The sequence below is a fragment of the Asterias rubens genome, chromosome 16 (assembly GCF_902459465.1).
Source record: "Asterias rubens chromosome 16, eAstRub1.3, whole genome shotgun sequence".
Lineage (NCBI taxonomy): Eukaryota > Metazoa > Echinodermata > Asteroidea > Forcipulatida > Asteriidae > Asterias > Asterias rubens.
Genome location: NC_047077.1, coordinates 10,763,203 through 10,885,098, shown reverse-complemented (window position 1 = coordinate 10,885,098; position 121,896 = coordinate 10,763,203). Strand labels below are relative to the sequence as shown.

Here is a 121,896-nt window from a genome sequence, read left to right as displayed (position 1 = left end):
GTTTTGAGCATGATAATTTTTTTTTTAATTGGGTCAGTTCTTTGAATTCCGTCTGACATGATTTTATAAGTTATTTATGAACCACCGTGAATTGTGTGCTTTACAATATCTTTTACAATATCTTTCTAACCATATACATTTTACAGCAAACGGTTACAGAACGCTTTTCAAAGACCAACTCGACCGATACAAGGCAACGTGTTCCTTTAAATTAGGGAATCAATGTGTGGTGAGGTTTTCAACTAGTGGTTTAATCCCAACGAGGCCTGGTTCTTCAAGAACCAGGCCTTAGCGGGTTTAAACCACTAGTTGAAAACCGATTCAACACACTTTGATTCCCATTCATAAATACCTTTTCGGTCAAAAACATCAACACTTTTGGGTCAAAAAGTAAAATAAATGCAAACATTATAATTGTTTAATGATTTCTTTCAACACAACACCCCTCCAGTTATGAAATGGTAAAGCCCTCCGCCGCCCTCGGGTAAACAACTCCTTATAAGGGAATGCTGTGCGCGTCGCGCGTATCGCGTGATGTGCCACAACTGTTTCAGCCGTTGCTCTCAAACAATAGGAATGAAGAAACTATCTTATAAGAACAGGTGCAAGCTCGCGTGTCACGCCCAAACAAAGGTTTATACACATCCACGAGACGCGCTCTCCACCAGGAATAGCGAAACTGTCTGAGGTATTTATGAATGTAGAATAAACTAACCACACTGCACAAACTAGAGTATTAAATTGATTCTCTTGGTATCTGTATGTGACAACACCGACACAGTGTTAATTTCACCAACGATATAGTAATGGGGATAAATAACACCATGTCGGTGTTGTCACGAAAAGAAACCAGGAAAAACCAATTTAACACCCCAGTTTTTGCAGTGCAGTGGGCAAATCATTTCAAAATGTGGTACCGCCAGAAAGCTAGAGCGCTTATATCCACTCAGGAAAAATAATCCGTAACTGGAATACGAATTCTGAGAAACGTTTCATGCAGAAACGATTCTTAGATTAAAACTTTGTGGGTCCCTTTCTCTACAGCCACATCCATTTTAAGGAATTGCTTTTAAAGGCATTGGAGACCTAGAGAAAAAGGTAATATATCTCACACAAATAATAACAGCCTTATAATGCATCTGCTGAGAGCACACATCATTCTCTTATATTGCAACTTCGATGGCCAACTGAGCCTAAATTTTCACAGATTTGTTATTGTATGCATGTCGGGATACACCAAGTGAGGATACTGGTCTTTGACACTATTAATACCAAACGTGTGCCTTTAACTAGCGCGCGCTGTGGAGAACGGTCACTTCAAACCAATCAGCGTTGATTTTTTAATGTTTCCCTCTCGGCGCGCTGAATGCCCAAGGTTGAGAGGCTGTCTCATCACTAACCTCGAGCCCAACGTCATAGAGCTGCTCAAGCACATAGACGTAGCTAAGCACAACAAAATTATGCGTAACAGAAATATAGGTTACCAGTCAAAGTACAACATGACAATTTGTGACTGGTATCCTGCTTTTTTTTTGCTAAGCAGAAAGGCGTTTATAGCATAATTCTCTATAAAATTGGGTCCTTGAAGGGAAACTCCGAAAGTCAACGCTGATTGGCTAACCAGAAGTGATTGCTCTGCACATACACTCTTGTTAGAAAGAGTTCGAACGCTTGTAATTAGCAGCCCTGTGAAATTAGGCACATAACTTCAAAATGTGCTTCATAGACCACTTGGGATAAAATAATGTAACGCTGCTTAAGTTTCTCACTCAAATAACTCAAAGGTCAGGCCTTCAGCCTCTTATTATGCATCTGAAATATGCCTTTTGCCTTTTGTTTGCTTGGAACCGTGTTAATCAAATTAATCCGCGAAGCCAACAGTGAAGCAATGGTTTGCATTGTCCTGCACCTTCCTTTGTGTTAAACCACTCAACCTTCACCCTTGTTTTTGCCTCAGTTTTGTGATCGTCCTTCGGAAGAAGGAAAATATGCTCTACCTTTTTTCCCGTGCTCCCAATCTATCCAGTTAATTTGGTTTTGAATGTTTTATTCGACCAGAAAACTACTGAAATTAAAATGAAAGGACTCTATTATATTAAAAGGGGCTCGAGGTCAAATTCAGTTTCATAGTCAACTATAATTTTTCATCCAGAATAGAGAAGTTGAAACCACATTTCCTCCTGTTCTCAAGATAATTTGTATGTGGAGCCTAAGTTATTCATATTTTAATATGTAAATAAGTCAAGTTCGGAAAGTTAACCAATCACTATGCATTATGGGCTAATGTATGCCGAATGAATCGCTTGTGATTGGTTTGGAACTTTACTACCCCCGGAAAAGGATAGACAACATCAAAAAATAAAGAAACACATTTGAACTTCCTGACACAAATTAATTGCAAAAGGCCTCGTGTGGCTTCGCCCCTCGCGAGAGTACAGTCTCTGATTCGAGTCGCTTCGTTGAAGTCATGTTTACAACAAGTTAAAAACCTGTTATGCAAATAAGTAAAGTTCGGATTAACCCAATCACAAATGTTAATGTTAAGGTTAATGTATAGACCTTATCGCAAATACCAATGCGCAAGCGCAGACTGTTGAATGAGGTGCATTGTGGGATATATATGGATCAAATTTGGATACCAGCAAGACCACAATGCACCTAATTCCAAGCTTTACGCGCGCGCCCCGGTATTTGCGAAAAGGTCTATGCTGACCCAATCGCTTCGCCACCACTCGAGCGAGAGTATAGTCTCTGATTCGAGTCGGTTCGTGACATAAGGCTGTCATTGAGTCACGAGGACTTGCCGAACCGCATGCCGCAGACATTGAAAGCAGCTACATTGACTGGGTTGTAGACCAAGAGTTACACAATGGACCACCACAGTCCTGTTAACATCATAACGACATCCAAAGCAAATTATCTAAAAGCAAATTATGAATTATTCTATAGCAAGGACTTCGCTCACAGGCTCCCTAGCTCCCTGGTCTTTTGACGCTATTGGCGTCCATCAAATCGTCAAGTTGAAATTTCGATCAGATTAAGATGAACAATCAAAAAAGTTCAAATTGAATTTAAAATCCCCCCCCCCCCCAAATTACGTTATTACAGAACGTGTAAATCAATTTCAATTGAAAGTCTTCGGTTTTTTTCTCGATAAACCTCGTTTACGTTCGAATCAATGAATTTCTAACAGGGTGACCGTGAAATTTCTGGGGAGGAGGGGGTGAAAATGCTTTCAAGGAAGTTTCTTTGCATACGAATATTAACCCGATTAAAACGGGTCTGTATGAACTGGCTAGCAAGTTTTGAGCATGATAATTATTTTTTTTTTAATTGGGTCAGTTCTTTGAATTCCGTCTGACATGATTTTATAAGTTATTTATGAACCACCGTGAATTGTGTGCTTTAGGGCAATACAAAGCGTATTTTTATAAAATGAATACGAAATGGATGAAACGATCGCAGAAAGATTAAGCTTTATTGTCCGTCAAAAGCTGCTCCACACCGTAATTTCGTTGTTTGGGGGAATTGTAAATTAAATTTGAACTTCTTTGATTGTTCACCTTAAAGCCATTGGACACTTTCGGTAAACAGTATTGTCCAAAGGCCCACACTTCGTGTATCACTAACAAACCTGTGAAAATTTAGGCTCAATCGGTCATCGGAGTCAGGAGAAAATAACGGGAAAACCCGCCCTTGTTTCCGCACTTTTCGCCGTGTCATGACGTTTTTACAGTAAATCCGTAATTCTCGCTATCGAGAATTGATAATTGTTTTAATGTTTTCTCAAAAATTAAAGCACTTCATGGAATAATATTTCAAGAGAAGTATTTCACCTTTACCTTCTGTAAGAAGCCCTGTAAGCTATTTGTAAATCTGTGAACAACTTTTTTTTTCTGTTCCGAAAGTGTATATGGCTTTAATCTGGTCGATATTTCAACTTGACGACTTGGTTGAAAACATGTTTTGAAATTAGAATATGATCCACACAAACATTCCTCGAAATTCCACGTTTTTCTTACGTCGTATAACAAACATTTTTATAACAAATGGTTTCAAACGCTTTTCATAGACCAACTCGTCCGATCCAAGGCAACGTGTCCCTTTTTAAATTCACTGGACACTGTCACACAACACTGAACACTACATTCAAAACATTTCATGGTTTTCCAAAGGCAAACGCGTGTTTATTAAATTTACCAACACACTAAACTACTCAACATAAACTGTCTATAACAAAAGGGAATTAAAACAAAATATTTCAAAAGTACATCATTTATAATATCTATATATAAATCAAAGATTATTAACGAATAAGGTATTTACACTACCAATAAGTGTCAAAATGGAATCGAGAGGCAGTTTGTTACTGTATGTTGCTTATTTGAAATATAAGTTTTCAGAATTGGACGGAATGAACTGAAGCAAGTGACAGGTTTCATAAAGCTGCTTAGAGCAAAGAGTATTGCTTACAATATAAGCAGAACACCAGTATACACTTGTTGCACGCCTGACACGGGGTCCATGGCGTTTTGTACACCCGAGGGGGGAAATGGCACCTGAGGCGAAGCCGAGGGTGCCATTTCCCCTCGAGGGTCTACAAAACCCATGGACCCCAGTCACAGCGTGCAACAATTGTTTTGTTATACCTTTGTTTAATTGTTATTCCTCTTCTCGAAGTTCTGTTGTCATCTTCAAACATTATTACGACGGACTATTCATTGTTTAATAGCAGACGAACAAGAAACAATTCCCTCGAACCCGTGGTTGTTTCGTACACGGCGCTGGAAATCGACCAACGCTGGGAACGATCAAGGTGATGTACACCGGTGTACATCACTTTTCATGTTACCCGGCCAGTCGAGCCATGTAACATGCGTTTTTGTTGCGCGTCACGTGATTGGTTCTCGACCAATCAAACTTCGTAGTTTGTTACCGAGGTATAACAATCACAGTTGGTACACATGACCTTATTCTGCTAAGCATAATTTTGTTGTGCATTGCTACTTTTTGTGTGTGCATAGTATTTCGAATAAACAGACATTGTAACTGTTCACAGATTTGCAAAAAAAAACCCTTGGTTTAAAGTTGACCATGGTGAGAAACTCATTACAAAATACCTTTGCTTGTAATGCAACAGATAGATTTATTAATGCATAGGGTATATATATATTGCCTTTGAACACAAACTGAAATGTTTAAAAACAAACTAAATATTCATAAATGGAATGAAGTCATTTACATAAAATTTACATACTATTCAAAGAAGAAATGATGTAATTTACATACATTTACACAACGGTCTGAAGTGCAAAGTTTGAAAAGTTTTTTTTACTCCTGCCATTCATTGTTTAAATAAGTAAGATGGTTTAAAAATTGGAAGGTAAATTACAATCAACAAAGTAGATTGGACGGACTATTAAAGCCAAGGAAAATCAAGGTGGGCCTAGATCAAAATCTCTGGAGGAAATCCATCATAAAGAAAACCAGGTATTCTAAGGTTCAACCTTTGACTAAATCCTGCTTGGAAATGAAGAATTAATCCAACCAGAAAAAAAAGCTTTATTGCAGATTGCTGGATTCAATTTACCGTAAAATTCTAGTTTTAGAATAAATAATGAATTAAATACTGCAAAACTGAAATAGACACAGGAGATCTAGGAAAATGCAGGGTGATGTCAACAAAAAAAAGCAATTTGTTTGTTTCTTTCATTTAGAGAATCTTACACTCCATCAAATTATAGATGTTGTTTTCTGAAGTAGTTACAACTAATGAAAATGGGTCGCTTGTTGCACAGCCCACTTCCAAGAAGAGGGCTGCTGAGTGTTTGGAGGGTGAACAGAAAAGTTGAAATAAATGTTTGTGAAAAGCTGTGTCTTGCCTCTGAAGGACTTTTTGTTTATAGTGCTGGAATAGGGAACCTTTTTTCAATAGAGATGAATAAAAACAGGTTTTCCACAGGACCCTTTTGTTTTGTTTCTTTGTGTACTCAGTGTCCTTATGTGTTTTTTTTTAAACAGGCTGTTTCTCCATTATAGAGGTCATTTTCAGATTAAGACATAAAATATTTTTTCATAACTTTAGAGCCAAAATTGACGCAAGTGTGTAAGATGTCAAAATGAAGCTTGTTGTACGCTCTTTCCAACCATGAATAAAACTTGATTTGTACATGTGCAGCGTGTTGGTGTAATACTGGAATGCATTGAGTATGATCTGTTAATTAATTGCATCAAAGCTGTGGATAAATTTTACAGCAATTTATCTTATTAACTGATATGAAACATAATAAATTTCATAAAAAAATAAAAGTGTCATAAAAAAAAGAAATTATGTCAAGTTGCAAAACTTGAATGACGACAGTGGATGGATGCACATGCTTAACTGCCCAAGGAGCAACCAAGATTAAGACACAGTGTGGTGATGGTGGGAGGACTTGTAAACCACTCTACTCTTAAAGAACAACAACAACAACAATAGGCACTGTGGGGTGTGGTTGTATAGTGCCATGATGCATTGACAATTATTATATGTCAAGCTATAAAATTTGAATGACAATAGTGGACGGATGCACAGCTTGATTGTCCTAGAGCAACCAAGATAAGAATGAAGACACAGTGTGAGGATGGTGGGAGGACTTGTGCTGTCTCTACTCTCTCAGAGAACAACAACAACAGGCACTGATGACAGGTGTGGATAAGCGCCATGGTGATGCAGAGAAGACAGCTCCATTCAGTTTATTTCTTAGGGGCAATGATGCCTTCAAGTTGAGTCTAAAAATAAAAATAAATTTAAGAGAAAGTGTCAATTTGGCACTGACAGTTGTGATGACAGCGCAAGAAAAAATCAAATCCATTTAGTTATGCTTGGATTACATGTATTTCAGAAAAGAAATGCACAGCCTTAAGGGGAACAAATACATGTAGGCCTACCTTTGGTTTTGGAACCTTTTTATTGTTTTAATCCTAATACAAATTTAGATGTTTAAAACTAACACGCGACAATTTCATTTCAAAAGGTGGTCCCGTTTTTTTATATCATCAAAATTCCGGAGTGAGAATGCCCATAGGAAGAATAATTGTAATTAGAACACACAATCAGAGAAACGTTACTCATAGGAACGTTTCATGGATTCAAATTTTGAGCCATTCAAATTTTGTTATTCATATTCTGGGCCATAAAAACTGATATCGTTTTTACATAACCACATTAATTACTTCGAAATGAAATGTTTCTCAAAATACTTCATACTATCACAAGCTGCTGTATAGGCCTTTTTGAGGTATGGCGGACACAATGCTACAACACTATAAGGTTTGGGTAAAATGTGTGCGTATTGACCACTAGAAATAGAACGTGTGTTATTCTGTCAAGTGCGCATTTTAGGTGACGCGGCGTTTACACGCAAACCTAATTACCACAAACATGGTGAGCGTGGCATCAGTCGCTGCGTGTGACGCGCGAGTATCGTGTCCGCCATACCTCAACAAGGCTTACAGGCGTCTAACCAAAAGTTTTGATTGCCACTAATTTTAAGAGTGATTAACAAACGTAAAAATTTCCCTTAAATACATGTAGGCTAAATTAATTATTTTTTTTTTTTAATATTAAAAATACTAAAAAATACAACCATAAAAATAGAAAAAGCTGCAGAATTAATAAAATACTGTTTAACAAATTACATAAATGAAAATTATAACAAAATAAATGCAGGCAAACTACAGCTTTACACTACACACAAAACAACAATGACAGCAATTAACTCATAACAAAATGTTACGAGTAGTGACACCCTCAAGTTGAATCTACAACTAAAATAAATTGAAGTAAAACAATATGTCAATTTAGAACTGACAGTTGCCACGACAATGCAAGAAAGACAAATCCATTTAGTTTGCCTCTACGGAGCAATGATGCCTAGGGGTTCAGGCTAAAAATATGATAAATCTCAAAAGTACGAGTGTGCAAAGGTCTTGCAACCGTAGTACAAACAAATGTTGGCCATTCAAAAACACGTTAGCGTCCCTGAGTAAAGATGGTGAATAATCTGTCACCGCTTTCATATTTTATTTTTTCAAAACCTAAGAGCAATAATTCAATCAAACTGTGGTCAAATGACTCAATTATCCAAACAAGTGGGTCGATTTGGGGTTGAAAGAATTTTTTCCCCAGAATTTTGAAGGTTGCTTGGACAGGATGACTTCCCATTCATTATAGCACCGCTGAACGATGTTTTTAATTTAAACATTCTTCTGTGACTTGAAGAAGAAGAGAAAAGAAGAAAAATGAAGAAGAAGTAGTAGTATTAACTGAACCTGTAATAATTATACAAAAATAATAAAAACTAATAATAAAAACAATTCGAATGTTTGAAATGTTTTTCTCTCAACTGTCATCCTACCAAGAATACAATTCCTTAAAACGAAAACAAAACAACAGTTTTTTTATGGCCATATCACATAAAACAATTTATAGCTAAAGTCAAGACGATAGACTCAGTTTAAACTTTAAATTTTTGGGGAAAATTACAAAATGTATCTTGTGCTACCAGAGTGCTATTGCCTCAAGCAGCACTGCCTGCAAAAAAACATTGCCTTGTTTAACAAGCTCATTAAAGCAACTGCCCATAACCGGTCCCAACTGGTTCCAACTGGTCTTGACCGGTTTACTACAAATACCTTCAGTTGCTGATTGGTGCGTTTCAGGAACTGGATCTCCTCTGTGTGTTTTTTCTCCTCAACCTGACGTCGTTCGGCCTCGCGCTTCTCGATAGCATCACATTTGGCCTTCAGTTCGTTGACCTGTCTCTCTAGTTCTCGCTTGTCTTGCTCAAGCTCAACAATCTAAGAAAACAAAAACATTTTAAGTTGGAGGATCATACTGTACATTGGCGTGTCGTGGATCAGTCTGAGGTCAATCTGAGCACTTTGAAAATGTCCGAATACGCTGAGAATCAACTAGTCGCTTTAAAAACACACATGTTTCTTAGTACAGAATTAATGAGCATTTTGAGCACTTTCGACAACTTGTCGTCTCGAACAAGCTGAGATTAAAATTAGAAATTAACTTTTAAAACATCTTTCAACATTTTTTTCTGTACAGAATTAATCTGAGCCGATAGCAACACCTGACTCAAGCTGTGGTGTTTCTGATCAGCAGAGTGTGGGTTCGAACCCCGGTCATAACACTCGTGTCTTTGAGCAACAAACCTAGGGTATACTAAATGGGTACATGCGATTTTCTTCAGCCAGGGGTATAAATGGGTACATGCGAGGGTAGAGGTTGATATTGTGTATGGAAAGCCTTTGGAGCGCCACGGCTGCCCGAGGCTGTATACATACTCCCCAGGGAGCTGAGCAAGATTAACGAAGTGTTTATGGCGCGATAACCAGGGGCCGACAAAAATAACTGTTGAGCAAAAAAATGAGTGGGGCAACAATGTAAACTTTATCAAATTGTTGCTGGTAACCAGTTCTGTTAAGCAAGATCTTTCTGTGCTTAGCAAGTTTTTATGCTTACAGTCTTTATGAAATTAGGCCCACGTAAAACATTGATACGTTATTGTAAAATATGCTATACATAAGAACTATGTAGTTAAAAGTGCTTACTAGTTGGTGTTCTAAATTGTATGACAATGCTCTAGAATAGCAAGGTTTTGGGTTCGAATCCAACCCGAATAGTATGCCTGTGATTTTGTTCACAGTGCTTGGGTAAGTACAATATACAATGCTACATCGATGCATATGGGTAAAACCAAACTTTCATATTCTTTATCCCAGTTGCAAATTTCCCGACGAAAATTATTTTGTGACTTGTTTTACTCATTTCTCAAAAACTACAGCACCTCAGTAAGTACTATTCTTAGGGAAGTTTCCTACTATCACTATCATTATGTAAATTTGTGGGCATTTGTTTTGTGTTACAAAAGTACCCAATTCCTTTAAACTTTAATGTACTTGTTATTTATGGGGTATTATAATTGTACAGTACTCTTGTGAAAAAAAAGGTTTGCCTTTTTTACCTTTTTTTCCATGTCAGACTTGCCCTGCTCAGCCTGGAGGGCTTTGCGCATCCCGAACGCCACGCTGCTCTCGTAAAGCGTCTGGTACGCTGCAACCGTCATTCGTATTTCGTCACGTACTCGCAGCAACAGGAGGCCGCGTTCGGCACACTCAATGGTCACCTGACGGATCAGCTCATCTGTGATTGGATAGAGAGAAAAAATGGCGACCAAACAGAATGAGTTGTGAGTGCCGAGGACAAAATTCTAAGAAACTTTAATAATTATAATAAAAAATATATCAAAAAATTTAACCGCAATAAAATCAGAATAAATTCTAATTTGGCTTGTAAATGCAAGCCATTCGCGCGCAATATTATTTAAGGTAATGTAAAGTATGTATTTAGTTTGATTTGTTTTAATCCTATGTAAACAATAAAGGATTTGGGGTTGAATGAAGAAAACTTCACTATAGAGCAAGATTTTGAACCTTTAAAACCTTTGAATTACTTGCACAAGGCAGCTTTGACAATCTGCATCAGATCCCATTGGTTGGGCGGCTCTACGTCCCCCATCATGGATTCGGAGCATGATGATGATGATGATTACATACAAGCCTGCTCTCAACCAACTGAGCTTATAGCCCTATAGATTGCACAGCCTTAAAACTGTACATTATTGGTATTTGTCAAAGACCAGTCTTCTCACTTGGTGGGGCTCATATGCATAAAATAACAACCATGTGAAAATTTGAGCTCAATTGGTCGTCGAAGTTGCGAGATATTACTGAAAGAAAAAAACACCCTTGTAACAAGAAGTTGTGTGTTTTAAGATGCTTGATTTCGAGACCGCAAATTCTAAATCTGAGGTCTCAAAATCAAATTTGTTGAAAATTACTTCTTTCTCAAAAACTATGTTACTTCAGAGGGAGCAGTTTCTCACAATGTGTTATACTATCTGATCAACCTCTCCCCATTACTGGTCACCAAGTAAGGTGTTATGTTAATAATTATTTTCAGTAGTTACCAATGGTGTCCACTGCCTTTCTAGGGAAGCACGCTGTTACAACCTTTGGTTCAAAGTGAAATGTTCCTCAAAATGCTTCATCCTATCAAGAGCTGCTGTAGGCTTCTAACAAGCAGTTTTTATTGCCATTTATTTTAAGAGTAATTACAAAATGTATATATACCCTTTAAAGCCCTTATACACTAATCGGTAGAGAGAAGAAAAGAAAAAAAGTAAACAGATTTACAAATAATTTACAGGGTTTCAGAAGGTAATGGTGAAAGACTTCTCCTGAAATATTAGTCCATCAAATGCTTTACTTTTTGAGAAAACATTAAAACAATTTTCAATTCTCGATAGCGAGAATTACGGATTTATTCTAAACACATGTCATGACACGGCGAAACGTGCGGAAACAAGGGTGGGTTTTCCCGCTATTTTCTCCCGACTCCGATGAGCCTAACTTTTCACAGGTTTGTTATTTTATATACATGTGTATAAGTTGTGATACACGAAGTGTGGGACTTGGACAATACTGTTTACCGAAAGTGTATAATGGCTTTAAGTTCTTGCAGGCCACAATCAAAGTATTTTTAAAAAGCTTTTAGTTCAATTATTTAGACCTCGACAAATAATAACCCACTGATGAGGAATTCAAAATTATAGTATCGTTCCATTGAACAGACAGGATAAAGGCACTGGGACACCTTTGGTAGTTGTCAAAGACCAGTCTTCACACTTAGTGTATCTCAACATATGCATAAAATAAACAAACCTGTGAAAATTTGAACTCAATTGGTCATAGAAGTTGCGAAAAAAAAAAAAAAAAAAAAAAAATCACCCTTGTCGCAACAAGTTGTGTGCTTTCAAAAGCCTTGAATTTGGAGACCTGAGAAATTACTACTTTCTCAAAAACTACACTACTTTCAGAGGGAGCGGTTTCTCACAATGTTTTATACTGTCAACAGCTCTCATTGCTCTTTACCAAGTAAGTGCAGCAGGGTAAACCAAGTATTTGAGAATTACCAAAAGAATACCCTGCTTTTATTGTTTCATTTTAAGAGGGGAAACTAGAAAATGTGACCTTTCTATACCACAAGGGCACAAGAAAAAAACAAAGAGAAAAAAAACCCAAGCAAAACAAAATCTCAAAGCTTTTTACTTGCCATGATCATTTTAAAAGCCCCTTGCAAACCACAAAGTAAAATAAAATGTAAATAAATAAAAAGTCTTAACTAAAATCTAAATTTAAGACGACCATGCTTGGAGATACAATATGCAATGCGTCCATTTCTATTTGACACTGCCAAAGAATTTTAAGAAAGCTTTTAGACTGATTATTTAGACCTTGACAAATAATAACCAACTCATGCAAAAATGCATAAGGTATAATTGTTCCATTGTACACATATAGATCAATGTTGGGAAATTGCCTTGTTCAAAGAAGGAAAGTTTGCACACAATCACAATGAATGATATTTCCATCAGAGGGAATCTTTTACGAAATCGAGATGTGCAATTTTAAAGGAACATTACAAAATTGTTTTTTTTTTACTAACAAAACAGTTGCTGACAATGTGAGCACTTTGTGTAATCCACCATACATACACTGACAAACCTGTAGAAGTTTGAGAACGATCGGCTATCTGGGTCACGAGAGAATGGTGGAAAAAAGATTACAAATTTTGCATTGCATCGATGCCAAAATGAAAATGAATAAATTGCTCACTGAGCGATAAACTCCAAACGCGAAGTTAGATTATTTATTTCTCATCAAATATGACATTCCAGAAAGAAATATTTCAAGGGATGTTTTCTACTTTCATCATCGTTAAACCGTGTACGTTTTATGTAAATCTGTGATCACAACTTTTGTTTCTTACCAATTCTGTAACGTTCCGTTAAGGAAACACAAACCTGGCCAACTGAAAAAATTATTCACTGCAGACTTTTTAGGGGGAAGGACAGTGTAAAAACAAAGTTCAAAATATTAAAACCTAACTCAAATCATTTATATAAATATGTTTTTTTAAATTTTCATAGAGAGTAATATTTTCATATGGATAAAAACTGAATTAGCTGTTGCAAACTGCTTAATACCAACCTTTGCAGCCCCGTATGCTTCCTTTTTTTTGTAAGGGCAAGGGCACCAAAGCATTTTCTCTTTGGTAACGGGAACCCCATGAGGAAATTCTAAATTTCTACTGGCAGAGCATTTCTACTTGACTGATTTCAAGGGCACCAAGGCAATGGCCTGGGGCAACGGAGGCAATTGCCTTTGTTGCCTCCATTAAGTATAACAAAAAAACACCTCACTGACTATGTACATTACAGGAATACAGAGATAAAACACATTACATGATGTACTAGGCCTACATGATATAACTTGCTTTTAAAGCCATTGGACACTTTCGGTAAACAGTATTGTCCAAAGGCCCACACTTCGTGTAACACAACTTGTATATAAAATTAAAAACCTGTGAAAATTTAGGTTCAATGGGTCATCGGAGTTGGGAGAAAATAACGGGAAAACCCACCCTTGTTTCCGCACGTTTCGCGGTGTCATGACATGTGTTTAAAATAAATCTGTTATTCTCGATATCGAGAATTGATATTTGTTTTAATGTTTTCTCAAAAAGTAAAGCATTTGATGGAATAATATTTCAAGTCTTTCACCATTACCTTCTGTAAATCTGTGAACTTTTATTTTGTTTTCTGTTAAGAAAATGTCCAATGGCTTTAATCCGCAGAGTGAGTAAGTAAATTGAATGGTCATGATCGCAAAGCCTTGCCATACATTTGTACCCCCCACCCAATCCCAAATCCTAGAATGAGCTTTTCTAATGAAGCCTATAAAGCCTCCCCTCATTTAAATGGATCCACACAGGACCGATTTGAAATCCTTTGAAATTGATTTTATTACCTCCATTAGGAATAGCAGAGATTATAACTGAAATGCCAGAGAAAAACATTTCAAATTAAATTTGTCTTTTTTATTACCGGTACCGAGGACAAATTACTTTGAGTTGGCCAAGTCATAGCCTTCTAGATCGATCAAAGGAAGGAATAAAACCAAATTCCAAGTTAATTGGCACACACTTTCGCCAAAGGCATAACAGGGGTGGACCTATTCATAAAAAAAAAATTAAAAATAAAAAGGAAAAAAAACACCGAAAAAACCTCAAAGGGAAAGTACACGTTTGGTAATTGTCAAAGACCAGTCTTATCACGTGATGTATCCCATCATAACCATAAAATAACAAGCCTGTGAAAATTTGGGCTCAATTGGTCATCGAAGTTGTGAGAAAGTGGTAAAAGAAAAAACACCCTTGTTGGATGAATTTGTGTGCTTTCAGATAAGAATAAAAGACTTCTAGCTAGAAGTCTTTTATTATTTTAGTGAGAAATTACCTCTTTCTCAAAAACTACGTTACTTCAGAGGGAGTCGTTTCACTTAATGTTTTATACTATCAACAGCTCTTCAATGCTCGTTACCAAGTCAGCTTTTACGTTAATATTTGTTTTGAGTAATTACCAACTGTGTACCTTCCCTTTAACTATGTACATAGTAATATTTTTCACAATTCTAAAAAATTTAAGCTTACAGTTTTAATGTCTGTCGTTTTAACACAGATAATTTCCCCAAGGTATCCATGACATAGATATTTTTCAGAACAAAAGCAATAAAAATTACCCAAGTCCGAGACTTGATCATTTTAACCCAGAACGCTATCACTTCTCAGTGATACACAATAGATTAATCCTATTTGCGTTGCTCCAAGTTATTAAGCCTTGAATTGCTCTTCAATCAAACCACCTCAAGGTCGGATTTTTGTTATTGTATGAGATCTGAGCTGAGTTAGTAGCGGATGTCCCGCAGGATGCAATATTTGTGTTAATGCCGTGAAAGGATGCACTGTAAACTAGGCCCAATTTCACAAAGAGTTAGGACTAGGAAATATTAAAAACGTATGGCTATACATGTAGTCCCAAGTTAGGACGAGTAACTTGTCCTAACTCAAGATAAGAATAGTCTTAACTCCAGGTGAAATTCGCCCCAAATCTACCCCTCGGATGGATATCACAAAGAGTTAAGACTATTCTTATCTTGAGTTAGAACAAGATCCTTGTCCGAACTTAGGACTAGCTAGCCATACGTTTTTAATATCTTCTAGAACTAGTCCTATAAAGTTAGGACTAGTCTTTACTCTTTGTGAAATCAACCCAGGCTACTAGTGCAATAGACCGATCCATTAGGCTCCGTCCATGATGCACGTGTGAGCAAGAACATGTGAGCCTCTCCAATGCCTTTCTGCACAACTCTGCCGCGCGCGCCAACCATACGCGCACGCATGTCAGACTTATTTTGTCGGACCTTCATTGCGTTGTGATTGGTCAATACGCAATGGGGCGGAGCTTAATGGATCGGTCTACTACTCGATTTGTTGCACCTCAAATTGTTGGAACTTCAACACTTGTCACAATTAATTCCCTAGATGCATTGCGGCATATTGTTTACAGCAAGCGCAATTAGTAAAATTCATGCTGAATGGTTTGAAGGTTTAAAATGTTCTCGAAAATCAATTTGGGTGTTTTCTATATCCATAGCAAAAACATCCAGCAAAGAAACGACAAACCAAATAAGAAATAGACAAACCGAATTAAATTGCATTAAAAAACAACCTTATTCCTATCCCTTATCTCCTCAAGCGTTCAAGACTGCTCTTCAAATTGCAAGGTGAAACCTTTTTATTTAAAAACGGTTCACGACTGATTACATCTGGGGTATGTTTCATAGAGCTGTTTATCCGCTATTTTTGTGATCACTGCATGAGTTTTATGTCATACATGTCTTGTTTAATATGCCATCAAATTTAAATCTCTTCTTAAAGCCATTGGACACTTTCGGTAAACAGTATTGTCCAAGGCCCACACTTCGTGTATCACAACTTAAAATATTAACAAACCTTGTTTCCTCACGTTTCGCCGTGTCATGAAATGTGTTTAATATAAATCCGTAAATCTCGATATCGAGAAATGATATTGTTTTAATGTTTTCTTAAAAAGTTAAGCATTTCAGGGAATAATATTTCAAAAGAGAATTCTTTCACCATTACCTTCTGTAAACCCTGTAAGTTATATGTAAGTCTGTCATTTTTTTTCTTTTCCTAAAGTGTGGGGGGCTAATCGTCCTTACTCGCAGCTAAGAGCTGAATTGCGAAGGACGCGGCTACAACGTGTTTGAGAAGCAGGCATGCAAGGGCGCATTCAGCTGCCAGCCACATCAACCCATTATGACCACGGAGCACAGCCAAGATCGAAAGTGTTTGATTTTTTCCTGAGGGAGGAAAACCGGATAGTCTGGAAAACCCTCGTGGCACAGCAGAGAACCAACGCACAACTCAACTCACATATGGCCCCGACCGGGAATCGAACCGGGGTCACCTTGGTGAGAGGCGAGCGCTTTACGCACAAGCCAACCGTGCCACCCTGAATGATGTAACAATGCAAATCCATAATGCTCGACCTGGCCACCTTTTCTTGCTAACCTGTGTAATATGCTTTGTGAATTACACTTCCAAGACTTTTAAAGACACTGAACACTATTAGTAATTGTCAAAGACCAGTCTTCTCACTTGGTGTATCTCAACATATGTATGCACAAAATAACAAACCTGTGAACGTTTGAGCTCAATTGGTCGTCGAAGTTGCGAGATAATAATGAAAGAAAAAACACCCTTGTCACACGAATTTGTGCGCTTTCAGATGCTTGATTTTGAGAGACCTCAAATTCTAAATCTGAGGTCTCAAAATCAAATTCGTGGAAAATTAATTATTTCTCGAAAACTGCATCACTTCAGAGGGAGCCGTTTCTCACAATGTTTTATACTATCAACCTCTCCCCATTACTCGTTACCAAGTAAGGTTTTATGCTAATAATTATTTTGAGTAATTACCAATAGTGTCCAATGCCTTTAAAGTAGTTTTTTTCTGCTAAGAGTTAGGTCAAAAATTTGCTCACTGTTTTAAAAGCAGTGCTATGAAATTGGCCACTGGTTTGAATGATATAAGGCTGCAATGACGTAAGCGTGGAATTACCTAATTCTGTAATTGAGCCCTGGTTTGCAGGAACAACAATTATTTTGCCGTGTAGATTGTTTTGTAAGAACTAAGCTAAGTTAAAATATCGTTGGACACTAGTTATACAACAGTGTGTAGCAGCCCTTACAGTATTTTCATTTGCCCGTAAAACAAGCCCAGGAGGCCCTCAAACATTATTTTCATTACGTCACGCCATGTGCGTTTCTTCAACCCCACGGGTATATAAAGCTTGACACTTCGTATTTACCACTGAGCAAGCACAGCAAACCAACCTACCCGTTGTATACATATATTATCCCTTAAACAGTTATCACTTTTACAACCAACTTTTATTATCCATTAGACTCTTATTTCACATTACTTTTCCAAAGACTCTTGTTGCTGTGGTGTGCCATTTGGCAGTAGTACACAGCATAGGCACACTACAGCTACAAGCCTACATTGTATTACTATTAGTTTATTCCTACAAGTTAAGTACTGTATAATTTTTTTTTTTTTGGCACAAGTATTGCCCCCTTTTTGTTTATATACAAGCAGGCGAAGCAGCCAAGCTCATAATACTTTCCGTAATTTCATCTAGTTACAAAACCTTCCAGCAAAGAACACGCTGCTAAAAGTGCAAACTAAAATTTTGTTTGGTGACCTACATGTTTTTCTGCTAAGCCGGTATTTTGCAGGCAATTTGTTGTCCTTGCAGTCTTATCAATTGGGCCCTGCTGATGTTTTTTTTGTGGCACATGAGCCAGTTGGGAAGGAAGATTGCACCGATAGTGGATTGTGTACAGTGGACTGAAGCCCAGTTCATACTTCTTGCGAATAGTTTGCAACAATTGAACTATGTTCAACTCCTGCGAAACAATTGCTGGAAAACAGCCATGTGACATAAAAGTTCACTTCGCATTTGCATTTACAAGAATGAACTGGACTTTAGACCCCACAATCCCCAGTGGTATTTGGTGGCAGTTGAGCCGGTTGGGCAGGAGAACACACCGATTAGGTGAGACTTACCAAAACACTGTGAGTACAGCTCTCTGCGTACTGGACAGATCCCAGTCTCTCTTGCTTGTCTCTGTTGCAGTCTGGTATCAAGCTGCTCCTGGAGGTTCACAACGTCCAGTCTGGTGGCCGGAGTACTGGACACCTGCTGCACCCACAGCTGACCATTCTCTGTCCATTCTCTATTTATAAAAGCAAATATTTCAATTATTTCATTTCATTAACTCTGATTGTGAAGAAAAAGACTTTCAGAAAAGCAAACTTAAAATCACTGTATGGCCAAGAGCCGAGAGGAGAGACGCGTAGAAGGAAGTTCAGATTTAGATGTTGTAGGAAAACCAAAGAGAATTATTCCAGGGAAAACCCACGCAGCAGGTAGGAACTCAAAACCCAATCCACAAAGTGCTTCCAGCGTGATTCAAACCAGGGTCATAGAGGTGGAACATATACCACTACGCCAACCCACCTTTTTGGGAGTCAAAATGAACACGGAATTCACTCCAAAAATGGTGGAATAGGTTGATACTGTGCAAGGGGTCAATAAGAACATGCACTGTTTAAACAAAAATTGTATAACTTGGTTTTAACCTTACAGCAATGTGTATTAACTACTAGGTGCACAAGGCGGTCGCTAGAGACCACCAAAATACGTTCAAAATGTACTTTTAAAAACAGCCATAACTTAAAAACTAAAACACCTCTATCACCCTCATTTGGTTGTTTAGTGTTGATTATGAAAAATTTCAAGAAAAACATGGATGGACGTGTTTTTTTAATTAAAAATAAAACTAATACAAGTGCAGCAAAGGGTTAACTTATTGAGCAATTGTAACACTCGGTGATTTTCGGAGTTCTGGGAGAAAAAAAAACCCAGCCAAATCACTCAGGTGGGATCTGAACCCACGACCTGTCTGTGTATTGATAGCCCAATGCACACAACAAATCCAGTATTAAAGGGTCTATGTACTTTTTGTAGGACAAAAAACACAATGTCAACAGATTTACACAAAACTTACACAGTTTATAGATAATGATAGTAGAAAGCTTCCCTGAAAATATTGCTTGCTGAGGTGCTGTAGTTTTTGAGAAATGAGTAAAAAAGGGTCATGAAAATAATTTTCGTCTCATGAGACGAAAATTATTTTAATCATTTACAAAATGTATTTTCATGACATTGTTTTACTCATTTCTCAAAAACTACAGCACCTCAGTAAGTAATATTTGAAGGGAAGCTTTCCACTATCATTATCTTCAAACCCAGTTTAATGTTAATCTATGGACATTTTGAAAAAGTACTCAAATCCTTTAAACATTATAAGTGCTTAATACATAGGATCAACCAGAATAGAATGTTCAAACCTTGGTGGCAAGATGGAGTTTAGAATCTCGTCTGTCTGTTGTGCCTTCTGAGCCTCAACTGGGGGCAGTTTGCTTCCCCCCTTTGGTGGTGGGTTTGGTACGGGACCAGCATTGGTGGGAGGCTGTGGGCTAGTCCTCAAAGCCCTCGCCTGTAGGTTGAAATAAAAAAATTAATAATAACATCAAAGGTGGGCTTATAAACTTGCAGTGGTTATTATGAGTAAATAAAACTGATGGTATTGTGGCGAAAACTGCCTTGCGTTTTAGGATTAAATATAGAGTTGTTGAGACAACTTAAATTATATCTCTTTATTTATAATGTCTTGCTAATTTACCATTATTGTAAGTTTAACTTCAGCTAAATTAAGTGTTCACACATTTGGTTGTGCGTATTGGCTGTGCGTAGGCGTACGCTTTACGCGCACGCTTACAAACTGTAAACGCGCACGCTACCAAATGTGTTTACATTGTCTGGTTAACGCTTATAAATTAACCAATCAGTTAACTGGCTTAGGCAAGCTGCGTGCAGCACGTACTTCTGCTAGGCTTTAAAAGGGGATGAAAACCAGAGCTGGGGGCTCAGTCGCTTCCAGATTTGAGATCGCCACTCAAGACCTCAAGAACTCAAGAACTCGAGACCATTCATGACCTCAAGAACTCAAGACCATTCAAGAACACACACACGCAAATGATGCTACTCATTAGAATCTCATTAGATAATTACTACAACACGAGCAGCCACGCTACCATGTACTGCTGCATGCGAACGAACCAGCGGACTGATTGATTGCAGTTTACCTTAAGTTAATACCGTTTAAATCAAGAGAGGGCGCTATGTACATTTTGTGATTGAACATGATTGAATAAAATACACACTTTGTGTAGTTCCGTGCGGTTAATGTCAACCCTCTGTTTGAAACAGTTGATTTATTTCATTAGTGGAGTTTAAGGACAATCCCCCATATGTTTCATCCTTCCCCTGTGGCTTTAGGTTCCAGAGTGGCGGCTTGGTTAAAGTAATAAGAACCATACCCCACCCCGGAATCGTTACAGTATTATTAGGATAGTCAAGTTTTGACTGCTGAATCCTATATAACTTGAAATATTTTCATAAATTGTGCTCTCGAATCGTGCACCAAATTTACACAGAGGCCTCAGAAGTGCTCTTTTTGCAAAATAAAAAATGGCCCTGAGTTCTGACCTATCAAAGTTTAATTCTAGACGTTTATGGCGCAACTTACGCCATAAACGTTGCGCAAGTGGACTTACGCAGTTGCGTAAAGTTTCGTGAAATCGGCCCCTGGTGTTTATGGAATTTTTAACTGGGTACTTCAAGATTTTTGTTTTATCCCTTTAATTTTCTGCCATCGCTGATTTACAAAAGTGTTAAGAAAACTGGGGTGAGGCCACTCTTTGTTATTATGCCATGGAAGTACGGGGGATAGCCACACCAGGTGTTTGTACAGTATTTGACAGATGCAGAATTCCAATAGCGATGGTGGCAATCAAAACCCCTTCACAATTTAATGCTTCTTCCATTGTGCCATCCTTATGGGGAATATGCTTTTCAAATGCATTTTGAATTCAAACTTCATACACGCATCTGGACATGTGTGTGAGTTAAACTTTTGATTTTGAACACAGCATTTGAAAAAAACCATCTCATATGCGCCCTGTTAAACTTAAAACTGTGTTAAAGAGAAATTTCTGTAGTATCCTGCCACCACTTTTTCATTTGTTAAAATGTTATGAAATAAATGAATTAACTCAAATGACAGTTTGTCAGTAGTGTCAAATGAGATTCTTTTTTGCTCATCTGGTGGCAGGATACGGAAACCTTTCCTGTGAAGTGATGGCATACCAGGGCCCAATTGCATAGCGCTGCTTTACGTACCTGATGTACGGTAAGCAAATTTGCGAGCTTACTGTAGCAGAAAAATTTGCTTAAGCTTTGGCCTATTTCACAGGTTAGCAGAAAAATTGGGCGGCCATATCGCATGTTTTATCATGTTCATGGATTTGCATTGTAAACAAATGTCATTTATTTTCGTGCGGTAAGCACCAGATGGTTAGCATGCTTTCTCGTTTTTACTAAAATTTTTACTAAAAGAAATTGGTCGCTAAGCAGCGCTATGAAATTGGGCCCTGATTATTCAATTTCAGGATAACTTTCCGTATGGCGCCACCACTTTTTCACTAATTTTTACAAAAAGGGATATATCAATTAGGTAAATTAGATACTATATTATTTTATTTCGAATGAAAAAGTGGTGGCGCCATACGGAAACTTTTCCCAATTTCAATTTGCAATGGCAAGCTAATCAAATTCAATGATAAAAATAAAATTAACAATCAGAAAAAAAAAAATAATAATAATGTTTAGGCTCCTACTGAAAATGCTAAAAATTAGGCTCATTTGAATATAATGCAATATAATTATAATTCAGTAAACTTGTAGAGTTGTACATTAATCATGCAAGAATCAATCAAATTAAGCAAGTTTGACAAAAGTACCCAATTATTCCTCTCTTGTCAAGTAAATTGTTTTGTGAAGGTCGAGTTGACTACAGAACTGAAAATCTTAAAAAAATAGTCAGACAAATTGTTTATCTAAAAAAAATAACTTACCCTTGGTGTTTTCTTGTCCGTATTTCGACTGACGAGGACGGGAGTGTCATATCTGACAAGAGAAGCATTTGGAGGAATCATTATTAAATATAGTAATCGGTGTGAACACAGCTGAAATGTGCAATTTATACGGGGCAAAATCAGTAAAAAGTCCGAGCGAAGTTCGTGGTAAAAAGTTGTTGTCGGGCAGGTTCCATGGAAACTTGCCTCTACATACGCATGCGCGAATAAAAACGATCCCACAATGCTTGGAAAACAAAATGGCGACTTGCATTTCGTGGGATGGTAAGAATTCTCTTATAAGTTTTTGCCTGTAATTTGGATTTAATTGAATTTTGTTGAATAAAATGTTGATTTAATGTTGCAAGCAGGTATTACTGTTAATATACAATGGTTTATTTTGATAAAGTTTGCTTTTGTCGGTACACAAACACATTTTGAAAAACGCGAACGTGTTGGTTCACGTTGCTTCATTTGTTTAGCGCACAGGTTTACGACCCGCATCGCGCATACACACACCGTGCGTTCTGCTGCAATGCAATAAATTTGCCAGTCATTGAATGATACGGTGGATTGTAATGGGAATATGCTACCCATCGTAATTCATAATACAATATAGTATACACAGCCTTTTGCGAGGAGGAACGCAAAAACAAAGGTTCACTCGATGTTCTTTGTTGGGCCATGCACATAGGGTAGGAAAGAAGCAAAGTTGAATTTGACAATGGCCAAAAATAAATAAAAAATATGCATTTTTAATTAAAAATAAAATAGTAAAAAAAAATAATATAAACGTTGAGTTGAGCAGGGCCTCAAAAACTTGGTGGTTATTTCCAATTTCAGTATTTAATTTTCAGTATTAACAAAGTGTTATTATTTAATTAACTTATTGTTGTTTGCATGATTTTTGTTTGTTTTTGTTTTCTTAAAATAAAAATCAATTAAAAAGACAAGTTAATTTAAAGTTAAAAATATAATATTTAAATTAAGTTTTAATTTTTCTTGATATAAAAATCAAATCAAAACAAAATAGTAAGAACAAACTTGCACCAAATAAAAAGACAAAAACAGTCTACTTCCTTGATTGAAGTGTAAAACTAAACATATTTTCAGGAATCAGTGTAATTAATACATTTTTTGTGTGTTAATTACCTACACTTTCAAAGGCAGACCAGACAGTACTAGTAGCCCTATTAATAGTATTATATAGGACTCTTCCTCTGTACACAGATACAGAGTCCTAACTATTGAGGCCCGTTTTTGGGGCGGAAAATTTTCAAAGCTTCATAACTCAAATCTTACCTGCAACAAGCCACTAATTTCAACAGAAATCACATTCTATGGCGGCATAAATTTTTCTGCGGTGGGTTTTGGTCCTCATATATTCCTCACAAGTCCGTAATTTTAGTGAAATATTGCAGCTCCTAACGTTAAATGATTCCCGTTTTGATCATTTTCTCTGTCTGGTTGCCGTGCGTACGCATACACATTCACGTACAAAACGCATGATGCAAGACGCATGAATTCTTGGTCACCATTATCTTGACTGCACAGGGCTAACCAGACAGTAACAAATCATCTATAAAAAACAAACGGCCATACATTTTAGTTAATAAATATAACAAAATGAAAAAGGACGAAATTTTTAACAATAAAATAACGACGACAACAGTGATTTTATAGTGAGGGTGCGATAACTTCAAGGGTTGCTTATGTACACTGTACTTGCCTCTAACGATTATTATGTTTCATTGCAGAAGCGAGGGAACAGCTGAAGAAATGGAGAGAGGAGAATGCAAGACAAAGTGCAGAAACTTTGGAGCTAGGAGAATACGTTCTTTTAAATCACAAGAAACTTGGTGATGAAGGTGGGATAACATTTTGTATATATAACAAAAAAATTGTATTTGCTGAGTAATCTAAGAGCGCCCTCTGGGGACCATAATCATTACTATGTGTTTTGACATAGAGTTATATATAAGAACTAGAGGGCGCACAAGTGATGCTTCGTGAACAAACGCCCCGGGACCGCAAGATGACAAGCGCGTCATTTTGCACGCGCATTGAATATGAAATACACGTTTGAGGTTTTTTTTATTGAACGCTCATGCGATGCTGTTTGTTCAACTTACAAAATGGCCGCACAAACACACGCTGTGAGATGCCAGTTTTGTCAACTTAGAAAATGGCCGCCTGCGCGCATGCCGGAGCGCGTATATAGGCCAGTGCGCCCTCTAGTTCTTATATTATAACTCTATGGTTTTGATGATCCTGTTTATAGCCTAGCCTGAACATCAGACATCACACTTGGAGGCTTGTGAATCGCCAGAGACCAGCCTCCAGTCGGCGTGTACATTCACCATTGACCAACACTGCACAGTACAGTCATTTCACATAGAGACACAGTCTAATTCGATAGAACGTGATAGGAGTGTACTGTTTGGGCATCCAGGCCTGATACTTCACGGTGGCAACGGAGGTGATTGCCTCCGTTGCCCCTTGTCTTTGCCTTGGTGCCCTTGAAATGCTGCAGTAGAAATTTACAATTTCCTCATAGGGTGCCCTTTGCCAAAAAGAAATTGCCTTGGTGCCCTCGCCCGTTCAAAAACGAAGCATACAGCCCTGGGCATCTATGGAAAGCTCATGTCACTGTGCATTTATCCAATGATATCATTGTATCCAATGGAATCACTGCATCTGAGTAGCAGGTACCTGTCGTCATCCTTGCGGATAAAGACAGGGGCCCAGTCTAGTACGGTGTTCCCATTCAGACAGGGGCCCAGTCTAGTAGTGGTGTTCCCATTAAGACAGGGGCCCAGTCTAGTAGTGGTGTTCCCATTAAGACAGGGGCCCAGTCTAGTAGTGGTGTTCCCATTAAGACAGGGGCCCAGTCTAGTAGTGGTGTTCCCATTAAGACATGGGCCCAGTCTAGTAGTGGTGTTCCCATTAAGACGGGGGCCCAGTCTAGTAGTGGTGTTCCCATTAAGACAGGGGCCCAGTCTAGTAGTGGTGTTCCCATTAAGACAGGGGCCCAGTCTAGTAGTGGTGTTCCCATTAAGACAGGGGCCCAGTCTAGTAGTGGTGTTCCCATTAAGACAGGAGCCCAGTCTAGTAGTGGTGTTCCCATTAAGACAGGGGCCCAGTCTAGTAGTGGTGTTCCCATTAAGACAGGGGCCCAGTCTAGTAGTGGTGTTCCCATTAAGACAGGGGCCCAGTCTAGTAGTGGTGTTCCCATTCAGACTTTTTTTTTTTAGCCAATGTTTAGCTTTCAATTGTGTGTGTTCTTTCCTTTTTCTGAACAGCACCTTTGAGCAATTTATTGGATATATCACGTTTTATAAATGCTGTTATTATTACTTTGCTGGTTTTTTTTAGTGTGGGCTGTTTATGAACAAGTCTGTATAGCAGCATTGGATGTCGGTGACATAGAAGAAGCAGTTGGATGCATCGAAGCATTAAAAACTAAATTCCCACAGAGCAAGAGGGTTAAGAGATTACAAGGGATGAAACTTGAGGCTCAAGGAAGGTAAGTAAGAGGACAAGTTTTCTCTCCTGGTTTCGGGTTTTTTTGTTATTGATCATGTTGATAAGAGATTAGTCAGTAAGAGCCGCCGACTCTCCTGCTTCTGCAGAGAGTTCCCCTGAAACTAAACCAACCTTTCCACATTCTATAAAATAAAAATGGGATAAACTCCCTGATTATGGAAACTTGTTTCCCTTTTATGCTGATTGTAATTCTAAAAATCTCCCTGATTGCAAGATGCAAATGTTGGAAGCCCTGCCGAGATGACAGGGCTCAACTTTGGCTGGACCAGATTATGCTTTTTCAAACATTCAAAGACCTTGCATACAACAAAAATTAAAAAGACAATCTATCTCACAGTTTATACACGGTCGAGGGATCGTCCGAGAGTGTCAGGGTTATCCTATTTCTTGTATTACGTATATATGTCCCTTTTACTGTAAATTTGATGTACTTTTATCTTTTTATCTTCTCCATTTTTGGAGGTGTTGAGGAAATAAGCAAATATACAATCATGTTAAGACAAAGGAACCATTGATCCGAGTTGACTGTTCCTAAACTGCCAAATGGATTATACCTTGTAAGGTAGATTTTACTTACGATACCTACAAATTTATCGCCCAGTCTCCAGTATTTTTCTTATCTCTTTTTAGTGGTTTTTCTTGCAATTGTATGTAGCCATTGTCTGTTTATTAATGTTTTTAATGTGTCAATGTTTTTACTGTCTGCGAGCATTTGAATTACCCTTTTTGGGATCTTATAAAGATTATTGTATTGTATTGTATTGTATTGTATTGTACCACAGTTCCTATTTTTAATCTTTTGGTAATTGTTTTGTTGTTCATATTTTTGCTGCTATAGATTTGAGGATGCTAAATTAGTCTACGATGAACTACTGAAAGAAGATCCCTCAAATGCAGTAAGTAATCAATTCTGCCCCATCCCAAGGTTCAAACTATCACTCTTTATACCCTTCCCTTCATGGGGGCCAGAGCTCCATGGAGCCCCACGACAGTAACCAGGCGTTCCCTGTACCACTCAGGCAGGCCATAGTTTTTTGTTATTATTCACAAATTTCAAAAGTAAGGTCTTAGTCTTGTTTTATTTTTATCAAACTTTGATTCTTGTTGTTTGTGTCCATCCATTCATGGGGGCCGGAGCTCTAAGGCATGAGATCCTTTCTTGTAGGTAAAAAAACCCACTGTGCTGTGCTCATTTCAGTGTGACATACATAGTAATAATAATAATAATAATTTGGGGGGCTAATCGTCCTTACTCGCAGCTAGAGCTGAATTGCAAAGGACGCGGCTACAACGTGTTCGAGAAGCAGGCATGCGCTATATAAGTTTTGGTATTATTATTCTTATTATTATTAAGTGTGACAAACTCAAACTAATGGCGTATTTTTTTGGCCACTAGATGATTAGGAAAAGGCTTGTAGCCATCTTGAAGGCTCAAGATAGAATAGGAGATGCTATCAAGGAGCTTAATAGATATCTAGAAAGGTGAGTAAACGGCAAATTATTCCCTTATTTGGAACTGTTTAATTGTTTACAAATATACAAACGTAGATGTCAGCAGTCAAACTAAGATCTGATCAGATTCAAGTTTTGGAGCATAAAAACCTTTATCTTTTAACATAATCACATTACTTTAAAGTGAAATGTTTCTCCAACTGCTTCATAATATCAACCAACCCTGGACGATATTGGACATTTTAACTGAGGATATATTGTTGGGTAAATATCGTGAAGTTTTTTGGAAAATTGAATATACCCCTTGAGATAGAATTGGATATTAATGGCTCAATGGCACTGGAGAACAGTTTTACAGCAAAGGGGAAAACAAACAAAATATGACTTGTATTAAAGCCATTAAACACTTTCGGAACAGAATAATAATAACAAAGTTCACAGATTTACAAATAACTTACAGGGTTTACAGAAGGTAATGGTGAAAGACTTCTCTTGAAATATTAATCCATGAAATGCTTTCCTTTTTGAGAAAACACTAAAACAATTATCAATTCTCGCTATCGAGAATGACGGATTTATTTTAAACACATGTCATGACACGACGAAAAATGCGGAAACAAGGGTGGGTTTTCCCGTTATTTTCTCCCGACTTCGAAGACTGATTGAGCCTAAATTTTCACAGGTTTGTTATTTTATGTATAAGTTGTGATACACGAAGTGTGGGCCTTTGGACAATACTGTTTACCAAAAATGTCCAATGGCTTAACCACTGCTGTAAGCTTCCAACCAATGATTTTTATTGCCATTAATTGTCAAGGGTCATAACTAAATGTGTACTTTCCATTTATAATAGCCTAGCAGTCAAGTGATTGATTTATTTATTGATCGACTGATAATTATTGATTAACTTGGCTGATTGATGTATCTTTTGCAGTTTTATGGCCGACCACGAAGCATGGCTAGAGTTATCAGATTTGTATATACAGGAACAAAAGTAAGTTGAATGAGCATTTTACTATCTGCAATAGTTAAATAATTCAGTGGAATAAAACAATTTGTGGGTGTGTTCGTTTAGCTTTCCTGGGTCTACCCCGCAGTGCTCACTCGGGTGAGCCCCTGACAAGAGAGCTAAACGGACGACCACAAACCGCTCTCGTAGTGACGTCGCTTACCTGGGGCCAGCCCCCAAGTGACCCACTCCACAAGCAGGGCACTGGGGGCTGACCTGGGTGAGCCCCTGGAATGACGCCAAATACTATTCAAACGCACTGGGGAAGACCCAGGGAAGCTAAACGAATGCACCCTCAGATAACCCTTGTACCTGTGTCTGTAATTATTACTTGGTTTTTGCCCTTACAAGGATGTGTTTTATTAGGCAACGTTTACTCGGTTCTTTTCCCAGAAAAAGTCCACATGTTTAGTATCACTCAAGCAGATGTCTGGCCCAATTGAATGGTAATTACATCTCTGCACAATTAACATCTATTCTATAAAATGTCCTGAAGTTTTTTAACCAACTTGTATTTGAGGCTAATACATGTAAGTGCATATTTTATCAAATAAAACAAAAAATACTTCTAATTCATAGGACTTCAAATATTCATAGGACTTCAAATATTGTTTAAGGTTTTTATATGATGGTGTTATAATTATCTGCTTTTATTATTGCTTTGTGTACCATACTATGTTAAATTTATACTAATGTTATGGTGTACCCAAGATTGCAAGATGTGGGGCAACAGATCTACGGATCACAGTATGTATTTGCTTTTGTTGTCCCCTGCCCATCTCGGGGTTATATTGTCAATGTATTTCATTTTGTACTGTTATGGCAAATAAAATAATAATAATAATAATTGTGTTGTATTACTTTCCCTGCAGTTACGGCAAAGCAGCATTTTGTTTTGAGGAGTTAATCATGTCCAATCCACACAATCATCTATACCATCAAAGATATGCAGAGGTAAAGTTACTCGAATCATACAAAATCATTCAAGCTTGTATACGCCTGCAACCGCGGACCTCCTATCGCCCCTCTTGTCTTATGCTTATACTTTATTGCAACAGCTCCCATTGGTTTTGTACACGTTTTCCCAACTGTGGACTTCTTCTGAACCCTGGACTCTATTGTCCTCTTTTTGTTATAGGTTCCTGGTTTGAATGTGCATACCTACTCATACTCATAGCCGCGAGTGGCATTTTTAGGTAACTCAGTTGACCCCTTGCACGCGCGTCACACACGACGACTGATGCAACGCTCACCATGTTGGTTGGCAGTAAGGTTTACGTGTATTAACGCCGCGGCGCCTAAAATGCACACTTCACTGCATAAACGCACGGCAAAGAGTTAATGAAAACGCACAGTGAAATTGCCCACCAGTATGGCGCATTCAAGATTTTTCTGATGATGACGTCAGGTGAAATGGGTCAATACCCAAAATTCTACACTCTGCAGAGCTCATAAAGATTTTACACAATGAGGTTGCCCGTTATTATTCAATTGAAAAAGGCAAGACCCCATGACTCGAAAACCAGTAGTAAGTTTTCTAGCAGAGTTTTAGTTAAAAGGCTTGGGGGTTGAACAAAGAAAGATTGACTAGAGCGAACCTTGCGACCTCTGCAATAACATGTTGGTGCACAACCAGCTGAGCTATCCAGTCCCTTGTTGGCGGGCGCCCTATTTTGTCAATATCTTTGTTTGAAATTGCCAATCAGAAGCCATTCAACCTGTTACTGCCGTGTAGCCATGGATCACACCCAAGTTTACCATACAACACGGGAAGCAGCAGCCAGGGGATCACCTTGAGGGAATGCAAATAATTATGTTGTGGAGTGTCTTAGGAAAACTATGTGAACAAAGAAAATTTGAATGCCTTTTTAATTTTTGAGATTGCTTGGCACTGGATGCATTTGAATTGCCTTGTTGGGTGTCGTGGCTGAGCGGGTAAGAACATCAAACTCGAGCTTTGTTGTTTCTGTTCAGCAGATTGTGGGTTCGACATCCCGGTCATGACACTTGTGTCCTTGAACAAGACACTTAACCATAAGCTTCTCTCCACTCAGGGGTAAATGGGTACCTGTGAGGGCAGAGATGGTTCTTGTGATTGATTAGCTTAGAGCGCTACATATTTGGCAGCACAGGCTGTATACTCCCTAGGGAGCTGTCAGCTGAGATGGTTTAAAGAATGGTTTAAAGCCCAGTGACCAGGGATAATAATGTGGAAGTGCTTTGAGATGCCCTTGTGGACTAAACAGTTTTGTTTTCCTCTGTTACTTGTGTACAGATCCGCTACACTCAGGGAGGTGTTGAATCTATGGAGATTGCAAGGAAGTATTTTGCTCAGGCAGTCAAGCTTAATAGCAACAACATCAGGGCTTTGTACGGGTTGTTCCTGGTAAGCTTATACTTCAGAGAATAGTTGTTCCTTAGTTTCTCGTTATATTTTTTCGGATCACCATTTTTTTCTCTGCCACATAGTGAATATAGCTACGACGCTACGAGGTTCTAAACTCATAAATAACCTAGCCTTCCTTAAACGTTTTGAAACCAACGGTTCTTTTCAGAACCACCCCAACTCATTAGATATTTAGATATAGTCATTACATGGTGTTACCACAAACCTTTTATATATCGTATTTCCACCATGCAAAGTTTCAAATCCTACGAATAGAGCTAACTTGTGCCTAGTGTACTGATTTTTTTTCCCTCTAAATTTGGCAAAGTCCAGACATGCTTAAACACTTTGATTTAAAGGAATAATTGCTCATTGGTTTCTCTATTGTTAAAACGCCTGTCACATAGTGAACAGAGCAAACTTCTGCTTACCGTATTAAATTGTATTCTCAAAATTTGACGAAGTCGCGATTCTTGGGACAAATTGGTTTCTTAGCGAACTCCTGATGTAATGGTATAAGACCAATGCCCAGCAAATGAATATGTTATTGATCATTATGTTTAACATTTTTCCTACACCCCAGTGCACCTCTGAGAACCCCCACGAATCACTAAGGACTAAAACTCATGCCAAACGTGTCACAAACGAATGACAGCTTTACACAGATGTACACCCAAATTTCCCAAAAAATGTTGGGAACACTTGCAATAGTGTGATGAGCCATTATTTTTATTTTTTTATTTATTTTTTTCTGGGGTGGTGGTTAGGGGGATACCATGTACGCGCAAGATGTTTTTTTGTTTGTCATTGCTCTATAAGGTGTGTGTTTTGAGCTGGCTGTAGTACTAGAGACGAACAGCTTGAGATTAAACCAGACAGCCTTTGCTTTATCATTACTTTGATTTCCTCCAAAAATGTTTCCCCCTCATTTATGGTTCTGTTTAACCAGTACAGTATTTTCCAGCAGTTTTGGTACACAAATACAGGAGGGTTTTACCTCCTCTGGTTGCAACCCCCTTTTGTACTTATCTTACATGTAGTTTTCATAACTTTATTGAACTAAGTAGGATTTGAAACATGGCATGGTGGAAATACGATATGGAAAGGTTTGCGGTAACACCATGTAATGAGTTGGGGTAGTTCTGAAAAAAAAAACGAATTGATTTGCTTGTATCCATTAATCTGTACATTTTTTATACAAATGGAAATGAAGCAAATAAAATGAATAAAGAAAAACAAATTGAGGCTGACATAATTATTATCATGATCAGCGTACATGTCATCTTGATTACTTTTCTATTGTTGTACAGGCTTCAACACATTTGGCATCTCAACAGAAAGCCAGCGGAAAAAGCAAAAAAGACAACAGCAGGTATGCTACCTGGGCATCACAACAACTAGCTCACAGATATAGGGTGAGTAATAGGGGTTTGGTTACTTTTTGTAGGTCACAGAAGACAATGTTCACAGATTTACATTAAAGGCAGTGGACACTATTGGTTCTTACTCAAAATAATTATTAGCACAAAAACTTACTTGGTATCAAGTAATGGGGAGCTGCTGATAGTATAAACGTAGTTTTTGAGAAAGAAGTAATTTCCACGAATTTGATTTCGAGACCTCGGAGTTTGAGGCCTCGAAATCAAGCATCTGGTGTTTTTTCTTTCATTATTATCTCGCAATTTCGAAGGACCAATTGAGGACCAAGTTTGTTATTGTATGCATATGTTGAGATACAAAAAAACTGAGAAGACTGGTCTTTGACAATGACCGATAGTGTCCAGTGTCTTTAAAACATTACTTACTGGCTTGTTTGGGCTCTGTATCAGGCTTTGCTTAGCACAATAGTGTTAGGAAACATCATTGTCTGCTTAAGCAGCTCAATCAAATTGGGCCAAGAGCGCAATTCCAGTGCCCTTGACCACTCAGTCACGACATGCCATTGATTAACTTATTTGTGTCTGTTTACATTCCCAGCTTGCTGAAAGGAAGGAGCCAGAGCATCAAGTATTGCACCTGGAAAAGATGATCGATTCATTACAGATAACTCCCTCATAACTATATGTCTTTAAGTTTAAAAACTACATCTCTGGCTTAAGCTCTGGCTTGGGCTCGGGCTTAAGCTCTGGCTTGGGCTCCGGCTTAAGCTTTGGCTTGGGCTCTGGCTTTGGCTCCGGCTTAAGCTTTGGCTTGGGCTCCGGCTTAAGCCTTGGCTTGGGCTCTGGCTTTGGCTCCGGCTTAAGCTTTGGCTTGGGCTCCGGCTTAAGCCTTGGCTTGGGCTCTGGCTTAAGCTTTGGCTTGGGCTCCGGCTTGGGTTGTATATTTATTGGCTCTCAGTAGTTACTTGTGAATCAAGTTTGGTATGCAAATTGAGTTTGGTCCTTGGAAAGGACCCAATCTCAAAAAAACTACCTACATGTACACAGACCATAAGACATTGCTGAACAACTGAACTAGCTAAGCAGCAACTCAAAAAGAGTCGGTTCCGAATAAGATGAGATTTCTTGGATGTCAACATTCCTGAAAATTTGCTTACTGGCATGGTTTCCCCTTATTTTATACCTAGAATCCCCCAGATCTTATATTACAAGAGGTTTACAAACTAAAAGTGTCGGCACAATGTGGAAAATTTCTTTCTCCTTCCTTCTGTTTTCTTCCATTTTGTGCATGTTAAAACGTTTTTGAACAAATCTTAAATAGGAGAATTAAGGGGTAGCGACGAGTTTGTTCATGGCCGTTTAGAACCAGCAGGGTAGTTGCCGTGTGATAAAGGCCCTAGCCGAAGGCGAGGGACCAAAGGCGAGGGACCAAAGGCGAGGGCCTTATTACACGGCAACGACCCTGCTGGTTCTAAACGGCCGTTAAAGAATGAGTCACTACTCTTTTATTCCCATTCATTGCCTTTTTGGTTGAAAGGAACTCTGTAAAACTTATCCGTTTCCAACGTGCTCTGTATGTACATGTACGACGTCCGTGTGTTGCATTGTTATGACTGAGACGCCTATTTCCGACAGCTTCTGGCTCCGTTCGTGCACATGCGCGTGTAGTCTTGGTGCAACACGTTCTTGTTTTCCTTTCACACACAGCGCGGACAACTTATCGACAGCATCCGCATCGCCCGCAACAAGAAACGTCTTGCACCAAGACTAGCGCGGAGTATCCGCTCACAACCGGTTATAAACACTGGTCCTTATCAAAGGTTCAAACACCCCCATGTGACGCGCTCTCCACCAATAGGAATAGCGAAACTGTCTGAGGTATTTAGTAATGATTATTTAATGTTGTGAAGCAGGGATATTCGCTTCACTGTGCCAATCACATGAACTATGAATGGAGCTAAAGCAAAAACCAGGTGTAATTATTTATAATTCTTTAATATAGGTTTTGGTATAGTATTACTTTGTAAAAATAATTTAGTTTTTTTTGGGGGGGGGAATCTTCCTGCCATAGGTGCTGGAGTTTGTCAGAAGCAGAACACATATTTCCATTTTGATACTTGGCTTTCCCTGGAAATCATTTTAATTCCACCAGAAAACTTAAAATCTTAAATGTTTTCGCATTTTTGAAAAAAGGACAAAGTAACAGGTTAAAGGGACAGGACACTCTTTTGGTAATTACTCAAAATAGCTTTTGGCCTAAAAACTGACTTGGTAACGAGCAATGGAGAGATGGTGATAGTATGAAACATTTTAAGTAACGGCTCCCTCTGAAGTGACGTAGTTTTTGAGAAAGAAGTAATTTCTCACTAAAATATTTGAATTGAATTTGAGTGAGGTCTCAAAATCAAGCATCTGAAAGCCCACAACTTGTGTGACAAGGGTGTTTTTGCTTCCATTATTCTCTCAACTTCGACGACCAATTGAGTTCAAATTTTCACAGGTTTGTTATTTTATGCATATGTTGAGATACACCAGGTGAGAAGACTGGTCTTTAACAATTACCAAAGGTGTCCAGTGCATTTTAAATCTTTAACTTCAGGTTTTACTTCCCATTTTGTAACTGACAATTCTGTGTGATTTTGTTCATTCAAAACTCAATGAAGTGTAGTTTGGTGTAAAATCTGTTTGTGGATTTTTCTTGTCGGTTGATAAGTGTACTCTGTTTAGCAATCCACCATAGAGGGCATTCTGAACCTGCCCGCCTGACGAACAAAACAAGTCCACATCAGGGGTGCGGTTTCACTATCGTAACCAATAACTGTTCTGGTTGAACTTGCCATTGGTTGATCACTGACCATTGACCAAAACAGTAATTGGTTACGACCGTGAAAAATGCACCCCATATCGTCTGGCACCAAGACTCCTTCTTGTTCCTTACAACTGGCCAGTACCGAATAATTTGTAAACAGTCTTTGAAATGTAAACAGATTTTTCAAAGTTTATTTGTTATAATGTTGTATACATTTGATTTTTCTTTATAGTGTATAATTTTATTAGTGTGTTTTATAACTCAATATCATAAAGCTGTTAAGCACAAAGTTTTGCTTAGCAGAAACGGGTTACCAAGCGAATTGATGTGTATGTATGTATATTGTTTATGACTGGTTCTTTACGGTTGATTGCTTTAAAGGCAGTGGACACTGTTGGTAATTACTCAGAATAATTATTAGCATAAAACCTTACTTGGTGACGAGTAATTGGGAGAGGTTGAAAGCATTGTGAGAAATGGCTCCCTCTGAAGTGACGTAGTTTACGAGAAAGAAGTCATTTTCCACGAATTTGATTTCGAGACCTCCGATTTAGAATTTGAGGTCTCAAAATCAAGCATCTGAAAGCGCACAACTTCGTGTGACCATGGTGCAACAAGGGTGTTTTTTTCTTTCATTAATATCTCGCAACTTGAAGACGGATTGAATTTCAAATTTTCACAGGTTTGTCATTTTATGCATATGTTGAGATGGTTTGTCATTTTATGCATATGTTGAGATACACCAACTGTGAAGACTAGTCTTTGACAATTACCAATAGTGTCCAGTGTCTTTAAGCATACTTTATTGCTAATCTGAGTTAAGTGATTTAAACCGAGAGCCCACTATACTGTAGTTTGTGGTCACCGTGCACCATGACTCCACCAGTAGAGGGCGTTTCATGGCTCTGCTTATTGGGTAATTCTGCGCTTACAGTCACCATTCTCCCCTTGCCCAGAATAGGTGCACGAATTCTGCGCTAGCTGTGTCAGCGAATGCCGAGGAGCATCATTTACGCACGCACACACACAAGTGACACTCCTTGCTTAATATGTTAAAAGCATTGATTTTTAAGCTTACTGTAATGTCAGCACAGTCATGAAAATTATTATTTTATTATTATTATTTGAACCATAAAAAGATATAGTGCCCGATGCACAAGATGGGGAGCTGGAGCTCTATCTTTTATTGGAACCTGAAACAAGAATGGGCGCTATTTCAGCAAGCAATGGACCGTTCCAGCGTTCCACTAAGCTCCGCCCATCGCTCACGTGAGCAAAACACGTGTATGAGCACTCCCAATGACATTCTGCACGATTCTGCCGCGCATGCCCGAGTTTGTCCGACCACAATCATTGCTGTGATTGGTCAAATGAGTGAACGCGCAGTTTGATTGACAGGCCGGATCGGTCCATTGTTTTGACATGATTGATAGCAAAGGTCTGCGCTCTATGGGTGCGTTCGATTAGCTTCCCTGTGTTGACCCGCGGTGCTCATTCGGGTGAGCCTCTGACAAGAGCTAATCGAACAATCTGACCCGGTTGATGAGCCCCTGGAATGACGCCAAAGCTATTTGTACGTACCAGGGGCAGATCGGGTTACCGGCCAACATTCCATTAAGTTTACATTGTTTTGATTGCCAACATTAATTTGTTAAGCAGTATTATCTGCTGAACAATTTTATAAAATTTGGCCCTGTCAAATCCCCACTGGCCAGTTGCAGGCAAAATCACTGGTTTTTATACAAGAATTCTGACGTCGTCAGAATAATCTGTTGCGCCCTCTTATGGTACAGTAACAGTGTACATGTGTAGTGTACATCACTTTTGCCGATAGAGCCTTCTCGGTACATATGTACATGTATATGGACCCAAACTCTGGAATAAACTTCCCAATCACATCAGGGACACAACATCATTCAACACATTCAAGTCACAATGACTTTTTATTTCTTCTGTGCATCAGCGCCTTTGAGCAAACTTTTGATTTAGGTACTATAAACGATGTGACCTATGTTTACATTCAAACCGCCCTCTGTTGACAAAACACTGTACACGTCATGTTTTGCCGGGCAAAAAGAACTGTAGTCATGGTAAGATTGCGTGTACATGTACTTTCTAGCTAGCTGCCAAAACACAAAGGTTTTGCCCGGCGGTATGCGCGCGAATCATGTTATGGTTTTCGAGTGACGTCAGAGGTCACATCGTCTATGCAAATTATTTATTTATGATTGATTGATTGAGTGTAACAGTAGATTTTATTATATAATACCTCTTCAGGTTTGACAAAGTAAAGCAGGTTCATTACATCAATACAGGTTAAGATTGTAGATTTTATTCAGATCGATCAATAAAAAGCACATGCACATAATAACAGTATTATGACATAATTTAATTTTAAAAATCTTTAAATATTGGATGAACTGCATCTAAGACTATCATTTGAGAACATGAAATAAATAGGAGTTTTGGTATTGTAACAAAATATAAAGGACAGAAATCTGAGTGCATTTCTCTTGTTTTCGTTTTGAATGTTCGTGTTGGGTATTGTAATATTGTTGTTTGTTGGCAATTACATGTACTCTGTTTTCCCATTTTTGTACCGTGGAAAAGTCAGAAACTTGTTAATGATAAGATCTGAATGGTTGCATCAGGGATACACAATATATTTTGTTTGTTTTATCCCCATACACTGATGTGTATTAAAAGCACTGATTGTATACTTAGTACTTTCCCACAGGTCTGTAAAAAAAACTCACAGGCAAATCACTCGGGTGGATTCAAACCCATAACCTTTGCATTGCTAGAGTATTATGGAGTATTACTGTTTTGAAACGTTGAGTTTCGGGGTGTCGTGGCCAAGCGCATAAGAGCATCGAACTCAAGCTCTGGTGCTTCTGTTCATCGGAGTGTGGGTTCGAATCCCGGTTGCGACACTTGTGTCTCTGAGCAAGACACTTAACTATATTTGCTTCTCTCCACCCAGGGGTAAATGGGTACCTGTGAGGGCAGAGATGGTTCTTGTGATTTATTTAGCCGATTAGCGCATATTAATGTTGCACAGGCTGCATACCCCCCCCCCCCCCAGTGATTTAAGGCCCAGTGACCAGGGGTAATAATGTGAAGCGCTTTGGGACGCCCTCCGGGTGATAAAAACGCTATATAAAAACGGGTTATTATTATTATTATTATTAAACCAATGGTTCTTTTCAGAACCACCCCAACTCATTTAGAGATCATCACCACATGGTATTACCGCAAACCTTTCTATATCATATTTCCACCATGCAAAGTTTTAAATCCTACCAAACAAATTCTTCAATGATGCAAATCTGCATTGCTTAAATGAATAATCTACCCGTCATAATGTTCAACCCTGAAATATACATGTGTAGACCATTTCCTTCTCTCTCATTTTCAGATACCAACAAATAACTCCTCAAAACGAATCTACCTGCCTTTCCACTGTCTGAGTATTATCACGAATCCAGCCTGCTATACAAACAGGGAGGTATATGACAATCTACCGCCACTATCTGAAACTGTAGAGCTGAGACGTCTACAGTTAGCTGGCCACTATTTGCTTACAGGTGATCAACCAATATCGCACCTGATCTTCTAGAATCCTTCTAGTGGACATCCAAATCATGGCAGGAGGAAAATGAGCTACCCAGACACCATCACCAAAGACACAAATCTCAATCCAAACGAAATCCAACAACTCATGAGGGATAAAGCAACCTGGCACCATTTCATCAAAGCTGCTTCTACTATTCTTATGAAGGATGATGATGATGATGTTCATGTACATGTATCACAGTGATTGTCTCATTTGATGGACTCCAACTTGTGGACCGTTCTCCTTCTACTTAATGGAGTCAGATTCCAACAAAGTAAATCTCAACACAAATCTTTTTGCCCGCTTTTCCCATGGCCTTGAATTACACGGAGGGCATGCCCTATGATGCCCTGGTCTTAGCATTGGTGCACCTTCAGAGGTTCCCATGCCCTATGATGCCCTGGTCTTAGCATTGGTGCACCTTCATGAGGTTCCCATAGACCTTCCATCCAATGGAATTCCCCTTTTAAGTTGTAAAGTGCCTTGTCCTCTCTAAGATGAAATTCAAGTTGTCGATTTCACCAAACTCTTCCTAACTTAGGATTAATCTTGGGTCGAGCTCAGTTCCGGATCTGAAAACGTAAGGACACATCGAACCCATCCTAAGTTCCGACAAATTACCCGACCTAACTCCAGGTAGGATTAATCCTTGCGGTTTGTGAAATGGGCTGCCGCAGTCCTGCTGTTTTCCACTGTCCGTATGTAAAACAATTCCAGCCTGTCATGTTTTACTACATGTCTGTTTAATCCGTTGGATCCTGAATTGTAGACCAATGACCTTCTCCCTAATGGAATTGTGGTCTTGGTAACAGTCTTGTTGGATTTCAGCAGCCACGTCTTCCTCAAGATCCTGTACAGAGAGAAAAACCAGTAGGCAAGAAAAACGTCCAGGTCAAATCTCAAACACCATCTTGCAGAATATTGCTGGGGTTTGCCTAGGTTTAGTAATAATAACATTAAAGGCAGTGGACACTATTGGTAATTACTCAAAATAATTATTATCATAAAACCTTTCTTGATTACGAGCAATAGGTTGAAGGTATAAAACATTGTGAGAAACGGCTCCCTCTGAAGTGACATAGTTTTTGAGAAAGAAGTAATTTTCCAAGAATTTGATTTTGAGACCTCAAGTTTAGAATTTGAGGTCTCGAAATCAAGCATCTGAAAGCACACAACTTTGTGTGACCAGGGTGTTTTGTTCTCTCTTTAATATCTCGCAACTACGACAACCGATTCAGCTCAAATTTTCACAGGTTCGTTATTTTATGCAGATATTGAGATACAGCAAGCGAGAAGACTGGTCTTTGACAATTACCAATAGTGTCCACTGTCTTTAACTAGTTCTTATAGTGCATTTTACAGTAACTTATCAAAGTGTTTTACATTAGTGCCCTGGTCATGGTACCAATAATAATCATAATATTAAACGTTAATAATTTATTGAATTCCTATTGCATTCTCTCCATAACCAGCCTGTTAGAGGGCGCATACCAGTAACAATGGCAAAAGAAAATCAAATTAATGTAGAAACACTCAGACACCAGTACAAATTTTAGGCAAAATAAAAAACAAAGCCTTACAGGCAAAAAAGGTGCATGAACACCATAAAACTATAAAAGCTGTAAAAACAATGAAAATTGGGTACAATAAAGCATTTAAAAAGTTCAAAATGTAAAAAACAATAACCCTTTAATCTTTCTGAGGTTCCCGGGGAGTAAACAACCCTGGGCTGCCCTGGCGCATTTCAAACACAATATCAACCTCTCTACCCTCGCAGGTAAAGCTGGGTGCATCACAAGCCCCGGTCAACGCTACAGTAGGTGCGCTTGATTAGCTCCTCTGTGTCGACTCCGCGGTGCTCTTTTGAGGGAGCCCCTGACATACCTAAAAAGAGAGCTACTCAAAAGATCACTCGCCCTCTTGAGGTGATGTCATGCACCTCGGGCCAGTTCCAATTGACCCGTTCCATAAGCTGAGCTCTTGGGCTGACCGTGGTGAGCCCCTGGAATGATGTCAAAGCTATTCGAACGCAACGGGGGCAGATTGGGTTGACCCGGGGAAGCTAATCGAACGCACCCAATATGGTAAAAGAACAAGAGCCTACCTCTATGTGTTTTGTCTTCTCCATAGTTATGAGCCGTCTACCCATATATGAACTGAGGGGCTGCTCACTGTTAGCGATCAACTTGAGGCATGGATGGTGGGGTACTTGGGCTTCGGTGTATCTTGAAGAAGGAAATAAAAAGTATAATAGATGCTAAATTTGCATCTGGAATGAAGAATATTACTTTTGTTTTTACCACGGCATCGATGTGTGCAAGCACTGTATACTAAGTACTTTCCCCTAGTCTTGTGAACCAAATCACAGGGCATATTACTTGGGTGGCATTCAAACAGACGACCCTTGCCATTCTATTGCAGTGTCTTACCAACTAGACCACGCAGATTGCCCGGTAGCTAGAGGCAGTTCAAATCCTGTTATTACTATTATTATTATTTATTTGGCATAAAAACACAAACAAAATACAAACATCAACCAAACAAAAGCCAGGGACATATGCCTGGAATTAAAAAAGTTTACCAAAGAAACTGTAGACCGAAGGCCTTCAATTCCAGTATCCATGGCCATGTATTAAAAATCTATAATTATTTACAATAAGTCTGTAAAGACCTTAAAACATTAGACAACAACAGAAATATGCTAAAAAGAAGTAACGCAGAATGAGCTAAAATTCAAAACAGGCAAATAATTAACCAAAACCCATCAACAATTGAAAAAAATAAAAAAATGTTTATACAAGATTTGAAATTGGCAAGAGAGACAGAGGTTTAGCAGCGAGTACGGCAATAATCAATACTAAATTTGCGATGGGATAAAGAATATTAAATTTTGGTTAAAAACAAAAGTGTTTGAAAGAAGAGCTTTTCAAGTTTTGAAGATTGTATTCTGTGAAGTATTCAGAATACTACAGAATGATAGTAAAAAGGCATCAATATGTACAGGTAGAAGGTAGCTTGGTAGAGCTGTAGAGCTGGTAGAGCGACGGCACGATAATGCGGAGGTCGTTGGTTCGAATCCCACTCCAGTCAATTTTTCTTTGTTCGACCCCAAAAGTCAAAGAATGAAATTGTGAGGTTTGCAGTTTTAAGAAACAGAATACTACTTGGGAGTGCCAGGTTTGCAGTAATGGTAATCTGTAATGGAACTCAGAAAATTTTTTAATGGGCGTTTCACAAAATCATTCCCTGTTGAAAGCGCCCTCACATGGTCAAAAATACTGTATGGTCATGGACTTACTCTGGTCTATAAACAGGTAACCAAAAGACGAGCCTGCCGTTTAGACAGAGATACTGAGCTGAGAAATTCAGCAAATCGGTGAAGATATCTGACAGGACGTAGGAGGTCTTTGCTGGAATGTGCTGCTCAGACCTGGATTGCGAAAATATGACAAAAATTGTTACATTTCAGAAAGATCTGTTTCATTTTTAAAGGCACTGGACACTATTGGTAGTTACTCAAAACAATACTAAGGATAATAACTGACTTGGTAGCAAGCAATGGAGAGCTGTTGATAGTATAAAACATTGTGTAAAATGGCTCCCTCTGAAGTAATATAGTTTTTTGAGAAACGGTAAATTCTCACTAAAATATTTTAAGACTTCAGGTCTGACGCCTTTTATTAGGCATCCGAAAGCAGACAAATTTGTGCAACAGGGGTGTTTTTGCCTTCATTATTCTCTTTCAATTTGATGAACAATAGAGTCAAAACTTTCACAGATGTTATTTCATGCATATGTTGGGATACACCATGTGAGAATACTGCCCTTTATTTTGACAATTACCAATCATGTCCAGTGCCTTTAAAGATGGTGGTTTGGCCTTGTGTTTACCAAGCCAGCAAAGATACACTTGTACTTACTGTTCATCAGTTCCTGTGGGTGTTTCTGTGGCTGGTCCTGTGTTTGATTCTGCGGATGGTTCTGAGGATTTTGCAGTCCCAATCTTTCTTGTTGATTCACGAATACCATATGGAGCTGACAAAAGGGGGTCATTGACAGGGTCAAAGGTCAAGGGGAAATACAATAAATCCTCACAGCTGTGAAGTGAATGCTCAGTTGTGTTAAATTACCCTCCAGCGATAATAATAATAATAATAATATAATAACAAAGTCTTAGGCCTATATAGCGCATTTCACAATAATCCGTATCAATGCGCTTTACATTAGTCCCCCGGTCATTGGGCCAACAACACCCCTTTAATCTTTCTTAGCTCCCAATAGGGAGTATACAGCCCCGAGCTGCCGTGGCTCTTCAAAAGCTTTTTCATTCACAATATCAACCTCTACCCTTGCAGGTACCCATTTATACCCCTGGGTGAAGAGAAGCAATTATAGTAAAGTATCTTGCTCAAGGACACAAGTGTCACGACCGGGATGCAAACCCACACTCCGGTGACTTAGCACCAGAATTCGATGCTCTTAACCACTCGGCCGCGACACTCTACGACCTCAGCGATGTGGTGTTGAGCACTGTGAACTCAGAAGTTTCCCACAGAATGCTGTAAACCTCTGTAGTAATAATGTATCTTCTGGCGCTCTCCCTATTTTGTCAATATCTTTGTCAATATCAAGGTGCCATTGCCATACGACCATTTAGGAGAAATTACACCCTAGTTTACAATAAAACCTGGGAAGCAGCGGCCAGGGATCAGCTGAAGGGATGCAACTTTCTATTTCAGATATCAAATAATTAACCACAAGTTAAAGTGAAAAAAAAATACTTACTTAAAGGCAGTGGACACGATTGTTAATTACTCAAAATAATTATCAGCATAAGACCTTACTTGGTCACGAGTAATGGGGAGAGGTTGATAGTATAAAACATTGAGAGAAACGGCTCCCTCTGAAGTGACATAGTCTTCGAGAAAGAAGTAATTTTTCCATGAATTGGGTTTTGAGACCTCAAGTTTAGAATTTGAGGTCTCGAAATCAAGCATCTAAAGCACACAACTTCGTGTGACAAGGGTGTTTTTTTTCTTTCATAGTTATCTCGCAACTCCGACGACCAATCCAGCTCAAATTTTCACAGGTTTGTTATTTTATGCATATGTTGATATACACCAAGTGAGAAGACTTACCAATAGTGTCCAGTGTCTTTAACCAAGGTTTGAACAAACCAATGACCTCTGGATTAAAGTGCCATCTCTACCAAATGAGCTATCTAGCATGATATTAACATCTTTGAAATTATGCTTCATTTGTTGTTTTCCTAATTCTAAATTCAATCTTTATGGAACACATTTTGAAAATGAAAAATCAACTTACGATCGGTAATGATGGCATCGAACAGAGGACGCTCCCTCCATACTTGACTGGAAAAATCAGACACGAGGACATCTGATACTAAATTAAAACTTTATGGAACACATTTTGAAAATGAAAAATCAACTTACGATCGGTGATGATGGCATCGAACAGAGGACGCTCCCTCCATACTTGACTGGAGAAATCAGACACGAGGACATCCAAGTAGAGATGCTCCAAGCCGTACTGTCTTAAGTTGGCTCGGATGTTCTCATCATCACCTCAAGATAATCACATAGAGTAATAATAATAATAACAATAAGGGAATCAATGTGTGGTGAAGAGGTTTTCAACTAGTGGTTTAATCCCAACGAGGCCTGGTTCTTGATAATTTTACCGAGACGAAGTCGAGGTAAACTATGAAGAACCAGGCCTCGGCGGGTTTAAACCACTAGTTGAAAACCGATTCAACACACTTTGATTCCCATTCATAAACATCATCACATTTTGGTCAAAAAGTAAAATAAATGCAAAAACTATAAAAAAAAATTATTGTTAAATGATTTCTTTCAACACAACACCCCTCCAGCTATGAAATGGTAAAACAACTCCTTATAAGGGCATGCTGTGCGTATCGCATGATGTGGCACAACTGTTTCAGCCGTTGCTCTCGACCAATAGGAATGAAGAAACTGTCTTATAAGTACAGGTGCAAGGTCGCGTGTCACGCCCATGAATTAACACTTTTTACCGGTCATAAACAAAGGTTAATACACACCCACGTGACCTGCTCTCCACCAATAGGAATAGCGAAACTGTCTGAGGTATTTATGAATAGTGGCCAATAGTGCTCATATTCATCACTGAGTGACACTCAAGGCGCTTCAACGTTGTATTACAAGTATTACAAGCATTATAAGTCGGTTGCATTACGAGCATTACGCAACACATGGGATGAAAGAAGTTCCAGTCCATACGAATGACGAGGCAGTAATGATTAAAGGAACACATTGCCTTGGATCGGTCGAGTTGGTCTTTGAATAGCATTTGTAACCGTTTGTTATAAAATTCATATGATTAGAAAGATAGTTTAAAAGTAGAATATAATAATCCACACAAGTATCACTCGAAATTGCGTGGTTTTTCCTTTTACCTCGTCGACAAACACGGTCAGCCATTTATGGGAGTCAAATTTTTGACTCCCATAAATGACCGACCGTGTTAGTTCGCATAGTAAAAGGAAAACCATGCAATTTCGAGTGATACTTGTGTGGATTATTATATTCTACTTTTAAAATATCTTTCTAATCATATGAATTTTATAACAAACGGTTACAAACGCTTTTCAAAGACCAACTCGCCCGATCTTAGGCAACGTGTTCCTTTAAGTTTTTTGCTTAAGAACATAAAAATTAATTGTCGAATGTGCACAGCCTTACCTCGATACCGAGGAACTCCTTTCCTACTCGTCTTCCCACGTCCGTGAATAATGTTTGCGTTGATGTCGCCCCCCATGACGTAACTCCCGAAATGCGCGGCAGCTATGAGCAGACTCCCTGTGCCAACGAACGGGTCAAAGGTCACGATACCGGGCTTGACCTTTGCTTGGTTTGCCATGAGGAGTGAGAGTGTGGCATCCATGCTTGTGTTGCCGATGAAGTGACGCTTCTTGATGGAGTATTGCTGTTCCAGTTGACGTTGGCCTTCGGAGATCTGGTCATTGGACAAAAAAACCTTTATGAGACCCTTTGAACTTTTTTATTTTGAATATTCAGTCAAACAGACACTCCCTTCCCAAGCCTATGTTTTGTACAATTGTGAACGTTGCGATTATTTTGAATGGTCCAGTAACTCAACAGGGCTTTAAATGAACCATGGATCAAAGGCCTGAGGTCAGTGAGTATAACGTCGGGCCTGTAGACTCGGGATCCAACAAGTCCACTGGTCTTTACTTAAATACTTTTTTTGTTGTTAAAATTTTACTCTAAAGTGTGGTGAACATAATTTCAATTCTGGTAAGCATCAAAGTACATTTACCCATTAGAACAAAAAATTACTCTTCCGTTTGTGTTGCTCAAATTAACATACTTAAAAGTATACCTGTTGTTTATATGATCTTCCCAACAAGGGAACTCGGCATGTACGGTCTTTTATCATTTTGATTCTGTCTTGAAAAATTTCATTCTGAAAAATAATGATAATCTACTCCAAGCCTGCATTTTTCACTTAAAATCAAGCTCTACTCAATCATGTCAATGTATGAAATATGTCTTTAAAGGGAAGGTACACGTTTGGTAATTAGTCAAAACAAACATTAACTTAAAAACTGACTTGGTAATGAGCATTGGAGAGCTGTTGATGGTATAAAACATTGTGGGAAACGACTCCCTCTGAAGTAACGTAGTTTTTGAGAAAGAGGTAATATTTCACTAAAATAATAAAAGACTTCTAGGCTAGCTAGAAGTCTTTTATTCCTATCTGAAAAAGTGAAAGCACACAAATTCATCCATAACAAGGGTGTCGTTTCTCTCATCATTTTCTCGCAACTTCGACGACCAATTGAGCCCAAATTTTCACAGGCTTGCTATTTTATGCTCATGTTGGGACAAACCAAGTGAGAAGACTGGTCTTTGACAATTACTAAATGTGTTCCTTCCCTTTAAGTCTGTAAAATGTAAAATCAACAAAACTCCAGACAAATACTCACCAAGCGGCCAAAATAAACTTTGTACGGTTCCTTCGGACCTTGATTAGGTACCAAGCCATAATCGGCGTACACATGAAATACATGCTCCGGATTCCTCAAATCAACTTTAGCTTTAAAGTCCAGGCACTCTGCAAGGCCCTCGATCGTGGCCAACTTCTCTTCCATTCCGAGCTTTTTTCCAAGCGTCCGCATTTTAAAACAGAAACTCGTCTCCGGAAGGTTATACGGTGCTTTGTTCTGCTCGGGAACTTTATTGAGCGACTCGTAGAGTTCTGACCAGGAGTTTCCATGGCCCCAGACTTCGATCATGAAGCGACCCAGCATCGTCCTACCCATGATCTTGTGGGCACAGGATTCCGAGGGAAGTCTGAGAAGGAGGAACGGATTCTGTGGACGAAAAATAATACCAATAGTAATTAAGATCTTGCTCATGGCGCAGTGAAATGTTGAAAGAAGGGAAAGTTGCAGAGTTCTCATAACATGAGTTTTGAGGGTAGTTTTAAACAAAGCTAGTGATTGAGAAAGTTAAAAGGCACTGGACACTACTGGTAATTACTCAAAATAATTGTTAAAAACTTACTTGGTAACAAGCAATTGAGAGCTATACAAAACATTGTGAGAAAGAAGTAAATTTCCACGAATTTGATTTTGAGACCTCAGAATTGGATTTGCAGGTCCAGAAATCAAGCAATCTATCAACTTCGACGACCTATTGAGTTCAAAATTTCAAAGGTTTATTATTTTATGCATTACATGTATGTTGAGAAACACCAAGTGAGAAGAATGGTCTTTGACAATTACCAAAGGTGACAGTGTCTTTAATCAGGGTTCGAAATTAGCGGTCGCCCGAACCGGCAAGTAAATGATTTTTCCACAAATAAAGGGTTTTCCGAAGACCAAAAATTACAGCCACAGTTATATATCGCTAGTCAGAAGATAAATGTTGGTAAGACTCTCCACTTTTTGCAGCAATTCCATCTTAAAGAAAACATTCTATAGACTTCAAAAAAACTTACATGGTGATCATACTCGGTGTCGTTCAACTCTGCTTTGATACCAAAAAATGAAGTAATGGCACTTAGTTCCTGTGTTGAGAAAATACAAAAAAGTTATATGTAAAAGTAAAACAGTTCAGTCGACTTTTGACCATAACAGGGTTCAAAATTACCGGTTGCCGATCGCCAAATCAGGCGCGGATCCAGGGGGGGGGGCATAGAGGGGCGCACGCCCCCCCCCTTTTTGTTGGGCAAATAACCAAAATTAAAAAAGAGGGAGAAGAAAAAAAAAGAGAAAAAAACAGGCGGGGGGGAGGGGCGACACAAAATAAACTACATACCTGGGTATTTTTTATAAAAAAAAGCTATTAATAACCCCTCGTAGGCCTACCTTGTACACTGTTTCATTGTGGACCACTATTATTTCACTCACACACATTGTCTCATGAGGAATTCGTTGTGAATCTGGGCGTATGGAAAGCATGTTCACCAAGTGTAAACATCAGCGCGAAATACCTGTGCCCAATTTCAGCTCCGTTTACCACCATGAATATTTTGGGGCCGCATCCTTTTTTTTTTACTATTTACTATTTTTCTATTTTTGTAAAAAATAATCCATCTTTTCAAAAGGACTGGCCATAGGAGCTTTTCCCGAATCTAACTTGATGCTCTCAAACACTTGTAACCGTCTGTTTCATAAAACAATATTAGTGAATGCCTACCAGCAAATCTTTTTAGTGTTATCCGACCCTGTTAGTGTTAGTGTTAACACAGGTCCTCATGCAACTATTAATAGGTTTCAAACTGAAGAATTGGTGGCCTGTTTGATTTGAAATACTTAGCGGCCATCTTAAAAAAAAAAGTAAATAGGAAATAGTAAGGCCCTCATCCTCCTCTTTTTTGAAAAATCCGGACGATCAAATGGTATTTTTGTTATTTGGCCTTATTTCCTCTGAATACATAGTTGACAGAGTTTACATTTTGCATTAAAAAGTGAGTAATCCCAACTTCATAAAAATGATTAATCGATTGGACAACAATACGATACAACTTAATAATAATATTTAAAATTGTTTTCAAATTTAAAGTAAGCACATTAAAGCCATTGGACCCTTTCGGTAAAAAAAAATAAAAGTTCACAGATTTACAAATAACTTACAGGGTTTACCTGGTAATGGTGAAAGACTTCTCTTGAAAGACTATTCCATGAAATGCTTTACTTTTTGAGAAAACATTAAAACAATTATCAATTCTCGACATTGATTGAGAATTACGGATTTATTTTAAACACATGTCATGACACGGCGAAACGTGCGGAAACACGGGTGGGGTTTCCTGTTATTTTTTCCCGACTCCGATGACCGATTGAGTTTAAATTTTCACAGGGTCATTATTTTATATATAAGGTGTGCATTGTGATGTATCACGAAGTGTGGGCCTTTGAACAACACTGTTTAACCGAAAGTGTCCAATGGCTTTAAAATAAGCAAAATGATTTTTGAATAATATTATTATTATATCCTCTGCTTACCAGTTTTCACGCTATTATGCCTTTTTCTTTGAATTGGAAAAAAAATAATGATGCCATTATATATCAACCGATGCCCTAATTATCTTCATTTGTTAATATTAAGTATGCAAACATGTATTAAAACTTGATGAATATTGAAATGTTCAAACCACACACCGATCTTCGATGACTTCAACTGGCCCCATTTGTTTTGAGTTTTTCCAGTTTTCACGGCAAACGAGAAAGTATGGTTTCCCGGTGAAGCCATACATGGAAGAAACATCTGCAGTGACTACAAGTGTTCTTTGAGACTCTGTGTATGACTGTATAGCCAGCAGTTGCCTTCATTTTATTCAAAATATATTTTATAATAAATTTTTTAAATTACCATGGAAACTTGCAAAATATAAAAAAATATAAAAAATATAAAAAGTGTGAATAATTACTGGCTTCCAAATCTGATTTTTATTTATTTTTTTTATATTTTTTTTCTTAATATTTATAATAAAGCGTATAAATAAACAGTGATAATTGAATCAACAAGCTGATGTTTAAATTTTAATATTAATAATAGTATTGATATGAGGGTTACAAAATAAAAATCTCCAAAAATATTAGAAAATGATATAAGGCACATGGCTTCTTTAAGCCTCGGTATTTTTTTTCCAGAATGCTCAGCAAAATATTCAGTCACATGATTTGATCATCGTGAATAGTGAATTGAATTAGTGTTTGATGAAACGTTTTCGGTGGGCAAATATTTTTATATGGCCTCAACATTATGACATATTTTTGTACCTTGTAGAAATGCCTAAAATACCAAACTTTTTGCATTTACGAGAGCAAATAACCAGTGGAGCCTTACATGTTCCTAAGTTTTGGTCAAGGGAGAGGAGACTCTTTGCTTGGCAAATAAAACCACACAATATCTATCTACGGACTGTTTACATCGCGCACAGAGAGGTAAAAGATTTGCCACGATTTTAGGGACACCTCGAAAACAGGACCTCATACGATATATAAATAGACCTTATGCATTGACGTCATCCAGCCGCCATCTTTGAGGTCAAGCGGTGAAGAAACAATCGAAACGCACATACTAGATTGGCCAATGAACAACCTCCTCTTGACCTCAAGGCGAGGGCGCCGTACTGAAATGACGTCATGTGCAAAAGGTCTATAAATAAATCTGTTTGTTGATTTTTTAAGAATTTTAAAAACAAAACAAAACTTTTAATTGACCATCCCGAACTAAACATGTGGTTTTGTTAGTGTTACTAGCTAGGCTACTGCCACTACATTGTACATTAATGTAATGTCGTGTGTTGTATGAGCTGCGCTGCACTTGCATGCGCTGCGCTGTGGTGCCATAAGTTGCATGCTGTCACGCAATGGCAAAAACTAAACAGGGGAACTAAAAATATTAATATTAAAGGCCATGAAGAATGAAGGCCTAGCCGTATTAATTAACGTTATTGTTATCATAAAAACACTCATGTGCCGGTTAGAATCCTTTCACATACACTGTATTTTGAATAAAAGAGCTTACCGCCAGTCTAAATTCAATGTGTTCCTGTGCAAAGCAGAGCAAATACTGTCGCATGGGCATGGAGGCCGCCATCTTGGAAAACATCGAGCCCAAGTTTCAGTGTAATACCGCAAACGAGCGTCACTAAATGTTAGCACTTTCTTTTTAATAAAATATTGATATCTTTCACTATTTGTCTTTATCTGTAAGTGACAAGCACACGGTGATCCAGGGTGTTTTTATCAACGGATTCTGAAAATTGTGTATGGTATGACTCGGGGTCAAGCTTAGACCTGAGTCCCCCCCCCCCCCCCCATCCCATCACCCCCGCCCCCGATGATGACGGTTGTTTACGGTATTTGACTCAAACTAAAGCTTGGAACTAGTAGTTTCTATAGTGTACGTGGTAGCATCAAATTTGGTATGTGGCCAAACAATTTATGATTTTCATGTTTTTGTTCGCTGTTGGTTGTCCATCTCGTTCAGTGTTCTAACTAAAATCTTCAGCAAAATGGAGAAAGAAGAGCCAGCAGTGGTGAGAAGGAAACTATCTGGAAACGAAAACACAGAGACTAAACCTACTTTAGAAAACATGGACAAGATTTCTGGTGAAAAAAGTCATACAAAAAATGAAGAGAATAAACATGATAAAAAACCAAGTTGCAAGGCGTACACCAAAGAAGTATCCCAATGGTTGATGCAGTATCGCACACACCAATGGATGCATTATTGCTCGCAACATGCTCTCATGATGGCACCATGTTTCTTCGGTTCACCGTTTTCACCTATGCCTCCGCCTGGAGCAGACACGCCCACCTCTCCACCAGGATTCCCATCGATGGGTGGGGTTGCTGCTGGCCAGGGCCCCGCCCCTTTTCCGGGTCAGCAGATGCAAGTACCAGCAGCAGCACAGTTTCCATTCACCTATCAGCAACCACCGACTGTTCCGCAGCAGCAGCAACAGCAGCAACAGCAGCAAACTCATCCTCAAATTCCTCAGTTAACAGGTCCGGCAGCAATGGCTGACTATCATTACAATTACAATTACATGATTGATAAGGAAATATTGTATAGTTTGTTGTTGATTAGGGAAAAGTTTCCGTATGGCGCCACCACTTTTTCATTCGATATAAAATAATATAGGAACTTATTTACCTGATTGATATATCCCTTTTTGTAAAAAAATGAGTGAAAAAGTGGTGGCGCCATACGGAAAGTTATCCTTGATTAGATTAGCCAACCTTGCTGGGCTGTTGTGGCTCTCTTTTTTTAACAAAGTCGTATCATAGTCGATGATAAGACCGAAGTAAAAAGAGAGCCACAACAGCCCAACAAGGTTGGCTAGTTGTTGATAATGTAGTTGCGATAATCTTAACTCTTTATTCTCTCCGACCATTGTCAGGAGGATGGAGGAATACAATTATCGCAACTAGTTTGTTGCATTATGACTTGTATGTACTGCGCCTAGGTTGACTCGGTCTGGTTCTTCTACTCCTTAGTTGCAGCAGACCCAATTACTGGGGCACTGTACTCCTTTTTTTGTTTAACTTGTCATTATCTGTCGTACAAACGATCAATAATGATGATTTTCAGACAAAAAGGGAGTACATGTACATTGCCTCAGTAAAAGACCCAAGTGTACTGTTGCAGTACTTCTAGAAACTATAGGCTCCCCTGTGAACCCCACAAGTACAGCTGCAGTAGCACTGACACTCTGCCTGCGCTACACTTAATTATAATGACTAAGTCATTAATACATGTATAGATGGTAGATTTTTTAATGATTTTTGGGGTCGAACAAAGAATTGACCAGAGTGGGATTCGAACAAACAACCTCCGGATTAACATGCCGGCGCTCTACCAACTGAGCTATCTAGCCCTATATTGGCGGTGTCCCTATTTTGTCAATTTGTTCAGGGGTGCCAGTTAGAAGCCATACAACCGTAAACTGCCGTGTAGCCAGGGATCACACCCAAATTACGATACAACTTGGGAAGCGGCAGCCAGAGGATCACCTCAAGTTTTTTAATTGATAACTTAAAATAAATAAAAAATTACAGGACTGATACAAATACTAAACATTATAAAAACATTAAAAATTAGTTTCATAAATTCTTTTTCCTTTCACAGCGAGTGAGTTCACGCTGCCCTCCTTGTACCGTCGCATCACGGCAGAAATAATCGACTTCGTCCTACTCTTCATAGTGAAGTTTGGCGTTACTCTGTTCATCATAGAATACATGGGCATTGTGTGAGTGTTTTACTTTAAAACTACCAGCAGATTTTGGTTGTTATTTATTTGGCTGTTAGTTATTTATTCTCTTTTTAAAAGAACTGGACGCTATAGGTTATTACTCAAAATAATTGTTAGCATAAAAACTTACTTAACGATCAATGGAGACATTTTTTTTTTTTTTTATTGTTGAGATACACCAAGTTAGAAGACTGGTTTTTGTCAATTACCAAAGGTGTCCAGTGCCTTTAAAGGGAAAGTACACTTTTGGTAATTGTCAAAGACCAGCCCTCTCACTTGGTGTCGATCTCAACATATGATGCATAAAATAACAAACCTGTGAAAATTTGAGCTCAATTGGTCATCGGAGTTGGGAGAAAATGATGAAATAAAAAACACCCTTGTTTCCGCACGTTTCGCCGTAATAAAATACTTCTAGCTGGAAGTCTTTTATTATTTTAGTGAGAAATAACCTCTATTTCAAAATCTATGCTACTTTAGAGGGAGCCGTTTCTCACAATGTTTTATACTACCAACAGCTATCCAATGTCAGTTTTTAAGTTAATATTTGTTTTGAGTAATTACCAAACGTGTACATTCCCTTTAAAGGTACAATATTTTTACCAATTCAACTGACGTCATCGTCACAAAAGTTTGGAGGTCATGTCTCACAAATCAACTTACAGGCAACCAGATCCAGGCAATCTCCAAGCCTCTAAGCCTTATAACACCCTTTACATACATTTATTGGTTATTACTGGTCTTTGAAAATGACAAATGAGGTCCACCTTCTTAAAGTTCACCTGTGCTTTGTCCAAAGATAAAATAAAAGTTGCTGAAATAATAAGCTCAAATGTTATTTTTAATTACAGAGATCCAAGTAGTTTCATGATGCGTTTCTTGATTGAAGAAATTGATGAAGATTCTACGTTTGAAGATCTACAACAGATGCTAGTGTTTGCTCTCATCTATCGGGTTGTGGTGTGTGGCTACGAGGTATGTGGACATTTTATTATTAAGGTTTCCGATGCTAACGGATACAGTTAGTGCGATGAATAGGTCATCATTATGACGTCATACACTACTCGCTATCTGCTATACGTAAGGTTTACGGATAGCTAAACGTGTGCAGATGCTTATCTGTTTGCGGGCGAAATCTCCCTATTATCTTCCAGTACGCACTAATCCTCAAATCAGATGCTCGAACCGTAGTGTGATAAAAAAAGCTATAATCTACTCCCAGTTTTTATATTGCACACTGCGTATTGTGAGTGCCAATGAGTCACGCTCTTCAAATGGCCAGTGCAAAAATTACATTCGTAACCTTGCGCGAGCAAAACCAAAAACAAGACCAAAACCTAACCTCAATGACTTAATGCGGCTGGAAGATAAATACGTTTTCGGGGTCGTTGGATATGGCACGCAGAAGCCCTTTATTTTCCTGTACATTCAACTTGCGCTTGTGTGATAGCTTATAATGATCAGAAGAATAAATTACAACATTTCTAGAGCGCTTAATATGTATGTCTCTAAACCACAACCAGAAAGCCTTGTTTGGGCGAACTTGCATAAAAAATAAAAAAATAAAAAAATTGGCTTTAAAGGGAAGGTACACGTTTGGTAATTACTCAAAACAAATATTAACTTAAAAACTGGCTTGGTAACGAGCAATGGAGAGCTGTTGATAGTATAAAACATTGTGAGAAACAGCTCCTTCTGAAGTAGCATAGATTTTGAAACAGAGGTAATTTCTCACTAAAATAATAAAAGACTTCTAGCTAGAAGTCTTTTATTTCTATCTGAAAGCACACAAATTCGTCCAACAAGGGTGTTTTTTCTTTCTTCATTTTCTCCCAACTCCGATGACCAATTGAGCTCAAATTTTCACAGGTTTGTTATTTTATGCATATGTTGAGATACACTAAGTGAGAAGACTGGTCTTTGACAATTATTAGTAGTGTTCCTTCCCTTTAAGTAATGATTTAAAAGTATCCAATGAAGGCATCGTTTGAATGGTGGTGGGTGGGTAGCTTGAAAAAGCATTGATCGCCATAGTGTATCATGTTGTTGGGTCCCAGGGAAAGCTTGAAATGAGTGCTGAAAGAAGAGCGAAGGCGTCGGTTAGCTGATTAGTGAAGATTAACAAAGGCCTAAGAGATCTTGGAGACCGGGGCCAAAATATGATCAATTTTATACACAAGAAGAAACATTTTGAAACAGATACGTTGTTAAATTGAAGGTCACATTTATCCAACTTCTTTCTTCTCCGCAGACTTTTTTCCTGAAGTACATGCACGGGCTTGGGAACACAGTAGGCGGAGCGACCCCCGGCAAGTACTGCATGGGACTGCGAGTTGTGTCATGCGATCGAGTACAAGGTCTAGGTGGGAATAAAGCACTGGTTGTTAGCCCAGAGAATTTGACGTACCTACAGTAAGTATGGATGCCTTACTATTTGTTCTTGTCCTTCATGCAATATCTTCCAAAGAGACCCAATTCTGCGCTTACAATCACCATTCGCCACTTACGTGCAAGCGCCGATTTTTTGCACTAGCTGCGTCAGCGTGAGTAGGATTTGAAAATTTGCATGGTGGAAATAAGATATAGAAGAGTTTGCGGTAACACCATGTAATGAATCTCTAAATGAGTTGGGGTTGGTTCTGAAAAGAACCGCTGGATTAACGCGTAAGCGTAGTCAAGTGGAGTATCTGCGATTGGCCTACTCTGTGTAATTTTGTAATGCCATTTTGCTGTTTTACCAAATTGATATTTTCATTTCAGTAATGTATCTACTTCTTTATCCCTGTATTTCATGGTAGGCCTATCTAATAAGTAATAGTTCTCTATTTGGGGGGCAGGCGTATCCCCATAGTAGGGAACAGGCCTGGTGACGATTCCTGTTTCTTTATCTTTTTCTTGCATTATTTGCATTTTAAAATGTGTTTTCGATCATTTTTATCTGAGGGGCACAATATGAATTTTAATTATCATCTTGTTATAGTCAGTTGTGCTATTTGTATATTACTTTAAGACATATATGGGGAGCCCGCTCCTTCTCACAATCTGGCCCATCACTATTGAACGAACTCCCCCCTAAACTCCGACAACTCACTACATATTCCAGCTTCAAAACCCATTTGAAAACTTATTTGTGTGCTTAACTATATTCTTTGCATTCTGGCTTCGGCATCTCTCCTGCGCCAGGAGTGTCTTTTAGACAGACATGGCGCATTATAAATTGCCACTATTATTATTATATGTTGACCGTAGTAGCCACAAGAAGCTTGTCTTGTAATGTCAAAAGCAAATAAATTTTCTAAAGTCTCCATGTTTTGTTTCTTTATTTTTCCTGCAGAGCACTTCTCCGAGCGGTCATCAAGAATTTCTCCATGGCGTTCTTTTTCCCAGCATGCATCACAGTTTTTTTCAATCCTCATTTTCGGGCAGCGTACGACATCCTCACACGGACGGTCGTCGTTTCTGTTCCCAATTGGGCAGAGAGACTCAGACCACAGAACAGGTAGTCAGGCCTGAGGTAGCTCATCAGCACAAGGTTCAGAATGTAGATAGTTCCCAATTGGGAATGGCTGGGCCGCTGGGGTAACATTGAATTTACATGTACTAGAAGTCTCTTTTCCAGACTGAATTCTTTGGGGAGGCACTACAATTATAACCCCAGCAGTTAGAGATGCAACTGGCTATTGGGAATTTGAAGAAAAAGAATCTAACGATAAAAAAACTTGTGCCCGGAATTTGGGTGATGTGATTCAAGCACCGGCGTCGCATTCAGTGTGAATCACGCTGGTAGTATACACTGGGACTGGGGAACCCCCAAAATAATGATGAAATTATAACAATAGGGTTTGAATTGTACACTGGACCGCTTGCCCAAGCCCAGTAGTTTTAGTGTAGGGCTAGGAAACTTGTGACCCCACAAGTTGGGCGGTCTTATGTTTTCAATTTAATAATAATAATAATACGTTTACCTCAGTGTGTGAGATCTGAACAGACACAATTTTCTTTTTAAATGTTGACTGTGAATTTGATAAAATACCTCTTAATTCAAATGCAGTATACAGGGTATGCAAAGGGGCAGATTAGATCAATCTTCTCTTACATGTCATCATCATCATCAGGCCATCTTGTCAGATGTCTTCTTGTCAGGCCATCTTGTCAGATGTCTTACATGTACATGTCTTATTATACACATTTTGACTGAAGTGCAATATTTATCAAATTATGCTAGTCTCAAATTTGAAACAGGAAAAGAAACTTGGAAAAGAAAATTATTTTTGGTTTTTTACCCATACACCGATGTGTGTTAGCCCTGTATACTCAGTACTTTCCAGAGTCATGTGAAAAAAATATCACAGGCATGTTACTCGGGTGGGATTCGATCCCACGACTCTTGCAATTCTAGAGCAGTGTCTTACCAACTAGACTACCGAGTTTGCCCGGTAGCTAGAAAGAAAGGAAGTTTTATGTACACGTAGTCGCTGTTCACTGTTCACGTCAAGAGAGGGGGCGTTAAAGGGAAGGTACACGTTTGGTAATTACTCAAAACAAATATTAACTTAAAAACTGACTTGGTAACAAGCAATGGAGAGCTGTTGATAGTATAAAACATTGTTGGGAACGACTCCCTCTGAAGTAAAGTAGTTTTTGAGAAAGAGGTAGTTTCTCACTCAAATAATAAAAGACTTCTAGCGAGAAAGCACACAAATTCGTTTTTTCCTTTCATCATTTTCTCGCAACTTCGATGACCGATTGAGCCCAAATTTTCACAGGCTTGTTATTTTATGGTTATGATGGACTACATTAAGTGAGAACACTGGTATTTGACAATTACCAAATGTGTACCTCCCCTTTAAAAGACTAGTGCCTGCTCAGGCACTAGTCCCGCAAAACGAGCACGACAGGATCACTCGACTATAATTAGTTCACCCCTCCCGACCGTGTTTCAGCCAATCAGAATACAGAACAGCAAGAGGTGTATTATAATGTGTAATATAGTTGTTATAATATACACATAATGAATGTTTATGAGTGCAATGGTGCGAATATGTTCATGAGTTGAAAGATGGAATGTTCTATTTAACGAGGCGGAGCCGAGTTGAATGGAACATTCCAGCTTTCAACGAATGAACATATTCGCACCATTGCACGAATGAAAAACATTCATTATTTGTTTTATATAACATCCAAGTAGATCTTTGTCATTTTGATTGAAAGATACAACTTTCAAAACAAACAAAGAGTAGGCCTACAATTTTTAATTGTAGAAGCCGAATGCTAGAAATTTTACTTATTTTTATGCCTTGCAGTAACACCTGCTGCGTTACCAAAGGCACGCGCACGCAGTGATGTTTTTACTCGGCTTTTTCGTTCCATCCGAAAAGTACCATTGCACGCTGCCAGCGTGAGTGACTCAGCGTGCAATGGTACATTTATTTGCTATCACGTGACGGACAATCCTCCAATCAAATGGCAAGGATCTGCTTGGGTGTTATATAAAAAAGTTTAATGCATGCAACCAGGGGTGGATTTCACAAAGGCAGTCCTAACTTAGGACTAGTCCTAGGCAATGCTAAGAGATAGGACCAGTCCTAAGTTAGGATGAGTTACTGGTCCTAACTTGGGACTGGTCCTATCTCTTAGTATTGCCTAGGACTAGTCCTAAGTTAGGACTACCTTTGTGAAATCCACCCCAGGACCTCTGGTCTTGTACAACAAATTGTGGTCCACTAAATTTGTTTAGCTCAAGCCTTCTGGTCTTGAGGAAGTTTTTTCACAAATTTGAGTCCTGCACAAACTGAGCATTTCTTCTTGTTTCTTATTCACCCTGTAGTTGGCACTTGTGCTGTTGGATGTGTAAAGGAATAAATAAACAAATGAATTAATAAATACTAAAGCCATTGGACACTTTCGGAACAGAAAAAAAAAAAGTTCACAGACTTACACATAACTTACAGGGTTTATAGAAGGTAATGGTGAAAGACTTCTCTTGAAACATTATTCCATGAAATGCTTTACTTTTTGAGAAAACATTACAACAATTATCAACGCTCGATGACGAGAATTACGGATTTATTTCAAACACATGTCATGACACGGCGAAACGTGCGGAAACAAGGGTGGGTTTTCCCCGTTATTTTCTCCCGACTCCGATGACTGATTGAGCCTAAATTTTCACAGGTTTGTTATTCTTTATATAAGTTGTGATACACGAAGTGTGGGCCTTTGGACAATACTGTTTATCGAAAGTGTCCAGTGGCTTTAAGTTAAATATTAAGTGGATGTTTCTAAAACTTAGTCAATTTGGAATGAAAATTAATATATTATTTGTATGTTTGGATACTTGTCCTTTTTTTTTTCGAGTTGTTTTCTCTGTATATTTAGATGAAGTCCATGATTGGTGTTAATTGGAAAAATGTGAATGTATTTGTTACATTCGAGTATTCACTATTAATAACAAACCAGTACTCATCAGGATTACCAACCAAATTTCCATTTGTTGCATGTTGCGTTCTTACTGGTACTGGAAATTTGGTTGACATTCGTGTTTTTATCAAGAAAGAAGTTTCATGCTAATCAAACTTGTGTGCTTAGCAGTGCTATGAAATTGGGCCCAGGTAGAGACCCCATGCACAACTCCCAATGCCTATTCTGTCCGCCATTTTGTCAAAAATCATGAACAAAATACTTGACCCCCAAAATGATAGCAATGGTCAGATGGTAGACGACGTGCATTGATGTCCGGGGTGCGTTCCATGATTACATGGGTTCTGTAGAAATCAAAAGACCGCATGTGTCAATGTGTCGTACGCTCCGCATACAGTCAGTGCAAAAATTACATTCTAAACTTTGCGCGTGGAGATCCCAAACCAAAAACATACCCTAGTCTCAATGGCTTGATGAAGCTGGAAAATCAGTCACACTCGCGCTCACTGAATAAAATAAAAAACGCGTCTGCAGAGTGCCATTGTATTGGACGCCGAAGATTATATTTCAACTCAACAACAGTAACTTACTCATTGAAATAGAACTTGGATCTAAAAAAAAATGTCAAAGATTTATTAAAAACTCAAGTTGTAAATATTATTGCTGTACAAAATAATGAATTATTATATAAATATATCTACACATTTCACCAATTTTTGTTAATCTGTTAAATCATTGTACTTTAAAAATGGTAAAGTTTTTAAAAAATACAAAAAGTGTCATACAAAAATACTATGTTATACTACTGACTAGATAACTATTAAAATTTGAATTTGTGGAAATTACAGAGATTACTAAGTGGATAATTTTTTTTATTTTTAGTGCCATTTTGTCTTGGGATTTTAAGCCATTGACGAGCTAGATTTGAATAGTGTCTGGTACAATGAAACCTATGATCACAAGTTAAATTTGAATTCCTAACACTACGGCAGTATGGAGACAGTTGCTATGTCACATGATTGCCACAAACCTTTACCTTGCAACTGTCTCTATAGTCTGAGGAATTGAATGTAAGCTGTAACTTTTAACTGCATGTAAGCAAGTCATTGTACAAGACTATATTCAAATCTAATAGGATGTAAAGGATGATCAAATAGGATGTAAAGCCGTTGGTCCCATGTGTTGTGTAACGCATCTAATAGAACCAAGTGCACTTATCGAAAAGAGAAGGGGTTCGCCCCGGTGTTCCTGGTTGTGGCTGCTTCATGTGCCGTAGCACCTTGTATACCCTTATAAGTGCTACATAATTGGGTCTCAGAATCCATCACTGCAATAACCTATCTTTATGAAAGTTTGTATATACTCAGCGCCTTGAGTACCTTGTTTGGTAGATACGTGCGCTATATAAGACTTCGATATTACTATTACCTCTATTAAAACTAAATGTTTTAAATTTACCACAAATATGACGGTAAAAGCTCTGTTTAGTAATGTAATTAATACTTAGTACTTAATACTTCAATATCTAGACCCATCTTTCAATGTCAGGGTCAGTTAAAAATGACAGTGCGGAAGTGTCGTGGCCGAGCGGTTAAGAGCACCAAATTCAAACTCTGGTGTTTCTGATCAGCAGAGTGTGGGTTCAAATCACCATTGCTTCGTCCTTCGGATGGGACGTTAAGCCGTTGGTCCCATGTGTTGTGTAACGCATGTAAAAGAACCCAGTGCACTTATCGAAAAGAGAAGGGGTTCGCCCCGGTGTTCCTGGTTGTGGCTGCTTAATGCGCCGTAGCACCTTGTAAACCCTTATAAGGTGCTAAATAAATGGGTCTCAGAATTCATCACTGCAATAACCTATCTTTCTGAAAGTTTGTATATACTCAGCGCCTTGAGTACCTTGTTTGGTAGATACGTGCGCTATATAAGACTTCGATGTTATATTAAGTTTTCTAATTATTTTGTTATTACTCTGTTTAAGTAAGGATTTTAAGCTACAAGCCCGGCAGACGAATTTACGACACGCTAAGATGAATCCTATCTCGATTTGGGACGAGTAATTTATCCTACCTTCAATGCGTCCTAATGTCTATGGGATATGGAACTTAACTCGTCTAATAACGTAAGTCATAACATTAATCCTAAGTTAGGAAGAGTTTGGTGAAAATCGATGGCTAGAGTAATGTGGAATTCCCCCTCAATCTGTGACATGTATCATGCTAACAATTTTGAGCAATACCCGAATGCTTCCACACATTTGGATACAAGTTTCAGACCTTTCTGCTGTCTGCAAAGACTTTCACCCCTGGTATTGACCCCTTGCACGCGCGTCATACGCGGCGACTGATGCCACGCTCACCATATTGGTGGTCAATAGGTTTCGAGTAAATGCAGCGTCGCCTAAAATGCGCACTTCTCTGAATAACACACATTGACATTGACCACCGAAATGGTGCATCCAAGATTATTCTGATAATGACGTCGGGTGAAATGGGTCAATATGGATGATGTAAATACGATGCTGATTGTGAGTTCTATGTTTGGTTTGTGTGAAGAGAACGTCAGGGCGTTGTCTCCAAGATCTTGGTCTCAGCTCTGCTGCAGCGACATTTTGAAATAGAGAGATATTCAGGCTCTTTTATTTTAAAAGATACGGGTACTTTTTCCCATAACCTGGTTCATACGCTTTTACAGAGAACACAATTATTTTTGTGACATTGTTATACTCATTTCTCAAAATCTACAACACCTCAGCACAATGTTAGTTAAATTTTAAGGGGAAGCTTTCTACTATCATTATCTTCAAACTGTGTAAGTTTATTGTAAATCAGTGGACATTGTGCTTTGTGTCAGAAAAAAGTACATAGACCCTTTAAAAGTGAATTCCACCGATCAGGCTTGTGTTTGTTGCTGCAAATTAGTGGAAAACTTTGAGTGTTGTTTGGGGTGATTTTTCACCTACCGTTTTTAAAGACAGTGGAAACTATTGGTAATTGTCAAAGACCAGTCTTCTCACTTGGTGTATCTCAACATATGCATAAAATAACAACCCTGTGAAAATTTGAGCTCAATCAGTCATCGAAATTGCGAGATAATAATGAAAGAAAAAAACACCCTTGTCACACAAAGTTGTGTGCTTTCATGATGCTTGATTTTGAGACCTCAAGTTCTAAATCTGAGGTCTCGAAATCAAAATCGTGGAAAATTACTTCTTTCTTAAAAACTACTCCACTTCAGAGGGATCCAATTCTCATATCATAATGTTTTATATTACCAACCTCTCCCCTTTACTCTTTCCCAGGTAAGGTTTTATGCTAATAATTAATTCTGAGTAATTACCGATAGTGTCCACTGCCTTTAAACCTGAAGTCTGAAATTATTTCTCATGATCTCTGTGTAAATAAATGTCTGTGCATCCCCATTAAATCTCAATAATTTCATGAGTACTGTTTGACATTCTCAAACAAAATCTCACATGAACATGATGAACTAATAATATACAAGGAAAAAAATCTTTACTAATCAGGCCCTTGTGGGAAAAACTAATTTTAAAAATTACTGGAAGTCAAAACAGTGATTTTTTTTTTTTGTCAATAAAAAAATATAAAAGGTCCTCCTCACTTTCTATGGTACAACTTTATTATATACTATGTACACACTGTTCGTGTATGGCACTGGGGTCCAACTCCCTAGAGCTGCTTACCAGCAAATTGTGTGTTTACTGTGGGAGTCTCCATTTGACAACACTGGTAACCGTAAGCAAAAAAAAGGCATGCTAACCTTCCATAAGTAACAACGCAAATTCATGGTGAATGCGCAAGCTGGCATTCTTGTTTTCTTACTAACCTGAAAAACTTAGCACGAAAATAGTTACCACGAAAAAATTGCTTTAAAGCAGTGGTATGTGAAATTGGCCCCTGAAGATAACTGTTTACATGAAACTTGCATCTTCAGGCCTACAAGTTACAGTGCAAGGCACTTTTGCTGGTCCTGGGATTTCGTTACTAGAGAGAGAGATGTATTTAAAGGCACTGGACACCTTTGGTAGTTGTCAACGTCTCCAACAGCTTGAGCAAGTTCTTTGTGAGTTCTACTGAAAGGTAAATCTCTCCTTTCATACACACCAAATATCGCCTTAATATGAAGCAGTGCACATTAGGTACCTGCGTGATTCAGCCATCGTAAAACTTCTTCCATCCAAATCAATGTGTTCCAAAAAGACGGATCGAGGGAAAAATAGTCTGTGCGTTTTGAATTTAAGTCTCAACTATGTGAGTATACAGGGAACAAGACCATCGGGGTTCTTCAATCTATTAAAAAATAACTCTGTACAGAAACTTTTAGTTTGATGTATACAAAACGAAGATAGATGCTACCTACACTCTACAGTCTAATCAATACATGTTTTTAAACATACAGTTGATGTAAGCCTAAAACAGTTAGTATCAAACCTGAGTCTAGTCCCTGCATCTTTGATAAGAAGCGCAACTTCCTGAAATGGAAAAAAATACTTCCCGGCGACTCTGTCGTTTTCCTCACAAGCTTTTGGAACCCGATTATTTAATATTTCAGCTGATTGGGGCTCAAATACAAGTCGAAAAACAACTAAGTCGCAGCGCCGTAAAAACAACAAATATCTGTACAGGCCTGTATACTTCATTTTTGAATGGGCACCAAGCCATTTTCCGTTAGTATAGGGCACCCTACATGTATTAGGAAATTGTAAATTTCTACTGGATCAGTTCAAGGGCACCAAGGCAATGAACAGGGGGCATGGACGCAAACGCCTTTGTTGCCTCCGTGAAGTACCATGTATCACGACCTGTCGGTACTTCTGTGACATGTGTCCGAAAATCCGGCTAACCAGAAATAGGTTACCAGCCAACTTGAGAAATCCCAATTTCCACTTTGGTCACATTTTGTTCCCCAAAAAATTGTTTTCTTTGAAGTCTTTTTCATTCTGGGAAGTTACGCTCTCCACTGCACTTTTGTCATATTTTTTATTTCGGTTAAATCTAGATCACACCCCTTGTTCCCCTCTCGTCCTTCCTGTGCGAGGAGATGGCCTGCAGCGCGATCATGTTATTGTCATCTTCTGAGTCGATGGTCGAGGAGGAACGAAATGACCTCATGCTACCCGAGACGAAGGTCGGGTCAAAGATGAACTTGTAGATGAGCGATGCCAAGACGCCTCCGGCGACTGGACCGGCGAGATAAACCTGTGAACATGAACAATGAAGGGAACAATTCAGTTATTGTTATAATACTGGGTTCTTAAATAGCACATACTACTGGACTGGTGAGATAAACGCGTACATGAAAAATGTGGGAACAGTTCAGTTATTGTAATAATACTGGGTTCTTAAATAGCACACAATTGTCCTGGTAGACTTGTGGACAATACATTAATTGTACGTATGTATGTCAACGGTGATAGCAAAACAGGTGTCTTGCAACTACCTCAACCGACCGCTCCTCTACAAGAGACTTCATGTATAATGCTGGAGACTACAGCAGTATCACGACGAGGTAGTTGCAAGAGAGCTGTTTCGCTATCACCACAACAGACATTTAACAGCTTGTCCATTACTCTCATGTTCTGGTAGTATACAATATTTGTTTAAGAACACCCCAACAGACTACTTATCATCTTCGTACACGTTACTTTCGTACGCGCGCCGTGTCACACGGAAAACCATGCACTATCACACGGCCGCCGTCTAGTAAACCTAAGACATATCATGTGACGCGCTGCGCTCTAAACCAAAGAAAAGGCAGAATATTTGTAAGGGGTGTTATAATATGTACTAGCTAAGCTAGATCAAGGAGCTTTACATTAAATCCATGTTCATTAGGCATACAAAGACCAATCCTCAAACTTGCTAAGCATACAACCCAAAGCTGCTTATACTAGAACCAAGGGGTGAATCCAACTTGATATCCATCGCTGATTATGATTCCCGATTACACATGTGTTATGACCGGAACAATTAATTTTAATATGGATATTTATAATTTCTTTCAAATCTATAATTTTGCATAATTTAAAGGCAGTGGACACATTGGTATTTACTCAAAATAATTATTAGCATAAAACCTTACTTGGTAACGAGTAATGGGGAGAGGTTGATAGTATAAAACATTGTGAGAAACGGCTCCTTCGAAAGTGACATAGTTTTCGAAAAAGAAGTAATTTTTCTGCGAATTTGATTTCAGATTTAGAATTTGAGGTCTCGAAATCAAGCATCTGAAAGCACAGAACTTTGTGTGACAAGGTATTTTTTCCTTCATTATTATCTTGCAACTTCGACGACCAATTGAGCTCAAATTTTCTCAGGTTTGTTATTTTATGCATATTATGTTGAGATACACCAAGTGAGAAGACTGGTCTTTGCCAATTACCAATAGTGTCCAGTGTCTTTAATTGCTTTTTTGATCATTACGGATATGAAATAGCAATTAACAACCTTATGTTAAATGTTCAACCTATGAAATTGCCCCACTCATCAAGGCCTCATCACTTCAACCAAACCCTGCCTTTTGATAACTTTTACTGTCGGCAAAACTAATTCCTACATTTGTCACTCTGCCAAAGGCCATAACATGAAGACTATAAACTTTTTAATGGAATGGTTGTTCATAAATCAATGCTGTGGAAATATTTCGTTTCTGCACCGCTGACAACATAAAGTAAATTTTCAGGTCATAATTTGTTAAAGGTGAAAGTACTTTCAAATTTAAACTGTTTTGGTGAAAAATACTAAGCCATGCTCCACGGGAGTATGCAACCATGTGAACAATTCCCACGGGCAATTTCATAAACAGAGTAGGCAATTAACATTTTAAAAGGTAATCAACTTCAAGGGATAGTCAAGAAATTTTATTGGTGCAAATTTTTTGCGGTATCCCTATTTTGTGTTGTATTCCGCTCTCTTCAATTTATCCCTGTTCTCCTCTGAGTTTCTGTAATCTATGTTTTCTTCCTTGTAACCCTTATTAACCTAGGGTGGCTTTTTGCCTCGTTTTGGGCAAACTTTAAAGCAGTGCTTTATAAAGTGTTCAATCTTAAACAAAACTATTATGTATGTATGTATTATTCACCTCAAGAAGGACCGGCCAGCCCTCAGATTTTCCGAGGACAACTGCAGAACTGAGCGACCTGGCAGGATTCATGCTAGCACCAGTGAACTCGTACTGAAACAAAATAAAAAAGATCACACATGTAACAAGGCCATTTGAAATCAAGGGCTTGGATTAATTGCACTTCGGGCCAAAATCCAGACCATGTAGCTCTAAACTTTTACTGGACCAAAATGTCTCGTCTAAGAGCAGAATACAAAGAAAGTATAGTAAATAGTACCGAACGTCCATAGCAGCACCCTTAACAACAGTCGTACATGCTTTACAATGTAGCTGTAATTTTGAACAGTTGTCAAGTGTATTATTGCACACCTTTTTGCCAACAGAGGGTGCTAACTAGTGCAATCGTGTAGCAAGTGAAGCACATTGCATGCCCAAGCTGGTCTCTGCATTCTTATGTGTAAATCACTGATAGTCAATAACTGATCAATCTAAATATGTTTCACTCGTCCTTGGACATTTTTTACTATTGGCTAAAATATACTTACTCCCCATAACGTATTTGTAAGGTAGGCCAGGCCGATGGGCAGAGCAACGAGCTTGGAGGCGAACCTGGTGGCCTCGATGGACGACACAAACGTAAACACCAAGAGAAACGTCATGAGAAACTCCAGCCCCATTGCCTGATGGGATGTGATCTGGGAGGTGACCATCGTGCTGCCCATGTTTCCCACGACCGACGTTGGCAAGAAACTGCAAGAAGAAAAGAACAAGAATAGAAATATAAACTTAAAATTCTGTATCCCTGACATACCTGATCTATACAAAATTAACATCCCCTATTAAACCGTTGCGGTAGAAAGGTTTGCGGTAACACCATGTAATGAATATATCTAATGAGTTGGGGATGGTTCTGAAAAAGTTTTATGGTTTCTTACTTGTGGCAGGTCATGGCTGAGCATTCTAGTCAGGGTTAACACACTTCAAAAACTCAAATTGTACTAACTTTGTAAGACCCTTTACAATGCCACCCTAAACCAAATTTGAGAAAAAAATAACTTGTGAATACAAAAGGGGAGAAAACCCAGACTTTACGCAACTTTATTACAGACAGCTCATCTTCGTTCTTTACGAGCTGATAAGAATTTCTTTTTACATTGTACAAGCTTCATCCATATTTACGAACGCAAACTCTGCATATATGGACTACAATGTTAAGATGTCTTGCTAGTTTAGAAAACATTAGGTGGAATCCTGACACAGTTTTCCCGCTTCATAAATTTGTTAAGAACGCAAGTACCCTGCACAGTTATGGACAAACATAAAAAATAAAAATAAATTTAAACCTTAGGTTGGAAAACATTGTGTGGAATTCTGACACAGTTTTCCGCACTTGAAACGCCTGGTTGATGGTCGCCTGGTGCGCTAGTGAACTTGAGATTCCATGAATGCTTGACATGGAATCTCCGATAACCTCTGACCCACGGCTGCATTCTAACTCATGCACAGCCCAGCTGCAGTGTTGCACCAATGTGTAATGTGTACAATGTACATAACAGGCATGCAATTGCTCGTTGAAAAAAAAAAAAAGAGGAAAATTTTCAAAGGCACAACGCAAGTGCGGAGCGAGGCAGCCGAAATGCCACGAGACACGATACCCACAATGGTACCCTAGAAAATGCTGAGGTTTATTATGCTCTTAGGTGGATTGTTAACATGTACTAGGCTTATTTTACATGATTGTATTTGTACACTGTTGTTGTTGTTGTTTTTTTTTTTTTTTTTTTTTTTTTTACGTTTTTTTTTTTTTTTTTTTTTTTTTTCACGTAAAAAAAAAGAAAGAAAAAAACGGAAACGCGGAAGAGTTGCATGCCTGCTCAAAGAAGTCAGCTACTAGGGCTAAAATTCGTGGGGAATCCACAAGACTGAATTGGACTTGTAAGTAACTCAAAATGTTCAGGCTTTAAAAACATCAAAAACACACAGCAACATTAACAGATAATGTAGGATTTCAAACCATTAGGAAAACAATGAGAGACATAACAAACAAAGCAAACAAAGCAAACAGAAGCCTAGGGATTGCCCAAAAGCGAACCAAATCACTATCCCTTTACATGTAGGTATCTAAGACATCACATACAATATGTAAGGAGTTGAACAAGTATTTTGAGAAGATTGGTCTTATTTGTCTTGTAAAGTGTACATGTATGTACTTCGATACTGCACAGAATTGAAAGATATTTATCAAACTCTCATATTATAAGTCAACTATTTGTTTCTAAACAATCATGACAATGAAGAAGCTTACATCATTAGTTAATTGAAAAACCGGTTATGGCTAGCCACTGGCCTGCTGCTGAAATCACTGGCCTCAGTCAGGCCTTCAGTCCAGTGTTAAAGACACTGGACACTATTCTAGCCCTATATAGGACTCTTTCTCTGTACACAGATACAGAGTCCTAATTATTGAGGCCCGTTTCTGGGGTGGAAAATTTTCAAAGCTTCATAACTCAAATCTTACCTGCAACAAGCCACTAATTACAACAATCACATTCTATGGCGGGATACATTTTTCTGCGGTGGGTTTTGGTCCTCATATATTCCTCACAAAACCGTAATTTTCGTGCAATAATGCAGCTCCCAACGTTAAAAAATTCCCGTTTTGATCGTTGTCTCACAGTGTTGTCTGTTGCCGTGCATACGCATATACATTCGCATGCAAGATGCATGATGCAAGACGCTTGGATCATCTGCTGCGCAATACATGTATGTAGAGAGTTTCTCACCAATCGACCATGAAACAGTACCAGTGAACGATTTCCCTTGTATAGCAGAGCAAATTGCGAAACAAAAATGTACCAAATCATCATTTGCTACTCAATATTACCAGTCAGTATGCACAAAATCTTTTCCAGTCAAAATATTTTGCTATGCCAAAAAAATACTGGATGAAATCGTTCCCTGAGTAACCAAAGAGTCTATTATTAGATTAAATATCAATTATCATCACTAATTTGTGGGTGCTTGGGTCAGAGGAAATAAATGAATCTCAAAATGCAACTTTGTTTTTATTTATAATAAAAAAAAAAAAATAAAAAAAAACAGCTTGCCAAGACTCCTGATAAAACTACATCTGACATGTAGTAGTAGAATGTTGTTTGTTTTTAAACCAGAAAAAAACATTGGAAACTACTGATGTTGGGAACCTTGGATCTAAAATATCTGGTTCATTTGAGGTACATGTACATGTACATGTATTACTTTGTTCATGTAAGCCTACACAGCCCTGATACTTCACAGAGGCAACGAAGGCGATTGCCTCCGTGTCCATTGCCTTGGTGCCCTTGAAATGCACCAGTATTGCCTTGGTGCCCTCGAAATGCACCAGTACAAATTTGCAATTTCCTTAGGGTGCCCTATACCAAGAAGAAAATGCCTTGGTGCCCTTGCCCTTTCAAAAATGAAGCATACAGCACTGCCTTCATTTGATGCATGTACAATTAAGATGATATTATGAAACCAATAAATATTTAAAAACTGAAGTTTAGGGTAGGTGGGTAAAAAAAAAAAAAAAAATTCATATTGACTATTTTGAAAGGCCCCTAAATCAAAACAACTGATCTTATCTTGAAAAAAATGTGGAAGGCCTATGCATTTAGGAAAAAATGTCAAGTGCATAAATCTCTACTGATTCAATCAATGCAAGTCGCAATCCGGCACGTGAGGTCAGCCATCATAAACTCTGTGAAGAGCACAGGGGGCGAGTCGGTAATAAATCTTCAACTTGTAAAAGAACTGGAACTTATAGCGGCTTAAATATTATATGTGGGCTAAGGGCGGCTTTGAGGCATTGCATGGTGAGGTATCAATATTGGTTTGCGGTAACACCATAGTGTGTATCTACTTGCCAAGTGGATTATGTTCTTTTAAGAACTTGTGTCTGCTTGGCATTCTACTAATGCAGAGTAGATTTTCCGAGTTCAGGAGACTTCTCAGTTCTGATAAGAACTGTCCTGCTTTGTAAAAACTGCATGTACATGTACTACCTGTATGGGCCGAAGGTAGAAAATCGGCCCAGACTAATTTTAGCTTGTAAAAGTAGATGGAGGGGACTTCTCATTATTAGCTTCACTTAACGCTACGACTAGCTTGCTCTAGTCATCGCCAACTAGCTTGCTCTAGTCATCGTCAGTAGACTGAAGATGTAGGGCCTAAATTAGACTTTTAAAATGTTGATCTTCCCTGCACACTCAAAACATTTTTTTTTTTTAAGTTTCCAAAAACTTGTCTGTCAACAACAAAATAAATAAATTTTATTCATGATAAGTGACAATTCATGTTAAGTTTTGTCCAGTGAACTTGTGAAATGGTTTTGCAAGGTGTAATGAGTAATGCAATTTTGTAATATTTTTAAGTGATGGTCAGCCGAGTAGATCGTTTGAATGCAAGAGTTTTTATATATATACAAAATCTGTCCATCAGCGTAAAATCTTCACCATTTACCTCTCGTTCTTCTCAAGTTCCCATCAGTTACAGACTGACAAATGCAAAAAGGTCGTAAGAACAGCATTTCATATTAAATTCTACCCCATAAATCCTCATTTTTTAAAATTGTGTTTACCAAAGATAACATTTTCCAGCAATTTTGGGTTTCTCTTCTTTTTTCCTCTTCTTTTTTGAAATTGAAAACTTAAATTAAATTTTCCGTTATTCCTTTTAACCCAACCGCCCACAATTTTGAATGACCCTGCTAAAAAAGGAGGTCAATTTTCAGAGTGGATTATTTTCTTAAAACTTAATACTTTTCCTGTGTCAGGAACTGTTTGTTATTTTGTTTTTATAAAACTCTGAAATCAAAGTACGTGAACTTGGCTTAAAATGATATTATCACGTTTCTAAAAACTTGCCTCTCAGCCAAAAACAACAAACCCAGAAACTTAATTTGTTGATTTCCTGACAATACAAGTTTATTTCCACTAGGCCAAGACTTTTGAGAGGTACAGTATTTACTATTTTGATCAACCCCTTTTTTTAAAGCTCCAGGCATTATGACCTCCTGTGATCCCAAACAGCATCACTCATGCAGTCACAACACAAAAGGTATCAAGCAGGATTGTCAAATGTTAACGTGAATTTCATATTAAATTCTAACCCCAAAACCCTCATTTTTTCTGAAATTGTTTTACTTAAGATGCCATTTTCCCTGGCCTACCCTTTCCAGAAGGTATTTTGATCATAAAACCTCCTTTTTTCCAAAGCTCTAGGCATATAACCTCCTGTGATCCCAAAACAGCATCACTCATGCAGTCAAAACACAAAAGGTATCAAGCAGGGTTGTCAACTCCAATGTGGATTTCTCCCTCAAGGCAGGTTTTGCCAAAGCTTGCTCTGTAGGAATTTCTGGCGTAATGCTTCTGATTAGCGTATTATGAATGCCATGCGTTGGTCGTGTGCTACTGATGTTGGTGTGCGCTTGACCCTATTAAAAAAGCACGCGGCCAACATGATAATTGTCAAAGACCAGTATCTGCACTTTGTACTTGTCACTGTACATGTATGACCCAAATAGTAAACCTGTGAAACTTTAGGCTCAAAGTTTTATGGGTGTTTTTGTATAGTCCTCTGAGGATTTCTTACAAGCCCCATAGCTTATTTTGTACAAAAATGTACATTTTTCTAATACTTTTTCTTTAATAATAATAATATGATAACAACGAAAACTTAATAGTGCTAAAGTCCGCCTAAAAGACGCCTCACAGAGAAGCAATCTAAAAAGCAAATGCTAAAAAACACTAATCTTAGTAATTCATCATTTACAAACCAACAACATTCAAAAACAGCAATACAATTATAAAAACACACTAAAAAGTCTGAAAATGATCCATCCCTAAAACCTAAACCGGCCAGAAGCAGTTCTAAGCAAACAAATTTATATTTTTAATATTTAATACAAATGTCACGAACACCTTGTACATGTGTATCTGAATGCAGTCTTCCCAAACTGACTAATTGTAAAGGAAGAATAAACATACCATTGCAGGCATTGTACAAACACTGCATTGTGTACAATATCCATGTAGACTCCCAATGAATTAATAGGTATACACCATACACACGTGCGCCTTTCATATAAACGAGCAATGTGTGCGGTGGGTAAGTGTGTAAGCTTTAAAAGGGCCACGCTTTTTAACAAAACCAACCTAGCATGACCATACATACATGTACTGTTCTGTGATACATCGTACCCCATAGGCCTAATGTTACATTTTGTCATTTATTGCACTTTTTGTTGAGGTTTTTTTACCATCGTTTTTTTTAGTCTTGCATGGATTACTCAATGAAAATGTCACCTCACCAACCACAATGTTACTTTTTCTGCTCAACAATAACTTTATGAGCAACACCTGTATGTTAATGAGACGCCCTCACTCTAAGGTCACAAGATGTCTCCCGCAGATAAGATAAGATCCCCCCTCTATTTGAACTGCAGTGGACTCACGTTCACAATCACACACACGTTCACAATCACACAAGCCTGTTTACCAAGCTTGCAATCTCCACCATCGCCCTTGAAGTATTATATTGTATGCACACTGACAGTTCGCTGTTTGGGTTAGAGTGTACTCTATCTAGTCAAATAAACAGTGACTGTCAATTATGGGTAGGGTGGACACAAAAAAACATTGCAGGTAAAAATAGACATTTAGTTAAAAACACACGGTCTGTGAATATGTAAGGCCCTTTTCCGAGCCGTGGCTTCGGCTTTTGTCTCCAGCCATGCCCTCTGGAGCTCCACTGTATTTTTGAAATACTTTCTGTTTGGGGCTTGGTTCCATTCTTTGAAGCCAGAGTTGAAGGCTCGAAGCCTGTATTTTGTTCTGAACCAAATAGATAAATTCAATAAGTGAACTTACATTGTAACGACTATACCTACAAGCATGATGAAACACGGTAAAACATGTTTATTGTCAAACATGTACATGTGCAGAAACACAAATTGACCCTGCAACCAATTTCCTGAAACCCTAGGATAAATCCTATCGCGAGTTAGGACGAGTTACCTGTCCTAACTTAGGATGGGTTCAATGCGTCCTGATGTATTTTGATACGGAGCTGAACCCGTCCTAAGTCCTAAGATTAATCGTAAGTTTGGACGAGTTTGGTGTAATCGACGGCTGCAACCATTACTCTTCCACGAGTGTTCAAGGTTCTTACACACAGGACTACATGTAACTTACACAGGACCTACACGTTATGGCTTTAAATGTCCCATCTGTACACAAAGCAAGTATAATTGCGTCTGCTTTCCCAATGACACAATTAAGGTCAAGATCAGGACTCGAACCCATACTCTGTTGATCAGAAACACCAGAGCTGGAGTTCGGTGACTTAAACTGCCCTGTCACAACACCACATTGTCATAATTGGTCTTTAATTGACAGCAAAGATAATTTTGATGCAAATTTCAATGAAGCCTGCCTTTAAACACCTTACAAATGTAGAGGTATTGCAAATATACCGCTCACTATAACCACACAATAGATACCGGCAGAAAAGTCTAAAAGATATTTCCAGAATGTGATCTGACCTTCCTTGTTCAACTGGTGTTTTTCCAAAAGATCTCACAATCAAATCAAGGCCACTGCAAGAATTGTCAACAACCACACTTTTTCTATGGCTCGTGGATAGGCCTATGTGTACATGTACGTGCTTGCTTGAACACACACTAAAAACGAAACAACGTCACGGTTAGACGGTTTTGAGTTTGACATTTTTCAACAATTAAGAGAGTTTAATCATCCAAACAAGGCACACTTCAAAACTACACAAACTTTGTTGATGCACGCTTCAGTTTCCATTGTACAATGTATGTAAAAAAAAAAATACTGTAAACACGCCTATTTACAAAATGGATTTTGAGTGCATTTTAAAAGTGCAAGTAGAATGCTAAAGGATGGTTTAGTTTGGTAATCACTCTTAACATGGATGGCAAATGCAATCAAAACTTTGGCTAGATTCGATTAGCCTCTACAGCAGCTTTCGTTAGTATAGGGCATTTTGAGAAACATTTCACTGCAATGTAATGTGGATTGTGGTTCTAGGTAAAAAGATCACTTTTCATGCCCCCAAAAATTGAATCTGAGAAGTGTCACTGTCAGTAATGTTTCTGAGATTGTGTATTCCTACTCAGGATTGTTCTTCCTGTGTGGACATCTGCTCCGAATGGTCAGCAATGTCTCAAAAACACAACCACCTTCCAGTGAGGCCAAGGTCTAGATACATCCCCGTATCACCTGAAAATGTCCCCGCAGCCGATTTCACGAAACGCTAGGATCAGTCCTATCTCGAGACTTAGGATGAGTTCAATGCGTTCTACGTGTTTTGATACGAAACTGAACCCGTCCTAAGTCCTAAGATTAATCCTAAGTTAGGAAAAGTTTGGTGAAATCATTGGCAGGCAACTTTGTTTAAAATAAATTGCCTCACTAGAACTTTAAAAGCAATGGCAATATTGGTAAATGCTCAAAGTAATTGTTAGCATACATGTACGCAAAATGCATTGTAAAAACTTACTTGGGTGTTGAGCAATAGAGAGCTGTTGTTAGTATAAAACATTGTGAGAAACGACTCCCTCTGAAGTAAAATACATTCAGTTTTTGAGAAAGAAGTAATTTCTCACTTAAATATTTGACCTCAGCTGAGCTCTCAAATTCAAGCATCCGAAAGCACACAACTTGTGCGACAAAGGTGTTTTTTCTTTGATTATTCTCTCGCAGCTTCGATGACCAATTGAACTCACACTTTCACAGGTTTGTTATTTTAAATGCATATGAGATACACCAAGCGGGGAAACTGGTCTTTGACAATTACCAAAGGTGTCCAGTGCCTTTAAAATACTGTTTGAATAAAGCCTTACAATTTTTTTTTTTTTTTAAGCTGGATCAGCTCAATTAATCATTAATACTTCGGGTCGGTGTCAACTCTTTTGTTTTGGTTTACTTGTTACTTTTTCTCTTTCAGTTTGCCAAAATGTGTATAATTTCATTGTCCATGACACAATGCTTTCGATTGTATTTACTCAAAAACTCGACAATGATTCACCATCTGGAAAGGCTTGGTGGGAAAATCATTTCAACATCTGGACTTGTTTTCATAAAGCTGTAACAAATCAGGATGTACTTTTGTTACAGCTTTAATGTACAATGTAATACCAAATATATGCACAATAACTTGTGTTTTAGGCATTTCCTAAGTACTATATAATACTGTTTTAAAAAAACTATCTGTCATAAACGGCTCTGCACTCCATGTTCAGTAGGCCTACATTACAGTCTACATTGATCTTTATTGGCTGACAGTCTCCAACCGCGACAATTTTCATCTTTTTTAGAGGGCAAGGCTATTCTCATCTAAACCTGTAAGATGTGTGAGAAAACTTTTGATGGGGCACCAAGGCTAAGACAAAAGACGCCACTACGCCTCCCTGTATTGCCTGGTCTGACCTTTAAACCTGTTCAGTGTACGGGAAACTTTCTAAGGGGCACCAAGGCTTAAAGACAGTGGACACTATTGGTAATTGTCAAAGACCAGTCTTCTCACTTCGTGTATCTCAACATATGCATAAAATAACAAACCTGTGAAAATTTGCACTCAATCGGTTGTAGAAGTTGCGAGATAATAATGAAAGAAAAAAAAAACCTTGTCACACGAAGTTGTGTGCTTTCTGATGCTTGATTTTGAGACCTCAAGTTCTAAACTTGAGGTCTCAAAATCAAATTCGTGGAAGATTACTTCTTTCTCGAAAACTATGGCACTTCAGAGGGAGCTGTTTCTCACAACGTTTTATACTATCAACCACTCCCCATTACTGGTAATAAAGAAAGGTTTTGTGATGATAATTATTTTGAGTAATTACCAATAGTGTCCACTGCCTTTAAGACAAAAGAGGCCATAGCCCTGGCTGTATTATTGCCTGGTCTGATCTATTTATAAACCTGTTCAGTGTACGCAAAACTTTCTAAGGGGCACCAAGGCTAAGACAAAAGAGGTCATAGCCCCCATGTATTATTGCCTGGTCTGATCTATAAACCTGTTCAGTGTACGGGAAACTTTCGAAGGGGCACCAAGGCTAAGACAAAAGAGGTCATAGCCCCCATGTATTATTGCCTGGTCTGATCTATAAACCTGTTCAGTGTACGGGAAACTTTCGAAGGGGCACCAAGGCTAAGACACAAGAGGTCATAGCCCCCATGTACTATTATTGCCTGGTCTGATCTATAAACCTGTTCAGTGTAAGGGAAACTTTCGAAGGGGCACCAAGGTAAAAACAAAAGAGGCCATGGCCTCTGTGGAGCCCTGTATTGTATTGACTGGTCTAACCTAAATACTCAGAAGAGATTCGTGTAGTCAATAGATTCTCACCCACACGAGTTTGTACACACTCAGCCACTATAGTATTCCTTTGAAGCTGACGACAACGTCTGCAAGGCTTTTGTTTAAAATCTAGTCCAGAATAATCCGCCAGACATTTTCTTTTTATAATGCAACCCACAACTCGTAATACTAAAGTGACAGGCGTCTGTTATTGTTTTGTCCACAAATCTTCCAAAAGCGCCACTGGGGCATCTTTGTTTAATTGTTGTCCAGGGCCGCGAAAACTCACGATTCTTTTTACAATACCGGTCAGGAATAAAAGCGGATGGTGCCGTTCCCATGGCTATCCATACCTCCATACCTCTGAGAGTGAGCGCAGGGGGTTCGTTTTTCGGCATCGGTCCGTCGCCACATCTGTCAGTAATCACAGCTTGACCCACACTTCGCCCTGCGTCACACGACTGACCTACCATCATGTTCAGGGTCACGAGTGTCGCATGTGGCTGGAATACACAGGACTGGGGTGAGGGGGGAGCTTTGTAGCATCGGGTCTAAGGACAATAGGCCAAATCATATAGACCTGTATTTTGTGTTTGCATTAATTGGGCAACACGTGCGCTTGATATACACATAATGAATGTTTATGAGTGCAATGGTGCGAATATGTTCATGAGTTGAAAGATGGAATGTTCTATTCAACGAGGCGGAGCCGAGTTGAATGGAACATTCCAGCTTTCAACGAATGAACATATTCGCACCATTGCACGAATGAAAAACATTCATTATTTGTTTTATATAACATCCAAGTAGAACTTTGTCATTTTGATTGAAAGAAACAACTTTCAAAACAAACAATTTCAACTGTAGAAGCCGAATGCTAGTAATTTTACTATGCCTTCTTGCAGTAACACCTGCTGCGTTACCAAAGACACGCGCACGCAGTGATGTTTTTACTCAGCTTTTTCGTTCCATCCGAAAAGTACCATTGCACGCTGGCAGCGTGCCAGCGTGCAATGGTACTTTTCGGATGGAACGAAAAAGCACGGCGAGTGACTCAGCGTGCAATGGTACTTTTATTTGCTATCACGTGACGGACAATCCTCCAATCAAATGGCAAGGATCTGCTTGGGTGTTATATAAAGACTACTAATCCGTGAAAAAAAACACACAATGATTTGATCTATTTATACAGTGTATAGCGTAATTGTTTGATTACAATACTGTATGCAGTGTACACCATGCATCAATTTCAATAGAAACTGGCAAGGTCTAGTGTCACTGTCAGAGACCTTTCAGGAATACTTTTTTGGTTCAATGGTAAATTGAAACTTGCAAAAAAAAAAAAAACATAAAAAACAAAATAAGTTATATCATTATTAATCATGAATCATACGGACAAGGAATTTTTTGGGGAAAATTACTTCTTTCTCGAAAACTATGGCACTTCAGAGGGAGCCGTTTCTCACAATGTTTTATACCATCAACCTCTCCCCATTACTCGTCACCAAGAAAGTTTTTTGCTAACAATTATTTTGAGTAATTACCAATAGTGTCCACTGCCTTTAAGTAGTAGCCAAGCTACTAAATTGGGGGTTTAAAACAATGTTAACAACCTTTTGTGGTCAAATCAACAATTTGTCTGAGCATCTTGAAGATTCTTCACAGGCACTACTACATGTACATGAAGACATATTGTGAGAATGCGAGTTAGAGAAAAATGCAAACCTAACAAATTGTGTCGCTTTTATCAGTGAGGAGGGATTAATGTTGTTTCAAAAGCTTATTTCAATATAAAACAAAACAAAATAAATTATCAAGGTTAAATTTTAAGTGGAAACATTGATGCAATGCAAGTGTATCTCTTTTCTTTTTTTTTCTTTTTTTCGTTTTTTTTTCTATCCTACTACAATGTTAGACAGCTCTGAAATTGGCACCATGCATGTCTGAAAAAAATGGAGGGAAACCAACATGTGGTCTGCCTGTTCATAAATCAAAACACTACGTTGGTTTTAAATTGATCGGCATGATTCGATTGTTTTCGTTTGGCTGATTGCCAAGAGCTGTTGAGATTCTTCCTTGCATTATAGTGTATTGTGATTTTATTTCTCTTTGTCTTGAAAGTCTAGGATTCGGGTACTTTTCAAAATGTCCACAGATTGACATTAAACTTACAGGGTATGAAGATAATGATAGTGGGTCATTCCATGTCAAATCAACCAGCGGTCCCCAGGTGACCCCCTCAGATGTTGATGAAACTTCATCAGAATGATTGGATGTGGCTCAACGGAACACTAGAAAGCTTCCCTTCAAACATTACTGACTGAGGTTGTGTAGTTTTTGAGAAATGAGTAAAACAAGTCGCAAAACAATTTTCGTCTCAGGAAGACGAACATTATTTTAGCAAGTAAAATCCAATTAACCAATTATGATATTATACCAAAACCATAGCATAACTGGGTAATACGTTTTTACATGCTGAAACTGAGACGAAAATTATTTGTTTTACTCATTTCTCAAAAACTACAGCACCTCAGTAAGTTAAATTTCAAGGGAAGCTTTCTACTATCATAATCTTCAAACTGTGTAAGTTTAATGTAAATCTGTGGACAATGTGTTTTGTTAGGAAAAAGTACATACATGTACATGTAGACCCTTTAAAATGCATCTTGTTTTTTTTTTTTTTTTGCAAAATTTATTCTATACAAAAAATTATTTTTAATATAGGCCTATCATGTAAATGCAGGATATGCATCTTTCCTTGTAAGGACACTGGACACCTTTGGTAATTGTCAAAGACAAGTCTTCTCACTTGGTGAATCTCAACATAATAATAACAATAATAATAATACACAGTTTTTATACAGCGCTTCACACAAAAAAGCCTCGAAGCGCTTTACAAGAGAAAACATGTAAGGACCCACTCTATGATCTCATGCATGAAATAACAAACCTGTGAAAATTTATGCTCAATTAGTAGTCAAAGTTGCGATAGAGTATTGGAAGAAAAAACATCCTTGTCGCACAAGTTGTGTGCTTTCAGATGCCTTGAATTTGAGACCTCAACGAAGATTTTTCAGAGAGAAATCACATCTTTCTAAAAAACTATGTTACTTCAGAGGAAGCCGTTTCTCACAATGTTTTATACTATCAACAGCTCTCCGTTACTCGTTACCAAGTAACTTTTTATGCTAAAAATTATTTTGAGTAATTACCAATAGTGTCCTGCCAGCTCCTTTACTGTAAAGCCATTGGACACATTTGGATCAGAAAAATAATAATAAATCACAGATTTACAAATAACTTACAGGGTTTACAGAAGGTAATGTTGAAAGACTTCTTCTCTTGAAATATTATTCCATGAAATGCTTTACTTTTTGAGAAAACATTAAAACAATTATCAATTCTCGAAACACATGTCATGACACGGCGAAACATGCGGAAACAAGGGTGGGTTTTCCCGTTATTATCTCCCGACTCCGATGACCGATTGAGCCTTAATTTTCACAGGTTTCTTATTTTATTAAGTTGTGATATTACGAAGTGTGGGCTTTTGGACAATACTGTTTACCGAAAGTGTCCAATGGCTTTAAGGGAGAAGGCTTTTAAAAAAAAGTGAGGACAATGAATGAGCCATCACTTATTCAGCACAGACTACAATTGATGTCAACAAGGCACTGATAGTTTTAATAGTTTGGCTTACCCCTTTAGGAGAAGCACGGCAGTCGCAGCACCTAGGAACTGAGCTGCTATGTAGAACAACCCTTGTATGATACCAGTATGTCTGATGAGCATGAACGCTGCAGTAACTGCTGGGTTTAAATGTGCTCCGCTGATGTGCTCAAAACAGTGTACCAATGTCACCACTGCAAATCAAAATGATAAAGAAATCCACAGTCAAGATTCAACAGTCAGAGTTAACAATAAATAGAATTGAAAAAATCCATTTATGTTTTTTAAAAACCTCATAAATTCAACCCCCTCGCGAGAACCAGAGGTTCAACAAAAAGGTGGTGGTGGGGGGGTCCCAATATTAGTACACCCAGGCAATAAATAAAATTGAAAAAATCCATGTATATTTTGTTAAACCTAATAAATTCAACCCCCTCGTCCAGAACCAGAGGTTCAACAAAAAGGTGGGGGGGGGGGGGGGGGGGTACCCAATTACAGTAGACCCCTCTAGAGTCTTTCAGAAACAACCTGGGTCCAATTTCATTAGAGCTGCTAAGCACAAAAATTTGCTAAGCATGAAATTTCTTCCTTGATAAAAACAGGATTACAAACCAAATTTGAATTTGTTGCATATTCCTTCTGTTACTGGTATTCAACTGTTGAAAATCACATGAAAATTTGGTTGGTAATCCTGTTTTTCTCAAGGAAGAATGCTTAGCAGCTTTATGAAATTGGGCCCTGCACTTTCTCTTTCATTCAGGACCAGTTAATCAGAAGGGTTTACCCTCTTGTACCCTTCTTGAGCCCACTTCTCTAACTTAATATTAGCATATTAATGCCACAAACCGCACTAAGCCCAATACAACCCGTTTGTTGCCTTGAGGGATCAATTCAATGCAATAATTTCAAGCTAGCGAGTTTATGGACTTATTGTCAATGAATGTTTCCACAAGGTTAGCTCTTATATACTCCTGACCGTAAACGACTTTAAACAAAAATAGTATAGAAAATACTCCCCGCAGGGTTGAACAGCGGGTGTACTGAATGGCTTGATCAAATTCATCAAAGTGCATTAACAGGTCTTTGTAAAGTAAAAGTGCGAGCCTAACTACTTGATCTGATAAGTGAAATGTGGAGTACATGTTTTATTTTATTTTATAATAACGGTTGAACAGTTGGAATATTGGGAAAACAAATAAAACGGGACAAATATTTAAATGGGACTGCGTACACTTTGATTCTAACGAGTTTCCTGAATAGGGGCAATTTTACACTGGATCGCACAGGCTAGATGCCAGTTGTTTTAGAATCGGGCCAGTAAATAAAACTTGTTAGCAATTTTTTGTCTTCAAAATCAGACTACTTTTTTCATATTTCATACTAACTACTTCGTATTTGGGTAACAGCGTCGCGGCCGAGCAGTCTAACGCACTAAATTCAAGTTCTGGTGGCCGGTGGGCCGAGTCATCACAATAGACCTTTATTACGCTGTCACCATCTTCATGGTCTTGGTCATGTTCCCTGTTTCCATTAACAGCAATGAATGCTAACATTCATTGCGCATGGCATCTGACTATTATTTCGTCCAGCCTCAGTTTGGTTACAATGAGTTGGAATGGAATAAAATCACACCGTGAAAAAGGTCTATACACTGTGGTTGGGTGGTTTGTTGTAAGCAGCTGAGTTTGCAGGTCAGTTTATTCTGTAGTTGCGATTATGTAACCGTCAACCTCCAATGTATCGCACCTACTAATTATGTTGACTAATGGTTGAGTTAATAAAAACAGAGAAAAAATGAAATAATCAAGAACACATTTTCTAGACCCAGTAAAAGTAAGGTGTTGCACTCTTTTATTTTCCAATTTTGACATTCCGGTTGTACTACATGTACGTATACAACAGCCAGTTACCCAGAATAGATGTCAAAAACAAATGAACACAATTAAATTAAAGGATAACATTGCAGTACACTACAGCCCCCTAGTTAATGGTTCATAGTTAAATTGTATGTTTTTAATTCTTACCGGTTTGTCAAAAACAGTAATTTAAATAAGAGTAAAGACATACCTCCAAAGTTTTTAGAATTTGAATTTCGGTCAATTGATGGATACAATAATGTTTTAATAAAGTCCCCCTTTTGCTGGGTTCACTCTGTATTGTAAAAGGGTGTAATATGTCATTGTCAATGTCGTCAAATGTGTTAACTTAAGAATAAAACTTTACAAATTGAATCCCATTCTCGGAATGTTAACACTCAACAGCATCACAACCAGTCGAGTTAAAAAAGGAGGCTTCTTAACATTACACATGTTAACGTCACATTGTATCTTTTTAGTGTTCAATAACTGGATAAAGTTTTTATTTGTACAAGTTATGTTTTCTGAGGAATATTACTAGCACATTTTGTATTGATTGATGGGGATGTTGGCATGAAATAAAAGTATCTATCTGTAATGAATAAAAAGGGTCCCCTGTGTCCTGTGAGTGGTGAGCCGGAGAGCCTTCTAACTAGTAATAATAATATGTCTAAGAAAATTAGAGAAATACTGACTTGGACCATCATGGAGGTAGAATTAGAGAATTTGATATGTACCTCCATGATTCAACTATCATCAATCATAAATCATCATATTTGATTATCAACCAAATTCATAAAACTCTGCTGACTAATCATGCTAATGAATTACTCAAATTTTAAATAGACAGCATAAACTTACCTGCAAAACCAAGTGTCAAGCCCAGTCTGACAACATCTACCCCAATGGTTGAGTCCCACTGTAAATCCACCATGCATGCCACCACCATGAAGAAGAACGTACCGATGCACTCAGCCACAACGCTCCGGCAGAACTCGGCCGAGCAATACCACCCCCGCTCGGTAGACTGTTTGCCCCCAGCACGGCGACGCGACGACGACCCCGGAGTTGTATTCCGGTTGGACGTTGTCGAACTTCGTAAATCGTACGAAGTGTGGGCCATTTTTTTCGTGGGAATAAATCGGTTGATCTAAACGTCAGTGTCAACTCCTATTGAATCGGATCCCTCCTTTACACCAAATCACTCACTGGATCAAAAGAATTATCTCCATGTTTTACTCTGAAAACAAGACAGTTCATAACTTCTAGCAAGTGTATAGATACCTATAACTTCACACAGTACCAGCGCAGCACATGCGATTATACGAAAATGGACGGTTGGTTGCTTGCTACAGAATTTGTGTATGTTTTGTGTACAAGATACATCCCATTGGAATTGCGCACACACGTTGATTGCATTGCTGGCCTCCCCATATCCACACACACACTGTACTCATTGCATGACCGCTGTGTGTTTACGTATGAACTTTGAACTCAGTACCACATCGTTCACACACAATTCTCGACCCCAAACATTGAAATGGCATCTCTTGCAATACAATGGGTTCGAGTATGAGTAGAACGCCCTCCTGTGGGATGGGTCTCAATTTTTACATGAATGAATGAAACTAGCGGGATGCCGCGCTTCGCTTCGCGCGGCACCCCGCTAGATGAGGAGGATTCTAGTATACAAATGTTGTAAAAGGTAATGTGGGGGCAAGGGAGGTATTCTTACAGGTAATAATAATTCAGTTACACTTGGCAAAATGTACATCCTGAGTCCCGCCCAAACTGCTTTCATTATAGTTACGAACTTTGTGAAACATTTGCCTTGTTACTTTGAGGGTCTGTACGTCCAGTTTGGTTAATTTATATGGAGATGGGCCAATCGGACAATGTATAACACGCTGAATTTGGAATCAGCAGTGGTATTTGGTTCCCTTAGCAACAAATCCATAGTCACCGATAGCCACGGATTTGAGTGGTCTAAGTCTGGTCTCCCCCCTCATCAATTATCACCGCTGCTAATAGCAGAGGAGAAATCCGACTAAAAAGGCTTGTGATGAAAGTGGCACCCTCTTTTAAAACAAACTCATAATCACAGCCACTAATAGCCGCGGAGTTTATCTGACTGAAAAGGAAGCTTCGAAGAAGTTCTGGTATAAAGCAGATAAAAAAAAACGCGCCAGTTGGTATGGACTTTAACGACAAAGTCAATTTCTGCAAAATTGTATTGAAAATAAATATATTTAATGATTGGTTGCTATAACTGTTGAATGATTTTTGCTTTGTTTCCAATGACGTGTACACGATTTTAGAACCTAAGGCCCCATTCATCGTGATTTATTGAGCGTACCTCTAACGACGCATACAAAGTTGTCTGAGCACCAAATAAAGCGAGTTTTCGGAACATGCTGTGCAACATCTTATCTACTGTTTTTACCACCGCTTTTGGGAGTCATATGAATTTAAATGCTCATGTAAACTTTCTGGTCAACATCCGCCGGGGCGCGCGCCCCGCGTGACGAAGTCCCCTGATAAAACATCCAATTTTATATGTTATCATAATTATCTGTGGAACCCTATACAAACTAAAATAATAGAAACGGTTATTGGTCTTTAAAAACTACTCCTAAATTCTCTCACTTAATTCACTTTCAGAAAACATTTGCCTAGTTATTTTGAGGGTTTGTATGCCAGCTACCCCTACATCCTCTCACTTAATTCACTTTCAGAAAACATTTGCCTTGTTGTTTTAAGGGTTTGTAGGCCAGTTTGGTTAATTTTGTATGGAGAAATTCGTAAAAAGTACCCGATTCAGCTGCACATGAGGGCTCTTTCGATAACAAAACCTGACGGCCGATTGCTTAATACAAAACGGATTTGGCAAAATCTACATCCTGAGTCCGGACCAAACTGCGTTCTAACAGTTTTGATGCTTCAGAACTTTGAATGGAATGTTCGTTTACAGCTTCAAAACAGCCGTGTTTGATGTTTCACAAAGTTTGTAACTATGAAACCATACTATTCTTAAACGGTGATTTCATGTACTCTTTTGTAGGTTTAACTGGCAAAACCTGTACAATGTATATGAAAAGAATCAGTAATGTATTTACTTTCTTTTTGAAAATGTTTTTGAAACTTTTGCGTGTATATGTTCTGTGTGTGGGGGTTGACATTATGGACTGTACGACTAAAATGAGTTAAATGCAGAGTTAAATGGAACAAATAAAGTTTCACAACAATGGGTTGCTGTTTGATGCGCTTAAAAAATGCTGGAGAGTTTGGTAGGTCTACATGAGTGACTTTAATTGTAATAAACACATATGTTACAGATGCATGTATTAAAGCCTAATGTTTTTAATTTAACACGCGAAATTACCCCCCCCCCTGTACAAAATGGTATACACAATGCCATTTACCCCTCTGCGAAATATCAATGAGTCACTCTGGAATGTTAATGGGAGTCCGAGGTTGCCACACCCACTTCAAACCTAAAGAGGTGGCTCTGTGTGCAGCCTATACAGCTTCCCCCTTAGACGTAAGACCAACAGGTGGCCCATATCAAAACCAGACAACCACAGAGGCGACTCTGTGTGCAGCCTACGGCTTCCCCCTTCGACCAACAGGTGGCCCATATCAAAACCAGACAACCACACAATCCATGTTAGGAGATATCGCTCGTGACTCCAGCCAATCAGACAACTTGTAAGAGGGAGTTCGGTTCAGGGTTTTGTAGACTTGCAACCCGACGTCTGTAACGACACAACCGTGTTGGATTCCACAAGGATGCCATGCTACTGGACCTTCTAATTTTCAATCCAAGATGGCGCGGGTTACGCTTTTAATAGTATAGATAATAACGAAAAATTAATGGTGGTTTTAAAATGAAAGTGACAATTTTATTTGGTCGTACATGTCCACTTACTTCTTCATTTTGTTCATTATCTCATATTTTTTTCGACCGGGCGCCCCCACCCCTGCAGCAGTTAATTTGATCGCCGGCCTCAACTCAAAACATGCTCTTATTTTTGTTTTAAGGATTCTCATATTTTGAATCCATTGATCTCCATTATACTGACGACATTGATCTTCAGTATAATGGAGATCAATGTTTGAATCGCAGTAGACAAAAATGGGGGGGCTAAACAAATTGCACTTTAGAATTTCCATCCTCAAAATTGTAAGGCCCCCTAAATAATTTTTTTTTAAATCGATTTAGAGAGAAAGAAACTAAACAATCCCAACTGAAAAGCACTAGGGCCTCGGCAGACGGTGACAATTCCGTGGTCTCCATTCACATTTCGGCACTCAGCAAGCACACTTGGGCAATAACCGAGTCTAAAGCTAACATCAATCATGGTGTAGTTGTCATACTAGGGAAACCATGTAATTTCTCTATGAAACCTGTCCCGGAGTAGACTTTCTGGAAACTTTAACACGCTTTGAAGGAGGGTGACTCTATGGGCGCTGTCAGAATTTGAGAAGTTGATACACCGACCGTACGTTTGCGTTATGTTTGTGTGGGGGACAGAATCTACTGCCACCCGGCCCTGCGGACGCCGGTGTCGCGTGCAATTATGTCCTCTATGCAATACTATCCGGAGGGCATTATTGCATATGCAATATTGTCCGCCGGACGGTTTTGCATTGTGTCCGCCCGGACACATTTGCATATGCAGTTGTGTCCGCCCCATGCAAAACCGTCCTTGCAGTAAATTAAACGCCCTTGGTCGACGGAAAACGTTCGCCATTTTTTTTACAAGTAAGTGTATGTTCGGCCGTTGGGTATTCGCTGCAACCGTGAATATTCATGCTGCAAAAATACGTAGGTTCAGTGCAATATGCACGCCCGCTTACGCGCGCAAAGGCTGTACTATGTACGCCGGACGCGTATTTTTTTTTCCTAGGACGAACGTGGGCAATTTACATAAATGGGCGTAGTTAACTATACATTTTACCATGCACATGCGTACTTCGACGTAATAATAGTTGTGGAAATACACTCACGCATAATATTAAACATGTACACATACACGCATACACGTGTTCATGTTACATGTATATTTAGTACCATGTACCATGTAAAACTGCGTATTTGTACAACTCTACCTTTTGTCCATAAAATGCGTCGCGCTTTGCTTTCATTGCCAAGTCTTGATTACCCGATAAAATACGTTTGGATATGGTTGGGAGGGGGAGGGAGGGCAATTATGAAAATAGACCATGGATGGTATATCTCCATGGTTTGACCATGGAGGAAGAAATAGGAGATAGACTGGTTCATCACAACCTGTACACCAGGGTGTGAAGCGATAGTAGAAGAAAGGCAGGTTGTGTGGTCCCCATTTATTTACCACAACTATTTTCATTCCACATACCACCACCAGTGGCCTAAGGTCCCTTGCGGTCATCACTAAAGCTCGTGCATGCGCGAGAGTGTTTTTTGGGCAAAAACACGCCCATTTCATGTTAATTGCCCACGTTCGTCCGCCTAGGAAAAAAAAAATACGCCCACCGCACGATTGTTGTAAAGCCCCGGACACGATTGAATATGCAAAACTGTCCGGAGCGGACAGCATTGCATCTGGCACCGGTGTCCCAGGGAAATCTGCCCGCAGGAGAATGAAATTTCTGAAACTCCACCGTAGGCTACCTCAAGTCATAATTTATAGAACAAAAGCAATGACATACAAACGCACCTTATCTCAATTAGATAGGCGGCCCCTACAGTTAAATGCACAGAGAATACGAACGAAAAAGTGGAGTTATAGAGACATCATAAGGACAATACTGCCGGTGGCACGAGAATTCTGCCCCTTTCGGAGATTCGGTCCCTCGATGTCAAATTAACCTAGTATGATTCAAAAGAGGGCGCTAACAGCCTAATGATGATGATAGAAGAGGACATTATAAAGGTAAGAATGATAAAATAATGGACTTTTTATAAAGGAAATATCAAACTTAGAAAGTAGTTCAAGATACAGACGTTGTAAACTCAAGGGAAAAGAAAAAGCAAGAAAACAAACAATAACATTGTGATAACTGAGCGGTGGCTCCATGATATAAACGAATTTAAACTAATATTATTGTAGTTGTCAGATAATTTTAAAAACAATTCTTTTTACTGTCCCGCAAGAAAAAAGAAAAAAGAAAAAAAAGGAAACAAGTATTATCCGTATCTTATCAAACTTATAACAACAGTTTGTAAAACAAAATAACACAGATGAAAAAAACAACATGTTCTGGTAATTTTGCTGCCGGAATTATTGTGGGTTTGTTCATGCTGAAAGTATCCAATCTTTCTAGTATAACTAGACATTAAGTGTTTGTGAACAAACACGAAGCTGTTCCGTGATGTTTTGCTTGGATTATGTGCTTCATTGCCCAAGGAATATATAACTGGAAAAAAAAGTTTCAAAAAAGTTGTGTAGCTCTTGGTATTAGGTCACACTTCCCGGTTGACCCACAAGTAAAGGTCAAAATGGGCCCACAGCTACCAAAGACTAATCTGCAATGCCAAGGAGTCTATAACTGAAAAAGTTTAAGCAATCGGTTGTGAAGATCTTGATATATAGTCCCACTTCCGGTTGCCCAGAAGTAGAGGTCAACATAGGGTCACAGTTTTCCAAAGTTAATATTTATTGCCTTAGAGTCTATAACTGAAGTTTGAACATTGGTTTTGTACTTCTTGAGATATGGGCCCACTTCCGGTCGACCCGGAAGTAAAGGTCAACATGGGGTCAAATGTGTTTCAAACTAATCTTGAATGTCCAAGGAGTCTATAACTGAAAAAAGTTTGAAAATCGGTTGTATATTTCTTGAGATATGGTCCCACTTCCGGTTGACCCGGAAGTAGAGGTCAACTTGAGGTCACGGTTTGTCAAAAGTCATATTTTATGCCTAAGGAGTTTATAACTGAAAAAAGTTTTATAATCTGTTGTATAGTTCTTGAGATATGGTCCCACTTCCGGTCGACCCGGAAGTAGGGGTCAACTTGAGGTCACGATTTTTCAAAATTAATCTCCAATCCCCAAAGAGTCTTTAGCAACAAACAGTCTTAAAATCGGCTGTATACTTCTTGAGATATGGTGCTGCAAAGATTTTCTAATTTAATATGCAAATGAGGGTCATGTGGTTAATTAGTTACTAGTTGCCATTTTTCTAAAACAAATTAAAGATGCAAACATCACGACATCGTCTTCTCAGACTCTCCCCGAGAGTCCTCAACCCATACAGGTCTGCAGTGTGTTGCAAGAGCCATAGAGATGTTTAAACTTTGCAATGAAAGTGACTGCACCCAATTTATGAAGTACTACGTTGTACCCATGATGCCAAGATTCTAATTGATTAATTAATTAATAGACGCACATTGATTGCTTTTATGGACTGAAACAAATCTTATTAGAATCAGTGTATTTTTCTACACATAATATGATATTTAGGAAACTAACAAATAAATTATTTCGAAGTTATTGTGTTTTTGACCAGTTTAAAGTATAGATTTGAAGAGCCATTGTGTTTGTGCACAGACACAAAACGTGCATTAAATGACGTCATGGTGACGTCGTCCGAAATTTTATGTCAGAAATCACCTTAACAGGACCTGACTAGTGTATAGCTGAAAAAAGTTTCAGGATCGGCGGTCTACTTTTTGAGATATGGTGTTAACTAGGTTTGCTAATTAGATATTCATAAGCTTAATTAAGGCTTATTAATTAACAATTTTAATTTTTTTTTACGATAAGAATTAAGCTTATGTTCAAAGCTTCAATTTGGTATAATAAACTCACTCTTTCGTATTATGGTTTAGGAGATTAGGCTGCCACAAAAACGTGTACAAACACTATGGGATTTAGGGAGAAACAAAGAATAATAATAATAAAAACTAGACATTAAGTGTTTGTGAACAAACACGAAGCTGTTCCGTGATGTTTTGCTTTGATTATGTGCTTCATTGCCCAAGGAATATATAACTGGAAAAAAAGTTTCAAAAAAGTTGTGTAGCTCTTGGTATTAGGTCACACTTCCCGGTTGACCCACAAGTAAAGGTCAAAATGGGCCCACAGCTACCAAAGACTAATCTGCAATGCCAAGGAGTCTATAACTGAAAAAGTTTAAGCAATCGGTTGTGAAGATCTTGATATATAGTCCCACTTCCGGTTGCCCAGAAGTAGAGGTCAACATAGGGTCACAGTTTTTCAAAGTTAATATTTATTGCCTTAGAGTCTATAACTGAAGTTTGAACATTGGCTTTGTACTTCTTGAGATATTGGCCCACTTCCGGTCGACCCGGAAGTAAAGGTCAATATGGGGTCAAATGTGTTTCAAACTAATCTTGAATGTCCAAGGAGTCTATAACTGAAAAAAGTTTGAAAATCGGTTGTATATTTCATGAGATATGGTCCCACTTCCGGTTGACCCGGAAGTAGAGGTCAACTTGAGGTCACGGTTTGTCAAAAGTTATATTTTATGCCTAAGGAGTTTATAACTGAAAAAAGTTTTATAATCTGTTGTATAGTTCTTGAGATATGGTCCCACTTCCGGTTGACCCGGAAGTAGAGGTCAACTTGAGGTCACGATTTTTCAAATTAATCTCCAATCCCCAAAGAGTCTTTAGCAACAAACAGTCTTAAAATCGGCTGTATACTTCTTGAGATATGGTGCTGCAAAGATTTTCTGATTGAATATGCAAATGAGGGTCATGTGGTTAATTAGTTACTAGTTGCCATTTTTCAAAAACAAATTAAAGATGCAAACATCACGACATCGTCTTCTCAGACTCTCCCCAAGAGTCCTCAACCCATCATAGAAATGTTTAAACATTGCAATGAAAGTGACTGCACCCAATTTATGAAGTACTACGTTGTACCCATGATGCCAAGATTCTAATTGATTAATTAATTAATAGACGAACATTGATTGCTTTTATGGACTGAAACAAATCTTATTAGAATCAGTGTATTTTTCTACACATAATATGATATTTAGGAAACTAACAAATAAATTATTTAGAAGTTATTGTGTTTTTGACCAGTTTAAAGTATAGATTTGAAGAGCCATTGTGTTTGTGCACAGACACAAAACGTGCATTACATGACGTCATGGTGACGTCGTCCAGAATTTTATGTCGGAAATCACATCAACAGGACCTGACTAGTGTGTAGCTGAAAAAAGTTTCAGGATCGGTGGTCTAATTTTTGAGATATGGTGTTAACTAGGTTTGCTAATTAAATATTCACAAGCTTAATTAAGGCTTATTAATTAAACTTTTTTACATTTTTTACGATAAGAATTAAGCTTATGTTCTAAGCTTCAATTTGGTATAATAAACTTACTCTTTCGTATTATGGTTTAGGAGATTAGGCTGCCGCAAAAACGTGTACAAACACTATGGGATTTAGGGAGAAACAAAGAATAATAATAATAATAATAATAAAAATAACTAGACATTAAGTGTTTGTGAACAAACACGAAGCTGTTCCGTGATGTTTTGCTTGGATTATGTGCTTCATTGCCCAAGGAATATATAACTGGAAAAAAAAGTTTCAAAAAAGTTGTGTAGCTCTTGGTATTAGGTCACACTTTCCGGTTGACCCACAAGTAAAGGTCAAAATGGGCCCACAGCTACCAAAGACTAATCTGCAATGCCAAGGAGTCTATAACTGAAAAAGTTTAAGCAATCTGTTGTGAAGATCTTGATATATAGTCCCACTTCCGGTTGCCCAGAAGTAGAGGTCAACATAGGGTCACAGTTTTTCAAAGTTAATATTTATTGCCTTAGAGTCTATAACTGAGATTTGAACATTGGCTTTGTACTTCTTGAGATATTGGCCCACTTCCGGTCGACCCGGAAGTAAAGGTCAACATGGGGTCAAATGTGTTTCAAACTAATCTTGAATGTCCAAGGAGTCTATAACTGAAAAAAGTTTGAAAATCGGTTGTATATTTCTTGAGATATGGTCCCACTTCCGGTTGACCCGGAAGTAGAGGTCAACTTGAGGTCACGGTTTGTCAAAAGTTATATTTTTATGCCTAAGGAGTTTATAACTGAAAAAAGTTTTATAATCTGTTGTATAGTTCTTGAGATATGGTCCCACTTCCGGCCGACCCGGAAGTAGGGGTCAACTTGAGGTCACGATTTTTCAAAATTAATCTCCAATCCCCAAAGAGTCTTTAGCAACAAACAGTCTTAAAATCGGCTGTATACTTCTTGAGATATGGTGCTGCAAAGATTTTCTGATTGAATATGCAAATCAGGATCATGTGGTTAATTAGTTACTAGTTGCCATTTTTCATAACAAATTAAAGATGCAAACATCACGATATCGTCTTCTCAGACTCTCCCCGAGAGTCCTCAACCCATACAGGTCGCAGTGTGTTGCAAGAGCCATAGAGATGTTTAAACATTACAATGAAAGTGACTGCACCCAATTCATGAAGTACTACGTTGTACCCATGATGCCAAGATTCTAATTGATTAATTAATTAATAGACGAACATTGATTGCTTTTATGGACTGAAACAAATCTTATTAGAATCAGTGTATTTTTCTACACATAATATGGTATTTAGGAAACTAACAAATAAATTATTTAGAAGTTATTGTGTTTTTGACCAGTTTAAAGTATAGATTTGAAGAGCCATTGTGTTTGTGCACAGACACAAAACGTGCATTACATGACGTCATGGTGACGTCGTCCAGAATTTTATGTCGGAAATCACATTAACAGGACCTGACTAGTGTATAGCTGAAAAAAGTTTCAGGATCGGCGGTCTACTTTTTGAGATATGGTGTTAACAAGGTTTGCTAATTAAATATTCATAAGCTTAATTGGGGATTATTAATTAACAATTTTAACATTTTTTACGATAAGAATTAAGCTTATGTTCTAAGCTTCAATTTGGTATAATAAACTCACTCTTTCGTATTATGGTTTAGGAGATTAGGCTGCCGCAAAAACGTGTACAAACACTATGGGATTTAGGGAGAAACAAAGAATAATAATAATAAAAACAATAAAAATCTAGACGAAAACAATACCTGTTCCGACGGACGGTCGGAACAGCTAATAAAAATCTCGACGAAAACAATAGCTGTTCCGACTGGATCGGAACAGCTAACAATAAAAATCTAGACGAAAACAATACCTGTTCCGACGGACGGTCGGAACAGCTAATAATTTGAGACTAACAACTGTTTCAGTTGACTTTGCCATTGGTAGACTTGACCATGGAGGAAGAACATTACACCGTGACTTGACGTAAGTCCCAATACCGCTTATTTACCGTCCCATCGCCCAATCGTCAGGGCTCAATTTTATAGAGCTGCTTAGCACAAAACCTTTCTTAGCATGACTTTTTTGCCTGGACCTGATTACCAACCAAATTTCCACGTGATTTTCGGGATAAGCAAACAAAAGCTGAATACAAGAACAAGTAAATATGCAACAAAATACACATTGGTTTGTTCTCCTCCTGATTGCTTTTTCAGAACCAGTGATTTCATTGGATACCATGATTTCATTGGATAATATGCTAATCAAATTAACCACTGGACCGCCCAGCCACCTAAAGCGATACACTGTATTATGCGGTAGGAGGAAACCTCGCTATAGCTTTTGTTTGTAGAAAATAAGAAACATCAAAATAAAACTAGGTAGTTAATAGTATGCCTACGCATTGGTGAATCCATCTAGTTATTTATAGATCATTATTAATTTGTCTCTTCCCAGTTGACTTGACGAAGCTAATGATGATGAAATAATTTAGCACTTACCCAACAAAACGCTTATTAGTAAACACAAAGGAAACTGTATTTATCATTCATGGTGATATTGTCGAAAACTTATGCCTTCGCAAATAATCAGCATTGAGCCAGATAAAAGCCTTGAAAAGCTATTGTATCCATTTTATCATTATACAAGAATAATCGCCATAAATATTACCGTAGGTTTTTTTTATTGTTCCCCAATGAGGACTTGTACAAATATTACCCATAGGGTCAAAAATTGTGCGTTTAATTATAAATAATAAGCCTTGGCTATCTTTAAAAAATTTGAACTACGATTTCAGTAAAGTTACTGCAAGAGTCTTGAAAAGAAAAACAAAATTATTTCGGCAAACTCGGGCGGTGCAGGGACTAGAGGGTTAAAGTACTCAGCAGCTCTATGAAATTGGACCCAGAAAACTCCTTACATTTTGACCTCTCGTCGCACGAGAAGGGGACTTGCATAAAAGTTTAGGCCTCTCAGTGACGTGACCGAAACATTCGCAGCCGGGACAGTGTGATTGGTCAGTGCACTAGTCGCGGTGTGCGACAAACGCGAGCGTTCGTTTGGGTAACTAAGTTCGGTATCTATGGTAAACAATTCAGCCAACGCACCAGAAAATATTGCGCGGCAACTCAGTAGGCCTAGTAACAAATTGAATAAAAATAATACACACTACATTTTGACATAGGACTAGACCTATTGTGTAAATTTGTTTACCATCCGTTATATTTTATTTGGGGGGTCAAAATTTAAAAATTATATGAATGAATGAAATATAATTGTAATTCTATGAATAATAATGAAGTACAAGTCGAAGAGGGATTGCATTCCTTCCTACGTGATGGCATGCGGATCACACAATACATTCAAAGGTTGTATTGTTATTCAAATAAGTCCATGGGGCGATGCCCGTATATAAAGGCCCGGACACAAGTCCTGAGCCATCTTTTCTGAGGTCATATAGTTTTTTTTGACCAAACAGTATTGGGAGGGTTCAAAACCCAGCAGCGGGCGGGACCCTCTTCGACTTGTACTTCATTATTATTCATAGAATTACAATTATATTTCATTCATTCATATAATTTTTAAATTCTATTTAATAACATTCGTACAAGTCTTCAGAGGGATTGCATGTTCAAAGTAGATAAATAATATGTGATGGTCAACTAAAATGAAAAACCAGGTCAACAAACCGTATGAGGAACTCTTATTTATTATATTTAACATAAATAACAAAGTATTACATACAGGTACTAGAACTAAGCACTACTTTACCGAAGGATACTTCCTCGGTTGGCTTATTATAAAACTTAGCAAATGTACTTGCATTTGACCAGTCGGCTGTTTTCAAAATTTCTTGGAGCTTTACCCCATGCGCAAAAGCTGCCGATGTAGCTGCACTGCGAAAACTATGAGCAGTGTAAACAGAGGGATCTATTCCCGCTGCACATAAAACGGCTTTCATCCATCGAGCCAACGTTCCAGTGGTTACTTTTTTATGTGGCTTTTTGGTTGATATAAACAGTTTTGTTTCCTCGCTGTTCTAAGCGACTCAGTACGATCCAAGTAATCGTTCAATGTGCGGAGAACGCATAACTTTGGGTTCTCATCAAATTTTGGTATAACTATTTTGTTATGTCCCAATCCTCTTTTGGGCAGTTCGTTTTCAATAAATCCAAAACGGAAATAACACAGGAATTAACTGATATATTCAAGTGACTAGTATCTATACTAGCCAGCGTTTGGGTTCTTTGAGCTGATACAAGAGCTATAAGAGTTAAAAGTTTCTGACTTAAAACTAATAAAGAAAGTTCATTGTTAACTGGCAATGATTTTAAATAATCTAAAACAATTGAAACTTTCCATGTTTTTGAGTATCTCGGTTTCGGGGGTGTTGTATTAAATACTCCCCTCATTAAACGTACTATTAGAGGGTGTTGTCCCGCTACATGTCCCTCAATTCTAGGTAGGGCTGAAGACAGAGCTGATCTGTAAGTGTTTAAAGTGGAATATGATTTTCCGTTTGAATGAGCCTTGGCTAAGAAATTTACTAAGTCTGCTACAGTGGGAGATAATGGATTAACTTGTTGTCCACTACACCAACTAGTCCAGCTTTTCCAAGCTGATTCATATTGTAGCTTTGTACTTGACCGCCATGAGTTTGCGATGAGGTTGGAAGCTTCTGCCGAAATGCCTTTTGTTTTCCAACATTCCCTGAGATGACCCAAGCGACCAGGTGCAGGTTTGGAACCGGCAGTAGTGGTTGATGCATCAGACAAAACTCTGGTAGTTTGATTGGGTTTGCAATTACCATCTGCAGCAACTGTGGAAACCACGGTTGGGCCTTCCATAGAGGGGCGATGAGAAGGCAAACAGGAGTTTGCTCTCGTGATATTTTGTCCAAAATTCTACAGAGCAAACAGAAAGGTGGAAAAATGTAAGGTGTTTTACCAAACCACTGCATTGAGAAAGCGTCAATGGCCCATGCGTTAGAGTCTGATTTCCATGACACATAGCAATCTATCTTATTATTAATATAAGATGCAAACAAATCAACATCTGGGTATATTTGTGTTTTGTTGACAACATCCCAGAATATACGTGAGTTGAGACTCAATTCTTTATTCAATTTCTTACGAGAAAGATAATCTGCAGTGGTATTATGTACTCCCGCGATATGGGTTGCGGATAGAGTAATATTTATTTCAATACACCAAAGGAACATTGTTGATGCGAGGTCATTTAAGGGACCAACAGTTCCCCCCATTCTCGAAATATAAGACACAGCTGTGCTATTGTCTGATTTGATCAGAACATGAACATTATTGAGAGTTTCACAGAGAGTTAGCAATGCATTTTGAGCTGCCAATAACTCCAACATATTTATATGCAACTGTTGTTGTGTTTTGGACCACTTACCCTGTGTGTAAGAGTTGTCCGTTTCGGAGACTGCACCCCAGCCGGTATTACTGGCATCTGTACAGATAACAATAGTAATGGGTGGTTTTTTAATTGACGATTTTACATCATCGCATGGAATATCCAACCACCATGTTGTCTCTTCTCTTATAGTTTGGTTTACTGCAATATTTGCATCATAATTGCCATACTCATTTTTTAGGGTATTCGATTTGGCAGATTCGAGTTTTCTAAAATGCAATTTTCCTCTTGGAAAAGCATCAAATGTGGCAATAATCATGCCTATATGAATTTTGCGAGATTCCGTAAAGTCAAGACTTTCTTTTCCAGAATTTGTGTTCCCTCCGATTTTAACTTGTGTATTTTCGACTTTGGAACATTGATCGTCATTGTTTTGGAATCGATCTCAACGCCCAGGTAAGTTGGATGGGTCTGCGGTTTCAAGCAGGATTTTCCCTTGTTTATCTGGAATCCCAAATATTCCAATAACTGTACCACAAAGGTTGTTTGTTCATTGCTTTCATTCTCCGATGAAGCCATGATCAGAATATCGTCAATAAAAATTACCAACCGAATTCCTTTACTTCTTGCTGTTGCAATGACTGGTTTCATCACCTTTGTAAAAATTCGAGGGGCTGAGCTCAGCCCGAAAGGTAAACAGGTGAATCTATAGAACTGATTCTCCCATGAAAAGCACAGATAAGATTGATCAATCTCACACATTGGGATTGCGAAGTACGCATCTTTCAGGTCAATGGAAGTAAGGAAGTCATTGGATTGAATAATTTCCTTAACTAGTTTTATATTTTCCATTTTAAAATGTTCATATCTGACAAAAGTATTCAAATCTTTCAGATTTATAACCGGTCTCAGTCCACCAGATTTTTTAGGAATAAGGAAAATGTTCGATACGAACCGACAGTTAGACCTTTTAGTGGGCTGAATTGCACCCTTTTGAAGGAGTTCTTTTATCTCCTGATTTACAGTCTAGATTTCCTCATTAGAAAACATTATTCTTTTTGGTTTGACTGATTGTACAGGGCGTGCAATGAAATCAATTTTGCAGCCTGATATGGTGTTTAGAATCCACCTGTCGGAGGTAATCTGAGACCAATTATAATGGTGAAACTTTAACTGCCCGGCACATGCCGAAATTGCAGTGGAGTCATGTTTTACATACCAGTTTTTTGTTTCAGTAAATTGCCCACTTGTAGCTGTTGCTGTAGGTTTATGGTGGGAAAACTTCCCACTATCATTTCTCCCGCCTCGGCGGTTGCCACTTGGGTAGTAGGATTGCGTATACCGCGGTTGAGTTCTGTTTCCAGAGGTACGCCCTGTCGTGAAACCCTGGCAAAATCCACGGGTTCTTTGGAGTAAGGCTCAAACCGACGGTTTTGAGTACTTCTGTTATTTTCTTAATAAGTCTGACTCAGCTATCTACCGGCTTTAAAAGCCTCGGCAACCTGTTTCATTGATGAATTTAGATCTTGTCTGAATAGTTTATCAGACACAGGTGTGCTCCTTGAGCACAAGCCCTTATACATAGGGTTAAGGCAGGGTTTCAAATCATCCCGTCGCTTCCACGTCTTTGGAGCGGGCCGATGCAGGAATAGTGCCCACAAGTCTGCGTCCACTCTGGGGGCAGATACAGCCGGCGCATTAGCCGGTGTCGCATATTTTTCTGCGATCTTTGTATATATCTCCTTTTTGATCGGTAGTGTTACCGCTTTGGTTGCTCTATCGGCCAAATTTGAGAAAATTTCTGCGCCTTTGGCTTCAGAAGTCTCATAAATGTCTTCGCAAGACAATAAATCAAAATCTTCCTCCTGTTTGGAAGGAGAACTGGCTGCCACGTTACTGGTCAGCTCGAAAATTTGGTTTGGGTCATAACAGTTACCCTGTTGTCCAACGAAATCATCATGAAACATATTGTCGACTGGGATTGCAGACGACTGTTGGTTTTTTACCATGTTCGTCAGCATGTTTTGCATGCTGGCAATGGAGAGGGAAAGCTTATGTATTCCCGTTGAGTTTGCCTGAAGCTTCGCTTCTAAGCTTACATTTGGTGTAATATCTTCATCACCAGCGGCTTGGCCGCATTGAAACTCAGACTCAATGTCTGACGGGAGCTCTAAATCAATTGAATTTTCCATTTCGATGTCCGCAGTGCTGTTACACACGAAGAAAAGATGGCTCAGGACTTGTGTCCGGGCCTTTATATACGGGCATCGCCCCATGGACTTATTTGAATAACAATACAACCTTTGAATGTATTGTGTGATCCGCATGCCATCACGTAGGAAGGAATGCAATCCCTCTGAAGACTTGTACGAATGTTATGAAATAGAATCACCTTTTTACAATAACAGTCAATCGAGGGGCAAGAAATCAAATCTGACAATATTAATTCGAGGGAAAGGAAGTCGCAGGTTTATCATGAAAGGTCCAGTGTTTCTCCTATTGGGATTGACTGCATGTTTTGGTGAGTTTTAATTTGTATTTTTCATTTTCTTTTGCAAGTTACAACTATCGGTTGCTGCAACGACCGTTTACTAGCGGTGGTAAATAAGGAAATGAAATGGTAGCGACGAGGTCTTGAACTGCCGTTTAAAACCCGCCGTGCGATAAAGGCATCAGTATCTGACAAAAAAATGTCATTCAAGGTCAAGGGTGCCTGTTCGCAAAGTCAGAGTCAAAAGTTTAAAATTGTCGTTTGAAGAGGTGAGTTTTGAGCAGTGGTTTGAAGATGAATTGTTTTTATGTCTAGGCCCATACAGGGTCAGGTGGTAATGAGTTCCATGGACGAGGTGCAATGTTAAAGAAAGCTCTGTCTCTATAGCAAGCGATGATCAATAATTATGTTCGTCTATATTTCCACGGTAGACGAGCGTATAATGTGACTTCTACCCGCAGTAAAAAAAAAAAGTACCATAAAAATAGATAGAGTTTTTGTGACATTTTGCTTTCGCAGCAATAAATCAATATCCACAGTGAGTGGGTGATACAGAGTTGAATTAGGACGGTTGCTTTCAAAGCTAACCGACCACCTTCTTCGGCTTCAAGGTTTCGTTTATTGAAATATGGACGCTCTCCACTGACGTCAATCCAGCCGCCATTTTGGTAAACCGAAAAAAGAAACGGCAATGAGCCACCTTTCTTGTGCCCTTATAACTTAAAACAATTCAATTAGTCGATAATGTAGCATAGTTAAAGCACGAGATTTCACGAAAACAAATTCATGATGACCTGTATAATAATGATCTGCATTTGAACTGATTTTAATTCTGCAGTCAATAGCACGTAACACAAATAGTACCACATAGTCACCTAAAGATAGTTCTGAGTACTGAGTAAAACAGTGTCACGAAAATACGTTCTATTCTACATGTTGCTAAAATAATTTGTTTCCTCATAACCGAGACGATTTTTTTTTCCGTGATTTGTTTTACTCATCTTCAAAATTGTGTGAGTTTAGTATAAATCGTTTGACATTGTGTTTTGTGTCATACAAAAAGTATCCAGACCCTTAAAGGCCGTGGACACTATTGGTTATACTCAAAATAATTATTAGCATAAAACCTTACTTGGTGACGAGTAATGGGGAGAAGTTGGTGGTATAAAACATTGTGAGAAACGGCTCCCTCTGAAGTGCCATAGTTTACGAGAAAGAAGTAGTTTTCCACAAATTTGATTTCGGGACCTCAGGTTTACAACTTGAGGTCTCGAAATCAACCATCTAAACGCACACAACTTCGTGTGACAAAGGTATTTTTTCTGTACTTATTATCTCGCAACTTCGACGACCAATTGAGCTCAAATTGTCACAGGTTTGTTACTTTATGCATAATGTTAAGATACACCAAGTGAGAAGACTGGTATTTGACAATTACCAATAGTGTCCACTGTCTTTAATGCGAAGGGCAAATTGTCTAAATGAGTCTGACTGCACAAGTTTACAGCGTTAAGGCCGGTTTATAGTCGGGAAATCTTGCGCGCAATCCTAAGATTGAGGCCTATAAACCGTGCCTTTAATGATCGCGCGTCAATATTTCCGACGCCCGAACCATCGCGCGACCGACTATAACTCGGCCTTTAAAAGAGGGCCGCCTTTTAGACAAAACAAGGGCGGTTGTTAGTCGCGCTTAAATACTAACTATTTACATAAAAAGTCCAAAAGCTTTCGTAGCAATAACTAGCCTACACTTCAATGTATCCCGCTGCCAAAACATAGGATTCGAACTGCCTCTAGCTACCGGGCAATTTCGGTAGTCTAGTTGGTAAGACACTGTTCTAGAATTGGAAGGGTCGTGGGTTCGAATCCCACCCGAGTAATATGCCCATGATATTTATTTCACAGGACTCGGGAAAGTACTGAGTATATAGTGCTAACACACATCGGTGTATGGGTAAAATAAAAATTAATATTCTTTATCCCCGATGCAAATTTAAAATCTATTATACACTTCATCAACAGATGCATTGAATTAAAGGTAAAAGTATAGGTAATGTTTTATATTAATATACACAAGAAGTAACCAGTGACTGAATACAAAGGGTGTAGGTTGTTACAGAACATATAGTGGTACAGGAAACCACGGCCCCTTATGATCAGGGCCCAATTTCATGGCTCTGCTTACCGTAAGCACAGAATCGGCGCTTACGGAAGCAGGGAATTCTGTGCTTACGGCAGACGTATTTCACGGATTCGCGGCGAATTTTGGCTTCTGCGCGTGCGTAGTTCGGTATCTATGGTAAACAATTCAGCCAACGCGCCAGAAAATATTGCGCGGCAACTCAGTAACAAATCGAATAAAAACCATACACACTACATGACATAGAACTGGACCTATTGTGTATTTTTGTTTACCCTTCTTCATTTTTTGGGGGGTCAATCGAGGGGCAAGGAATCAAATCTGACAATTTATTAATTCGGGGGGAAAGGAAGTCGCAGGTTTATCATGAAAGGTCCGGTGTTTCTGCTCACAAAAAATCTATATATTTTTATGGTACTTTTTTTTTTACTGCGGGTAGAAGTCACGTTATACGCTCGTCGTCTACCGTGGAAATATAGACGAACATATTGATCATCGCTTGCTATAGAGACAGAGCTTTCTTTACCATTGCACCTCGTCCATGGAACTCATTACCACGCGTTCCACTCCGTAGTTTTTCTTTTGTTCGATTTGTCACGCAAAGGAACGCGTCGCGACGCGGTCGTTCCCGTGACATAATTTATCCATGGTCCCTTATACACTTCATCAACAGATGCATTGAATTAAAGGTAAAAGTATAGGTAATGTTTTATATTAATATACACAAGAAGTAACCAGTGACTGAATACAAAGGGTGTAGGTTGTTACAGAACATATAGTGGGACAGGAAACCACGGCCCCTTATGATCAGGGCCCAATTTCATGGCTCTGCTTACCGTAAGCACAGAATCGGCGCTTACGGAAGCAGGGAATTCTGTGCTTACGGCAGACGTATTTCACGGATTCGCGGCGAATTTTGGCTTCTGCGCGTGCGTAGTTCGGTATCTATGGTAAACAATTCAGCCAACGCGCCAGAAAATATTGCGCGGCAACTCAGTAACAAATCGAATAAAAACCATACACACTACATGACATAGAACTGGACCTATTGTGTATTTTTGTTTACCCTTCTTCATTTTTTGGGGGGTCAATCGAGGGGCAAGGAATCAAATCTGACAATTTATTAATTCGGGGGGAAAGGAAGTCGCAGGTTTATCATGAAAGGTCCGGTGTTTCTGCTCTTGGGGTTGACTGCCTGTTTTGGTGAGTTTTAATTTTTTTGGTGAGTTTTTTTTTCTCTGCAAATTACAACTATCGGTTGCTGCAACGACCGTTTACAAGCGATGGTAAATAAGGGAATGAAATGGTAGCGACGAGTTCTTAAACTGCCGTTTTAAACCCGCCGTGCGATAAAGGCATCAGTATCTGACAAAAAAATGTCATTCAAGGTCAAGGGTGCCTGTTCGCAAAGTCAAAGTCAAAAGTTTAAAATTGTCGTTTGAAGAGGTGAGTTTTGAGCAGTGGTTTGAAGATGAATTGTTTTTATGTCTAGGCCCATACAGGGTCAGGTGGTAATGAGTTCCATGGACGAGGTGCAATGGTAAAGAAAGCTCTGTCTCTATAGCAAGCGATGATCAATATGTTCGTCTATATTTCCACGGTAGACGAGCGTATAACGTGACTTCTACCCGCAGTAAAAACAAAAAGTACCATTAAAATAGATAGATTTTTTGTGACATTTTGCTTTCGCAGCATTAAATCAATATCCACAGTGAGTGGGTGGTACTGAGTTGAATGAGGACGGTTGCTTTCAAAGCTAACCGACCATCTTCTTCGGCTTCAAGGTTTCGTTTATTGAAATATGGACGCTCTCCACTGACGTCAATCCAGCCGCCATTTTGGTAAACCGAAAAAAGAAACGGCAATGAGCCACCTTTCTTGTGCCCTTGTAACTTAAAACAATTCAATTAGTCGATAATGTAGCATAGTTAAAGCACGAGATTTCACGAAAACAAATTCATGATGACCTGTATAATAATGATCTGCATTTGAACTGATTTTAATTCTGCAGTGAATAGCACATAACACAAATAGTACCACACAGTCACCTAAAGATAGTTCTGAGTACTGAGTAAAACAGTGTCACGAAAATACGTTCTATTCTAAATGTTGCTAAAATAATTTGTTTCCTCATAACCGAGACGATTTTTTTTTTTCGTGATTTGTTTTACTCATCTTCAAAATTGTGTGAGTTTAATATAAATCGTTTGACATTGTGTTTTGTGTGATACAAAAAGTACCCAGACCCTTAAAGGCCGTGGACACTATTGGTTATACTCAAAATAATTATAAGCATAAAACCTTACTTGGTGACGAGTAATGGGGAGAAGTTGGTGGTATAAAACATTGTGAGAAACGGCTCCCTCTGAAGTGCCATAGTTTACGAGAAAGAAGTAGTTTTCCACGAATTTGATTTCGGGACCTCAGGTTTACAACTTGAGGTCTCGAAATCAACCATCTAAACGCACACAACTTCGTGTGACAAGGGTATTTTTTCTGTACTTATTATCTCGCAACTTCGACGACCAATTGAGCTAAAATTGTCACAGGTTTGCTACTTTATGCATAATGTTAAGATACACCAAGTGAGAAGACTGGTATTTGACAATTACCAATAGTGTCCACTGTCTTTAATGCGAAGGGCAAATTGTCTAAATGAGTCTGACTGCACAAGTTTACAGCGTTAAGGCCGGTTTATAGTCGGTCGCGCGATGGTCGCGCGACGGGAAATCTTGCGCGCAATCCTAAGATTGAGGCCTATAAACCGTGCCTTTAATGATCGCGCGTCAATATTTCCGACGCCCGAACCATCGCGCGACCGACTATAACTCGGCCTTTAAAAGAGGGCCGCCTTTTAGACAAAACAAGGGCGGTTGTTAGTCGCGCTTAAATACTAACTATTTACATAAAAAGTCCAAAAGCTTTCGTAGCAATAACTAGCCTACACTTCAATGTATCCCGCTGCCAAAACATAGGATTCGAACTGCCTCTAGCTACCGGGCAATTTCGGTAGTCTAGTTGGTAAGACACTGTTCTAGAATTGGAAGGGTCGTGGGTTCGAATCCCACCCGAGTAATATGCCCATGATATTTATTTCACAGGACTCGGGAAAGTACTGAGTATATAGTGCTAACACACATCGGTGTATGGGTAAAATAAAAATTAATATTCTTTATCCCCACATGCAAATTTAAAATCTATTATACACTTCATCAACAGATGCATTGAATTAAAGGTAAAAGTATAGGTAATGTTTTATATTAATATACACAAGAAGTAACCAGTGACTGAATACAAAGGGTGTAGGTTGTTACAGAACATATAGTGGGACAGGAAACCACGGCCCCTTATGATCAGGGCCCAATTTCATGGCTCTGCTTACCGTAAGCACAGAATCGGCGCTTACGGAAGCAGGGAATGCTGTGCTTACGGCAGACGTATTTCACGGATTCGCGGCGAATTTTGGCTTCTGCGCGTGCGTACTCCCCGTTACTAGGCATTCTAGACTTACAAGGCTAGCGCAGAAATTCGGCGCTTGCACGTAAGCGGGGAATCGTAATCGAAATCGCAGAAGCAGTAAGCAGAGCCATGAAATGGGGCCCAGTATAGGCCTATATATACTCAGTACTTTCCAGAATTCTGAGAATTTAATCAAAAGCATAACTCGGGTGGGGTTCGTACCCACGACATTTGCAACCAGAGGCAGTGTCTTACCAAACCGAGATTGCCCGGTAGCTGTAGAGGCAGTTCGAACCCTCTAAGTTTTAGCAGCAGATGCCACAAAAAAATGTTACATTATCCTAATTTAAATTCCCTTAAATAGTTGGAGTTGATGGGATCCGTTGCTACAAATGTGACTATTCCAATGCCGTTCCTAGCTACAATTCATACTGTGGGGATAATTTCGATGCGGACGATGCCGTAGTCTCTATTGTGACATGTGAAGGAGATTGCTATGTAAGTACAGGCCAAATATGTTCAGCTGTTGTTTAAAGACACTGGACACTTGGTAATTGTCAATCACCAGTATTCTCGCTCTTAACATAATAATATGCACAAAATAACAAACCTGTGAAAGTTTGAACTTATTGGTCGTTGAGGTTGCGAGAAGTTTTTTATTTTTAAATTTTGGGGTTATATTACAGCAACTTGTCTATGTGCGTTTAAACCTTAGCAAATTTGTCTGCTACAGTAAGTACGAAAATTTGCTTACCGTTAAGCAGCGCTATGAAAATGGGACCCCGTAGCTCTTTTTGAAATCGAGCCAAAGAACAACGGCAAAAAAGGAAACACCTTTTCATTTGTAAAAATTTAGGGCCTATGCCTGTGAAGAGCCAAAATAATAATCGTTTTTGTTTATTTTCAAAATGTTTAATAAATTGTTGTGTATTTGTTTGTCTGTTTATTTGTTTGTTTTTGACAGAAAAGTAGAGGTGAAATCTTTAATGTTTACGGCTTGGATCGTGGTTGCCGTGAGAATTCAACCCTTGACGGATGCGCAAACGCATGCGGTAGCTATGAGAACACGTCCGGGTGCGAGCACTGCTGTGACACGGACCTCTGCAACGCTGCATCCACGCTGACCTTTCACCTCGCAACGTCTGGCGCCATGATGCTCTTTTCTTTGATCTTGTAAAAAAATAAATGTCGTTAAGTCATTGAACAAATTGAACAACATCAGACTATACACTGTTAAAACTGTGAGTGTAAAATAAAAATATGCTGTGACTTTTTCAACATGTTGAAATGGTTAACTTATGGTTAACAATTAATGACACAACAATTCAAATCAATGGTGAACGCAAAACAAGATGGCCGCTTAATTTACTTGCAAACCTGTGTCTGTTACACCTAAGCAATTTTGTTCTGCTACAGTAAGCACGAAAATGTGTTTACCGTTAAGCAGCTCTATGAAATTTTGCCCTGCTCACGTGGTATGTAGCATTCAAACACACACACAAGAATCTAAACATGTTTTAGGTTATATGACATAATGAAAAAGTGGGTTAAACATGCTTCGAAATTTGTTGAAAACCTCAACACTGTTTTTTTTTTTTTAGATTGAGTGCTTCCCATTTTCGAAGAAACTTTTGAACTCTTAAATTTGCAAACACAATATTAGGTCTTTGTTTGGTTTTAACCAAACCTTCGCATCTGCTCTCAACTTTAAGTACAGATTGTTCGATAATGCATGTGGCTCTTAAAGGCCACTGTAATTTTGTTTAAGATTTCTTTAGAAATCATGCAACAGAGAGTTTTCATGCAAGTTAAAAAAGACACAGGCTGAAATAAAGTTACGTATACTGTGTAGGTCCTATGAATTTATTTTTGTTTTTGTTTTGTTCTAGTGAATCATAATTTTTTCCCAACACTTTAAAAACTCTCTGGTCAGAGATTGACCCAAATTCCGGGACCGGTAGGGCAAGAGTCAAGACCAAGCTCCCTGCTGAAGAATCCCAGTTTAGATCACAATTTTGACCCGAAATGGGTCAGGCACCGTGTGACCAGAATCAGGGTCAAGTCTGAACCAGGAGTTTTTAGAGTAAAGGCTCGGTCACACGGGCCACGAGAACGAAAACGAGAACGAGAAAATGCACGCCCTCGATTGGTTGAAATGCTCCGCACAGAATACGCCCTTCACTCGGCCCCAGCGGCCAGTCTATCCAGGACCGCTGGGATGGGCTAATCAGCTTGCACAGATTCTTGTTCAGGAAGTACGTCATGTATGCAGTGCATATGGAGTGCGTTTTGGCGACCCCAACCAAAAACTGTTTTGGTTGTTGGTCGTTTGTTCTGCTGTTCAGACTGAACGATAACCGAGTTGTGAGTTTGGTTACTGTTTTGGTTATGACGTCAGAAACCATTATTGGTTACAGCCGCCAAAACGCAGCCATCAAAGAGTGACGTTTAGCGCACAGGCCTAACTGCGTCGCCATTTTGAATTACTTTAGTTGCGGGAAACTATTTTAATAAATTCGACGTTTGTCACCGATAAGTTTTATTGTCGCACTTTTCGTGCGAAAATCAAATGAGTTCGACACGGCAAAAGAGCGACGATTAGCGCAGGATTGTTCGTTCAAAGAACATTAATGACTAGATTTTTAGCAGCATCAACTGTCAAAATTTGTTCCAAGAAAAGGTCATTAATACAGTCAATCGGTTGACCGTACACTGTTAATTGTTCCTCCCTCCAGGTGCATTGTTTGGGTTTTATATTACCACAAAGATTTTTCTTTTGAAATGATACATTCGGTCGGCTGCTCAGATCGTTCTGGCAATCGTTTTGGTTCATACTTCGTCAAGATGGTGTGGGGGTCGTGCGAGAGTGTCAGGTTATCCTTTTATTTTTTTCATTACGTGTTTTTGCACTGTAAATTTAATGTATTTTTATCTTTTTATCTTCTCCATTTTTTGAGGTTTTGAGGAAATAAATAAATTAAGTATAGGCCTTCATAGTCAAACTTTTAAGTCACCATGGCCGACATTATATCTTTTCATGTGGCATGTATATAATGATCTTCATTGACTCCTCACAGCTCCCCCATGTAAAATGGTTGGGTCTGGGGGGGGGGTCTGTTGTGCAATTCAGCTTGAAATCACCATGGAAACTTAAACGTTTCCCTCAAAAGCGGGGGCGTGGGCTTTAAGCCAGAGTTGTGAGTTGCGATATGGACCAGTTTTCTTATCACCAGTTTCCAGTCACGTGGTTGCTGGACGCTATTTCGGTCCAAAGTGCAGCACAAACCAATGACTTTGTGCAGTCTAGTCTGGCACCCAAGCTGTCAACATTTTCGCAGTATTACACGGCTCAGATATAAGCCAACAGCGCACTCGATGTTTCCTCACTGAGCTTTCTGACCAACCTCGACTGCACCAGAGCCAAACTGAGTTCCGCTCTCTGATGATTCCATGCAATGGTTTGTTGAAAAGGCAACAACCACTGAGGAAAAACAGACCCAGAGATATCGGTTGAGCTTTACAAGATTTAAATACAGTAGTGAGGTGGTTGTGAGTTGCCGTTTAAAGCCACTGATTGGGAGCAAATATTATTGTTGATAATTTAATTGCTAATTAACGACAACCCATTCATAAAGACTGTTGAAATAATGGGAGGATTGTGTGTGCCTTCTGTTTTGTTGCTTCTCTTCACTATTGGTATGAGTTCTGCTCATTCGTGTAAGCCTCATCAGATGGTGTGTCCATTCGGATGGGAGTCATGGGGCGGCTCTTGCTACAAACTTCTTAAAGGAAGACTGAATTGGCATGAAGGGAGATTGAAATGTCGGGAGTTGGGAGGGGAGATGGTTGCGCCTTCATCGCCGGAGGAAAATAACTATATAGTGAACAAAACTACCGATCGATTGTGGATTAATTGCAATGATTTGAGATTGAAGGGCAGTGGGACTGCACCCCAGCAGACAACGGCGGGTATATGAACTGGAATTCGCCGTCTGAGCCAAACGGCCGCACTAGGGAAAACTGTGCTGAGCTTGTACCCTCATGGAGCGGAAAATGGAATGATGATCCATGCTCAAAAATTGTTCACGTTATCTGCAAAGGCGAGGAAGTCAAGTTAAAGCAATGGCGCCTGCTTGAGTCGTGTCTGATCGGCCACACCTTACGAGAGATACAGACCAGCAACGTCCGTGCCTGCGCCACTGAATGCCACTACGACCCCAGATGTCGCTCCTTCAACGTGCAGCATTTTGGGAGTGGGGAGCGAATTTGCCAACTCAACAGTCGCACCCGCTACGAGGCCGACCACACCCAGTTTGTGAAGTCCAAGCAACCTTTCACATGTATTTACGGAGAGAGATAATTTCAACCAACACTGTTTAATCATCAACAGAACATGACGCTCAAGTGCCAGAAGCAGCCTATCGTGGACATTTTAACTGAAAGATTCATTGTACAACATTTTGAGACCAATTCAAGAACTGACTACGCGGTTGTGCTTACGATCATTTAGTAGTAGCCAATTTTCTATACCATCCGCCCAGGTATTTGTTTCAAAGCAGGACAGTTCTTTTCAGAACTGGGAAGTCTCCCGAGCATCCGATAAATCCGCTTCGCGGATAGTATAATAAAGAAAGACAGTTCTCTAAAGAACGAACTCTACCTGGCAAATAGATACACACATGGTGTTACCGCAAACCAAATAATTATTTTATTGAAAATTAGTCACATAATACATAAACTTAATAAACATAAATGTTACTATCCATTTGCCAAGATTGTTCTTAAAATTTGAAATACCCTGTTCATCTAGCAAAGAGGTGAAACTATAAGGGTTGGGATGACGTTGGCTTTTTGAAGCAAAATTTTACTGAATGACATGAAGCGATACATCCTCATTTTGTGAGAAGCGCGAGAGTTGTTCTTTGAACTTGCGCTATACGCAATCGGGGCGGGGAATTAGAGTTGAATTTACCAATTCCCAAGGTCAGCCTATTGACCCCTTGCTCGACGCACCCTGTCCTTTTTGGGAGTCAAAATTTACACAGAAGAATTGGAGACTTTTGAACGCTAGGCGACAGCCAACCTCGTTCCCAGGGGTGATCGATCCCACCGCGCCATTTTTCACCAGCACGCCTTGCTCGATCATAACCCCTAGGGACTTTCTTAAACCACGGCTTGGGCTCCGGCTCATGTTTTTATCAAGGAAGAAATTTCATGCTGAGCAAATTTTTGTGCTTAGCAGCTCTATGAAATTGGGCCCTGCTGTGTAGCCGGAGATTCCGCCCAGATAGCGATTCGCTCGGCCCCAGCAGCCAAGTTAATCCGATTATAGACCGCCGGGATAGGCTAATATGCTTGCACAGATTTTTGCCCAGGGAGTACGTCATGAGTGCAATGTATTTCTTTGGTGCAGTGTGAATGTTATGCACGATGGGACTGAGCATTAACCAATGAGCGTGCTTAATACGTTTGCCCATCCCAGCGCCTTTGGTTAAAGACAATGGACACTATTGGAATTATTTTATTGTCAAAGACCAGTCCTCTCACTTGGTGTATCTCAACACATGCATAAAATAACAAGCCTGTGCAAATTTGAGCTCAATTGGTCGTCGAAGTTGCGAGATAATAAGTACAGAAAAAACACCCTTGTCACGCGAAGTTTTGTGCTTTCAGACGCTTGATTTCGAGACCTCAAAATCTAATTTTCTCGAAATCAAGTATGTGGAAAATTGCTTCTTTCTCGAAAACTATTCCACTTCAGAGGGAGCCGTTTGTAGCTCACAATGTTGTATGCCATCAACAGCTGTCCATTGCTTGTTACCAAGTAAGTTTTTATGCTAATAATTATTTTGAGTAATTACCAATAGTGTCCACTGCCTTTAAGGCATGGCGCTGGGGCCGAGCAAACAGAACGAACTGTGTACACATTTCTTCTGATAGCGCCCTCTTTTGAAACATCCTCCTCCAGCCCATTACCCAACGGAGAACAGAATCTCCATCAGCCGACCGAACTCCCTAGGACAACGCAAATTGCCCTAATACCCCCTTTTTAGTTCAGAAGCAGGCTTCAACAATATGAGCAAACTATTTTCATCCATTAAAAAGAAAAGGTGGAGCCCCCCCCCCCCACCCCGCCCCCAAATATCCGAAGACTGGGTGTCCGGGAAGACGGCCAATAGGCTGAACTGGACAACCGGTAAATTCGAATACTAGTAAATTGCAACCCCCCCCCCCCCCCCCCATCCTCGTGATAGAAGTGGCACAGACAACCCACGCTTCTTCCAAAGCGATGATTATTATTTCACGTCGTCAGCTCAATTCTTTGCCTAAAAAAACCATCCCGGGCCCTTTGCTTCAACCCTTTGCAGGGGTGGATTTCACAAAGTTAAGACTAGTCTTATCCTAACTTAAAACTAGCATTGAGTTTTTAATACTATATCCTGGGACTGGTCCTGAATAAGGGCTAGTCCTAACTCTGTGTGAAACCAACCACAGGGTGTTTGAAGTTCAAAAACAACAGCGTCTATCTGTCGACTGTGAACGGGTTTTGTTGGTAAATAATCTTCTCTATTTTTGTGTGTGAATTGTACTTGACAGTGGATTGGTAATGAAATGTTTTTATAATGTGATTTATTTTCTCTCGGAATCATTTAATGGTTTCCTAGTCATTCGTTAAGAAAACAACTGCGGTCCTTTGTTTAGAAAGAAGAGTTTGATAGTTGTCCCCTCACACATTCCGTGTCAAAAGTCCCTCTCGGAGATTCCGTCACGATAGCTGATTTAATATATATTATTGACTTAATGAAATATAAATGTTCGTGAATTTTCTGTTTGCGAATAAAATGAAAGATTTGATTGCCTTTCACTCAACGTTTCGAACTGAATATTGTATATTGTACTACTTTACTAAAATCTAAAATACAGCAACATTTAACTCAAATTATGAAGAAATCCCAATTTTGGGCTGTACATTTCTGAGAAACAAAAAGTCAACGATCGGCTGAGTGTTCTGTCACTTGAGCGTCATTTGTTTCTTGTTGGTGATTATTATTGTTGATTGAAATTATCTCTCTCCGTAAATACACGTGACATGTTTCTTGGACTTCACAAACTGGGTGTGGTCGGCCTCGTAGCGGGTGCCATTGTTGAGTTGGCAAATTCGCTCCCCTGTCCCAAAATGCTGTACGTTGAAGGAACGACATCTGGGGTCGTAGTCACACACGGTGGTGCAGGCACGGACGTTGCTGGTCGGTATCTCTCTTAAGGTGTGGCCGGTCAGACACGACGCAAGCAGGCGCCATTGCTTCAATTTGGCCGGTGTAACCATCTTGACTTTGCAGATTACTTGAAATTCAAATGAGCATACATGATCATTCCATGATCCGTTACCCCATGGGGATAAGGTTTCAAGCTCAGCGCAGTTTTCTATAGTTTCGCCGTTTGGCTCTTCTTTGTTCCAGTTCATGTACCCGCCGTTGTCGGGAGTGCAGTCCCACTGCCCTTCAATCTCCAGATCATTGCAATTAATCCACATACCATTTTCGAGTTTACTAAGCAAATAGTTTGTTTCCTCCGATGATGAAGGCACAACCATCTCCGCTCCCATCTCCTGACATTTCAGTCTCCCCTCATGCCAAGTCATTAGCGCTTCAAGAAGTTTGTAGCAAGAGCCGCCCATGACTCCCAGTCCGATGGACACAACATCTGATGAGGCTTACACGAATGAGCAGAACTCATACCAATGGTGAAGAGAACCAACAAAACAGAAGGCAAATAAAATCCTCCCATTATTTCAAGAAAGCCAACGGTCTTTAAGATTCTCACCCGGGTTGTGGATTAAAACACCAATCGTAACTTCACGATTTAACAACAACTTTATTAGCCCAATCAACGACTTTGAACGGCAGCTCACAACCATTTCAATACTTGTACGTATCTTAATCTTCTGTATCTTAATATTGTAAGTTTAAACGATCTCTTGATCTGTTCTTCCTCGGTGGTTGTTTCTTCTTCAGCAAACCATTGCATGAAATCATCAGAGAGTGGAACTCGGGTTGGCTCTGGTGTTGTCGAGGTTGGTCAGAAAGCTCATTGAGGAATATCGTGTGTGCCAACGGCTTAAAATACGCAACTTGTTTTGGAGGGAATTCGAAACGTACAAGTTTCCAAGGTGATTTTAAGATCAATAACTGATGGCAACGAGCCAAACAAGGAGGGAGGAAACGTTTAAGCGAGGATACGAGTCTAATTCCCACAACCAATAATTAAACACGCTGGTTTAGTGAAGCTTTGAGAAATTAATGAAAATACTTGTTACAACAGGCACGTTTTGCCAAGGTGACCTAATTTAATTGACCACTTACTCACTTAATATAAACAATTAATTAAAGCCTGTCTTCGGGAATACAAAACCAATTAATTTACTCTTTGGGAAGTAGGGCAATTAAAAGTTTACTGCTACGATCATTATCGGCCAAGGTGATCCCCGTAGGGGTTGTTCTAAAAACCCCTCGACCCCCTCGACCCCCACCCCACGACCCACGACTCTCCGACGTCCGCCCCGTGTTCGAAGAATGTCCCAATTCCAAATTCATAAAATGTCGCTTTACGGTCGAGTAAGAATTAAGTCCCTGATTTAGAATTCACAGTGTGTGATCCGCGACGCACAATTTGGTGCGACGCAACTTCCTTCCACGACTAGGCTTGACCTCAAGTCTGAGCCTGCGGTTATATTTATCTGCATCAGCCACACAGAATTGGGAGTATTTACTCCCCGCTTCCGCACGACAAGTGCACACCGATTGGGGACTCCAAACACGTCCGTGTGGCCATTCGGTCGGTCGGGTAGTCTTGGTTCCAAGACCATTGGTGTTGCGCGGTCACACACAACCAACGTTCCGATTTTGCACGGCAAAAACTGTACACGCTTGTAATGAACGAACGCTAGCGGGCGCTCTGTTTCTCTGATTTAGATCTCACCATTCAATTCTACCTCCATGGTCGGGTCTACAACCTTGAGCTCCGCTTAGAGCAACTAGTAGTACCATAGTACACAGGACGGGAGCGATCGGCCGGAAATGGGTCCGCCTGATCATCACGTAATGAGGTGGCCGTAATCGTACTCGGGCGGTAAACGCAGGTTTCCAGTTGGGATAATAATCTCGGATCGGCCAAGAGACACGCGTGGAAATGCCGCGGTTTTTTATCTGTACATCATAATTGCCACAGGCCCGATCTCGGCAGCCAATCACGCGAAGTTTGCTTCGTGCATACTACGTGTCTCGTACGCTGTGTTGTTGTGATGTGCGAGGCATGGTAGTCGATGTCAGCATACAAAATATTGTGTGCGTGATTGGCTGCGGTTGTGAACTGTGGCAATTTCGGTGTACAGAAAAAAAACCGCACAAAAGTCGATGGTCGAGGGGGTCGTGGGTCGTGGGTCGTGGGGGTCGAGGGGGTCGAGGGGGTTTTAGAACAACCCCTGCCGTAGTGGCACACCGTGGCGCAGGCACGGACGCCTGCTGGCCGGTATCGTAAGGTGTGGCCAGTCAGACCATGGTCAGACACGATGCAAGCAGGCGCCATTGCTTCAACTTAGCCTGCGTTGCGACCTTGCCCTTGCAGATAACTCGAAATGTATTTGAGCTTGCTTCATCGTTCAATTTACCCCGGCCCCATGTGGATACAAGCGCAGCAAAGTTTGTCTCAGTGTATTGGTACCAGTTCAACACCAGTCGCTCACATTCTCTCTAGCGTGCTTTCGCAAGACGACGGTAGGCACACAGGACGGGAGGTAGCAGGGTAGTCCGTATGCCCTCGCCGCAGTGCTCCCGTCTTGTATGTTGTGAACCGCCCGGTGACATAGAATTGACTCAAGTCCTGCTCCCGTGGGGGTCCTTTTATGTCCAGTCCCATCACCCATATGGGGGAACTGCATCACCTAAACATCAGACATCTTTTGCGTGGCTTGCATCCCCCAGGCTTTGACTGGCCATTATCGGGACCACAATAGCTATATGCTGACGTCGGATATGGTTAAGGACCTTTCACACGAGACAGGGGCTTGTTACAAGTCTATCATAAGGCTCCCTCACCATACAACGTGTACAAACGACATCACTCCGTTGGCGTTCAGACCGCACGTTGTTTCACCAAAATAGCGTTCCCATTATTTGCATGACGGAGACTTCTTCAGTTTGACGCATGCGTCGATCGATTTTCCTGCTCCCTTACACTGATATCTATTATAACCAGTAATCCCTTATAAAAGCTTATTTTTTCCCCAGGAGAGATGAGTTCACTTAGCATAAATGGGCGTGTTGTACCTTCTTTCTCACATAATGGGCGCAACCAACCAAGCCTGTCAAGAGTACCATCTACTTGTATATTGCATACATGTCAGTATGTACTGTGTCTCCATTCCAGCTCCATGCGTTAACATGCAGCCTACATTCCGTCTTAGGTCTTTGTTCAATATACTTGACTGTACCTATGTTCGTTTGGTAACGGCGCATTGCGTGTATCTCTTCAGATTATGCGGTCTTTAATTGGGTTGAAATGGTATCAATGGGATACTTTCTGGGACGATAGGTGGCAGCAGACTTACCGGGTAAAGCCGTTGTTCTCATAATTATGCGCATGCTCAGAACTACGTCAACAATGGAAATTTACCCGGTAAGTCTGCTGCCACCTAGCGTTAGAAAGTCTCCCATTACTGCTAATCGTTATTCATAATTATAAGCTATTTATAGATTGCCACGGGGCACGGTGTCGCTTACCACTTATTGCAGTTATTCATAAACTGTTCAGAAACTGACAAAGTTGTGTTGATGTTTGTTTTATTTGTACTTAGTAATATTATTGTTTGTTACAGATAAATATTGTCCAGTAAGAGGTTTCATTTTTACATTGCCTAACATTATTTACCCATCAGAGCAGAGTCTTTCTCAAGGCTTAAGTCAAAGTTTTGTGACTCGACTCACCTAATTAACATTACATTGCAAGCAGAGCACGGTTTGCTGAGTGATATGCTGCTTAAAAATATGAATGTTACGTTTTATTTGTGAATTTGCCGTGGCAAATGCGAAAGGATCATCTGTAAAAATGCGTGCGTAAAAGAAACGTCATTTAAAAATTAAATACGAAAATCCCCCATCGTTGAGTGAAAGGCTTGCATTATAAATACCTTGACCAATAATTTTTGTTGCAAACACTGTTAAAGGATCTACATTCTCAGTTGCCTGAAATAGAGCACATTGTTGCAACAATTAAACTCCTTCCTCTTTTGTATAGAATCTCAGCTCAATTTAACGCTTCGATGTTTTCTATGGCGAACGGCGCGCAATTAAATAAGTGGTTCTTGTGTTTCCTGGCAACGTTTGCGCGTTATGATTTTGGCATCAAGGTTATGAATTTATACCGAAACAAGGTATCCGTTAAATTAAGCGACCAACCTTTCAGGTCAAACCTACCCCTTTGTGAGAGAACTTGAGAAAAATGTACTGAAATTGTTAGAGGGCTTGTATTGTAGTACAATGTTCACAAAACTCAGTAAAGATTCAAACGAAAAATTGTAGCAAACACAGATTAGCCATATTATCTGACTAGCCCGGGTTTTTGGTATTTTCTTTATCCCCGATGCAAATTTAACGTCTATTGTATGGAATATTTTTGATTTTGTAAGCATGTCATTTTTAGTATCAGGCATACCTTGTGGTACTACTATACCAAACCATAAAAGTGGTGTTTTTAAACAGAAATAAAGATGTAAACAACAGTTCGTACCATGCAAAACAAATGTTAATTTGCTGCAATCTCAGAGTTGCCTCACGTACGGTGACTATGGTAACACTAATTATTCCCATTGTGTAGAAACTTGGCCAAAAGCAACACTTGCATGTTTTCTCTGGCCACCGCGAGGCAGTTTAATCAATATGTATGGTTCTCGTTTAAAGGAAGTGGACACTATTGATAATTACTCAAATTAATTATTGGGATAAAAAACTTACTTGGTAACAAGCAGTGGAGAGCTGTTGATAGTATAAAACATTGGAGAAAACAGCTACCTCTAAAGTAACGTAGTTTTCGAGAAAGAAGTAATTTTTCACGAATTTGATTTCGAGACCTAAGATTGTATTTTGAGTTTCCGAAATCAACCATCTGAAAGCACACAACTTCGTTTGACAAGGGTGTTTTTCTTCTATTATTCCGCAACTTCGAATACCAATTGAGTTCAAATTTTCACAGGTTTGTTATTTTGTGCATAATGTTGAGATACACCAAGTGAGAATACTGGTCTTTGACACTGTCTTTAATCCATGCAACGTTTGCGTAAATTTCACGCCAAGGTTTCTGAAATTATACTGCAAATTTTATCAGTAACCACGTAGGGCAGGCTTACCAGCCACTTTCTGATTTTGTAAAGTTTTGGGCTCTTGTACTCGGGGGCTCTAGTTTAATACCTAATGATCTTTGCTGAAATTCATTTAATTAAACTGCTTACAACCATTTACAATCAACAAAGAAATTGAGTTCACGTAAGTTTCTTTAAGTTGTAAAAATAAGAATGGACTACCCTTCTCCGGTGCTTTTCGCAAAAAGCCCCGTTACGTCATCACTCATGCTACGTCATAAAGTTGCAGCTCCGTTTTGTAATCCACTTTGTTTCAGGATGGAGGTATAACAAAGCAAACTCCCAAAAATGACGTCAGAGTATTGTCATGTTGACGCACGCCGTCAATGGCAGAAGTGTTTTTCACAACCGTGGGGTACCGTTTGGGGCATATTTTATTATGGAAAATTACGAAAAAACAAGTTTTAATGGAATTCCCGTTAAAAAACGATATAGCTCAAGTACATGTTGAAGGCACTGGCCACTATCAAACTGTTTGTTTTCCCTCGTCAAACCATAACACTCGCTTGAACTTGTCCTTCATTCAACCGTGGGCCTATTGTGCAATAATCAGCTTGAAATCACCATGGCAACTTGTACGTTTTCCTCTAAGCTAGGGGCGTGTGCTTAAGCCAGAGCTGTGTGATAAGAATAGAGCTTCAACATGCAGGGACCAGTTTTCTTTGGTCACGTGGTAAATGGACGCCATTTTCGGTTCAAATACAAGAAAACTTAATGTTCAGTCTCTGGCACCCAATGTGCACACATTATTTTTTAATCGTAAGTTGTCGCAAGTTGTCGCAATTCTCTCACTATACAGTTCATAAGCAAACAGCGCACTCTATGTTTCCTCATTGAGTTTTCACCAACCTCGACTGCACCAGAGCTATTCCTGAGTTCTACTCTCTGATGATTTCATGCAATGGTTTGCTGATAAATCAACAACCACTGAGGAAGAACAGATAAAGAGATATTGTTTGAACTTTACAAGATTTAGATACAGCATTGAAGTGGTTGTTGGCTGCCGTTTAAAGCTACTGATCGGGGTGCCAAAGATTTATTAAACTTGACTTGAAACCCTTCACACTGAAGACAATCTATGACTTTGGTTCCCCTGCACGTTGGCGATTTAAAGCTTCTGATCGGGGTTCCAACATTGCTGTTAATATTGTGCTGTTAACAGCTTGATTTTTAATCCACAACTCGCGTTAGATTCTTCAAGACCGTTTTTTTTCTTCTTGAAATAATGGGAGGATTTTGTTTTGCTTCAGTTCCGTTGGTTCTCTTCACCATTGGTATGAGTTCTGCTCATTCGTGTCTTAAGCCTCAGATGCTGTGTCCATTCGGCGGTGAGTCGTGGGGCGGCTCTTGTTACAAACTTCTTAATGAAACACTGAGTTGGCATGCAGGGAGATTGAAATGTAAGAACATGGGAGGGGAGATGGTTATGCCTTCATCATCGGAGGAAAATACATATATAGTGGATCAAACTGCCGAGCATTTGTGGATTAATTGCAATGATTTTGAGATGGAAAGGCAGTGGGACTGTGCTTCAGACAACGGCGGTTATATGAACTGGAACAGGGATGAGCCAAACGGCGGAACTGATGAAAACTGTGTTGAGTTAATGGCAGGAATTTGGTGGGGCCGCGGGACATGGAATGACAACGATTGCTCAAATGAATTTCAAGTTATCTGCAAAGGCGAGGAAGTCGTGGCAACACAGGTCAACTTAAAGCAATGGCGCCTGCTTGCGTCGTGTCTGACCGGCCACACCTTACGAGAGATACCGACCAGCAACGTCCGTGCCTGCGCCACGGTGTGCCACTACGACCCCAGATGTCGTTCCTTCAACGTGCAGCATTTTCGGACAGGGGAGCGAATTTGCCAACTCAACAATGTCACCCGCTACGAGGCCGACCACACCCAGTTTGTGAAGTCCAAGAAATATTTCACGTGTATTTACGGAGAGAGATAATTTCAAACGACACTGTTCAATCACCATGAGTAAAAAGAAACAAATGACGCTCAAGTTAGTGACAGAGCAGCCGATCGTGGACTTTTTTACTCAAAAATACAACGCCCAAAGTTGGGGTATCTTCAGGATTTGATTTATGTTGCTGTATTTTTGATTTGATCAAAGTAGTACAATGTACAAATATTCAGTTGAAATGTTGAGTAAAAGGCAATTAAACCGTTCATTTTCTTAATATCAAACAGAAAATTCAAGAACATTTTATATTAAAGGAGTTGTGACGGAGTCTCCGAGAGGACTTTAGACAAGGAATGTGTGCGAGGGGACAAATCGCAAACTCTTCTTTCAATTTACATTAAAAAAAATATTTAAAAAATCCTGAGGAATATGGACGAGGTAACTTGAAATGTACAAGTGAAGTTCGTTTTGCTTATTACCAATAAGCTCTAAATTGTGACGGAATATATTCTTAAACACAGAACAGGCAGTTGTTTTCTTATCTAAAGACCAGGCAACCAATAAAATATTTTGAGAGAAAATAAATCCCATTACAAAAACTTTAGAACTGGTCAATACTGTCAAGTACAATTCGCATATTATCGAGAAGATGTACTAACATTCATAAATACCTCAAACAGTTTCGCCATTCCTATTGGTGGAGAGCGCGTCACGTGGGTGTGTATAAACCTCGTTTATGACCGGTAAAAAGTGTTGAAAATGGGCGTGACACGCGACCTTGCACCTGTTCTTATAAGACAGTTTCTTCGTTCCTATTGGTCGAGAGCAACAGCTGAAACAGTTGTAACACATCACCCGATACGCGCGACGCGCACAGCATTTTCCTTATAAGGAGTTGTTTACACGAGGGCGGCGGAGGGCTTTACTATTTCATTACTGGAGGGGTGTTGTGTTGAAAAAATCATTTAATAATTATAATTTTTGCATTTTAAGTTTTACTTTTTGACAAAAAAGTGATGATGTTTTTGACCGAAAATGTATTTATGAATGGGAATCAAAGTGTGTTAAATCGGTTTTCAACTAGTGGTTTAAACCCGCCGAGGCCTGGTTCTTGATAATTTACCTCGACTTCGTCTCGGTAAAGTTATCAAGAACCAGGCCTCGTATGGATTAAACCACTAGTTGAAAACCTCTTCACCACACATTGATTCCCTTACTAAACAGTCGACAGTTAGGCACTGTTGGTTTTTAACTGGTAAGCCTGCAAAGGGGTGGGGGAGCATGCACAGGGCAGGGCTGGGGATTAATGGCTTTTTGAAAACAAAATGTTAATAGCGATGTACTAGAGCAATAGCGGGGTGCAATGGACTTTTATTCAAATCTAGCGTTAATTGAATACAAAACAAATCACGTGCGTTCAGTGCTGTGCTGTTATGATATGATAGCAATAACTATTAGGTTATTTGTTATCCTTTCTCACATTGGTGAAGCCTGCAGCTTCTGAACTGAAAGGGGATGAGGCCCTTGGCAGTATCCCCGGGACTTCTGTCGGCTGTAGGTTTTGTCTCCCATTCTTTGGGGGGAACGAGCTGGAGGAGGACGTTTCAAAAGAGGGCGCTATAAGAAGAAGTTTGTGCACAATTCGCTATGTTGCGGGCAGAATCTGCGCCCGCAGTGTGTCCCCACTATAAGTCAATCAAAAATTGCCACTAGGTGTAAATTTCAAAAAAAAATTCTCTGCCTCATTAAATAGCTTTGTTTATTTGTATAAAAAAATGGTTTGTACTCTGTTCTCATGAAGTATGAAAATAAATATAAGTTTGAAAGAATGACTGAAATTGGGTAAAGGCGACTGTTTGAGATTCAGATTTTCGTACGTACTGTAACCAGAGATGCTGTTGGTATTTAGAGCTCAATAAATGATGGATGGATTCGATGTTATTGATGGAAATACCGAATATGGGTTCTTTCCTGATTTCTCAATAACTAGGCAACTGTCCTCAGCTGAAAACATCACAGGTAACTTGTACTGCAACTCTTTTGAAAATCAAACCGGAATCGTACCCAAAAAGCAAGAGGGTCGAACCCATCAATGTTCCGGCCGCGAAGTGATGGCGGATCCAACCGCCTCTTTGGTCGTATTTAGGACAGCAGTTAAAATGACACTGTCTTGAATAGACGTGATGACAGTCGTTATAGGCGCTGCATATTTGTTATTATAACACCCCTTGCAAGTATTCTGCCTGCTCATCGGTTTAGAGCGCGTCATATGACATGTCTTAGTTTTGCTAGACGACGGCCGTGTGATAGTGCGTCGGTTTGCCATGCGCTAGTCCGAAGACTAGCACACGGCGTGCAGTACCCAGACGTCCGTTGCGTGTACGAGGATGATAAATTAATAGTCTGTACCATTTCGGATTGCACGACACTACATGCAGCACAGTAAAAGTGTTTGCAATCTGTATTCGCGTCGTCCGTGGATTGTAGCATTCAGGTCTGTAACTTAATAATAATAACTAGACATTAAGTGTTTGTGAACAAACACGAAGCTGTTCCTTGTTGTTTTGCTTGGGTTATGTGCTTCATTGCCCAAGGAATATATAACTGGAAAAAGGTTTCAAAAAAGTTGTGTAGCTCTTGTTATAAGGTTTTACTTCCCGGTTGACCCGTAAGTAAAGGTCAACATGGGCCCACAGCTACCAAAGATTAATCTGCAATGCCAAGGAGTCTATAAAATCGGTTGTGTAGATCTTGATATATAGTCCCACTTCCGGTTGACCCAGAAGTAGAGGTCAACTTGGGGTCACAGTTTTCCAAAGCTAATATTTATTGCCTAAGAGTCTGCAACT

At 39.1% G+C, this 121,896-nt stretch overlaps 6 protein-coding genes across 6 annotated transcripts; 3 read left to right on the top strand and 3 right to left on the bottom strand.

The window, feature by feature from the left end:
• Window positions 1-4,947: 4,947 nt before the first annotated feature.
• Window positions 4,948-22,273, bottom strand: LOC117301161 (33 kDa inner dynein arm light chain, axonemal). Its single transcript, XM_033785062.1, has 6 exons — window positions 22,089-22,273; window positions 19,461-19,609; window positions 18,114-18,283; window positions 10,020-10,198; window positions 8,677-8,841; window positions 4,948-6,771 (listed from the first exon to the last, which is right to left on the bottom strand). Exons 1-6 carry the CDS (start codon window positions 22,167-22,169, stop codon window positions 6,736-6,738), a joined length of 780 nt encoding a protein of 259 aa, XP_033640953.1. The 5' UTR covers window positions 22,170-22,273; the 3' UTR covers window positions 4,948-6,735.
• A 71-nt stretch (window positions 22,274-22,344) lies between these two features.
• Window positions 22,345-32,637, top strand: LOC117300911 (ER membrane protein complex subunit 2-like). The gene is made up of 10 exons (XM_033784777.1): window positions 22,345-22,373; window positions 23,846-23,956; window positions 25,464-25,614; window positions 26,473-26,530; window positions 27,031-27,116; window positions 28,021-28,080; window positions 28,968-29,049; window positions 30,371-30,481; window positions 31,792-31,896; window positions 32,459-32,637. The coding sequence occupies exons 1-10, from the start codon at window positions 22,349-22,351 to the stop codon at window positions 32,537-32,539; spliced, it is 870 nt and encodes a 289-aa protein (XP_033640668.1). The 5' UTR covers window positions 22,345-22,348; the 3' UTR covers window positions 32,540-32,637.
• Window positions 32,638-37,896: 5,259 nt separating this feature from the next.
• On the bottom strand, window positions 37,897-50,444 carry LOC117300878 (tRNA (guanine(10)-N2)-methyltransferase homolog). The gene is made up of 9 exons (XM_033784733.1): window positions 50,351-50,444; window positions 47,313-47,381; window positions 46,297-46,683; window positions 45,029-45,302; window positions 43,739-43,870; window positions 42,206-42,320; window positions 41,584-41,715; window positions 40,390-40,510; window positions 37,897-39,135 (listed from the first exon to the last, which is right to left on the bottom strand). The coding sequence occupies exons 1-9, from the start codon at window positions 50,432-50,434 to the stop codon at window positions 39,007-39,009; spliced, it is 1,443 nt and encodes a 480-aa protein (XP_033640624.1). The 5' UTR covers window positions 50,435-50,444; the 3' UTR covers window positions 37,897-39,006.
• A 306-nt stretch (window positions 50,445-50,750) lies between these two features.
• LOC117300879 (protein FAM8A1-like) lies at window positions 50,751-56,908 on the top strand. Its single transcript, XM_033784734.1, has 5 exons — window positions 50,751-51,336; window positions 52,460-52,580; window positions 53,435-53,558; window positions 54,835-54,995; window positions 55,918-56,908. Exons 1-5 carry the CDS (start codon window positions 50,841-50,843, stop codon window positions 56,084-56,086), a joined length of 1,071 nt encoding a protein of 356 aa, XP_033640625.1. The 5' UTR covers window positions 50,751-50,840; the 3' UTR covers window positions 56,087-56,908.
• Window positions 56,909-62,296: 5,388 nt separating this feature from the next.
• On the bottom strand, window positions 62,297-83,374 carry LOC117301163 (aquaporin AQPAe.a-like). The gene is made up of 5 exons (XM_033785065.1): window positions 82,841-83,374; window positions 80,155-80,317; window positions 66,629-66,833; window positions 66,102-66,194; window positions 62,297-64,219 (listed from the first exon to the last, which is right to left on the bottom strand). The coding sequence occupies exons 1-5, from the start codon at window positions 83,100-83,102 to the stop codon at window positions 64,016-64,018; spliced, it is 927 nt and encodes a 308-aa protein (XP_033640956.1). The 5' UTR covers window positions 83,103-83,374; the 3' UTR covers window positions 62,297-64,015.
• A 15,328-nt stretch (window positions 83,375-98,702) lies between these two features.
• On the top strand, window positions 98,703-106,569 carry LOC117300963. The gene is made up of 3 exons (XM_033784831.1): window positions 98,703-99,154; window positions 105,088-105,221; window positions 105,688-106,569. The coding sequence occupies exons 1-3, from the start codon at window positions 98,941-98,943 to the stop codon at window positions 105,898-105,900; spliced, it is 561 nt and encodes a 186-aa protein (XP_033640722.1). The 5' UTR covers window positions 98,703-98,940; the 3' UTR covers window positions 105,901-106,569.
• Window positions 106,570-121,896: the final 15,327 nt, after the last annotated feature.

Bases quoted from the DNA above. Each gene is read 5' to 3' on its own strand.
- LOC117300963 (XM_033784831.1), top strand. From the start codon at position 98,941: ATGTATTGTGTGATCCGCATGCCATCACGTAGGAAGGAATGCAATCCC. The intron at 99,155-105,087 runs GTGAGTTTTAAT...TCCCTTAAATAG, and splicing joins GGGATTGACTGCATGTTTTG to TTGGAGTTGATGGGATCCGT. The intron at 105,222-105,687 runs GTAAGTACAGGC...TGTTTTTGACAG, and splicing joins CATGTGAAGGAGATTGCTAT to AAAAGTAGAGGTGAAATCTT.
- LOC117300879 (XM_033784734.1), top strand. From the start codon at position 50,841: ATGGAGAAAGAAGAGCCAGCAGTGGTGAGAAGGAAACTATCTGGAAAC. The intron at 51,337-52,459 runs GTCCGGCAGCAA...TTCCTTTCACAG, and splicing joins TCAAATTCCTCAGTTAACAG to CGAGTGAGTTCACGCTGCCC. The intron at 53,559-54,834 runs GTATGTGGACAT...TCTTCTCCGCAG, and splicing joins TTGTGGTGTGTGGCTACGAG to ACTTTTTTCCTGAAGTACAT.
- LOC117301161 (XM_033785062.1), bottom strand. From the start codon at position 22,169: ATGATTCCTCCAAATGCTTCTCTTGTCAGATATGACACTCCCGTCCTC. The intron at 19,610-22,088 runs GTAAGTTATTTT...TTCAACCTACAG, and splicing joins CGGACAAGAAAACACCAAGG to GCGAGGGCTTTGAGGACTAG. The intron at 6,772-8,676 runs GTATTTGTAGTA...TTTTATTTTTAG, and splicing joins GCACCAATCAGCAACTGAAG to ACTCAACTTGAAGGCATCAT.
- LOC117301163 (XM_033785065.1), bottom strand. From the start codon at position 83,102: ATGGCCCACACTTCGTACGATTTACGAAGTTCGACAACGTCCAACCGG. The intron at 66,195-66,628 runs GTAAGTATATTT...ATTTTGTTTCAG, and splicing joins TTACAAATACGTTATGGGGA to TACGAGTTCACTGGTGCTAG. The intron at 64,220-66,101 runs GTGAATAATACA...TCATGTTCACAG, and splicing joins GCTGGCCGGTCCTTCTTGAG to GTTTATCTCGCCGGTCCAGT.
- LOC117300911 (XM_033784777.1), top strand. From the start codon at position 22,349: ATGGCGACTTGCATTTCGTGGGATG. The intron at 27,117-28,020 runs GTGAGTAAACGG...TATCTTTTGCAG, and splicing joins CTTAATAGATATCTAGAAAG to TTTTATGGCCGACCACGAAG. The intron at 29,050-30,370 runs GTAAAGTTACTC...ACTTGTGTACAG, and splicing joins ACCATCAAAGATATGCAGAG to ATCCGCTACACTCAGGGAGG.
- LOC117300878 (XM_033784733.1), bottom strand. From the start codon at position 50,434: ATGTTTTCCAAGATGGCGGCCTCCATGCCCATGCGACAGTATTTGCTC. The intron at 43,871-45,028 runs GTAAGGCTGTGC...GATTATCTTGAG, and splicing joins AGGAGTTCCTCGGTATCGAG to GTGATGATGAGAACATCCGA. The intron at 39,136-40,389 runs GTAGGCTCTTGT...CTCTCTGTACAG, and splicing joins AGAAGACAAAACACATAGAG to GATCTTGAGGAAGACGTGGC.